The sequence below is a fragment of the Gymnoscopelus microlampas genome (assembly GCF_963454915.1).
Source record: "Gymnoscopelus microlampas genome assembly, chromosome: 7".
Lineage (NCBI taxonomy): Eukaryota > Metazoa > Chordata > Actinopteri > Myctophiformes > Myctophidae > Gymnoscopelus > Gymnoscopelus microlampas.
In genome coordinates, this window is record NC_139944.1 from 19,087,916 (window position 1) to 19,213,225 (window position 125,310).

At 41.4% G+C, this 125,310-nt stretch overlaps 5 protein-coding genes across 7 annotated transcripts; all 5 read right to left on the reverse strand.

The window, feature by feature from the left end:
- Positions 1 to 4,837: 4,837 nt before the first annotated feature.
- Positions 4,838 to 22,796, reverse strand: LOC311048983 (inter-alpha-trypsin inhibitor heavy chain H3-like). Of its 2 annotated transcripts, XM_084062392.1 has the most exons (22): positions 22,665 to 22,796; positions 21,223 to 21,255; positions 20,836 to 20,859; positions 20,281 to 20,435; positions 19,817 to 19,921; positions 19,258 to 19,420; positions 19,048 to 19,158; positions 18,407 to 18,535; positions 17,891 to 18,007; positions 17,028 to 17,196; positions 16,306 to 16,431; positions 15,613 to 15,794; positions 14,930 to 15,124; positions 9,155 to 9,294; positions 8,848 to 9,008; positions 8,317 to 8,343; positions 8,161 to 8,220; positions 7,419 to 7,532; positions 7,024 to 7,225; positions 6,285 to 6,457; positions 5,369 to 5,483; positions 4,838 to 5,216 (listed from the first exon to the last, which is right to left on the reverse strand). In XM_084062392.1, the coding sequence occupies exons 1-22, from the start codon at positions 22,770 to 22,772 to the stop codon at positions 5,078 to 5,080; spliced, it is 2,748 nt and encodes a 915-aa protein (XP_083918518.1). In that variant the 5' UTR covers positions 22,773 to 22,796; the 3' UTR covers positions 4,838 to 5,077. The 2 variants fall into 2 exon arrangements, with proteins under 2 accessions (XP_083918518.1, XP_083918519.1); XM_084062393.1 differs by lacking the exon at positions 21,223 to 21,255.
- Positions 22,797 to 24,556: 1,760 nt separating this feature from the next.
- mustn1b (musculoskeletal, embryonic nuclear protein 1b) lies at positions 24,557 to 28,381 on the reverse strand. The gene is made up of 3 exons (XM_084063249.1): positions 28,243 to 28,381; positions 27,419 to 27,542; positions 24,557 to 25,138 (listed from the first exon to the last, which is right to left on the reverse strand). The coding sequence occupies exons 1-3, from the start codon at positions 28,249 to 28,251 to the stop codon at positions 25,023 to 25,025; spliced, it is 249 nt and encodes an 82-aa protein (XP_083919375.1). The 5' UTR covers positions 28,252 to 28,381; the 3' UTR covers positions 24,557 to 25,022.
- Positions 28,382 to 31,002: 2,621 nt separating this feature from the next.
- Positions 31,003 to 47,474, reverse strand: stimate (STIM activating enhance). The gene is made up of 8 exons (XM_084063248.1): positions 46,157 to 47,474; positions 42,559 to 42,607; positions 41,932 to 42,027; positions 41,112 to 41,233; positions 40,192 to 40,304; positions 38,846 to 38,917; positions 38,008 to 38,151; positions 31,003 to 34,444 (listed from the first exon to the last, which is right to left on the reverse strand). Exons 1-8 carry the CDS (start codon positions 46,344 to 46,346, stop codon positions 34,331 to 34,333), a joined length of 900 nt encoding a protein of 299 aa, XP_083919374.1. The 5' UTR covers positions 46,347 to 47,474; the 3' UTR covers positions 31,003 to 34,330.
- A 2,468-nt stretch (positions 47,475 to 49,942) lies between these two features.
- sfmbt1 (Scm like with four mbt domains 1) lies at positions 49,943 to 80,592 on the reverse strand. Of its 2 annotated transcripts, none has more exons than XM_084061189.1 (21): positions 80,503 to 80,592; positions 72,884 to 72,943; positions 71,482 to 71,576; positions 70,701 to 70,947; positions 69,545 to 69,633; positions 68,059 to 68,311; positions 66,094 to 66,191; positions 65,166 to 65,267; positions 63,677 to 63,842; positions 61,748 to 61,830; positions 59,475 to 59,601; positions 58,483 to 58,596; positions 58,036 to 58,075; positions 57,234 to 57,298; positions 56,518 to 56,657; positions 54,103 to 54,212; positions 53,479 to 53,654; positions 52,555 to 52,733; positions 51,608 to 51,832; positions 51,263 to 51,391; positions 49,943 to 50,756 (listed from the first exon to the last, which is right to left on the reverse strand). In XM_084061189.1, the coding sequence occupies exons 1-21, from the start codon at positions 80,579 to 80,581 to the stop codon at positions 50,616 to 50,618; spliced, it is 2,718 nt and encodes a 905-aa protein (XP_083917315.1). In that variant the 5' UTR covers positions 80,582 to 80,592; the 3' UTR covers positions 49,943 to 50,615. The 2 variants fall into 2 exon arrangements, with proteins under 2 accessions (XP_083917315.1, XP_083917314.1); XM_084061188.1 differs by having other exon boundaries at positions 57,234 to 57,301.
- Positions 80,593 to 83,806: 3,214 nt separating this feature from the next.
- Positions 83,807 to 121,292, reverse strand: prkcdb (protein kinase C, delta b). The gene is made up of 17 exons (XM_084061190.1): positions 121,089 to 121,292; positions 106,625 to 106,754; positions 105,266 to 105,538; positions 100,564 to 100,732; positions 98,500 to 98,531; positions 98,251 to 98,336; positions 97,038 to 97,167; positions 96,189 to 96,289; positions 95,427 to 95,517; positions 94,623 to 94,735; positions 92,901 to 93,074; positions 90,632 to 90,723; positions 89,813 to 89,875; positions 88,986 to 89,124; positions 87,500 to 87,688; positions 86,756 to 86,884; positions 83,807 to 86,433 (listed from the first exon to the last, which is right to left on the reverse strand). Exons 2-17 carry the CDS (start codon positions 106,731 to 106,733, stop codon positions 86,275 to 86,277), a joined length of 2,049 nt encoding a protein of 682 aa, XP_083917316.1. The 5' UTR covers positions 106,734 to 106,754; positions 121,089 to 121,292; the 3' UTR covers positions 83,807 to 86,274.
- Between the last annotated feature and the right edge of the window lie 4,018 nt (positions 121,293 to 125,310).

The following is a 125,310-nucleotide window of genomic DNA, read 5'->3' on the forward strand; positions in this document are numbered from 1 at the left end:
ACCTAATACTTAAGTAGGAAGTATTTCTACAAGAACTAGAATTTTCTTAGGACTTCTTGATTCACCTTTAGGCACAGTGGGAACCAGGGCTGCATCTTTTAAAACCAACATTACATATCAGATCAAATAGATGCTATAGAGCTCCACAGGGAAGGCAATAGATTGTATAGTTATCTTCAGAACAGGGCAAAATCACTACCCCACAACTATACAAACTACTACCTCACACCGCATGAGCACATTTATAGTATGCTTATCACCAGAAAGCGATAGGTACTGTATGACACTCTTCGATCTCACCACGACGCTCCACCACAAAATGCTGGACACCGATAGCGGCATCTTTACCATAGAAATAAATGCATGGCAGAAAGGCTCTGCCAGCTTTCTGTGGACACAGGCCCTTTACAGATCAGCAGGCTCACAAAGATTGTCAATGTTTTGTCATTAAACACAACAGTAAAATTATACCTCCATTTGAGAAACCAGAGCATTGGACCAATCTGTCGAATGGACACATGAAGCAGGGAGGACCCAGAAGTTGTCATTGACACTTTGAGAAAGATAGAAGGTTGAATAGTTATCTCCCAGTGTGGGTGTGACCCTAAAACTATACAACCTACTACCTCATCCCACAGCGTCGCAAACCCGGCCGATCGCCTCTGTCCTCGTCATGTGGAGAGCTCCAAAACTTCTGACAACCACTGACGGCTGAGGCCCTAACTCTATGGAGAGAAAAAAAAAGTGTTAGTTTGATTATTATGCAAGCAAAATCTTAGGCCTGTCATGATTATCCGCCATCATGTTTTTTAACATTAACCAACCACGCAAATCTACAAGCTTACAAGTTACAACACGTCACAGCATGAGCTTGTAGATTGGCTATTTTTAAGAGATTTGGTGTAGAGGGGGGGGGGGGGGGGGGCAGACTAAGTAAAGAGCCACGAACACAAGTCTAACATATTAACAGTAAAGATAATGTGTAAAGAACCAGACAAAAAAAGAAACACGCATTTACACAACACTGATGATAGTGCTCATCTGCAACATAAGTTTATATAATATGTATTGGGGGTCCCTGCTAAGGGGTACTTGGCCTGAAAAACGTTGAAGACCCCTGCCCTAGATTTTATTACTAAATTAACTCACGTGAGGGAACGACGCAGAACCCTATTGGGACTTGGTGAATTGCAGGTGTCTGACACGCTCAAGTACACACTGTAGGTGTGGGGTTGCCAACCGGCCCTTGAAATACGGAATCGTCCCTTATATGGAAACTTAAAGACGTGTCCCTTATCAGTTCAATAAGGGTTTATTCCTTATTTCCTTATTTTTGGTAATCAATCAACAATGACACATCTAACAAACAACATATAAATATATACTATAATACAGGTTGTTAACCACGTAAACAAAATCTGAGTTGTCTCTCTCTGTACTTGGACCGATTTTATCTGTCTACACTCGACACCAAATGTCTTTGCCAAAAATAGCTGATATTTTTGGTTGATGTTCACCCAGAATATGGATGCTGGGGTTCAAGTGCTTGATATATAATATACAATAACTGTACATATATACGGTGAGATTTGATCTCTTCCTAGGCGTCCCTAATTTGTCTTGGAAATAAGGGACGTGCATGTAACGTGTAGCTAGTGACATCTTTTGTTTTTGTTGAAGTGCTCGGTCAAGACACAACTGGACGGAAAGCTCACAGGAAAATCACTGACCCCCAATGAAGTCACAGTAATTAATTATTAGTAATAATTAACACACAGCAGAGCTACAAATTAGAATGAATGGGAGTGTTGTTGACTGTTATGGCAGTTCTCAAAGTGGGGTCCAGGGGACCCTCAAAGGTCCTTGGCTTGGAGGGTTTCCAAATGGACCCTTACAGGTCCGTAACTCTGAGTGTACAAATGGAACCAAATGGACCCTTACAGGTCTGTAACTCTGAGAGTGTAAAAATGGAACCAAATGGGCCCTTAGGTTTGTAACTCTGAGTGTACAAATGGAACCAAATGGACCCTTACAGGTCTGTAACTCTGAGAGTGTACAAATGGAACCAAATGGGCCCTTACAGGTCTGTAACTCTGAGAGTGTACAAATGGAACCAAATGGACCCTTACAGATCTGTAACTCTGAGAGTGTATAAATCGAACCAAAGGGACCGTTACAGATATGTAACTCTAAGAGTGTAAAAAATGGAACCAAATGAACCCGGAGTCTGGGGGTCTTCAAAATTTAAGCAGTTTGAGAACCACTGCAATGATATGGAATATGAGCCATTCTGGGGCTACAGCCTGTGTTAGCTATAGCTTTGTGTTCGTCAGGTCAACAGCGAGCTACAATTGACACACACATACAATATGAACTCTAAATGGCACAGACACGCGTTAAATCGGACTTTAATCTGGTCGTGGCCGTTTATAAGCAGCATTTAATGTGTCTTAGCTTACGTTGGCTAGCCTAGCCGGGGAGGCTAACGACATTAGCATGAATGCAGCATGTTGGCATTGTTGCCAGGTTTTGAGAGAGGAATAAGAAACCAGTCTAGGAAAATACGCCCAAAAGAAGCAACTTACTGTAGGCCACATGAGCACTTTAAACCTACATGCATTTTTCAATATAGCCGATCTACAATATTGAAGATCTGCCATTGTCAAAAACTCTTGCAATAAAATGTGGAATATTTGGAATGTTCTTATAAAGATTCTAACACAAATGCTCCTCCCTGGCTGGCACACAACATGTATGAAAACATTTGAGAACCACTGGTTTAAATAATAATTTAACATTTTGGAAGCATGCCTAAATAAGCAAGTATACTTTAGAAACAAGCCCCCAAAAACCTGCAACCTACAACTAACAATATTCACAAGCAAATTCACAGAAAAAGAAGCCCAAAGTCGCGTATAATAAGCCGACATGGCAACACTGGTTCCAGGTGCTGCTTTCTTTGTGGGGGGGGGGGGCGCAGATCGCAGAATGACGCAGTGATGCTGCTGCTGCAACACACACACACTAATACGTGTTGTGCTCACTATTGTTTCCCCGTGTTTACATGTGAACCGTTAAAAATGATGTTTAAAAGAATGAACCCACCTTACGGTGTGTCGTGTCGGAATGTCCTTCTTCTTCTTCTTCTTCTTCTTCTTCTTCTTCTTCTTCTACAGTCCGCAGCGTTCTTCTTCTGTGGTAATAATTCGAGACACATCATCATGGAGTTGGAGGAGGCGTATCGTATTACTGCCATCTACTGACCAGGGAGCAGTGGTGGAAGAAGTACTAACATTTTTTACAAATAGAAAAAAAATACCTTGACTTTTTTTTTCTTTTCTTTCTTTTTTTAATATTAATATTCATTAAATGTGTGTGTTGCCAATGATTTGGAAAAAAAATCATATCACAAGACACTAGAAAGCCATTTGTGCCAGATGCATTTTCTGCCATTTGGCGTTTTCTTCACATGCTCTCTGGGGTCATGTGTATGGATGGGTCAGATTTTACAGATCCCATTTCAATAGGCTCTATGCACAGCAGCCATATTGGAAAGAAATTGGGCCATTTCTTACTTCCTTCACAGGTGTTACCAATGATTCTAATGAAGGCTCTGTTCTATTCTGGTCAGGGTGCTGATATTGTGCATGTTGGCTCACTAGGAAAACTCCATTTTGGTTCCCAAATGGCCCCTTAAGGTGGGTGTGTAACTCTGAGAGTGTACAAATGGAACCAAATGGACGGGTCCATTTGGTTCCATTTGTACACTCTCAGAGTTATGGGGGTCCTTGAAAATAAGACAACAACTGTGCCACACTAAATGGAACGGAGCCTTATTTAGTATTATTGGTATCACCTGTGAAGGAAGTAAGGAAGGGGCCCAATTAATTCCCAATATGGCTGCTGTGCATAGAGCTATGAGTCACTGCCCTCTAAGATTTGTTGGAACCTGGCTTGGCAGAGACATGTGCTCAGAGTCACGCACTTTTCTAGCTCTCTTTTATAATAATAATAATAATGAATTGCAATTTTATGGCACTATTGTAAGTACTCAAAGCGCTTTACAATGGTTCATTCATTCATACAGGGGGTGGGACATTTTCTCTCCATTCCATTCTACTTTCAGGTTTAAGCTGAACAGTTGCTACCTGGCTAGTACCCTCAAACTGTTGAATAAGGCATGAACATTGCCTGCCTGAGGTGGTTAAATTATCAGGTTATACCACTTGAACCCCAGTATCTGTATTCTGTGATAATCTTTCGCTGAAAATAGCTGCGACGTGTTGTGAGCTCATACTGTATATCGGCTATTTTCAACAAAGATATTTAGTGCACCACGATCTGATGCGTTGTGAGCTTGTAGATCGTCCATTTTTATGGGTCGCGAGTACATACACCTTTATTCTTTGGCTTTTTGTTTTTAATTAGACAATTTTCAAAAAAATCCCCAAAAATTCACAATTTTAAAAACAAATTCAAATGGTTTTCAAAAGAATTCCATAAAATAATAATAATAATAAAAAAAGAAATGCTTTTAAGAAGTAGTGAAAATAGCAGATCTACAAGCTATGAGCTTGTAGATCGGCTATTTTCACTTCACTAGTGTGGGTCCCGTGGGACCCAAACTAGGTGGTCCACATTTCTCCACAAACCCAGGGTCCACATTTCTCTTTTGGGTCTCGAGCTAAAAGGTTTGGGAACCACTGAGTTATATTGTATTAACATACTCTATCATACAGATTTGGGGGAAAAAAATGTTATTCATTAAATAAAAGTACATACTAAAGATTGAATGTGCAGACTGCAGACAATAAAACAATAATTACACAGCTTTTTTGTGACTGGCATTTTTATTTGGTATCACCAGACTCCAACCATTCCCTTAAAAAAAATGATAATATACAGTTTATACTAATAACACACTTTACACTGCAAGGCTTTGGAGAAACATTGTGATGATGGTGTACAATTACAGTTTAGGAGTGTTTAAATTTATATTCATGAACATTAAATGTGGAACCCGGTGAGTCCTGTCATTGCCACTATGACTTATTATCAGTATAGTATATTATTATTATCAGTAAGTGTTAAACAGGCCAGACACTATGTACTCTGAGGCATCTCCATCTATGAGGCCTGTTCCATTACTATGAACAAACCAGCAGGGAATATTTACTCCATTCTTCACATCATTCCTATAGTCCTTCTGCCAGCCTCTGTGGACCAATGGAGAAAGAGACATTATATTGACTCAAATATATGAAAAACGGTACATTGCAGCAAAGACAAACGCACAGTTGTACCTATACCACAGCACTATTATTCATATTCATTCAGCCTATAGGAAGTGACTGGCATGTATATGTACCTGGTCACAGTGAGCTCCTGTCCCTTCACAAACATGGTGGCATCAGGTTTCTCAGGACCGTCCTCTCCGGGACGCAGCTCTCCCACCTCAAACTCAACCCCATGGTAAAACTGACCTGGACAACATTGATTGATTGATTGAATTCATCAAGACATATAAAGACACAATACTATTCAAGAAATCATCAATACTAGGAGCAATAAAAGTATATTTACAGAAAAAAACTGCTGGGGGTAATTTATTTTGGCAACCTAGAAGACTTGTCTAGGTCCAGTTGGAAATTCCAGGCAGGTTCTCTTTTATTGCGGTTTTGAAGGAGGGCAGGGAGTCGCACTTTTTGATGGCTGGTGGTAGGGTATTCCACATTTTGGGGGCATAATAGTAGAATGAATTCATCCCCATGGTTGTGCCAAATCTGGGGGGAAAGAGATCAGTGGAGCTCCTTCTGTGCCCGTGGGCGTTTCTCACTCCTTTGAAGTAGTTTGACAGGTACATGGGCACTGGTCCCTTGAGTATCTTGTAGACCAGGCCCATTGCAAGTTGCTGTCCTCTGTCCTCTACCCTGAGCCATCCCATAATGAGCAGGGGTTAGGTGAGTCCTATAGGTGTGAGGTCTAGTCTGACTAGTTTGTTTTGAGAGGTCTGTAGTTTTGATTTTAGTGCCTTTGAGGTGCTAGAGTACTATGAGGTGCATGCATGGACAGCCCACCATTGTAAATAAACTTTTGCTTTTCCAATATAATAAAATAATCATTCTGGCCTTCTGGTTTAGTTCCTATTGGCATGCACTTAAAATACATTAACACGCTAACCCTAGACTATTGCACAATGTAAACAATTTAAGCATCCAAAGAGCCTACTTAATAATTTATCATAACCACGTATAATACACTCAAACAGTGGTGTGGTTCTGTACCTAGCAGGCCGTGAACAGATGGGGACAGAAGATGGCTGTCCAGGGTGTAGAAGCCCAGGTAGCTTTGGTGGTATGGGTGGCTCTTCAAGACCCGGTGTAGCAGGACCACAAACGTCACTGAATCTTTTAGACTGACCATCAGGCTGTAGTCTTTGGTCAACAGAAGATCCATACTGGTGGTGGAAAGGAGGTGCCAGGGCAGAGACAACAGACGTTGTGAGAAGAGTGTGGGAGGAGGAAGGGGCAAGGGAGGATGGAAGAGACAAAGGAGAGGGGAGGGAGGCAGGGGAGAAGGGAGTGGAGATACTGCAGGTGTACTCTGGAAGGGTGGGCGGTTGGGATTCAGCCTTGACTATAACCCATTCAACCCGGGAACGCATCTGTGTCACTTTAGATTTATTTTTGAAAACAAAATCGTGATGTGTGCAAATCTTTGAATCTATATATACATGTTTTACTCAAATCTTTGCTTCTGGGGGGTTCCTGGAACAAAATATTTTGGGTGGTGGTTGACATGAAAAAAGTTTGAGAATCACTGATATTACAGCAACATTTTTCAAAAAGGTGTTAGGATTTAGAAGACATTTGTAGAACAAACGATTTTTCAATAGCCAAAACCATTAAAAAAATGGTTATAGCTAAAAAATAATCAACGGCCTGGAATGAATATCATATTGATATTTGTACTTGCATTGTCCCGTCACTGAGTGAGAAGATACTCTCAAAACCAATAACTTACTTGGGTCCTTTGAGGGCAGCTGTATCAGACCACAGGAACTTGGTTCGTTTGCCCTCTTGTAACAGTGAGATTTCTTCAGTGGTCACCTGCAGTCTCACCCCGAGGGTCTTGTGAAGGATGCCGAAACGTCCAAAGTAGGTGTTGATTTTACCATCGGGGGCAACTCTCTTATCTCCAATAGTCTGACCGTTGACTAAAACACCTGCGGAAGCAAAATTGCATTCAGACACACTGAAAACTGTATACAATTAAAGAGTCCCCAAACATAAACTTTTACAACGTACAACTCTATTCAAATCTTGCGATATATTCAGATCTAGGTCAATATTGTGTTCAAATTGTGAAGCGTAATACTGAAATATGTTGTTCAGTGTCCATTGCAGTGTTTTAATCACCTGTGGTTGTGTCTCTAACCAGGTTGAAGATGGTGCCTGGTGCGTCGTTGATATTGAAACACAGTGAATCATCTCTCTTTGGAAGCTCTATTATGAAATGAGGATCTCCATCCACTGAAATGATATTTAAAGGTGATGATATATAAAGGTGAGGCACAGTTAACATTGGACACTCAAAGTCAGCTGCCAATATCTAAAGCTCAGTTATATGCTAACACCAGTGGTGTAAAGTAACTAAGTAGATAATACTCAAGTGCTGTACTCAAGTGCAATTTTGAGGTATTTTTTACTTTACTGGAGTATTTACAATTTTCAATAGTTTTACTTCTACTACATCTCAGAGGGAAATATTGTACTTTTTACTCCACAAATTATTTAGAACTTTAGTGTTTAGTGTTAATGTACTACATACATTAACCACTTCAGCCCTATATATAGTTTGGCTATTTAAAAATATCCAATCTACAAGCTCACAACGCGTCACTTTGCGACGCATTGTGATCTGCTATTTTCAAATGATTTGTATACATATTTGTGAAATGGGACATTCTGCATAATGAGTACTTTTACTTTTGGTACTTTAAGTATAATTTGATGCCCATACTTTTACTCAAATACAATTTGAATAGCAGACTTTTACTTGTAATAGAGTACCTCTTACTTACATTGCTGTATTGATACGTTTACTTAAGTAACAAATGTGAGTACTTCTTCCATCACTGGCTAACATTTGGGTATTTACCTAAGTATGAAGAAGGTGGATCTGCTGAAAGGCTTCGTTGATATGATGTCGTTGATATACCTGGTTAGACACAAAATGACAATCAGATTTAGACAAATGTATATGTCGAAAGCAGAAACCGTTCTTATTCTGTTGGGTGTAAATTGAATGTTTTACTTAGTCTCTCTGCCCTTTGTCGTTGCTCTGTAAAAAATAATAGTGAAAAGCTATTAGGCAAGAAGATGACAACATAGGGATTCAGCAGCTTTAATAGTGTGTTACTGTGTATTACACTTTAGTTTTCTTCCCATTCCTTCCTACTAGTGATGAGCGGGTCGGGTTTTTTCATGACCCGCCCCGCCCCGCCCCGCAACGGAACCCAACCCGCCTCAACCCGCCCCGCGCACCCATATATAAATCTATGGCTCAACCCGCCCCGCGATTTCTGTAAAATCATGAAGGTTAAATAATCTTAAAGTATACACCCCAAGTGTATTCAAACTGTTTTATTGTTATTATTCTTATTCTTATTAGGAATAAAGACAAAACAAGAGCATGTGATTTTTATTTTTTTTTGCGTGTGAGAGCGGCTGACCCGCTCACCCGCAGCCCGCATAATTGCCTCTGAAATCCTGACTCGACCCACCCGCGCCGCGGGTTGACCCGTGGCGCGGGTTACGGGTCGGCCCGCTCATCACTACTTCCTACCCTCAGTCAGTTTGTCAGCGATGAGGGAACCGGTCTCGCCATCCTCAGACCTAGGCTTGGTGACTACCATGGAGGTCAGCGGAGTGACAAAATTGTACAGCAAGGACATCTCCAGAGCCTTGGCTGTGGCATTGCTTTTTTCCTTTGCAGTACCAGTCTTACTGGAACAAAAATAAATTGAAACAAATTTGACGGTTACTGTTTATTCAAACAGTATTGACCATAGACTTCCTACATTCCAAGAAACTGAAGAGCCTCAAGTTCCTGACAGAAGCAACTACAGTAGCTTGAGGGGATTCAAACAGACCTCTGCTCCAGTAGCTGTTGGATGGTGATGTAGGCCCACGTACGTTCTGTGAAGTCCCCAAAGATGTACTCCTTCTCTGGGTAGATGACGCTCCAATCTACAGCGGTCGCCATGCCCTGTATCTGGAAGTCTTCCTCAGACTGGAGAAAGAGAAGAGAGGAAACAGCCGTTTCAACTTGAAGACATAATGGTATATTGTACCAAAGTGACTATTTACCTCGTTGTTTATTGACTAGAGTTCATGCGTAAGATGAGGATAAGAGCATCTGCTAAATGGCAAAATAGTAAATTTAGGTCTTGTAGGAGTACAGTAAATGGGTGAATGAAGCGTAATGGGAAGGGAGGTGATATAACTACAAATTGACATCATTCCGAGCTTCGGGAGGGCAGTCCCAGAACTTTTCCTTGGAACCCGTGCACCTCCAGATGTCCTGACTTGCCGAACTATAGTTTGGGAAGCCCCAAACTCCCCTACCACTAGTAGGGGGAGTAGGAGGGTGGTGGCATAGAGTTATTATCTAGAGAAGGGACGGCCCCGCTAATCATTTCAATGAAGTTGCTCACCACCGCATGAAGCACCCGTAAATACCCTCTTCTTCCGCACAAAATGTGGAAGACTTGAGCACCGAGCAGGCGCACTAGGGTATCAAATGGTAGAAGCACGCACAGTTGCCTTTTGAATGCGGAACATTTGAACACCAGGCGACGGCAGCTTCACTAATACGCTGCGGTTCTGGGGACTTGGTGGGGATCCCCATATCAAGGTGTTTCCCGTTTACCAGTGTTGCCATGTCTGCTTATTATAAGAGACTTTGAGCTTGTTTTTTTGTAAAGTCGCTTGAAAATATTGGTAGTTGCAGGTTTTTTTTGGCTTGTTTCTAAAGTGTAGTTGTAGGCTTCCTTCCTAATGTTGTTTTTTCATGTCAAGGACCCCCAGATTAATATGTATTTCTCCACGGAACCTCATCTGAAAATATTTTGGGTTCAAATGTTTCAAAAATATTTGAAATAAGTAAATATTCAAATATATTTGCCACAGAATCACATTTTTAAGGATTATGATTCACCAGGATTCTGGATGGCTTGGTTCCAGGCTTAAAATCATTTATATTATTAATAGTCGGGGATCCAGTCACCGAAAATTTGAGAGGACCTGTGATGTCATGCTATACTTTTTTTGTGTGTTTTTTCTATTAATTTGGTCATTAAGGTCCACAGAATGAGAGGCCTGCTCTGCCGGAAACATCGCGAAAAAAAGTTATGGCCATTTTTGTATAATGAAGCCTTCATTTTTTTGCCCATTTTCGCCTATTGTAAAAAACTAGCTTTCTTTTCTTAAAGTGCTCAGTAGGTTGTGTAGGCTGTCAATAAATGATTCCCAGATACACAGAACACATATGTGAACAACACCAAGTCCAAAAATACACTCACAAAGCCTTTCCAAATGATTTATAGACATTTTTGGTACCAAAAATGCACCCGTTTTTTGCATTTTCCCCAATACTTTCATCTTTACTTCAATAGTAATCAACTTTTCCATGGGTTATGACATCAGCCAATGTCTCGTTCTTTTCATCAATCTTTATAGTCATTCCACAAAAAAAAGATATTAAAATCAACCCTAAATTAAAGGAACTGTGGTGACTTTATTACCCTTATGCTCAAAATTCCCAGAGCCTTTTTTCTTCTGGAAAACACCTGTACCCCCACAAAATAAACGTGTGCCATGGATCATGACATCAGTCAATGACTTATTCTTTTCAAATATATATCAGCAAATATTTTGATAACTTTAGTTTAATTTTTTTTTACATTATTATTAATTTCATCATGCGTCTCGCTAGCCAATCACAGCGCGTCTGCGAAGTTTGAAGTGAATTTCATCATGTGTCTCACTAGCCTACTTTTCTCGCTCTGCATAGACTGGCTCATGAAAGAAACCACACAAGAAAACAAAAGAGGAACTAGAAAATGTGCTCCTCGGAGCACAAGTCTCCGCCAGCAAATATTGGAATTTATTCCAAGATTGGAACTTTGATGATAGGCGTTGCGCCTTTGCTTCTTCATCAGTTTGCAGACAATGATTAGCTTCTTCAGTTTGCATAATAAGAGTTAGTTGCACTGTGTCATCAACTGTGACTGGAAAGTACTGTTCTTGATTAATCCTGTCTAAGCTATTTATATTATGTATTGTGATGACACCAGTGTGTCTACATAATGTATTGCTCCGCCATTTCTCAGCCATTTCGTGATTATTCCTGTCTTACCTCACTTTGAAAGAGACCAAGACTCTTTCAAAGTGACACATATATTTATAGGCCGCTATACGTCATGCGTCTCACTAGCCAATCAGAGCACACTCTTTCAACGTATTGTCACGTGTCACGTGAGGCTTGACCAATGTTAGCTTGGCCGAGGGGGCGGGGGGCGGAGACAATAACATGGACATTCACAGAAACTCTTGAGGATATTGATTATGCAGACGACATTGCCTTGTTGGCCCATCGCCACCAGGACATTCAAAGTAAAACAGACGACTTAGTAACATTTGGCAAACAGATCGGTCTCAACATCAACACAGACAAAACAAAACTGATGAAGTTAAACCCCAAAACTGTCCAACCCCTCATCATTAACAACAATGGAGGAGGAGGTCCAGGAATTCACCTATCTGGGCAGTAAGATAACAACAGACGGAGACTCCGGGGCAGATATACAGAGCAGGATCTCCAAGGCAAAGGGAGCCGTTGCCATATTGAAGACCATATGGAGATCATCAAAGATCAGCACAAAAACCAAGCTGAGGATTTTCAAGAGTAATGTCCTTGGGGTCCTACTGTATGGGGCAGAGTCATGGAAAGTGACACAGGCCATTTGTCACAAGCTGGACGTGTTTCAGACAAGATGCCTCAGACGAATACTAAGAATATTCTGGCCCATGACTGTCTCCAATGAACACCTTTACCGGAGCACAGGCTTGACCCCACTGTCAAGTGTCATCAAGCTCAAAAGATGGATGTGGATAGGTCACATGTGCAGAATGGACCCAAGTGCCATCCCAAGGGTAGCCATGAGATGGACACCACCATGGAAGAGAAAAAGAGGCCGATCCAAAGAGACCTGGAGAAGATCTGTGGAGAAAGAGATGAAAGAACTTGGATGGACCTGGGCCAAGTGCAGCACTGGGCAGTAGACAGACAGCATTGGCATTCATTGGTGAAGACCTTATGTGCTATCCAGCACGAAGAGGATTAAGTAAAGTAAGTAAGTAAGTCTCGCTAGCCAATCACAGCACGTCCTGTAAAGCATAGCCTATGGGCGTGTTTTCCACAGCATGGCGTCACAGCAAAAGACACATTTTCACGACGGAAAGAAAAACTTTCACCACGGATGGGTGCTAAACCCTCTTATAGGAGCACAGCCCAGCAAAGCCTACTAGAGCTTAAAACAGCCTATTAGAGACCAGTAGAGTCTAGTAGTCAGAGTCAGCCTTGTAGATACTCAGACCATTGGGATTAACCACTGTGTACACGGGCAAAAGCTTGTGTGTGCACGAGCAATAGTTTTGCATGAACTCTTGTAGACCATAGTACAGATCTGCCTTTTACAGCCTAATAGAGCCTAGTACAGACTAGCACAGCCTACTAGAGCTTAAAACAGCCTATTAGAGACCAGTAGAGTCTAGTACAGTACAGCCTAGTACACCCATGATTAGTCCAGCCTTTTGGGAGAACAGACTAGGGGAGGGTGGTATAGGCTATACTAGCATGGAACAGGCTGGACTAGGCTAGACTAGGGTGTACTAGGCTGTACCAGACTCTAATAGGCTCTATTAGGCTGCACTAGTCCCTTGTCAGCCCTGTAGATACTCAGACCATTGGGATTAACCACTGTGTACACGGGCAATAGTTTGTGTGTGCACGAGCAATAGTTTTGCATGAACATTTGTAGGCCAAAGTAAAGTATTGCCTTCTATAGCCTAATAGAGCCCAGTACAGCCTAGCAAAGCCTGCTAGAGCTGAAAACAGACTATTAGAGCCCAGCAGAGTCTAGTACAGTAAAGCCTAGTACACCCAGGTCTAGCCTAGTCCAGCCTGGTGGGAGAACAGAATAGGGGAGGGGTACCAGGCTATGCTAGGACTGATAAAGCTGGACTAGGATAGATTAGGCTGTACTAGACTCTAATAGGCTCTATTAGGCTGTACTAGGCTCTTATCAGCCCTGTAGATCCTCAACCCATAGGGACTAACCACTGTGTACATGGGCAAAAGCTTGTGTGTGTGTACGAGCAATAGTTTTGCATGAACCTTTGTAGACCATGATACAGATCTGCCTTGTACAGCCTAATATAGCCTAGTATGGACCAGCACAGCCTACTGGAATTTAAAACAGTCTATTAGAGACCAGTAGAGTCTAGTACAGTACAGCCTAGTACACCCATGATTAGTCCAGCCTTTTGGGAGAACAGACTAGGGGAGGGTGGTATAGACTATACTAGCATGGAACAGGCTGGACTAGGCTAGACTAGGGTGTACTAGGCTCTACTAGGTTGTACTAGGCTGGACTAGGCTGTAATAGGCTGGACTAAGCTGTAATAGGCTGGACTAGGCTGTAATAGGCGGGACTAAGCTGGACTAGGCTGTAATAGGCTGTACTACGCTGTACTAGGCTGTAATAGGCTGGACTAGGCTATAATAGGCTGGACTAGGCTCTACTAGGCTGTAATAGGCTGGACTAGGCTGGACTAGGCTGTAATAGGCTGGACTGGGCTGGACTGGGCTGGACTAGGCTATAATAGGCTGGACTATGCTGGACTAGGCTGTAATAGGCGGGACTAGGCTGGACTAGGCTGTAATAGGTTGGATTAGGCTGCACTAGGCTTTAATAGGCTGGACTAGGCTGTAATAGGCTGGACTAGGCTGTAATAGGCTGGACTAGGCTGGATTAGGCTGGACTAGGCTGTAATAGGCTGGCTCCAAATTCTGGGAATTTTGAGCATAAGGGTAATAAAGTACCACAGTTCCTTTAATTTAGGGTTGATTTCAATATTTTTCTTTGTGGAATGACTATAAAGATTGATGAAAAGAATGAGACATTGGCTGATGTCATAACCCATGGCAAAGTTGATTACTATTGAAGTAAAGATGAAAGTATTGGGGAAAATGCAAAAAAACGGGTGCATTTTTGGTACCAAAAATGTCTATAAATCATTTGGAAAGGCTTTGTGAGTGTATTTTTGGACTTGGTGTTGTTCACATATGTGTTCTGTGTATCTGGGAATCATTTATTGACAGCCTACACAACCTACTGAGCACTTTAAGAAAAGAAAGCTAGTTTTTTACAATAGGCGAAAATGGGCACAAAAATTAAGGCTTCATTGTACAAAAATGGCCATAACTTTTTTTCGCGATGTTTCCGGCAGAGCAGGCCTCTCATTCTGTGGACCTTAATGACCAAATTAATAGAAAAAACACACAAAAAAAAGTATAGCATGACATCACAGGTTCAACCCATTTTCAAGAGCTTTTGGGCCTGTGGATCCCCGACTATAAGTATTTTCCTGGAGGAGGAGGCATTTGGTTTCAATACCATCCCTCGGGACCAACCAGTAGGGGTCAGCATTTACAAGATTACACAAGTGTGTGTTGAAATCAGGCAATAATAGCCATAATGACCTAGGAGAAAAGGACAAAAACTGACAGGAAAAACAAAAACAAAAAATACATGGATTCAGCTAAAGTATAAGAGACTACAGTACTCCTCTGTCTCTCTCACCCCCTTGGCGAACACTTCCACCATAAAGTTCTCCACCAGGAAGTTCTCATTGTCACTCAGTCGTCCAGCCACCACAATCTCTGAGCCGTTGAACAGCTGATTGAAGTGGTGGTTGGTCAGATGGTCCACACTGTTGTCAGGGTAACGCATGTCCACCTCTAAGAGTAGAGTACTGGCCACCTCCTCATAGAAACCCTGGGGGAAATAAAATCATAATAATAATAATCATCATAATAATAATAAAAGAAGAAGCATTATTTACATAGCACATTTCCTAATGGAAATTAAAAGTACATAAAAACCAAAATGGCAAAAATTTTGTGATGTAGTGAGGTGCAGTATTTATCCAGAATGCTGCACCTCACTACATGTATGTTGTGTTGTTGCCTTCTACAAATGACTGACATGATTGGCTGTGTAATATCACATAGGCCTATACGATGTCCTAACATAAATCCTATATCACAGTGGTTCTCAACCTTTCCAGGCTGTGACCCCCCAAAATAATCATATTTGAACTGGGGACCCCCCACCCTGACCAGCACTTGGAATTATAGGAGTTGAGGCATTTAGTTCCACAGATAAATGTTGTGAAAATAGCTGAACTACAAGCTCACAACGCCTCGCAACGCGAAAAAAGTGAGAACCACTGCTATATCGCCCCCCACACTCCCTTACTGCACCTGGAGTTGGGCGGTTGCATCTGAGGCCTCATAGATTCTGCGGGCTAGTCCCTTGTTTTCTTTGGCCATCACATCCAGGAAGGAGTAATCCACATCATTTCCAAATCCCAGACAGAAGAGAGACATTTTCCCGTCTATAGCTTCACGGACATTTTCTTGGATTGTTGGGAGGTCGGTAATTCCTGCATGTCCATAATGCACACATACATACAATATAACAAACACAAACATGGACATGTGATGCCTTCCATCCTTCCACTGACAGCACAACAAACATCTTCCACAATGCATTACAGGAGGGTAGCTCGCACACATTTGCAGATTATATCAACACGTAAGCAATAGTAGCCTACATCAGTGCTTCTCAAACTTTTTCATGCCATGTATTTGGCCGTGGACCCCCACCTGAAAATGTTTTGTGCCAGGAACCCCCAGAAGAGAAGATTTGTGTAAAAAAAATAGTTTCAAGATATATATATCTTTTTTTAAATAGCAGATGTACAAGCTCGCAGCGCGGCACGAAGTGACTCCCATCTTGAAAGTGATCGGGGTCCACGGCCAAATACATATCATTTTGGGGGTCCTTGGCACGAAAACATTTGAGAACTACTGGTTTAGGAGGCATCTTGTAGAATCGGCCTCAGGTCTTAATGGGTTAATTGCATTAAGCTACATTTCAAGAGTTGAGCTCACCGCCGCTTGGCATTCCATCAGTCATGAAGAGGATCATGTCAAAACTCCTTTCTGGGAGCCTGTTGTCTTGCCTGTCTGTCACCAGCATGTTTACAGCAGCCAATGCTGCATCGTTGATATTGGTCCCTGGAAGGGGAACACACACACACACACACACACACACACACACACACACACACACACACACACACACACACACACACACACACACACACACACACACACACACACACACACACACACACACACACACACACACACACACACACACTTACTGATGATATTCAAATTAATTCAGTAAATTGTGCGTATACTTTTTGCTTACATACTGGGTTGTGCTTTGGGGCGGGATGCTGTGATGACAAAGAAACCTTGTGGGAGTTTTTTTCTGCAAATGTGCAGGCTAGTTGTATATGTTTATACTATTCTATACTGTTGTCCATTATTGATGGTGCTTCTGAAATGTTATTTCTTACCTTTGTACTGCTGTATCCGACAGTACTTTCCTTACTCTGTATCTGTAACTCTAACTGCTGTGCTGCCTCTTGGCGACTGACGTTCCCCCACGGGATCAATAACGGTCTATCTAGTTTAATCGTTATGCCAATTCCCTTTGTACTGTATATTCTAGTGCCTTTGTCACTGTTACCCCTCCTACAGTTGGTCCTAGGGAGATCACAGAGGAGTTTCACCTAGACGACACAACTTATTCTGATTCTTACATCCACGTTCATGTATTCCTCTGGTGAATGTCAGGGCTTCGGCCACATTTTCCTCGCTGGCCTTAGTGAGAGATTCTTTCCAGAAATCAACCTTATTATCAAACAGGATGATTGCAAAGTAGTCTTCCTCATGCAGGTCCTGGAGGATGGCCAGCAATGCCTCACGTGTCTGCACAGGGTAACAAAAGATCAGAGGTCATGTATAGACATGTACTGTACATAGAATAGCTTTCCATCAAGGGTGCGAGCACGACTCCAACTCGCTTCAAAATTGCTGAGCTTACCGGGTGCACTGTCTTGAAAAGTTACTTTACAATAAGTCTCTAGTGTATACATTGGTACCGTACCCCCCCAACCCCCCTTTTTTTTTCTTTTGAGGACTTAGCCAGATGTGCATTAGGGTATTTTGCTTTACTACATGTACCCCTAAATTGGAACGGACTCAGATTGTATGTGCTTATGTTATATGTATTCAAGGACTCTGATGTGTATAATGTATTTCGCTTTGTATGAATTTGTATTGCACTTTTTGTACAAGTTGGTTGGAAGTTGTTGATATCTGCACGGACAGGGGAAGTTGTCTTACCTACGGACACTATAAATGGGACACTTCCGTTGCCCGCAGCATACAAATACAACGCTGATGAAGGCTTGATGCCGAAACACGTATGTTGTTCTGTCTGCTCTGCAGTATACCATGCCAACTTATATATATAAATAAGTAATAAGTGCCTTAAAGGACAGTTCCGTGAGTGCTGGAATTCTCTTGTAGAGATTTATTGTACAATACATAGAATAGCCCACATAATAGACATTTCCACACGTTTTTTCTCTCACACACTCACTCCCACAGACCTTCTCACCTGTTTCATTTTCTTCCCTCGCATGGATACGCTGATGTCAATTACAAACACCACATTCTTTGGAACTCTGGGCAAGTCAGGAGGTGCAAAGAAGTGGACGAAGTATCCATTCACAATCTGAGGGGGGGAGGCAAACAATATATTGTCTCTGTCGGGTGGAAACCTCCAAAACAGTTACATTTCAGGATTCAAATTAAAAAATAGCAAAAGTAGCAGATCGACAAGCTCCAAACTGCTACAGTACGTTTGATGCTTTTGTGTGACACTGTAGTATGATCAAGTATTCAGTAAACATAAGAAGTTAGAATATGGAGATAAGACGTTTCTGCCTGACAGCAACGATACATATTAAATTATTTACATTTTGGACAACAGCTTTGCTGTGTTAGAGTTTCAGGACATGCTTATTTCAGACCAAGAACGCTGCAACCTACTGTACAGACAGTATGCAAGTCTCTATTCAATTGTTTGCAGACAGATTTTAAGGTTAAGGTGTTGTATTTGTTTACAGCTGACCTGAATGTCCCCTAGGTCCGTGGCCCGGTTCACGTCGTACTTTATGACGAAATCTCCATCGATCAGAGTTCCATCACAGCCTGGACACTTCCTCTGCTGCTCCAGTGTTGGTGAGAATGAGATGTGTGCCTGAATGAGGGATACAATACATTCACTTTAGTGTCTAGTAGATTAGAAGACAATACAGAGGTGCTGCTTAGGTGTGTTGTCACATACAGATGCTATTTGGCTGAGTCAGGTGTACTGCAGTTAATTTACAGACTGGTCCGTAAAAACGGACTGGTAAGGACTGGTCGCTGGAATAAAGTATTTATTCCCAAGCGAGACTGTAAAAAGCAGGTTTCCTTCAATAAAGCCAAGGCACACTCTAGTTTTTTGGAAAATAAGTGCCATTGCATGGCAGAGAGCAACCTACGTGTTGCGACCTGCTCTGGTCTTCATCAGGGTAGTAATGATTTGCACTCATTACTAATTACACATTTTTTACTACAAAGAGTCCTTTGGATTTATTGAAGGAGTCGGAGACTTGATGTTAATGTAATCATAATTCAATAGGGTAGGGTAGAAGAGACACAAAGATGAAGTTAAAAGATGAATGAAACGAGCTGTCAAAAATAACCTCTTGACAGTTAGCCCCCTACCTTTTTGTCTGTGACAGTTTTCTCCACCAGAGGGAGCAGCTCATTGGATAAGAAGGTTCCATAGGCATCAACATATGCAATACCCTGTGGCTCATAGATATCTACCACAATCTGTGCAAAGTTAGACACAAACATACACACAGTGAGATGAGTCTTGCTTTAAGCAGTGTGGGATGTGAACATATACTGTATGTGATCAAGGAGATCCACCTGAAAGTTGCGGACAAGCTGCTTGGGTTTGACCCGGGTCAGAATCTCATACTGGCCTAGTTTCCTGTTAAGAAGCTCCTCATAGGTCAGAATGAATTTCACGTTGCTATTGGCAGCAATGTTCACCGACACAGAGAACTTCTCCATTTTTCTTCCAGAGGCCCTAGAACACAGACAAACCAAAACGGATAAAAAATGAAAAATCAGGAATCATGTGACAATGCGCACACTCACAGAAGAACAGAGTGTGAGAGAAAGTGATGCAAGTTGATGTTACTGCATCAGACAGTATTATTATTGGCGCGTGCCTCCTGAGCTCCCTTACTCAAATGATGCCGCTATCACAGGCCGACAGTTTTACAGTCTATTATTACAACACCTAATCTAAAAACTGATTATCAACAAATATATATCTACGTACAACCGTGACAGCTGAGCTTAAGGAGATGAACCTTACATGGGGCGAGGCACAGCATGCAGCACAAGAGGAAGATCGTCAAAGCCTAATGTCTCACTTGGGACGAAGAGGATTAAGTAAGTAACTTTCCCAGTGACTTACTTGACCAGTCCAGCAGTCTGTCCTGATGAGACAGCTTCCTCGTACTGCTTCTTGGCTTTCTCCTTCTCCCTGACCGCCCCAACATACATATCATTCTCAATTTCCCTGAAAAGCAAATGAGAAAAGTTAGAAAGCACACCCGGGTTTCATATGGGGTAGTACATCAGTTTTGTATTTATTTTTTATTTGTATATAGCTGTCATTCAATTACTCCAAAAGCAGGCAAAATTGTGAGAAAATGGTCAGGGAGACACAGAGGCAGCCATGCATGGGGGCACACACACACACACACACACACACACACACACACACACACACACACACACACACACACACACACACGCGCGCGCACACGCACACGCACACGCACACGCGCACACACACACACACACACACACACACACACACACACACACACACACGCACACACACAGAGTAATAAGAGACAGAGAGATGACACTGACATGCTGAAGTTGGTGATGAAGGCGGTCTTGGGCAGCTCCACCTCAAAGAAGATCTCCTGTGGGGAGTTGGCATTGTTCACAGCACTGGAGGTCATGACAGTGTGAGCGAAACGAGATGCTACAGTACAGTCCAGTGTAACACTGTACACCTCCACCTGAGAGAGAGAGAGAGAGAGAGAGAGAGAGAGACCATTGTTTCCATTGTGGTCCTATTCAATTCATCAAGACATATAAAGACATAATATATCATACAAGAAATCATCAATAATAGGAGCAAAGGGGGTGTACAGCAATAGGGCCGCAAGGCTTACTTATTTATCAGTTCAGTATCTGCCCGTTATTACATTATGACTCGCTACAGGGAGTTAACTACTTCTATTGGTTTCAAAGAAACAGTATTAGCCTTTTGCTCACATGAAAAACATTAAGTCAGTTATTCCACATGTATAGCAGCAATGAGCTCATTTGGGAGAGTCGGGCTGAAGGACACATTGGTGTTCTGATGACTGTTTTCCTTTCATCACCAGACTGAGGAAAGGGATATTTATTTCTTACCTCTGCGTTGTTTGTACTTCTTTTCTGCAATGAAAAGATAAAGAGAGACTCATCATAATGTGATGGATAAATACAGTATAAGTTTAAAAAAAAAATACAGTTAAGCACAGCATCCAATTTTTAGACATCTTCAGTCATTTATTCAAGTAAGTTCTGTGAATCATTCCGTATTTGGTACATTTAAGTTGTTTTGTTGTACCAAACTTCTCATTTCAGAGTAAACAGTGATATGATGCAATAGTTTATGATGTTAAAAGTTTTCAACTCTGAATTAAATTGGTTGCAAATTAGTTGTCAGGCTTTCACAAAGTGATGCAAACTTCAAAGTAATGTTAGCAGCAGGGAATTTATGGAATTTATGTGTGGAAATAATTTCATTGCAACTACCTTAAGTAACCTGGGGGAGGCACCCTGTGTCTCCTGGAATTCACATAGAGAGATGAATTAACACCAATTGTTACAATTAAATTGAATTAAACAACTCACTCACACTATTCACGCATACACAGAGAAAAAGAGAACAATTAAAACAATAATAATAATATAATTAGAAAATCTATTACATCAATGTAGGCCCAGCTAGGAATATAAGTTGGTAATATAACATTGCTCTGAGACACCGAAAGAGTATACAGCAAGATAAGAGAAATTATGAAACGAAAGGTAGGACATGAATATGTCATAATCTATCTATAAATTCCAGCAACCTGTGTGTGTGTGTGTGTGTGCGTGTGCGTGTGCGTGTGCGTGTGCGTGCGTGCGTGTGTGTGTGTGCGTGCGTGCATGCGAGCGTGTGTGCGTGCGAAGAAAAGGCATGCCTCTACTGCTTAAAAGGATCCATGGCTAATAAGCCAAATATGCCTTAATACATTATAATTGTCCTCTATAACTAAAATGTAAAATTAAAAACACCTTAAAAAAAGTATTTATTTTAGAAATAGTTAATTTTTACTCAAGCGGGCAATGCCCGGCGCAGGTTGATGATGTAATTTGTCCATGTGTGGTCTAGCCCTATGGAATTTATGGAATGCATGTGAAAATAAAAAACAACCTAATACTTCCTAAGGTTAATATGAGCATCAAATCAATATTTTAAATATGTATTTTTTGCACATGTATTCCATAAATTCCATAGGGCTAGACCACACATGGACAAATTACATCATCAACTTGCGAAGGGCATTGCCCCTCTTGCGTAGAAGATGAACTGTTTCTAAAATAAATAAAATATTTAAGGTGTTTTACATTTATTATTTTAGTTATAGAGGGCAATTATAATGTATATTAAGGCATATTTGGCTTATTAACCAGGGATCCTTTTAAGATAAAAGCATATTGAAATACATTATAATGCTCCTTATCTTTTGCTTTTCAGCAGCGTAGACACATGACATCCTTGTTTTTCAATGATACAACTGTTAGAAGAATATGCCGACATTGATTTAAAAAAAATAATCCATGAGCTCAGAAGTTAAGTGTTGATTCTCAGAGTTAACGATTCTGATTCCCTAACAATTCTGGTTCTTGATTCCCATCATGTGGGCAATTAAAGATCCTATGACAGCCAAAAATCTATGTTTACGTTTTTTATACCTTATTTCTTGTAATTCACTGCAGATATATGCAATATCTGCCCTCAATATGACAAAAAAGTAGTTTTTTGTTGTTTCATTGAGGGCAGATATTGCATATATCTATTCTACAGTAAAGAAGACTAAAGGCAAAGCAGCCCTGAGATCTAACAGCTTAAAAAAGAGCCACGCAATGACTGAAAACTGAACTGCAATTTTAGGACCACATGGAAACAGATACAGAAGCAGTGATGTTACCTGGATGGCAGCGCCATGGCGGGATATAACCAAAGCTCCTTGGGCCTCGCTGAGAAGCCAGAGGCAGACACAGCCCCACAGCAGCACAACACTCCTCAACCTAGACATGACTAAACTCCACCAAACACTCACTCACTTCATTGCTGAGAAAAGAGCCCAATGTCCCTGCCCAGGAGGAGGGCTCAATTTAAAGTATTGACCAAAAGACCTGACCTCAGCATCATGAGGCCTGGGGGATGTATGTCACCTCAAAGAGCATTTTGTGCATGCTAACGTTTTACAAGTGTTTGCACATCTGTTTGCATAACTATTAATCTTAACTAATTTAACTTGATGGGTTTCTGATGTTTTGTTACATATTCATGCCACAAGCTTGGACTCATCAATAAAGTGAATAATAAAAACAAACAGCCCCAGTACTAATCCAGAAATTATTATTTAGCAGAGTAGATTATCCTTCATTCAACTACAGTACTCATTAGGTTACAACGGTAACACACGTAAACTTGGTAATCGGTGTTGTTTATCTACTAGTTGACCTACTGGTCATAATTTCGATGCCATTGCATGTGCGTATGGTCTGTCCTGTCTAGTCACTTTAACTTTGTGTGTGTGTTTCAGAGACCAAAAACATCACGCACGCACGCATTTCCTAACTAGAAAAAGTGCTCCTCGGAGCACAGGTCTTCGCCAGGTCAGGTAGGTTATTGTGGCCTCCTGGTGGCGCTATAATAGGCCAATGTGAAAAGGGTGGCATTTCTTTTTCTTAACGGTAATCGGATGCTGCTTTCATGATTTGAGGCATTTTGAGGCACACAACAACAAATTTGTTTTGCAAAAATCGGCCGGTGGTGGTGCTATAATGTTTTTGCAATGTGAAAACAGTGGCATTTCTTCCTCGGCCAAGTGAGAATGTGCGTGCAAATTTCACGATGCTGCGTTCATGATTTGAGGCATTTTGTTCAAAATGAGCCACTCGTGCAAACTTTAGATGGCAATCTTAGCCAGTAAGGATGGAATATGAAAAAATGTACAAATCCGTCTTGATCACATGACTATAGAGATACTGTGTACCGATTTGCGTGATGTTTGGACAAAATCTAATTATAAAAAAAATATGTTTTGCAAAAATAAAATAGTGAAATTGCCGAGGTTCTGCTCTGGTATCCAAGGAGTGTGTTTGCACAGTTTCGATGCGATCGGGCCAACGGTGCCGGAGATTAGCTGCTCGCAGACAGACGGACAGACACACAGACGGATGGACAGAGTGCAAAACATAGTATCTGCCACGCCTTCGGCCTGGCGGAGACAATAATGGTGACTCAACCAGCCACTCCGGTACACTTTCCCGTCCTGAGATTCTAACTCCCTTTTCTGTAGAAGTTCTTGACGCCAGACTTCCCAGTAACTGACAACATAGACACGTCATCATACGTCACCAGGTGATTTAGTGCACTGTTTCTCAACTAGTGGTCGATAAAATTAAATAAAATGAAAATCTTCACTTTCCTACGTTACTAAATGCATGGTCAGGGACCACATGGAATGCCTTCATGGACCACCAGTGGTCCACGGACCACCAGTTTAAAACCCCTGCAGTAGACTGTAGAGCAATGAGGTCTTTGTGTGTTCAGAACAGCATGTCTGGTTGGCTGGATGCAAACGACAGTCATAACATGAGTGCATGTTTGCTTTTAACATTAGAAACACTTCTACATTCACTAAAATGTGCCGTGAAATATTTAATTTGATCACAACCCGTGCCTACGCAGTACTTAAAGTATCACTTGTGGCTGCAATTAACACTAGGCTATAGCAATGATCCTATATTAAATAATTTCACTAATGGTATATACAAATAAAACAAAAAACTGGGGGGAAAAAAGAAAATGTTGCCATGCCAAACAATCTTTTTATTTAGTCACAGTGTTCATAGAGAAGTCAATTTTCAAGTACAAATATCAAAAGGTAAGACTAAGGTATCCAATATTGTCAACATAAAAAAAACAATTAAAAATAATGCAATTTAACATCAGTGTATCTACAATACAGCAGCCACAGTCATACTAATGAGTATGTTCATTAGAGATATACTGTGCAAACTGCAAAGTGCAATATTGATGAGTGCATCAATATTGCACAAATGCGCACTGGATTGGTTTTTAACTCCAGTTCCTCTTGAAGAAAGCTGTTATGGCACAATGGTAAAATGTGTGTATTGAATACACACATTTTACCATTCACGTTCTACAGTGTATGTGCGTTACGCACACACTCATTGACAAAGTCTAGAAATCAAACTTCTTCAGTTCTTCGCCGTGTGTGTGTGCTGCTGGCCATCCGGGTTCTTGCGTGTGTTTACTTGCCAAAAACACTGGCTCCAGGGGCCTGGGCAGAAGGCTTGCTTTCTAGCACTGTCTCGCCTCCTGATCTTGCATTGCTGAATACAGATGGTGCCACCTTCCCCATGCGCTCTGAACAGAAGGAACAAAGACAGATGCTTCAACCAAAGGGCATGAACTCCACAACCAGATCTCATATCGCCAGTTGCAGTTGCAGTACAATTACATTTCCTGGTAGAAAACTATAGTGCTTAGGATTCGGAACAGTGGTGTAAGTCTTGGGACTACAGAGGGTAGTGAGGCAGGGGTTGGGGCCTGGTCAGGCCCATCATTCTCAACAGTGGTTTTAAAACGTTTTCATGTCAAGAACCCCCAAATTGATATACATATTTGGCCGCGGACTGCCCATCTAAAAAGTTTTTGTGCCAGGGACCCCCAGAAGAGAAGATTTATGTTTTAAAAAATCGAAATTTATTCAACATTTTCATGTTTTCAAAAATAAATGTGCAAGCTTGTAGTGCGGCACAAAGTGACGTGCTGTGAGCTTGTAGATCTGCTATTTTTGAATAGCCAACGTATAAATGGATAAAGCAGTTAAGATGATTGTGATGCTATGTGAACTACTTTTGCTGGGACAAATTTACATTTTATTCAATAAAAAAAGTTACATAGTAGTGCTTTATGTATAATTGAGTCTATATGAGTATGTCTTATTAAAGTAGCCTATTGAGTTTAATTCTTTATTAGGCACACATGAGGTAGTCCACTAAAACGCATGCTATGGCAGAAAATATAGGATAATTCTATACAGTAGCCTATAAATCAATGAGTCTTAAAAAAAAGGAACAAAATCTCACAATTGGCATCCACAGGCCCAGAAAAAACGAGTGTACACCAGCAAGTATGAAATATTGCTCGCTCGCTTTACACATCATCAAATCATCTCAATCATCAGCGTGAACGCTCAAACAAGCTGGGGGAACGTACTGTATATGCTGAACAAAATAAAACTTAAATCTGCCCGTTGAGATCTTTCAACTAATACCCCCAATGAAACTGACAAATGGTGCTTTGATTTCTTATTTTCACGAAAACATGCCGGACGACAGTTCGTTACAGTACGTTACTATCAAATACAGAGGGCCATTGGGCCCAACGAGGAAACAGAGCTAAAATGGAACGTCATTATGGGAAATAGTAGAGCACTTAGTTGAAATTAACCAAAACAAAGTTTGTCATATCACTATGAGGCACACATACGGGTATTTGGGGGTGTGGCTGTGACTGAAAGATTGAAATAGGATCTTCTCATTGGTCACTTCTCACCGCCGCTGCCCGGGTTAGATTTCCGGTCAGGGAACACGTTTTTTTGTTATGGTTAAAAAACAAACAAAAAAGAAATTCACCGAATTGTAAGAGGGGTAGGATTATTATTAAACGGCAGCTGTTATCTGCCCTCTTCCCTATAAAAGGAATGGAAACTCACCCGACAACTCCTGTGCAATCTGGCTCTAAACAAGAGGACATACTACAGATAACCTTCTAATCCTCCACATGCCCAGCAGTGTTGCCATGTCCGCTTATTATAAGCGACTTTGGGCTTGTTTTTCTGTAAAGTCGCTTGTAAATATTTATATTTGCGGGTTGCGTTTTTTTAGGCTTGTTTCCTGATGTTGTTTGAACCAGTGGTTCTCACACATTTTCATGTGAAGGACCCTGAAATTAATATGCATTTGTCCACATACCCCCGGCCCATCTAAAAGTATTTTGTAACCCCTGTTCCAGATTTGTGTTACAAATTGTGAGCTTGTAGATCGTGTGTTCAAATATCTGATGCTCATGTGGCCTAGTCGCTTCTTTTGGGCTAGTTGCTTATTTCTCTCACAAAATCTGGCAGCACTGATGCCCGGATGCTTGTGCCATCTCCTTGATAAGTGGTCACAGCAGGTCAGTGTTAAAAACAAACACACACACATGAACCTCTTTCTGATGCAGTGTCAAACGCACTGCTGCTGGGGGCATTAAAAAAAACACACACTGTTAAGTGTGTGATATCATTTATAGCACTGTTTTCCAAACAGTGGGTCGGGACCCATGTTTGGGTCGCGGACCAATTTTTATGGATCGTGATTAAATATCCCCCTATTTGTGTATTCCATTAAAAAATATATATATATATTATATTATTATATAATTTCAAAATATTTTAAAAAGTAAAATAAAAACAAAAATGTAATCAATTTCCCTAAATACATAAAAACAAACGTTTAAATGTCTAATTTCTCTTTTGGGTCTTGAGCTAAAATGTTTGGGAACCACTGAATTATAGAAAGGAAATGCCCTCACAGATAGAGACACTACTAGGCTACAACATGGCATGACATTATGTCTGTGTCTTTGGGTTTTACTCACCACACTCCACCATGACCTCATAGGTCTTACTCTTGGGCTCGCCCTTCAGTCCAAGCTTACTGCGGGCTCCCTTCAGCTCCTCTGGATTCACCACTGGACGCTTCTTCTTCTTCACCTCTCCAGGCTAATGGAGGGAGGTTACAGTTAGAGATGTACCAATACCATTTTTTCCTTCCCAACACCGATAACTTGTGTATCGGTTGCGGCCGATACCGAGTCGATATACGATCCGACACTAGTGTGTAATGTAAAAAGAATCTAGGACAGTGGCTCTCAAAGTGGGGGTCCAGGGACTCTCTGGGTTCCTTGAGGGGGTTCTAAATGGACCCTTACAGGTCTGTAACTCTGAGAGTGTACAATTTGTACTCTCAGAGTAACGTCCTTGAAATTAAAAGGTTTGAGAACCACTGATCTAAGAATAAATCAAAATTCCATTAATAATTGTTAAAGTGCAGCTACAAGTTAGTAAACATAATTATGTATATAGTACAGTAAGAGTATAAAACAGTCGTACAACATCAACTGAAGCATCCACATTTACTGTAAATGAAAAATGGCATACTGACTGGCATACTCGCCGATAGCAGCATTTTAGGCAGTATCGGATACTGGCATCGGTATCGTAGAAGAATGTCACTTTTCATGTTTAGTCTCACATCTTGCGACATTGAGAACAGAGTTCTGTTGTTCGACACGACAATGGGTATGGGTGAATACTATAAACCACTTAAACCGCAGCATCCGTGTTGTGGGGAAAGCTTTGAACAGAAAATAGCTTGTCGATCTGCTATTAACTAAAAACCTTCTGTAATGAATTCACTTACCTGTGACATGGTGGGGTTTGGTGTGTGGTTATTCCCAGAAACACTCTTATCTGTGTGATAGCGTGGCTTGTTATTCTGGTCCTCTACTCAGGGTCCAAAGCAGCCTGACCATTATATAGCCTTGGTCCAGACCCCCATATTCATAGTTTGTATCAGTGAGTCAGTCGGACCCCCACCCCCCCTACCCTCTGTTCCACTGTGTATTATTAGGTGTGTGACGTGACGTGAGGCATGGGAATAACGTCTTCCCTTATTTCTGATGGGCTTACAAGCCAACAGCTGATAATGCAGGACTTCACACAACAAGGAAACATGATAGCACACAGTAGACTATGAATGACTGCTACTGACACACATCTATTTGGTGGTCTAGTGATAGGGATTAAGGAGACCCCCATCCTATGGCTTGGATTCTTTTTTGGGATCTTGTAAAAAGTTATACATTTGTCAGTGTTTTGGCAGACCACTTGGCTAAATCTGACTCCCCCCACCAAATGACCAGTGGTGGAAGAAGTACTCCACAATATATAAGTCAAAGTCCTGTATCCAAATTTTACTTGAGTAAAAGTACAAAAGTATTGGCAGCAAAATGTACTTAAGGTAGCAAAAAATAAAATAAAATTAAAGATATTTAAACACGTGATTTTTTTCCCCACGAATTTCAATGCGTCGCATCGCAGTGCATTGTGAGCTTGAAGATCTACTATTTTCGAACAGCTGAAGTATAGAATAGGGGTTTTGCATTACCAATAAAAATCTTAAAACCAACTAGTAATCCCTCAAAACTGATTCAGCTAACAGCTGAATCTGTCAGCACCACTGCCTTAAACATGTAGTGTTTAAACCATGCATAAACACAGAAGCACCCGGGAGGAAGTGGACTTAGACAGAGGAGGGCCAAACCGAGTTCCTGTTTCTACACAAAAAAGGAGGTGGTGCCCCCAGAGGCAAAAACAATGGGAATGGGTTCCCAGATTGACTAACGAAAGTAGTAAGTCAGTAAAGTTTTCTAATAATTGTAGTGGAGTAAAAGTACAATATCTGCCTCTGAAATGTAGTGGAGTAGAAATAAAATAATTGAAAATACTCTAGTAAAGATAAGATACCTCAACATTTTAAGTACTTGAGTAAATGTACTTAGTTACTTTCTACCACTGCAAATGACCCTGCCAAAACATGGTATGAGATATTGACATGATATGATGTGATATGACATATTGGTCATGTCACATCATATAATCTTAATCCACTAAAATGCTCACACCAGAAGTTTTTTTTATTTTTATTATTCTTCTTTGGGGCTTTTATGCCTTTATAGATGGGACAGTAGACTGACAGGAAATGGAGAGAGAGATGGGGATTGACACGCGGCAAAGGTCATCGGGAACGGGATTCGAACCCACGACGCGCTGTCAGGCTGGTATTGCAGCCTAGGGTGCCTGGACCACCACGCTGGGGCCCAGGCCAAAGAATGGCATTCTAATCCACAATTAAGTGCAGAGGTTCTGTTATAAATGTTACAAATTCACCCAGGTACATTAAAATAGCACATTCAGCAGTACACACCAAATGCTCTGTTACTGACTGCACTTTTCAAAATGCCAGGGTGCCAAAGGCACGTCAGTATCATTTTAAAGTACCGGTACATTTTTGAACCATGCTCCTAAAATATAACCAGGATGAACCCTGCCTGTATCAGAGTACTTAGTATAGATGATGACTCAGGATGATGCTTACATCAATGTATGTACTGTAATAGGACTCTATGACAGGGTTTCTCAAAGTTCAGGGGTGCCACAGAATACTTGTTTGGAAATCACTTCAGTTTAACCACGGTACTAGATATGGTACTTCGTAAAACAGACCTGATTTGCACTGTAATCTACTTACCTACATTCTTTTTCATTCTACACCAAATCTACAAGCTCACAACTCTTCACAAAGTAACAATGTAATCCAGGGGTGCCGTGGATGAAAACGTTTTTTACAGGGGTGCCCTGAGCCCAAAAAGTTTGAGAACCACTGTTCTATGACACCACAGTGTGCTTGTGTGTGCGCGCAGGCGTGCATGCGTGTATCCTACAAGAGTAAGCCCTTCAGGCACAAAGCAGAATGCATCTGCTGTGTGTATGATGAGAACGTGTTGACGTAGGTAACAGGGAAATTACACTCACTTAACTACCTGCATGAGGAGCCTTAAAGGAACCGTGGTGTTATTCAGTCTTGTCTATACTTAAAACACCACAAGTAGCTTTTGTAATCATTAAGCATTATGTTTATGTGAACCATAAACATATGTACCAGGGGAAAAAAATACAAAAGGATAAACCACAGTCTGAGAAATGATATGGTTGTGTTGGTCGGTTTACAACATTGAGGTCATGTACTAATAAGTGATTACATGTACTGTACATAATGAGTCAGGTTTAAATATTTTTTTACAAGACAGACTTATGAGTACATAAAACATGTCTACGGCTGTGACTATATGTGTTTTTGTGTATGTTTTATGTACTGTGCAGTCAAGCTATTTCAGGACCCCTCATCATTATTCTAGGTGGGAAAACTCTGAGTGCAAACGCCTATACTGTAGTGCTTCTGTACTCCTGTACCCAAGTCTTAACTCTTTTCTCCCCTTCGTGCTTACTTCTACATATTATACCAGAAGTACATACCAACCCTTAAACGTACGTAAACTCACACACAAAAAAAAAACACAAAAACAATTATTTTTGAAAGAATCAGCCTGCTACTTAAAACTCACATTTGATATACTTTATTGCAAAAGCATATATGATAATAATGTATATGTCTCATTGTTTGTCAGTTATTTTAATCATCAACCTCAACCATATGTATTTGTTTTGCTTTAGTGAAATACTTAAAAGCCCTCTTTGTCCTGGTTGAGCTGTGGGTTAACCATAAAACCATTCATGATGCTCTACCCTCATTCCTTGAAGCTGCATACCACTTTGTCCTTAAGAAATCACCAAGAACGCAACATTCAAATCATTACAGGCACCATGATCATCACAGTCATAGTTTGCATCCCCCTCCCTGCACTTTTAAAAGGACAAGTTGAAAAAACAGGCACACACGCATTCACACGCGTAGACACACGCACACACCATTCTCTCCTACATCTGGTCCACAGTCACTAACAGTCTAGAGGTCTGTGCTTCTCCCAAATGCTCAACATCTAGTCTCGCGAGCCAGACTGTTGCCTCCGACAATATTCAAATCAGTCATACAGTCTGAAGCTCTGAAAATGGCCAAGCGATAAAGCGGGTGTGATCCCTCCTCCCCACTTCTGTTTAGTCTTTACAGTCGTGCAAATTTGTCCTCATATAAATCAGAATAATCCAAGCAAATATAGCTTGCTGCTTATCCGTGAACAGAAATGACAAACAGGTGACAGCTTCTGTTCTCTGATTTCGGGAGGTGTAGTTCCAGACTCTATATAGCATTCAGGAGGTGAACTTCCAGACTCTATATAGCATTCGGAGATTGTGGAATAGTTGTCTGGCTACGCGAGACTACTCAACATCAGAACCTGCTGAATGCTGCGTAATGTCTGAAGATTGGAGCTTCTGGTTAAACAGCCAGATAGACAGGAGTAAAATATCCACTCAGGCACATCATCGGAACAAAAAAGCAAACGGAACAAAAAGGGCAAAATCACCCCCTCAGTCCCCCTCCCAAAAATAAAAATACATTGCACAAACACAAAAATGACAACATTGACAGAGCTTGAATGGATGAAAATGTGCAAGATGTGTGTGTGGGAGGTTGTTGTGACAAGAACAACAGCCTCTGCTTTGTCTGGCCTGTGAGAATGACAAATGATGAAGAACACTTCCAGAGGAGGCAATGTCACCCTTTTTGCCCCCCCCCCAAAAAAAAAATGCTTAAAAGTGAAAATAAAATAAAGAAAATATAAATAATCGAGAATTAGAATCACACGCACTGAATACATAAAGTAAACATAGGATCCGATAAAATGTCAGTATAACAGTTACAGACAGAGACCTCTTGCCTTCCCAAGGACAACAGTGGCTACAGTAGGTGAACGAATGGTCAAAGGTCAGTACCAGTAGAATGTAGGGATGGGACGATATGAAAATTACATGTCATGATTATTGTGGCTAAAATAATTGCAATCAACGATATTATCGCGATAATCAAAATATGCTTAAAACTTAAAATGCCAGTTTTTGTTGACCACCAGCTGGGCAGGAATGTTCACCAAAAATAGCAGATCTACAAGCTCGCAACGTGTTGCGAGCTTGTAGATCAGCTATTTTTGGCAAATTGATTTGTGGAGAGTGTGTAGAGAAGAGCATACCAAATGTTCTCTTTACAGGTCTGTTTTTATCAAGTATGGAGGGTTAAAGCGAATTCATCCCAATTTCACAATAAATTAAGATCTCTGCGATACGATTATTGCGAGTGTTTTTTTTTATCACGATAAACGATAATTATTATCGTCCCATCCCTAGTAGAATGATGAAGATTCCCATCGTCATCAACAAGTGCTGCTGCTTTGACTCCCAGTACACTCACAACAAGACACTTTCACATGACCAGCATTACATACATACAAGATATACTGCACTATATTGTGTAACAGGTAGTGTTGGAAAAAGTTAGGATAACATCAATGAAACATACAGTAAGGCTGATTTAGACCTAGTTGTGTGCCGCTGTTACGTACCTAAAAATAGCCGATCAACAAGCTCACAGCGCGTAGATCGTCTATTTCCGGTACGCGACGCGGCACGCAACCAAGTATAAATCATGGCAATACTCTCCCGCACGCTATGGTGGTTAAGTCTACACATGAAAAAGAAAGGTTTAAGACATAGTAGGTTATAAGGAATCTACATGAGGCATATTACACAATCACTTTTTGGGTGGCCACTTCATTATCAAATATATCAAAACAGGATGACAAAGAGGTTTTCTCATGGATTGCCTCTGTCAGGCCGTTCACAGTTGTTCCAGCGTCGCACTCCTGGACCGCTGTGCTTGACCCCGTGAAATCTTACCAATACATAATAGGCTCTGTGCGCAACTGTAGTCCCAGTTGACAGAAGGTGTCACACCTAGGCCTGTCACAATTATGACATGATCGCCTAATCGCAATTATTTGAGATACAAGCAATTATTTCCATGTTGAAAAATGTTCATATATTTTCAAACATTTTCAAAAATAGTGGAAATAGCAGATATACAAGGCAAGCTCAAAACAGGCTATCTACACATGGGCTATCTACACGCTTACAACGCATTGTAAGCTTGTAGATAGCCTATTTTCGGTGCATGACATGCTTCCATAGAAGACATGCTGACTTTTATGGAATCCAAATGACTGAATTCAGTCGCGGTACTGAGAACTTCATTCATGCGGAAGCTATGTGGAAATGAAAAATGTTCCATTGCGGTAAAATCAATGGTCCACAATGGAAACCCCTGGGGCTTTTTGTGTTATCTTTTTAGCATAACCTTTGACTGTGCCACCTGTACTGTTTATAATCCTGTTAATAAAGTATCAAATCAAATCAGTCAAAACTGGAAGAGCCACCTTCTGAAAACTGGGACTAAGTTATGCACAGAGCCGATTAAACCAGTGTTAACAGATTTTTCCCTATAATACTTACATAAATGACTTAACAATATAATGGTCATACATGATAGGATCCTTATGCGTCGCTAAAGAGCGAGGGTGAGCCAATTATAAGCTCCATAAGCGATCCATGGTAGAGTACATGTGCTTTAACTGCAGAAGAACCCGTTTCCCTCTTTCTCAAATTGCAGTTTAGAGACAAACGTGCAGAAGTCCTGTCTTCAGTAAAGGGCGTCCGATGGGCTGAATCCTATATTCCAAGTCCACATCTTCTCACCCCACCCCACACACAAACAGCTCTCAACATCGAGAGGCAAATGTGGACTTTAAAAACGCCATGTCGATTCCTACGGCTGAGAGATATAGGGTGTGTGTGTGTGTGTGTGTGTGTGTGTGTGTGGGTGGGTGTGTGTGTGGGTGGGGTGGGGGCTACCAGTGCAGGTTTTAGACCAGGATAGTTGGTCAAACAGGAATCCCCATACGGTGTTTCTTCTTCTTCACAGTCTTCAAGCCAGCGAGCCGACGGACATCATCCTCGTCCGACTCGTCCATCTCATCGTCTGCAGAGAAAAGGATCTGAGACGGACAGAGAAAAGCCATGATTAGATGAATGATTAGAACGCGACAGATGACGGACAATGCTGAACCTGATTTTGGAAGAGTCCTAGACCGTTTATCAATGTTTCCACCGTTATTTTTTGTACAACAAACAAACAAAATAGCAAAAATCTTGATGAATTTGAAAAACTTTTGAGAGCTTTTAAGCAAACAAATACATTTTTGATGGATGCCTCATATGTCCAAAACTGCAACTTTTCAGGATTCAAATTCAAAAATAGCACAAGTAGCAGATCTGCTACTTCAGCTGCTGTAGTATGATCAAGTAGGGCGTTCATTTACGAAAAAATACAAAAAGTTAAAATATGGAGATAAGAGGTTTCTGCCCGACAGCGGCGATATGGAGGCTTAAATGAGTACTGACGTCCTGTGTGTGACCAACTCTTTTGTCAACAACAGATGAGCTCAGGGCCAATTGCAAGGCGTTGTCTGAATCTTGTTGCGTGGAATCTTGGAGGCAATAACATCCAATATGGATGAGCGTAGCTGGTAAAAATAGAGCAACCATTCGTTAATTTAAGAGTGTCATGTTTGAACTCACATTATTACAATAATGAGAGTAATTTTGAAGCAGGATGGTGATGATTACAGATGTAAGTGAAGGTTTAAAGGGCAAGACCACTTTGGTAGAGGTTTTGGTTGTGTAGTTACCTTGTCATGATTTAACTCTAAAGATGGACAAGAAATTAAAAATAATTGCTTTTTATAAATAAATAAACGGTACTGGTTTGGTGATGTTCTATATTGCCTGAATCAACTTTGTTTACATTCGTTTATGTGCTAAAAGAGTGATTTTGAGAGTTGTTTCAGCGTACAATGTAAGTTAATGAGGAGCATATTTTGAATGATCAATTTCTAATCAATGGAGCAATTATTTTTGATTTCTTGTCCACCTTTGGAGTTACATCATAGCAAGGTAACTACACAACCCAAACCTCTACCAAAGTGGTCTTGCCCTTCAACCTTCACAGGACAAGTGTCCAAGTATTGGCAGCATGACATTAACCCATGAAGACCTGAGGCCGATTCTACAAATCTCTTCTAAATCATAACAGTTGTCTGAAACACTCATGTTGCTGCAGTGGTTTTCAAACTTTTTCATGTCAAGGACCCCCAAAATGATATGTATTTGGCCGGTTCCCGGTTTGAATGGGTTAATAAATGACCCTACTACACAATTACTACTTTCTATCAATTACACACCCCATGAAGCCTTGAATTCATGTAGATTTTTTGCTTTTGCCTTTAAGCTTTGCTTTTAAGACAATAATTTGATGATCGGGTCATCGGTCAGTAGGAGATTCAGAAGGAGACGGTCGGAGACTCCGCCGGTCATCAAATGAGTGAACTTCTCCTGTAATGTAGAATTTCCTGTTCCATATACAAAATGTATTAACCTAGGATTTATCTACATAATGCACTATATTCATTTAAGATGAAAAGTGTGACTTCATGTGTTGGACGGTATTAGTAGAACGGACCTCTTCTGCTTTTATAGGCCTGTTAAAGTGACTGGCTGTGGTCATTAGCTAGAGTGATGAACAGCCTGTGTTTGTATTTTATTTCTTTCTGCCAGATGGTTAGTCAATACTCAATGCAGACAGGAGAGAACAGGAATAGTGAACACAGTCCAGTGACTGTCACAGATAACAACCAGAGTGTAAACAGAGAGCAGCGGGGGCCACGCTGCTGATTTGCCTTTTTCTCAGATCTTTCTTTTGAAAGACTGTAATGTTCCAACCTTTAACTCATTCAGTGGCATTGACGTCGCCGTGTGTTGGTAACCTCTGGCCTGTTTTACCCCTCTAAACCATACCTGGCAACATTAAACTGTGAAAAAACCCTGACCACCAGATCGCTGTAACTTGGCAACGCCCCCTTGGCCTCAAAGCCGCTGCTGCACGTTGCCAATAAAGTGTTATGTGTTAAGTGTTATCAGCCGGAATGTAGACGGCATCCCGGGAGCAGTATGGGTTAGCGCCCCATGCTGTGTCTTCCGTGAGGAAGAAGCCCAACATACCCGCGGTGAGGCCTTTAGGAGGGCCATTCCAGCGTACCGCAAGCGGAGCTAATACCATTAGACGGCCCAATCTAGTGGTATCGGCCCAAGGAACCATCACGCCAGAAGGAAATGTTTGGATCGGGGCGGTGCACCTGATCTGGCACAGCGCTCAGGTCCTGGACCTGGTGAGACGAAGGAGGAGCCCGGCCAGGAGACAACCCACAGAGCCTAGTCCCTCCACGTGCCAGAGCCTCCCCGAGTCCCGGCAGAGTACTTCCGGAGAAGCGGACTGCCCTGTCTTGCCCTATTGGACTGACCGTGGGTGCTACTGGGACGTAAGTCGGGGCTTGATCAACCCTGGCTGGGTCACCTGGGCGAGGGTGTATGTTGTATGTTGCGAGACCCGAAACACCCTATGACCCCAGGCTACAACACTGATGATACGTCCCAGTTGCATCCATGTGATGTTTTTCTTTATCAGTTATTCTATTTATAGTGGCTCATAGGAATTTATAGACTACGTGACAACCAGGAATAGTTTGGTGACCACAGGAGAGACTGTTGACAGCCGGAATGTAGACGGCATCCCGGGAGCAGTATGGGTTAGCGCCCCATGCTGTGTCTTCCGTGAGGAAGAAGCCCAACATACCCGCGGTGAGGCCTTTAGGAGGGCCATTCCAGCGTACCGCAAGCGGAGCTAATACCATTAGACGGCCCAATCTAGTGGTATCGGCCCAAGGAACCATCACGCCAGAAGGAAATGTTTGGATCGGGGCGGTGCACCTGATCTGGCACAGCGCTCAGGTCCTGGACCTGGTGAGACGAAGGAGGAGCCCGGCCAGGAGACAACCCACAGAGCCTAGTCCCTCCACGTGCCAGAGCCTCCCCGAGTCCCGGCAGAGTACTTCCGGAGAAGCGGACTGCCCTGTCTTGCCCTATTGGACTGACCGTGGGTGCTACTGGGACGTAAGTCGGGGCTTGATCAACCCTGGCTGGGTCACCTGGGCGAGGGTGTATGTTGTATGTTGCGAGACCCGAAACACCCTATGACCCCAGGCTACAACACTGATGATACGTCCCAGTTGCATCCATGTGATGTTTTTCTTTATTTATATTATTGAAAAAAAAAGTTTCTTCATTGATAGAAAGAAACATTACATAAATGTTATTACAAAAAAAACTAAACTAAACTGTAAAAAGCTCAGCCAAACAAAACTGTTGAAAAGCAAAGGTAAAAGGTGGATTAACATTAGTAAAGACAAGCTTCTGATACACAGAAATGAACATTGTAAGGTGAAATGAATGTGGGTGGGACAAGTTTGGCGGTGGGTCTGGGGGTCCTCCCCCATAAACTTTTTGACACAGTCGATGTCATTTCCTGTATTCTGGGTGGGTAACCATGCACATGCTCACTTTTGTTGAGTTGCCCAAAAATCTGGAGAATTTCAGGGTGCATTTCAATTCAGGAGCCAAGAAGGAGACAAGGTAAAAACTCTGGAGTCTCCTGCTAAACACTCACCTCAGATTCAGAGTCGTCGTGGGAGAGGGCGCGCCTGTAGCGCACTTTGCTGTTCCCCCGGGCGTCTTCTTCCCGCTCCTCTAGCTTGTCTTTTTTCCTGTGTTTCTTCATTAGAAAGTTGTCCACCACCCAGAACATCAGGGCCTGGCAAAGACACATTAAGTTGGAATCAGTGTTAATTTTGTTGATTAATGACGAAAAATGTTCTTTTTTTACACACACGAAAATTAAACAAAAACTAAATAAAAACTAAGCTATGATGACTAAAACTATAACTAAATATACAGTATTGAGAATTTTGTCAACAAATAAAAACTAGACTAAAATGGACTGGTAGAGAAGAGATCCAGTAGAACCAAGACATTTTATGCTTGGTTGTGTGCGGGTGTTGCTCTCCAAAATATCAGATTATTTTAGTCGACTAAATCAACTGTAGATTTAGTCAAATAAAATGTTATGATATTTAGCCAACTAAAACTAAAACATTTCAGATGAAATAAAACTAGGGGGAAGAGAGATCAATAAAAAAACAATATATCTACATTAGGTACCCACAGCATACTGTATGTATCCAGTGAGGTAAGTACCTGAGGTAATACAGTGCAAATACAGGAGGTTTGAACACTATTTCACCAGAGACCAGGCAAAGTGCCCCACCCACATTAGTCTCCAAAGAATACAGAGACGGGGGCTGTACTGCCTGCTCCTTGTGAGTCGTGAGGACCAAAGTTTGAATTCTTGCTGACCTCAGTTTCCTGTCAGTGTCAGAAATGTAATTTCTAATGAAGCTAACATTGCCAAAAGATAGAAACACACAAAAGGAAAAGAAGACTCTTACGTTAACGAAGAATGGAACGATGAGCATAACGATGGCCAGTTCCAGATGAGGATTCTCTATAGGGAGAGCCAGCTGTGACACACACACACACACACACACACACACACACACACACACACACACACACACACACACACACGAATAAGCACATATACATATCGTTGCTGTCGGGCAGAAACCTCCTATCTCCATATTCTAACTTTTTGTGTTTTTTCGCAAATGAATGCCCTACTTGATCATACTACAGCGTCAACACAAAAGCATCAAAAGTAGCAGTCAGATCTACAAGCTTGCAATGCGGTGCAAAGCGTCACGTTGTGCTTGTATACATATTTACTTTGGGTTAGTTTAACACCCCCACAATTCAACAGACACAAAGCCTACAGCTGGCACAAAAAAGCGTGACCATATAACTAGCGTTTTAGCTGCGCTCCATTGGCTCCCTGTCAATTTTAGAATTCATTTGAAGGTCCTTTTATTTGTTTTTAAATCGCTACACAGGCTGGCCCCCCTTATGTCTCACAGAACGTGTGCACCCTTATACCCCAGACACTGAGGTCTGCTGACAAGTTGCTTTTGGTGGTTCCCCAAAACTAGATCAATAAGTAGGGGTGACCGTGCCTTTGCTGCTCCTGCCTTCAGGCTCTGGAACAGCCTACCCCTCCCAATCAGAAGTGCTCAGTCTATATTTTGTATGTTTGTTAAAATCAATAAACATATTTCGTCCCAAAAAAAAGAAGTGCTAGTCTATCAAGGTTTTTAAATCTCTACTCAAGACTCACTTCTTTTCATTAGCTTTTAATCATGACTGAGTCAATGACTTCTATTTTATTTTATATGCTTTCCCGTACAATCAAGCACATGAACAATCTGACAATAAAACTAAATCAAGACAAAAATAAATGAACCCCCCCCTCAATAAACTGTACTTTGTCCTATGTATGATGAATAGCGAAAATAGCCAATCTACAAGGTCACGTGTGGTGAGCTTTAAGGCCTTAATTTGTTTAATTTTACGTCTGTTTATATTTGTCTATATGTATTAAAACATCAGCTAACATTAAACATAAACATAGTTGTGCGGTTAATAAATCAGACATTTGTTCATAATTGAATCGTTTCTCCAGGGACTAATTTCCAACTAGATTGTTCCAAACATTCATACTGTGCTTTAACATGCATTAAAATAACGCAGCAATAACATATCTTTGACAAGAGTTATAAAAGTAGCGTTTCATGTTTGTTCATATTTTGATGTATTTATAGTCTCCCTGCTTTGACAGTGATGAATTACGTCTAAAAAACAAACACAGCAGACATTGTCCTTTACTAGTGGTGCTGCTGACCTGCTTCCACTGGGGAATGAGGAGGACCAGAATGATGAGGATCTTCTCAAACATCATGATGAGGATGTAGAGAGCACACTGACCTGCCCACGCCGTGCACTGCACTGGCTCCCCTGTATAAAGGCAACAAGGCAATTGTTTTAAAAGTATACAAGTTACAAGTACACAAACGGTGCAGGACATGGTATTGCAGCACTGCTGCAGTCAGTGGTGTGGTGGCAGCTACTGCCCTCCACTGGACGTTATGGGTAACAGCAAGTGGAGGACATTACTGGAGCGCCAATCCTGCAACCATGTATAATAAGACTGCATGGTCTCGGACAAAATGTACATCCTTTTTTTAAAGCTTGTAACCATGTTTTGTATTTTGTAATTACTTATGGTGTTGATTGTAAATGATGTACAACTGTAGGCTCTGTTTTTGTATGTTATTAGGTTTTTTTATGTTGGAGACAAAGGATGGAAATTAGCATCTCTTCCTAAATCCTATGTATTTACAGTGTACCAGGGGGGTACCAGGGGGTCCCCAGCAAAATGTGTTAATATACCGTCACAATCATTTAACCACTTTATCCATTCATGTTGGCTATTCAAAAATAGCAGGTGTACAAGCTCACAGCACTTCACTTCATGCCGTGCTGCGAGCTTGTACATCTGCTTTTTTTTAATTATATATTTAAATTAAAATGTTTGATAATTCTTTTGTCATAAATCTTCTTTTCTGGGGGTTCTGGCACAAAAGTTTTCAGATGGGGATCCGCGGCCAAATACATATCAATTTGAGGGTCCTTGGCACGAAAAAGTTTGACAACTACTGATTTAGAAGGCCTTTGTAGAATAGCCTCAGGTCTTAAGTTAATGGGTTAATACAGTCTCATTCAAACAAACAAATACATTAAAACAATGGTCTTCTCTCTCACCATATTCTCCAAAGCGTAGAGACTCCCACTGTTTCCACTCTACAATGGCGCTGACCGCTCTCACCCCGGCATAGATCAGCAGCATGCCCAGAGACGCGTCCAACAGGAAGTTGATGAGGTATCTAGAAGGGAGAGAGAGAGAGATCAACGGGTATTGTAGTTTTACACGGCACTATTCCCTGCTAAGTCTACTGGTTAGGATTCAGCACTGACTGAATCCAGGTATTAAAGTTAATGATGTGTGACACCCCCATGCTGTCAGGACATTACCAAATCCATAAACCTCCTCTTTGGCCTTCCTCTTCTCCTCTTGCCCTGTAGCTCCATCTTCAGCATCCTTCTCCCATTGTACCCCTCATCTCTCCTCTGCACATGTCCAAAACCATCTCAACCTCGCCTCTCTTGTCTTATCCCCAAACCTTCTAACCTGGGCAGATCCTCTAATCTAGTCATTTCTGATCCTGTCGATCCTTGTCACTCCTAATGAGAATCCTGATTCTGCCACCTCCAGCTCTGCCTCCTGTGTTTCCACCAGTGCCGCCGTTTTCCAAGCCGTACAGCATGGCTGGTCTCACTACTGTCTTATACATCTTCCCTCTCAGTCTTTCTGTTCAGTGCCATTCAGTGATTTAAAAACAAATCATTTAATCTGACTTAAAATCAATTCTGAAGCGAACAGGGAGTCATCCCCCTTCCCTCCTATATAAGCCAACTCCACATTAACCAAGTTAATCATTGAAAACACGTCCCTTACTCCCTTCTAATGCGTGAGGGGACGGTCAGTTTTACTTTATTTCATTCATTTTCTAACGTAACTCACAGTGAGCAGGGGTCTTCCTCTGTGAGATCAGACAGGAAGACGTTGGCAAAGTGGATGAACAGCATCCCTATGGCCTGTTTGGATGTGTCCAGGAACCTGTGGATGGAACAGTGGATGAGAAAATGATGCAGGGAATTCATCTGATGCAGGGACAGGGTCCCCAAGCTTTTTCAGCTCGAGACCCAAAGATTTTCCCGGCCATTCTTCCTGGCCGGGACCCAAAATTAATCCAAAAATAAATGATGAATTAATCACCTAAGTCCTATAAAAATAGAGTGAAAATAGCACTATTTTGAAAAGAAAGTTAAAAAAAAAAGTTTTTTTAGTAAAGTTAAAAAAACAAAAACAAGATATCATCTCTGTCAGGTGGAAACTTCATATGTCTAAAACTGTTACTTTTCAGGATTCAAATTCAAAAATATCGAAAGTAGGGCGTTAATGTACGTAAGTACATTCACGCGTAAGTTAAAATATGGAGATCAGAGCGTTTCTGCCTGACAGCGACAATATTTAATTGCAGCCCCCCCCCCCCACACACACACACACACACACACACACACACGAAAAAAAGAACATTGTAATGCTATTATAAGAGAATGAGATGTGTGCAGTTGCTGGATTACTCACCAGATCTTCCAGGGCCTCCGCTCATGCTTGGGCTCCCTGAAGCGTTTCACTGCAGAGCAGACAGACAGACAGACAGACAGACAGACAGTGTTACTGTAAGGCTTAATGCATTCTTAATCTTATGTGTTACTGTACAGGCTTAATGTTTTCTTTGACCGCATTAGGATTCAAATGGGGAAAGTATTGACATGAGGTGCATCTATATTAGCCTTAATTCAGCCTCAAGAGTGAAGATTGATTGACTGCGTATCATGCAGTCAGTGCAAGCGTGCCACACACACATCTGCAGTTGCGCACACACAAACACACACACACACACACACACAATTATCAAACAGAATCCCCCCCCCCCCCCCCCCCCGCGATTCATTAGTTTATATCACAGGGCTCAAGGGAGCTGTCAACAGGCCTGTTCTGCATCCGAACAGTGTTTTTAACCAGCAGCTTACTTCCCTCTGATACACTGTGGTGGTGAACTCCATTCCCTGCCCTGTTTAAGAACAAGGCCGGTATTATGATATCACAGGGATTGTAAATGAGGTCTGACTTCTTGTTTGACTTCCCCATTTGAGTCGTTAAACTGTCATGCAAATACATTCACAAGTCAGACATGACGAGTCACGACCAATGTCCTTAGGTCATCTTGTTAAAATTTTGTTCGAGGTATTTGAGTTATAATTATGACGCATAATGCAAGTAAAAATGTATGACTGAGGGTGAGACTGGAGCAAGGGTAATGTGTTATTTGGTCTAAGAGAAAGCGCAAAGCTAGCAGATGAAGAACTCTGACACTGCTGATAAAAATAAAGAACAATCTTGATAGCTGTCGGCGGTGTAAAGACCTAGTATGTCCAAAACAGTAACTTTTCAGGAAAGTGAAAATCTACGAGCTCACAATGCATTTCAATGCGAGCTTGTACAGTTTAACTGCTATTTTCACAACTTTTGCTTGACAGTCTTTAACAACAAAGTAGGGCATTAAGACGAAAAACGAGAAAAGTCGAAATATGGAGATAGGAGGTTTCTGCCCGACAGCAACGAACTATGAATTTGATAGTGATACCCCTGCTGGTAACATAATACATCATTTTAAGCAGCACAGCAGAAATGCAGAGAATCTGACAAGCTAAGCAATTGGAAAATGTGGAATGGAAAAGAGAGTCCATATTCTTTGTGTATGGTATTCTATGGGGCTAGCCTAGAAACGTATGAATACAGAATCCATATAGAATATGAACATAATCTACCATTTTGCCCTGACTGCCATATCAGTGCTCTCAATCTTGCACATTGAGTGCCTGTAAATGGTGCATCGTGTGGCTTCTACTTAACCGCTGTCAAACTGGTTTCCCTATTTTGGTGCATGTCATTGAGGACGGATCTTAAAAAGAAAACATTCACATTATTTCTGTGTTGTGAGCTTTGCAAGTTGTGAGCTTGTGTATTGGCTATTTTCACAATGTTTTAATTAGTGCTTAAGTGGCTTGGTAGAGTATTCAAAACCCACAACTCCTGTCAATGTGAGGGCTTCTCTGGGGTTTGTGAGTTATGAACTTTTTGTTCCTTCTTTTTAATGAATCTCTGTGTGTGAGAGAATGTGGCGAGAGTTGTAAGAAGCCTCCTCTCAGAAGGCAGCATAGCCAGCTATTTGTGCTTGACAATAGTGGCTTGTTTTCCATCATGTCAAAATTCTATGACACAGAGATGCCAGTAGGATGAGAGAAGCGCTTCTTTTTCTTATGACTAATGACTTCGCTTCCTTGTTCCTTACTTCTCCAACACCGGCCAGACACTGATGACTTAACAGTATATTCTGTGTAAAAGCTGTGATGCCTATGTTTTTACAATGATCCAATTTCCCCTGCATAAACTCTGTATGTGACAAAACGACGGCATCATTAGTGGCCACGTGTCAAAAATGGCACTAGGTTGCCTCTGGCTGAATGCCAGACTGGTGTGGCGTGTCTATAGACTCTAAATAAACATTAACCAAAGGGCTTTCTGAGTTCTTGTATGCGGCGAACTGTGACCTCTGTTTTCCTGTCGAATGGCTGAATTGTGAAGACAAACAGACACACCCCGGCCTGCATGCGGTTATGTTGGGATATGAGATGCAGGCACAGTCAGACAGAGGCCCCACTCCTCTTCTGCTGAGAGAGAGAGCGCGCTGCCTGGCCTCGGGCGGCAGCCCCAGCATTGAAGAGCTGAACATTCCGTGCTGCTGGGAGGCTACGCTCTAACTCTTAACTGTGACACTGAAGGCTGGACCACCAGACAACACTGAGCTTATGTGCAGTGCCAAAAACACTGGCTTGACAATGGAAAGTTGCTCTATTAGTTCGAGTGTTATGATTCACTAACGCTACAGAGCATGATTTACACAAATTGTGTAATTGCAAAGGCAAATCAGTTTAGGGGTGCCACATAAACACTCAATTGTCTATGGGTTGGGATACATAACTGCATTTTAACCTGAAAAGGGACACAATGAATATTCAAAAAGGACGACAAGGCCTTCCCCAAATGAGATCAATATTGCATGCACTGGCATTATTGATAAACCAAGAGCTGTGATTGGATCATTGTCCACTTTGTCTGAGTCAGCACTTAAGTGTCTGATAATAGGACAGTAGGCTGGCTCCCCCCTGACATGAGTGTACTGAAACTTAAGTATGTCGTCTCTGTTGTGTGGAAACCTTGTATGTCCAAAACTGTTACTTCTCACTTCAGGATTGAAATTCCAAAGTAGCATAAGTAGCAGATCGACACTGCTTAGTGCCGCGTTTCGAGCTTGTGGATCTGCTACTTATGATGCTGAAGTGTGATGCTGAAGTGTGATCAAGTAGGGCATTAATTTACAAAAAAAACACTTAAAAAGGTTACAATATGGAGATAAGAGGTTTCTGCCCGACAGCAACGAAGTCAGTGTATAAAACGCATGTAATCACACATCAGTGTACTGAAAGCATGTACTCACATGTCAGTGTATGGGCATTTAATAACATCAGTGTACTGAAGCCGGCATGTATTCACACGCACTTAAGTGTGTTCTGTGAGTGTACTGTTGGCATGTACACTGAATACAGTACTCACACATCAGTGTACAGAAGGCATGTACACTACAGTACTCACACATCAGTGTACAGAAGGCATGTACACTACAGTACTCACACATCAGTGTACAGAAGGCATGTACACTACAGTACTCACACATCAGTGTACAGAAGGCATGTACAGTACTCAATCATACAGCCCAACCGATGCCAGATCTTTGAGTAGAATCTTTGAGTACCGATGCTTTGGCCAATATATTTTATCAATATGTGCAATTATGTGAGAAAGTTAAATTCTAATCCATTTGAAAAACATTGATTTGATTAAAGCTTTTAAAAAATAGACAATTAAAAAAATAACAGATCTACGAGCTCACAGCAGGTCTCAACGCAACACATGATGAGCTTGAGGATCTGTTCTTTTTTTACACTTACAAATTGGGAAACAATGTCAGCTGCATAATTGCCGAAACTAATGTCAGATATACCGGTATATCGGCCAGACCGATATACCGGTTCTGAGCTGGCGCCACTGCTATACTCACACATCAGTGTACTGAAGGCCACGACGGCGAGCAGTCCCTGCAGGAAGATCCCAAACGAGTTCATCAGGGCGCCGTTCTTGCAGCCGCGGTTGGGGTCGGCGGTGGTCGACATGTTGGTGGAGAACACAGCGGGCAGACCCGCTCCTACTGACCCAGGCCCACCGTTCCCAGTCAACCCGCTCACAGACATGATGGGGGTGGGTGGAGGCGGAGGGGTCACTGTTGCCTTGTTGTGGAATTATAGGTTAAATAGGTGAAGTTGGTGATGTGCGTTGTTTGTGTTGCTGGACACAGATGTTTGTCAGTCCTCCTGCCGCTGTGTTGGATCAGCTGGTGATCGATCCATTAAGCAGGACAGTCTTCAGAGTAACCGATAACAACAAGAACATCCTCCTGCTTGCAAACGCAAGACTCATTCTCTGAACAATTCCCACAACAACCAAACATCCATGACTGAGACTCGGATCTCTCTTTAAAACGCATTAATAAGAGGGAGCAGCAGGCAGCCACTCCAAAGAAGGATGTTGGGGATCAAAAACAAACAGCTACATGACCGTGACGCCTCGGGTGTTCGGGTCAACAGGGCGACACAGTCCTGACACGGAGCTGTGACAATGACAACATGTAGAGTAGCTTGAGCACTTTGATGCAGACGAAGCAGCAGCTGTTATAAAATGAATCGTGGTTCTCCTACTGCTGCTGCGCTGCAGGGACATCCTGATCTCTGCAGTGAGCTGCTGCCAGCCGCCGGAGAAACGAGCACACCATCATCAGCATAGGTAGCATGGAGCCATGCATGCTTCTTTCACTGACCCATGTTGACGTGATAAATAACAACACACACCTGCTTTGTCAAGTTCATTTGTCCGGGGGAAACAGGTCCGTTTATACACAAACCAACAAAAATAAAATCATTTCATTGTTTGTATTATTGTTTTACTTATTTTCTAAATCTTTTTTTTCATAGAATATAGCACTTTGTTAAATATAAAGTGCGTTACAAATAACATGTATTGTTAAATGTCTACTACCGTGAGGAGAACATCTGTGTTGTATTTAACGTCAGGCTATCTCTGCGACTACCTATAATCGATGCTAACAGGCTAAGCTAGCTAGCGTTGGCTAATAAATGTTCGACCTAGCCTTTAGCAGCTTCCATTGTTTATCACAGCTACTTGGGAACTTCTCCCGCGTGCAAAGAGATTCGGCTCCGACGCGACGGTTCTCTCAACGTGTCAAAGGAAGGTGTGAAAGGTGGAATATGGTGGATAATTTGCAGTTGTTGGAGCATCGCGTACATCCAGCTGGTTGTTCTCGATCAGTGTTGCCAGATTTTGACAGAGATAAGCAACCGGGTCTATGAAAACTAGCCCAAAAATAAGTGACTAGGCCACATGAATGAACACTTGAAACCTATACTGTACATCGGCTATTTGAAAATAGTCTATCTACAAGCTCACAACGCGTCGTGAGCTTGTAGATCTGCTATTTTCAAAACCTCTTGAAATAAAATGTGGAATAACACATCTGGCACAAAACATTTTCAGATGGGGGTTAGGTTAGGCGACAAATACTACATTTGGGGGTCCATCATGACATGGAAATATTTGAGAATCACTGGTTTAAATACTAATTAAGGCCAAATAAGCAACAGCACTTTAGAAACAAGCCCAAAAAACGCACCCCGCAACTACTAATATTACTACCAAAAGCGACTTTACAGAAAAAGCCCAAAGTCGCTTATAATAAGCGGACATGGCAACGCTGTTCTCGGCAGCGGTGCCCACTCCTGTTGACATACTGTCACGTGATTGACGTCAACCCAAAGGCACTCTGGGTAATGTAGGAAAGACACGTACCAAAAAAAAGGAAAGCCACGTACAGACCTATGGTACAGACTGACGGAATGAATGGACAACTCTGTAATTTGTCGTTTATTGCAGTGTTCTTCTTTTAAATAATTCACAAAGATTAAATCAAAAGTCATTTCCGCTGTTTTGTATCCAGCCGGAATTATGGAACAAGCAATTAAAGTAAACAAATTAATCTGTTTTCTTTCCTCACACATCATCACAAACAAACTATGTTAAATCCACAAAAAAGAAAGGGAATTCTGACATTGATTTGCTGGATCAGTATTAAGTAGGTCTGTTTGCTTTTTAACATAATTTATTTTTATTTTTTAAACCAAATAGTCTATGCATAGGCCTACAAGAAAAAACAGGAAAAAATATTAATAATTCATACTGCCTGCTTTAAAATATCTTCAGTGATAGGCCAGTGGATAGGCAACCTTTCCTGGATCAGGGCCCACTTGAAAGTCATGGAAGTGCTGGCGGCCCACCCATCAGCTGGGTGGGCCGTGGGCATTTTCAGACCGTGTTTATTTGAATGATGAATCAATCAATTTTGTTCCGGCTTGGATCCATGGAACTAACCTAGTACAATTTATTTATTGGGATCACCATGAAAACAACATTTTCAAGGTTTAAAAAAAACATTATTAATGTTATACTATCATTTAAATCTTAAGTGTTTTGCCAATTATTTGGGGGCCCACTTGCATTACCCTCACGGCCCACCAGTGGGCTCCGGCCCAGAGGTTGAGAATGACCGATATAGGCTACTGAAACCATCAATGAGTGAAACAGCACTCACCTTTGGAATTATGCTTAATATGATACAGCAGATTTTCCTTCATTTGTTTCCTTCTCCATTTGGAAGATACCCTGGCTATCTACACCCAAATCAAATTGTTTTGGCCTATGCTGTGCAAATATGCCCATGGATTTTACACACTAGGCTGGACAACAAGAACTACCGCCGAAAGTGTCTAAACGGAAGTACAGGACGGAACCGGCCCAACATTGAGGAGCCGGAACCGGTTCCATCACATTTGGGACCGTTTCCGGAAGTGCTTTTATCACTCTGTCAGAGCTGGTCACGTACGGTATGCAATTACAATACCAATGGTTCTCAAACATTTTAATTTCAAGGACCCCCCATAACTCCGAAAGTGCACAAATGGAACCAAATGGACCCATTTGTACACTCTCAGAGTTACAGACCTGTAAGGGTCCATAACTATCCCTGGGGGTCCCTGGACCTCACTTTGAGAACCACTACAATAATATGTAGGCAATACTGTACATATGATTTTGTTTGTGTTTATCAACAATTATAATGAAGGCCAAAATAATACATATTTTAAAAAAATATATATACAAATCATTAAAGGGAACCTTTAAGGAATCTTAAGGAAGCGGAATGATTACAATCCTAAAGGATCCCAACCGTATTCAGGGGGTTCCGGTAGGCTGGACAACATGTAGACATGATGGACTTCCAGTTAGACACTTTTGGGCAGGAGTTCTTTTCCAGGATTTAAACTGGGAACGAGGATCATTCTACACAACACTGGAGGAGATGGCTAATTGCATCGATAGAAAATGGATCTAATCACCCTGTTGCACTAGAAGAGATTTTATATGTACACTATATACAAACACATGCACTGTTATATATACATTTTGCATACCACTGTTCAGTACATGGTTTTACTTGTGCTTTACAGTATAGGATCCTTGCATTGTCAACCGCTCTCAAGTAGTAGTACACGTCTAAATACTAAACCTTCCGATCCCTTATAAAGACTGCACGTTTACTAAACTCTCAAATATGTATTTTCTACTTAAAGGGGGAATACCACTCAACTCTGGTAGATACGGTATGTATTATTCACTTGATTACAAAATTGTCCCATTTGTAAATGGTTAACACAAACACTTGCTTGAAATGAGAGAAACTCAACTCTGTGGTTATTCAGACGAGTTGCTAAACTGGTAATAAATTATATTATTATCAATTATGTGGACGCAGGGAGGATGGACCTTAAGAGATGGCCTGCACAACAACAATGCAATGTATTCACAAAAAAACATTCTTGAGTACGTATGCTGCATAGCATATGTTACACTTAACAACGTTTTCAAGTCGATTCTCTACATAGCATGAAATCCCCATTCTAAGGACCACTTAACCTTTTTCCAAACGTTCCAGACTATGGGAGATGGTAGGTAGTGCATTTCTCCCACCACACACACACACCCAGCTGTTCTGGGTCTGTCCTGGGTCATACAACAAGCATGTTTAAAATCGAGCGTTATTCTCCTTTAAGACGGCAAGGCGGGTAGAAAACAACAATAGATGTGACACAAGAACAGCCCACTGTGGTTGTTGTCACTCATGGAACGAGGAACAGAATCTGCTGGCTCCCCTAGTAGATCCATCACATGTCCACGCATGGTGCACTGCCGTGCCACCCACTCACTTCCTGTGCTGTATGCAGGATTCCAAAGGAAGTCCGGTGGTAAGAACGCGCAAAAGGGTCTGTCTGTTTCCCGGGTCCGAGACATAGAGCAGGATATAATGATGTCTGTCTTTGTTCCTCTTACGTCGGCTATGTGGCAAACTGCTGATAGAACGCCAACTTGACCCTCTCGATGTGGTGGCACAACTTGATGGCCGGTCCCAGCTTCAGGTCCATGCACTCCTGCACTGTTGGGAGGTTGAGGAGGAGCAGGGCTTGTCCATCAATCTCCTAAAAAAAAATCATTCATTTATCATTCATGCACTTTCCACAATTGTGAGGAAAGCATTTGTTCTAGGCAGCCAGACGTTAAGCTTAAAGGGGTAGTTCACCCCCAAAAAAGAGAACATTTTCTATCAATTATACACCGCATGAAGAACCATGAAGACTTGAATTTGTGGAGATTTTCTTTTATTTCTGTCGCATTCCTAAGCCAATAATTTGATGACCGGCGGAAAGATGGTCATCAAATTATTGGCTTAGGAATGCGACAAAAACAAAGAAATCTACACAAATTCAAGTCTCCAGGGGGTGTGTAATCGATAGGAAAAAAAACATTTTGGCGGTGAACTATCCCTTTAAGTTATACGTAGTTGTGTGCAGGCGTGGTGCATCAAAAATAGCAGATCTACAAGCTCACAGGGCGTTGTGAGCTTGTAGACCAGCTATTTCTTTGTGCACCTGTGCACAACTAACTTTAAATCAGGCTTTAGCATGCATGGATGTGCTCTTGTTACCTGATCTAAGAAAATCCGTGCCAGGGGGGCACAGTCAGTGGTCCTGATGAAGCGCACTACATCAGTAATGGTCCACTCCAAGGGGCTGGTGTCCAAACACAGCTTCTGAGGAGCCTCCATTTTAGAGCTCTATAAACACACATAGGAGGACAGTCACACACAGTGTAGTCCATGGTTTTAGAGCTCTATTATAAACACACATAGGGGGACAGTCACACTTAGTATAGTGCTCCATCTACCAGCCTACATGACATAGTTGATATATCTTATTTCATCCCTGACAATTGATATTACACTATAAGTCATCCAGAATTGAGTTATTGATTATCAAAAGGCACATGGTACCTTTGGTGAGGGAGGGCGGTTCTCGTCGTCAGAGAAGGAGGGAGAGCGAGGTTTTCTTCGCCTGCGCGTGGGTCTGGGCGTGGCCGGTGGCGAGGGCGATGGCGTCGGAGGTTGAGATTTACCAATGGAATATTCAGAGTCGTCCTGGAGATCGTCTTGCAGTTCAGAACCAGAATCTTCACTTAGAGAGTCATCCTCATCCAGATCTTCCTCCTCTCCACTGCCCTGTGAAACACACATGGATGGAAGACATTAAAAAAATGCCTGGAGAATGTTTGTTTGAATATACATACTAGTACAAATATAGTTGTTTAGACAAGCCCCTCTGTGCTACAGTGACCTTGGTACTATCAACATCATTTATCCTCACCCCACCACACACACACTTCTTATTTTATATACGTAGATCATTTCTAGACATGTACAATACAGTTCTAGATTTATATTCCACATTTGCAGCTGTGTTGCTCATCCCACAAATGCATGTTCATTACAAATGGGACATCCTTGTAAAGGGAAACAATCAGGACTTCCAGTGATACAAGATACATGTGCTGCTAGTACAGTAACAATATAGATATGATTGAACAAACATTTTTTCAAACCTTTTGTAGCAGCCTGTATTTGTTTTAGAATGCACCGATCTCACAAGGTCAAATATTTTTTTGCATGTAAATATACTGAATTAAAGGATTCAAATTCTGAAGTATGTATGTTTGTATGTATTTGTATGACTGACACATTTATTGTACTCTGTGATCATCCATCTTCATTAATGTCATTCACACACTGTGTGTGTGTGTGTGTGTGTGTGTGTGTGTGTGTGTGTGTGTGTGTGTGTGTGTGTGTGTGTGTGTGTGTGTGTGTGTGTGTGTGTGTGTGTGTGTGTGTGTGTGTGTGTGTGTGTGTGTGTGTGTGTGTGTGTGTGTGTGTGGGGTATGCATTACCAGTGGAGAGCCAGCGGGTGTGTTGTCCAGCGAAGCAGAGGAGCGTCTCTTCTTGTGGACAAACAGCTGCTTCCTCCTCTTCCTCCTCCTCCCTCTCCTCTTCACTCCTCCCTCAAGGTTGGAGTGCCCCCCGGGTGGGCGGCCCACCCGCCTGCTCTTCTTCTTGCCGTAGTAATACGCTGAAAAAAAGAGACTTCATTATTGAAGGACTAAGTGAAGGACCTCTGACAGGTTCATTTTAAACACTGCATGATTAAGGAATATGCACCTTCAACAGGCAACATTTACATGAATGCATAATGCAACAGAATACTATTACCTCCCACCGCATGTTCATGTGGTTCATAAATATAGTTCATCTACATACATTGCGGTGTGTGCTAGTGGGAACCAAGGGGAAAACCCCCTTCGCTGGAGTTGAAGCTTACTTCCAGGTTCTCGTTCGGCCTGCTGTTCCTATTAATGGCCCAGCAGATATGTCACTATTTCACCTTCTACCGTTTGCAATACATTATATAATCTCAATAGAAGTCAATGAGGTTTTGGGCGAACTTTACACTTAGCTTATAACCTTAGTAAACCTTTTCATAAGCACTTTATGTTTTCAATGGCTAGTTTAAAGTCTTTTTTAAATCATCATGATATGCGTTTAGTAAATTATGGTCCCATTAATTTGAGAATTAACGATAAAGTAGGGTATGTTTCTAGGGTTTCTACTGGTTCCACCGAGTGAAGACCCGCCCTTGTTGCGGTTGCAGCCAATCGCATTCATTTCCAGTTGCATTTCGAACCGGATATAGAAAGATGTCGCTGAAATCGCTGAAAAATAGGCTTCTATTAAATAAATATTTTTTACGGTCTATGGTGGGAACTTCATCTAATCATTACGAAGTATTTTTCTCAGCAACCAAGCAGCAACCTTACTGTATTTGGTCTTGGTGAGGACGGAGCAGTTTTCAGAGCAGTGCTCCAGAACCATCTTGGGTCCAAACAGGTTGGGGCAGCACTCCAGCTTGATGCAGGTCTTCCTGCAGAACTCTGCCACACGGTCCGCAGTACGGACAATCTCCACCGTGGCCCGGTAACTCTTCCCTTTATACCTGACCATGGGAGAGAGAGGAAGCAATGAGGAGCCGTTTTTTGAATATTTGGGGAATTGTTCATGTAAATGTTTATTATATTCATCCTAAAATAACAGGAGACAGTGGAGGACAGCAGTGCTCACATGCTCAAAACTTTGGCAAATCTTTGCTGCCAATGCCGAGCAGAAACAGATGTTCTGTACAAATGGGGCATCATTTAGACCTGGAACACCTATACGTTATTATACCTTTCGAGCTGGGAAGACCTCTGTGTGTAGTTGTTGCTATGTATGTTGTCTCTGTCGCGTGGAAACCTCATATTTCCAAAACTGTTACTTTTCATTCAAATTATGGTTATAGCTAAAAATCTAAAATGACACAGATGCGTTCCCAGATTGAATGGGTTAATGGGCTAATGGGAACTAAACAGGCTTTCCAGTGGTGTATAAAAGGTATTTCCCCTCACTTGGCTTTGAGCATCTCCCCATTTCCTTGGTAACGACCCTCCTGGTCCAGCTGGAGCTCTCTCAGCACACGGCTGGGCTTGTAAGCAGAGTTTATCAGCAGAGTCAACACCTACGATTCAACACATGCATGAAGACGTATTGGTTAGCCTGGAGGTGGTCTTCAAGGTTTTTTGATTGATTGAATACTTTATTAACAGTTTGCAAAAAATACAGCGGTACGATAGATTACACAATGGTGCTAAAAGGAAAACACAATTGTGGACAAATGTATTCAATTCATTAAGACATTTGAAGACATACAATGACATACAAGAAATCATCAACAATAGTAGCAAATAAAAGTATATGTACAGAAAACATTGGGGGGGAGGGGGCATTCCTGGTGTCAAGCGTAGAAGACATGTCTAGGTCCAGTTGCAAAAAGGTGCTCTTTTATGGCGGTTTTGAAGGAGGGTAGGGAGTCGCACTATTTGATGGCTGGTGGTAGGGCATTCCACATTTTGGTGGCATAACAGTAGAACGAATCTGGGTTGAATGAGATCAGTGGAGCGCCCCTTGGCGTTGTGTGTCTCTCTGTCATTGAAGTAGTTTGACAGGTACATGGGCACTGGGCCCTTGAGTATCTTGAAGACCAGGCCCATTGCAAGTTGAAGTTGCTGTACTCTTGTCTCCTGACGTTTTTTTTGTCAACCCATTCAATCCGGGACCACATCTCTGTCATTCTAAATTTCTTTTGGCTATTAAAAAATAGCATACAAGATCTGTAGATCTGCTATTTTTGAAACATCGTGAAAATGTGTGCAAAACTTTGAATATATATATTTTTAAAGCGAAAATTTGTAAAATATTTTGTTCCAGGGACCCCCAGAAGCAAAGATTTGAGGTACAAATGTTGTAAAAAAATATACATATTCAAAGATTTGCACAAATCTTCACGATTTTTCCCAAATAGCAGATCTACAAGCTCATAGTAATATCTGCTATTTTTTAATAGCCAAATAAATCTAAAATACAGAAAACAGATGCGTTCCCGGATTGAATGGGTTAATGCAGTGCAAGGGCCTGTTCAAACTGCGGAGCATTTCTTCAGCTTGAACCCTGCGACGCGTCTCACCATGTCGTATTTTTAGAAGAAAGTGGTGGAAACGAAGCAGAGCAGGCTGCTGCACTCGCATAAATCTTAGTATCATATTGTTACTGTCGGGCAGAAACCTCTTAACTCCATATACTAACCTTTTGTGTTTTTTCGTAAATTAACAGTGTATGATTATACTACCGCATCATAGAAAAGCATCAAAAGTAGCAGATCCGCAAGCACAAATTTGAGCTTGTAGATCTGCTACTTTTGCCATTTTTGAATTTGAATCCTGAAAAGTAACAGTTTTGGACATATGAGGTTTCTACCCGACAGAGAGAATATATCTCTGTATATATTATGTGGTAAATGGTGCATTTATATAGCGCCTTTATCCAAAGCGCTTTACGTTCACGTTCCATGCAAGGCACCAACCTGCTCATCGGGAGCAGTTGGGGGTTCAGTCAGTGTATTGCTCAAGGACACTTCGACACTAACTCAGGAGGGAGCCTGGGATCCAAGTGTTCAAGTCTCTTAACCTAAGAGACCATATTTTTACTAGGCGCATCTGTGTAACCACTTTAACCATAATTTTATACTTTGACTATTAAAAAATAGCAGATATACAAGCTCATAGCACGGCACAGAGTGCCACGCTACGAGCTTGTAGATCTGCTATTTTTTTTTAAGTAATGACATTTTTTGCAAATCTTTGAATATAAATATTTTTCAAAGCGAACGTTTGTAACTCACATCTTTGCTTCTGGGGGGTCCCTGGAACAACATAATTTGAGATGGGGGTCCACATTACAAAGTTTGAGAACCACTTGACATTATAGCAACATAAGTGTTTCAGAGAACTGTTAGGATTTAGAAGACATTTGCAGAATCGGCCTCAGGTCTTAATGGGTTAAAAGTTACAACTGGTATGCAATGCTTGCCGCTCAAGTTAACCCATTTCTCTTTTGTGATAATCTGCTGGGGAAGCGTGAACAGCTCCTAAATGCCCATTAAAGCCGGGAAAGTGTTGGTTGTAAGTGGTTGAGACCCCACAGTGGTCCTTGGGGGGGTACCAGGGGGTCCCCAGCAAAAGTAGTTAATATAGCGTCACAATCATCTTAACCACTTTAACCATATTTTATACTTTGGCTATTCAAAAGCTTGTAGATCTGCTATTTTTGAAAAATATTGAACATTTGTGTAAATCTTTGAATACTATTATTTTTAAAAGCGTCCGTGGCCAAATAAATGCATAAGAATTTGGGGGGTCCTTGTCATGAAAGAGATTGAGAACCAACTGATCTATGCATTAAGTATCTGATCTAGCCTTCCGCCTCACCTCTTTGAGCACGAGGGCACAGTTTCCCGGGCCAATGAACTGGGGCAGCTCGGCGATGCGTCCCTTGTTCAGGTACGGCCCAGAGAAACAGCGATGGTTGAAGTAGATCTTGGGCGAGCAGTACTTCCCGTTCCCCTGTCCTGCAACCCCGACACAAAACACGACACCAACATGTGTGATGTGAGACAGACAGCCCACAACAGAGACAGCCGCCAGCAGACACGATATCAATTTTCTTTTTTTACTAGTAGTAAAAGTATCAATACTGCAACATAAGAAATACTCTGTTATAAGTAAAAGGTAATTAAAATGTAATAGCACCAAAAATAAAAGTACTCAGGCGGAAAGGTCCTGTTTCACAAGTTATCAGATCAACAAGCTCACAACGTGTCGCAGCACGACGCGATATGAGGTTGTAGATCGACTATTTTCAAAAAGCCAAAGTTTAAATGGGGCTGAAGTCATTAATGTATGTTTTGTAATAATAATCGGAATCTATTAATTGTAGTGGAGTAGGATAAAAAGTACAATATTTGCCTCTGAGATGTAGTGGAGTAGAAGTAAAAGTATTTTAACTACTCCAGTAAATTAAACATACCTCAAAACTGTACTTTTAAGTACAGTACTTGAGTAACCGTACTTGTAGTTTACTTTCCATCACTGCCCATTTATGAACCTCAAAGACGAGACCGGTGGGATCATGTGACGTCACTCACCTGTCTCTGAGTGGCTGGCCACCTGGTGCTTGACAGAATCAGGTGACGAGGACTTGGGCGAGCGTCTGCTGTTAAGGTCATGGGGAGACAAAACAGCAGAGGGTTAGAGAGGGCGGGCATGGGACTTAGGTATCTCTTCAAACTTATCTTTGTCCACTTTACTCCCTGTATCAATGGATTTAACCCATTCAATCCGGGAACGCTTCTGTGTCGTTTTAGATTTCTTTGGCTATTTTTTAAAAAAATTGAAATTTTAAATAAAAAGAAAAATAGCAAATCTTTGAATATAATACAAGTTTAACTCAAATCCTTGCTTCTGGGGGTCCCTGGAACATGGGGGGTGGTCCACGGACAAATGCATATCATTTTGGTGGTCCTTGACATGAAAAAAAGAACCACTGATATTATAGCAACATAAGTTTTTTTTCTTTTTTTTTCTTTTTTTTAATGTTAGGATTTAGAAGACATTTGTAGAATCCCCAGAAGCGAAGTTTTGAGTAAAAAATGTTCGCTGTTACTTTTCAGGACTACTTTTTATGCTTTTGTGTGACGCTGTAGTATGATCAAGTAGGCTGTTAGTTTACGGAAAAAAACTATGGAGAATATGGAGATAGGAGATTTCCGCCCGACAGCAATGATATGTTGTATCGTTGTTATATTGTAATTGTTTCTTGTTTTTGGGGGGGACTACGGATGGAAAGTAGCTTTTGCTAAATCCGGCTCATGAGTATGTATTACACCCGTCTCGTGTCCATCAATGTGCACTGTCCCAACCAAATAAATGAATAAATGAAGTACTCACGTCTCCGGCTGCACGACGGCGACCTTCCTCTGCTTCGCCACTGGAAGAGAGGGAAGGGTTAGATCACACATCATGGTGTAAGAGTGATGTGTGATTCATTTGAAGTCAAGTGCAATAACTGAGACAGGTTTTGTTGTTGCAGTTATAATGCTTGAACAGAAAACATAATACCCACTGTGTTTGTGTGTGGAGTAAGCAGTAGTAAGCCTTGTGGTGCCATATGGCCCATAGGGGGAGGAGCCTATTTCCTCTTTCTGTAGCGTGAGCCTTGATGTACAAGTACACCCCCTGGATATGAGCTAGTATGCCACATGCATTGGGTCCCATTCCTATAGTCTTTGGGGTATGACCAATCGAACCCCAACCTCCCAGTCTCTAACCACAAGGCCACTGAGCTGGTCTGTGCATGGAGTGCATTTAATTTGTGTAGGTTATGGTACGGCATACCTAAGGGTTTGATGGGGTAGACCAGAGGGTAGCCGTTTGTCTCACACCAGCTGACGGGGAAGATGTCCAGGGAGTCCACGTGAACGATCACCTCCGGCATGGGCTGTTTCAGCCCTGGAAACACAGAGACAGCCATTCAGCTCTGACATCCTTTTCACCCATTAAATCCGGGAAAGCAACCGTGTCAATTTAGAGATTGACCTTGTTACTAAGTAATAGGCTGCATTGAAACACAGTGTGTTAGGTGAGTACAGGCAGAATCGGAGGTGGCAGAAACATGACTTCTTAATTCGTTAAGACCGGGAACGCATCTGTGTCATTTTAAGATTTCTTTGGCAAAAAATAGCAAATGTACAAGATCTACAAGCTCATAGCGTGGCACTCTCGGTGCCGCGCTATGAGCTTGTAGATCTGCTATTTTTTGAAAAATCACTGGCACAAAATATTTTCGAGATGGGGGGTCCGCAGCCAAATACATATCATTTTGGGGGTCCTTGACAAAAAGGTTGAGACATGATATCCAAAGCAGCCCTCAGCTCATAAAAGGATGTCTGTGGACACGGCCTGATATACTGGAAGCTGACCAGTACAACCACTGTCTTACTGTTGGCCACTGAGCAGCTCTACTTGAGCAGTTGGGAGTTCAGTGCCTTGCTCAAGGGCACTCCAGCGGTGTTGGGGGTGGGGTTGGCCATTCACTTCCCCGCCCTGATTTGTTCTGCCGGTCCGGGGAATCGAAACGGAAAACTTTCGGTTACAAACTCATTCCTCTAACCTTTAGGCCACCGCTGGTTAATAGCCTTGCCAAGACTTCCAAGTGTCTTTGAAGTCTTGTAGAGCGTTGGTTCTTAAAGCTTTTCTATGTCAAGGACCCCCAAATATATTATTGTTGCTGTCAGGCAGAAACCTCTCAACTTAATTTTTTTTTGTGCAACATGAACTCATTTAGCCATGGTTGCAGTGGACAGATAAAAGCTGGTTTATATTCTCACCTTCTAGGCTGAGCCAAATGTATTGACCTTTGACCCTGGTTACGGTTGCCACGTGAATGTTCTCGGGTGACAGAGGGTTGACCGCCTCCAGTTTCATGGCCTCTCGGAAGCCGTGCTCACACTCCTCCTGTCAAGTGAACACACACACTTATCAGGAGGAAAAAGAACATCACTTCAAAAGATAAGACTGCACAGTGATTCATCTTTAAAAACCCATTATTACACGGCTTGGTTGAATGCTTGATTCTGATTGGTCAATCGCTGAATTCAGCCGTGTGTTATTTCTGAATAATGATCGATGAGCTCAATAACAGACCGCTGTCTAATCAAAGGCTCAGAGCACCTGCTGCGCTGCTTGCAACATGACAGCCATGTAAACAAGCACGCAATGTCATTCACACGTAAACGTTGGTCTCAAGAATGTTTTTGAAAACCTTTGAAGCGAGAAACAGACAATGCTGTAACCGAAAATGTATTCTATTTGATCAACACTTCCTTGTTTTCTGACGCGACCGTGTCCGGCCAGTGCAACACTTATGGACTTTCATTGCCGTAAGCAAGGAAATACTTTGTTTTGTTGTTACTTTTGGGTCAATTTAATTAATTTAATAAGTAGCCGTGTAATAAGCCATGCTGTTAATATCATCGACTTATAAAGCATCCAATCAAATTTGCTTTTTGTTTCGCAAAGTGACTGCAAGCTTGTACATCAGCTATGTTTGAGATTTTCTGAAAAATATCTAATTTGTTTGAACATATATATATAGCGAATTACATATCAATGTGGGTGTCCTTGACTTGAAAAAGTTTGAGAACCACAGGTCCAACCCATCCCTAGGAATGGGTGCTCAGAGAGACCAAAAGAGTAAAACACAAACAAGCTAATGCCATATCCATATCTAATTAACTGCATGTGTTAATGTTGACAGCACTAATGAAAACATTCCGCTTTTTCAGATGGCTGAATGTGTGAGTTTTGTCATAGATCATTAAAATAACACGTCTTATTCTACAGTGTTAAGAGGCAATGAAAGTTAATTAGCTGCCCACATATTTCTAACCACATTGTGGAGGCAGCCAGCCAGCCAGTCAGTCATCACCAGTGGAAACATGCGAGGGGTAGTATTATATTAATAGCCACGTTGGTAAAAAATCTAATTTCCTGCATGTAGTTGTTAATGACAGGCAATAAAAAACATAATTTATGTTATTGTGAATGCATTCGCATGGAAAAAACAGATCGGTGTTTCAAAGAACTTGCCGGTTAGGTTACAGAGTTGCAGAAAGGAAAATTGGGTTAGATTTTACATTAAGGCTGGGTCTATAACACTTTATAACCACATTTATAATGCATTATAAAGCACTTATAAAGGCATTATAACACTTGTTATAAATATTTATAATCATGCATAACAACTTCTAACAAGGTTTATGAAGTATTATAACTTATAATAAGTGCTGTCATAATGCATTATAAACTCAGTGGAACAGCACATTGTACTTATAATGCTTTACTCATTACAAATGTTTATAATTATGCACAACAACTTATAACAAAGACTCTTTATAACTAAGTTAATGTAGTTATAATGTGCTGTTCCACTGAGCTTATGATGCATTATGACTAGCACTTATAATGCGTTATAAATTGTCATAAATGATTATAAACATTTATAACTAGTCTTACTGCCTTATAAGCACATTATTATGCATTATAAACGCGATTATAATGCATTGTAGACCCGACCTTTAAGTAAAGTGTTACAGAGGAGTGGTGAGAACCTCCCCAGCAGTCAAGTGTCTCCTTCAAATGACTCCTTCCCTCTCACTGTGCACCGTACACTGCACTGCAGGTTATATTCGCTGTCAGGTGGAAACCTTGTATGTCCAAAACTGTTACTTTTCAGGAAATGTATAAATTAACCTGTGTTCCAACCGATCCAATGTAGTTATTATTTTAGTCACAAGCTCTTGTTAATACTTTTCATTGGTTCAATATTTATAAAAAACCCACAGACACACTAAACCCCTTTCATCTTTACAAACAACATTTTTTTTTTCCAGATGTACAAGCTCACGACGCGCCGCATCGCAACGAATTGAGAGCTTGTAGATCGGCTATTTTTGCAATTTTTTATGACATTATAAGTATGACCAAGTAGGGCCTTGATTTACAAAGAAGGGAAAAAAAACATAAACAATGTAAATATGGAGATACAAGGTTTCTGTTGTCATTATTATGATGGTGATGTGATTATCTGAGGCTGACTCACAGTGGGGAAGCAGTGCTGTGGAGCTGCCTCTGCCTCACACTTTTTCAGGTAGTCGGCCCAGTCAAAGTCCTGGCCCTGGTACCCTGGGAGGAAGAAGGAAGAACACATGATACTTTATAGCAGGGGTCTTCAACGTAATTCAGGCCAAGGACCCTTTAGCTGAGAGAGAGATGAAGCAGGGACCCCCCACTACATAATGGATACATTTGTGTTGCAGATTAAACTTTTTCATAGATGTCATGATAGCTTCATAGACTTGTTTGACAGCACTCTCATGTATTTTGGATTCATGTGTGAAATGTGAAAGCACATTTTTTTTGCCTCCGTCTTAGGTAATATTTGACAATTTGGCCAATGTGTGATTATTTTCTTGACAATTTGGCCAATGTTTGATTATTTTCTTGACCATTTGGCCAATGTTTGACCATTTTTGATCGTATAGTTTCTTGGTTACTTTAGTAATGGTAGTAATGTCTTATTATTAGCTCATTTTATTTTTTCATTTTATAGGTATGCTATAGGTCTTAAAAGTCCTTAAATTGTCACTTATGAAATGTGCAATGTTGGTTTGTTTACTGTTCAGTGAGAAAACAACGTTACACATTAAGCAAATCATCAGGGGACCCCCCCCAAATTACTTGGCCACAGTTTGGGAGCCACTGTTGTAGAGCATTGTGCCACTCAGGCCAGGTCTACATTCAGAATATTAAAAAAGGGAAGTGTGGGAGTGTCTAATGTCCTGGTTCAGCCAAATGACGTCTCTGGGGAACAAACTAATTCTCAGTCTGTGTGCGGGTGTGAATAGTTCTGTTAACGCCTTGCAAAGGGCAGAGAGGCAAACAGGGGGGTGGGAGAGGGAGCAGGACCCAAGAGGCAGGCAAGGAAAGAAAAAAATTACGTAAGAAAGAGGCACACATTGTGAAAATAGACGATCTACAAGCTCACAGCGCCTAGTTGTGTGCTTGTAGTTCGGCTATTTTCACAATATTTGCCTACAATTCCAAGTGCTTGTCAGGGTGGGGGGTCCCCAGTTCAAATATGATTATTTTGGGGGAGTCCTGAAAGGTTTGGGAACCATTGGTCTATTCCACTGTTCTCAAGGTGGGGTCCGCGCACCCCCAGGTGGGGTCCTTGAAGGAGCCCCAGCTAAATGATTAATAGTTATAGCAACCAAATGGATCCTAACGGGTCTGTAACTCTGTGACCACACTAATGGAACTCTCAGATTTAGATGAACAGAGGATTTTTACAGTGTAAATTGGTGTCGCAGAGATAAGAAATTGTATCAAATGGGGGGTCTCAGTCGTTGAAATTAAAAAGGTTGTCTGTCCAAATTCCATATCAACAAGAGGATTTAGTATCTTGTCTTGGACCATTGGTTATCAAAGTGGGGTCTGGGGACCCCAAGGGGTCCTTGGGGGGGGGGGGTACAAGGTGGTCTCCAGCTAAATGTGTTAATATAGCTTCACAATATTTGCTGTTGTCTCCGCCAGGAGACTATGTTTTCACTTTCCGTCCCCCGTCCCCCTCGGCCAAGCTAACATTGGTCAAGCCTCACGTGACACGTGACAATACGTTGAAAGAGTGTGGTCTGATTGGCTAGTGAGACGCATGACGTATCAGCGGCCTATAAATAGATGTGTCACTTTGAAAGAGTTTTAGCCTCTTTCAAAGTGAGGTAAGACAGGAGTAATCACGAAATGGCTGAGAAATGTCGGAGTAACACTTAAAACAGGATTAATCAAGTAACACTTAAGACAGGATTAATCAGGAACAGTACTGGCGGAGACCTGTGCTCCGAGGAGCACATCTTCTAGTTTATACTTTGGTTAATACATATATACGCTGCCAAATACACATAATTTTGGGGGTCCTTGACATGAAAAGGTTTGAGAAACACTGTCTTAGACCACACATACACACACAAACCTGGAGGGGGGCTGAGGGGGACCCCGTTCTTGAGGCACCACTGGGTGGGGAAGATCCCTGGGCTGTCCCTGTGGCACAGGAAGCCCCGCCCACCACCGCCCTCAGACTCCTCACAGAGGTCACAGAGGTCGTCCATCCTCACCAGGAAGACGTGCTCGTTGAACACCTGAAAACAAAGATGTTGGATTTAGAAAGATACGCCATCCCAAGTGTAGCCACTAGAGGCAAAATGGTACACAAATTGCATACAAAATGGTCTCCTAAGTGGGCACCGCCGTCTGACGGCAGATCTCGCGAACGTCCTATGCTTACCGGTGCTAGATCTCGTGAGAGTGTGTTGCTTGGGACAGAGAAAGGTCGATAAAAAAGTAGATTTTCTCCCGATTTGTCTCTCTGAAAAAAGCCATTTTAGTGTCAGAATGTTTGGAATATTGTGTGGCTTGTGGCGATCGTCAGGGTCAACAGGTGAGACCTAGTTTGCCCCCTCTGGTTGTTCATCATCTAGTTCAACCATGTCACAGTATAGAAGCAGCAACAAGCCTTCCAGCCAGGTTTCAGATGTTTAGAAGAGTCTGAGCAATCTGCTGGCCGTTGGTTAAATGGGGCTCGAGGAGGTATTGTTATTGCAAGCTAGTTCAGCGGGTTCCCAAACGTTTTAGTTCAAGACCCAAAAGAGCAATTAAGACGTTTGAGTCCCAAACTAGTGAAAACAGAAGCTTTACATGTTCACAACGCGCCGTTTCGTGCCGTGTTGCAAGCTTGTAGAACTTCTTAAAACTTTATTTTTATTTTATGGAAATGATTTGGTTTATTTTTATTTATTTATCAAATACTTTTTAAATATACTTTTTTTTTTAATGAACTTTTAAAAATCTTAAAATATATATATATTTTTTAATGGAAGACACAAAGGTGGATATTTACTCATGAAAAATTGGTCCGCGACCCAAACATGGGTCCCGACCCACATTTAGGGAAACAGTGAGCTAGATTAATGTGGTTTTGGGTAGGATTGTGCTGTCAGAGATGTTACTTAAGGTACAAACTGGGAACTCCCGCTCATGCCCTGATTCACTGGATTTGTAATGTGATGAAATAGCACCGTTTGAACAAAGCCATTCAAAGGTTTTACCAATTTGTCCCCGTCCCCGTCTCCCCAAAAAAGGGAGCACGGGCTGTGTTCGAAATAACTCCCTACTTACTATAACGTCTCAGACTGTCGGGTGGAAACCTCATATGTCCAAAACTGTCAAAAATAGCAAAAGCAGCAGATCGACAAGCTCGAAACGCATCGCTTTGCACCGCATTTCAAGCTTGTGGATCTGCAATTTGTGGGAGGGTACACCCCCTCCCCCTCTTCCAGTCAAACGTTTGGTCACATTTGTGTTGAAAAAAAACACAAAAAGTTAAAATATGGAGATAGGAGATTTTGTGCCCGACAGCAACGAAATGCAACACAGAGGGGGAGACGGCAGGTTTGATGGGTTACCTTGGTGACCGTGGCAGGACGGATGGAGATGGCTGCAGCAGGGTCAACGGCCTCCAGTTTCATTCCTTCTTTAAAACAGTGAGAGGCCATGGCAGGTTGATCCTGACACACACACACACACACACACACACACACACACACACACACACACACACACACACACACACACACACACACACACACACACACACACACACACACACACACACACACACACACACACACACACACACACACACACACACACGGTGTGTTATATAGGTGTACATATAATAGATGTGGAATCGTTAAAATCCTAAAGGATCCCAAACCTGATTGTGATTCTGGGGTTTGGCCCATTCAATCCGGGAACGCATCTGTGTCATTTAAAGATTTCTTTGGATAGTAAAAAAAATGCAGATCTACAAGCTCATAGCGTTGTGCAGATCTTTGAATATATATATTTTTTTCTAAAGCAAACATTTGTAACTCAAATCTTTGCTTCTGGGAATACTACAAATGTCTTCTAAATCCTAACAGTTTTTTGTTTTTTTTACTTATGTTGCTATAATATCAGTGGTTCTTAAACTTTTGTCATGTCCAGGACCACCCAAAATGATATGTATTTGTCCGCAGACCCCTCCATCTAAAATATTTTGTTCCAGGTACCCCCAGAAGCAAAGATTTGAGTTTAATTTTTTTTACATATATTCAAAGATTTGCACACATTTTCACGATTCTTTAAAAAAAAAATAGCAGATCTACAAGCTCATAGCGCGGCACTCTGTGCCACGCTATGAGCATGTATATCTGCTATTTTTTAAGAACCAAAGAAATCAAAAAAATGACACAGATGCATTCCCGGATTGAATGGGTTTAGTTACTGTACATTGGTACGCTCCCTCTCAGAGTGAACTGAACAAAGGATGCGAGTGTTGTTCTCTGTTACCTTGCTGAGCTCCTCAGTGAGGGCGGCATCTTGAGGCAGTTCCCCGATCCTTCGTCTGACCTCCTCCCACTCTTCCTCTGTCCTCAAAGGCACCAGGTCTGAAAAAGCAGCCAAAACGCAAAAGAAAATCAGCTGAACTGAATCATATTCATGATTCGCTGTGTTTTTGGCGTCATTTCAATATCGGCAGGCAGAAGAAACCTTGTGCCTCCATATTTCAACTTTTTATGTTTTGTATTTTTCTCGTAAATGAATACCATACTTTGTCATACTATAAGTGTCATAAAAAAGTAGCAGAAATAGCCGATGAAAAAGCTCATGCGACATGTTGAGAGGTTGATCTGCCGTTTCTGCTATTTTTTTCTTTTTAAGTGAAAGTGTTTAAGTGTGTCTGTGGGTTTTATCAATACACAGGTTCTCTTTTCCAATCTTTATAACGTAGCGGTTTTGGACATACAAGGTTTCCACCCGACAGCGACAAAAAAGGATATTGTTGCTGTCTGGCAGAAACCTCCTATCTCCATAACTCATATCCATATTCTAACGTTTTTTTGTAAATGAATGCCCAACTTGATCATACTACAGTGTCACACAAAAGTAGCAATAGCAATGCTATTTTAGAATTTGAATCCTGAAAAGTAACAGTTTTGGACATATGAGGTTTCCACCCGACAGAGACGATATATATATTTATATAACCAAATGTAAGTCCGCACCAAACCGGAGGGCCGGCAAATATTAGTACTAATTCATTTTCTAATGCAATTGCCAAACCACAGAGGTTACATGTTGAATCTCAAAGAGAGATGTTCTAGGTGACCCCCAGAAACAAGCAAGCTATTCTGGTGCAGAATCAATCAAGGACCGGTACACTCAGAGAAAATACACTCCCTCATTGCATTCCATCTCTGCCACCACCCACCCTTTCTTCAAGCACTCAAAAAGAAACTATGCACAAAACTGCTTTGTATGCGTGTGTCACAATGTGATTTTTAGAAAATAATCAATATTTGAGGAGACTCAGTGTCAAACCAAGGACTATCTCTTAAAAAAATAAAATAAAATAAAGCACCATTGTTGTTGGTAAAGGAGGAATACACATTCCTGTAAGCTAGCTACCGAGCATGTGAGCAAACCTTATCCAATTATAGCCTAGCGCAGTGGTTCTCAACCAGCGGTCCTTGATGAGTTTCCAGGTGGTCCCCAGCTAAATGATAGAGTTGGAAACCAGTTGTTTATATCTTTCTCTCACTGTTTGGAGATACTCTGTTTATTTTCTTATTTGCTTCAGTAATTGTCTGTACTACCTATGAGTATGTAAAATAACAAAAACGAATAAACAAAATGTTTAAAAAAAAAAAAAGAGTTGGAAACCAAATGGACCCTTACAGATCTTTAACTCTTGAGAGTGTAAAATGAAACCAAATGGACACTTACGAGTCCATTTGGTTTCATTTTACACTCTCTAGAGTTAAATTATTATTAAACATCTGCATTACTTAATTAAAGAATTGATATTTTGATCAATGTTTGCCTGTTATCTCTCTTATGGTACCAGCATCAATACAGCATGGAATTGTGGACAAAATCGTATCCGACGACAACAAAATATTCTAAGTCTTGGGTCTGAGAGGCAAAATCTCATCAAATGGTGGTCCGTGGTGAAGAAATATTGGACCTTGATATGAAAAGGGTTGAAAACCACTGGCCTAGCGGATCCTGGCCACAAAACAATGATGCATTTCAATACTGCACAATTTAAAGTGATACAGTGATATTTTAGTGTCTCGTTCGTTTCTCCTAACAAGGGAACTGGCACCACGTAGTGACAATATTTGACATCGCACTGAAACACTAACTTAAGACCCGACCTTCAATTCAGCCTCATGTGCCCTTCAGGGAAAGCAAGAATCCACTTTCCTTGAAAAAACACCCCTCCATTTCTAAATATCGAGGGTTGCTGACCTGTGGGTGGCCTGAGGGTGTAGTCGTGCTCCTTCGCCCAGCCGGGTGGGTGGAGGCGTGGGTGGAGGTAGTAGAGCCAGAGGGTGGACGGTGCGTCTGGGAGCCCCTTGGTGCCCAGCAGGCGGAGCTTCAGCCTGCCCCCGGCGTTCTCCTCCACCTCGGCGGCCCAGGCCAGCCCCGGGTCGGTGGCGTCCTGCAGCTCCATGTAGCAGCCGGCGCACAGCAGCTCCACCGGGTCCTTACCGCGCTGAGGCTGACATGATGATAGGGGAGGGGTTAGAGGGGTGGAAGAAAATATTGTTGGTTGTACCTTCAGCCATTTCACAATTGGCAACAATGCCAAACTCAGGAAGAAGAAGCTAGCATTAGGTAGGCTAGGCTAGCAAACTTAGCCAACTAGTCACGCTGAGAACAGCTAAGGTGTTCAGAGCCGAAGTCTGGGCTGATTTTGACTTCTACCAAAGTCGGCAGTCAAATAACAAAGCGGTGTTGCTTTAATTTAATTCATGCTCCATCATGCAATGGTGGCATACTGACCAAAAATAGCCGATCTACAAGCTCACAACGTGACATGGAAGCGACGCTTTGTGAGCTTGTAGATCGGATATTTTCGAGCTTTAGGATGTAGATTATATTCTTTTTGGCAAGTGAATACATTATAGATAAATTAGCCATTAGTGACTCAAGCCTAATTTATGCACATTATAAATTCATATCATTATTTAGCAACAGTATAAAGGGGCAGTACTGTAGAAAATGAAGGCTTCTCTGAATAGCCTGCTACAGAGCAGATTTTTATGCATTATGGCTATGACAGTTTTCTTAAAATTAGATTAAAAAATTATATATATATATTGCCTTTACGCCTTACATACAGTACAATATCGCAATATATAGTACCGTGAGCCCTTTATCGTGATAAGTATCGTATCGCCAGATCCATGCCAATACATAGCCCTAGTAAGAATGAGGGGTTAGCACAAGCACGAGAAATTGTGTTTCGTATAGAATAATTTTGTAGACAGCACCCAGACTGAATTTACTTGCATCCCTGCGTCTGCTGTAAAAAAAAACTTCCCTGAATAGCCTGCTACAGAAGTAGCAAGTAGCAGATCTTCAAGCTATAAACGCGTGGCTTTGCGCCGCATTTCGAGCTTGCGGATCTGCTTCTTTTTGATGCGTTTGTGTGATGATCAAGTAGGGCATTAATTTACGAAAAAACACAAAATGTCAAAATATGGAGATAAGAGGTTTCTGCCGGACAACAACGATGTAAAATTGTGGTTAAAATGTAAGGCAATTTAACAATTATAATTTAGGCATTTAACAGACGCTCTCATCCAGGGCGACAACCAAAAGCAAGTCAAACAAAGCCAGACAGCCAGGCAGGCAGGCGTTGGCTCAGACTGGAGCCAGTGACTGTTTTCTACCTCTCTCACATTGTAGGGCCCCACCCTGCCATGTGAGCTTCCCTTCCCTTCCTTACCAACTCCAGCAGGCTGGCAGGGGCACTGCACTCCTCAGCCAAGACCTTCTCCAGCAGGGCCTCCCAGTTCTGCTGTCTCTCACGCACACCTGAAGGCAGATGTTGCACGCACAAACACATACACACACACACACACACACACACACACACACACACACACACACACACACACACACACACACACACACACTATGAATGTCCAACTTTTATTGAAATGCAGATAATTTTCCTACGTTTTTCCTTTGTTCTTTCTTTTTTCTTTCTCATTGAGATCGAAATGAATTTTTATCTAAATTTCATATTTTACTGAACTTTATACAAAGGAAAATATACAGTTCCAGGGGGTCCCCAGCAAAAGTAGTTAATATAGCATCACAATCATTTTAACTAGGGATGTTCGATATTGACTTTTTTACAGATATACCGATATTGCCCAACTCCTAATTTCCGATACCGATATCAACCGATACCGATATATGCGGGCTTTTTCACCAAAAGTCAACTAATTGTCAGGAAACAACATCACATATCTAATGAAATAAAATAGCTATAATATCAGTATATCCAATAAATCTAATATAATACAGTGATGTTGTTAGGTTTTCAATTAAGTGAGTCCTGACATTTCATATCACACACACCATACAGTAATAACTCCTGTAACTTATTTAAAAAAAAATAAAAAACGTTTTCTTTTTTTTTCAAAAAACAATACAGATATTTTCCGATATTGATTTTTATGCTAATATCGGGAGGCTGATAATATCGGACATCCCTAATTTTAACCACTGTATCCATTTATACATTGGCTATTCAAAAATAGCAGATCTACAAGCTCACAGCGCGTCACTTCGTGCCATGCTGCGAGCTTGTGCATCTGCTATTTTTTAATTTCTTTGAAAAATCTCAAAAATGTTTGAAAAATGTGAGTATTTTAGTTTTTTTTAAATACTAAAATTCTCTATTGGGGGTCTCCTGGCACAAAATATTTTCATATGGGGGGGAACCGCGGGCCAAATACATTTGGGGTGGAGTGGGGGGGGTGGGGGGGGAGTCCTTGACACAAAAAAGGTTTGAGAACCACCGCCTCAGAGCATCCGACTAAATAAAACCCTCCCAGGGGAGAGGCTCTCTCTCTCTCTGTGTGTTGCCTCACCCTCGGGGGCTCTCATGACCTTGCCCTGCTGGCGGCTCCAGCCCAGAGGGTGGAGGTCGGCCGTCATGATGTCGCACCAGAAGTCAGCGCGCCGGTCGTCCTGGTAACCCTCGTAGCGCAGCAGCAACAGCTGGCCACAGGTGGTGATGATGGTGGCCACCCAGTGAGGGCTGCCGGCCTCGGCGCGCTCCACACACACCTCCAGCTTCATGCCCGGGGTCAGGCCCGTCTGCAGGCCTTGGTCCACCTAGTCCAGAGAGAATGTCGAGTGTCACTATTTATGCATCGGTGCAGCGCCAACTTGCATGCGTGCATTTTCCATTTGTGTGTAGGGCAGGCCTGTCAGGATTATTATTACATAATGGCCGAATCGCAATTATTTGAGATAATCACACTTTTTTTTTGGCATAATCGTCATTATTATATCTATGTTCATATATATCTTTTTAAATAGTGGAAATAGCCGATCTACAAGCTGAAAATGCGCTGCGATACGAGTCGACTCATTTTGATCTTGTAGATCGGCTATAAGTAATTCAATAATATGTCTGTTAATTGTCATATCTGCCCTGTGCAACTTTTGTTTACAAAGCCTAAAAGCCAAACAGAAATGTAATTTTAATTCATGATGTTCCATAATGTTCAATGACAGAAACACAATTAAATCATTAATCGCAATTATTGGAGTGATAATTAATCGTCGAGCAATATTTCATAATTGTTGACAGTCCTACTTGTGTTCAGAAAACGTATTCATGGTGTGAATTACAAGTACTCTCACGTGTTTGAAGGCGTGATGGGGAACAGACACTGCCCCGTTCTCCTCCAGATAGTCGTCCCAGTTGAAATCAGACGCATCCTGACCAGAGTCCCCGTCTAAGAGCATAACATATACACACACAACATCATCAATGCAAACTGTCGTGGAATTCTGGATCAATCAGTAATTGATGAGGCAAGAGAATCGGAGACACTATTCTAGGTGGTAATGGTTATACTTTTAATGTACATGATATCCAGTGTTCATTTTGTCGACTGAAACTATGACGAAGAATGTTGGTCGACTACCTTTTTTCACTGATGAAATTAGCCGATCAACGAGCTTGTAGATCTGCTATTTTCGGCAAGCAGCTAAGAATAAATCAGGCATTTTGACGTCATCACGGCCTGACAAAATGCATTTTAGCAGACTAAGTCAACTGTAGATTTAGTCGACTAAAAACATATAATATATAGTCTAAATTGCATTTTATTCAAAAGACTATAACTAAAACTCAAGAAATATTTGCTGTCAAAATTAACACTGATGATATCATGGAGTTAGACACAGTCTGACACAGATCGGTGGTACGGCCGACTAGCACAGGGATCAAACCATAGTTACACATTATAACTATACTAGCATACTTGCTGCTACAAGGACAAGCTGAACCATAACAAGACAGGCTGTACCAAAACAATAGCCATCAGGAAGACATCATGTCATATCATATCAAGGTATAATGAGTACTAGGTATAATAAGTGAAGGCTAGATATAAAGGTTAGACATAAACAGCCATAATAACGATATCATATCATTCTGCAACAGTTCTTCTGTGTAGGTGTGGATAGTTGAGCGGTGAAATGCCAAATTCTGATGCAATTTCACATCCTTATCTTCATTACTCATGCTCATACTAGGAAACTCAATTCATGGAGGTAAAATGTCTTAGACGAGCTTTCCGGTGCAATCAGTCTCATCCTCTCTGCGATGGATAGTTCAGAGGTTATGTATGACAATGTGTTAATCAATAACTGACCCGCTTGACCTTGACCTAACGACCATCAAATTACACCATATGTCAGATATTGAGTTGAGAGATAAATTAATCCTCAGACAGACAGCCTCATCAACAACAAGCTTATCGTCTCTGTCGGGAGGAAAGCTTGCCTTGCATGTCCAAAACCGTAATACTTTTCAGGATTCAAATTCAAAAACGTAAAAAAGTAGCAGATCGACAAGTTAGATCTGCTACTTTTGATACTTTTGTGTGACGCTGTAGTGTGATCAAGTAGGGCGTTAATTAATTTACGAAAAAACACAAAAAGTTAGAATATGGAGATAAGAGGTTCCTGCCCGACAGCAACGTTATACATTCTGACCGCATACATCTCATGCAGTGTGTCTTTAAGTATATCTTACCAGACTCCAGTGACTCCTGTTTCATATTGGCACCCCCCCTAACGGCCACGTCTGAAAGCTCTGGGGAGGAGAACAGGGAAGGTAGATTATTTCCTAGGGAAGATAAGTGAACAATTGATGCAACACTCTTGCAACAGCCAAAACTTGACAGGAGAGCTACACACAGAAGAGAGACAGATGCACATGGTTTCAGTAGGGACGTTTATGCAGAAGACAAGTGAAAATCAGTTGAAATTGTTAAGGGACGCTTCCCAATTTGGACAAGAGAACGTTGGCAAGAAAAAAAACTCAAATTTAATTTGATACATTCCAAGTAGTCGTTATATTAAATGGAAGCTGTTTAATAGATCCCGTCTCATATGAAACATTAAACGAATGAGTGTTTAATTATTATGAAGCCATGCTAAGTTCCCAAAGCAAAGTTTTGTTTGCTCTTTTCAAACTTAATCCAATAGAGATAAAAGCTTCCATCCATGGCATTGATATTCTAACCAATCCCTCCATTCCCGGGCTGAATCAATAGAGAAGATGTGAAGCAGTGAATAAAATGAGAAATGGCATGGCGCATAATATCTAGCATTCATTAGAGGCAACATTTACCACCAGAGTGGGAAAGCAGATGGTATCTATCTGACTGGGAACCCTATTAGACCGCATGCTAATATCTCTTCCAAACCTAATTTAGGTTAGGAAAAGGGAGCCCAACCATCATTTTTAACACATTAAGACCTGAGGCCGATTCTACAAAATGTCTTTTAAATCCTAACAGTTTTCTGAAAAAAACCTATGTTGCTATATATCGTTGCCGTTGGGCAGAAACCTCTTATCTCCATATTTAAACTTTGTGTTTTCTCATAAATGAACGCCCTGCTTGATCATACTACAGCGTCACACAAAAGCATCAAAAGTAGCAGATCCACAAGCTCAAAACTCAGCGCGAAACTTGTAGATCTGCTACTTGAATTTGACAATTTTGGACATATGAGGTTTCCACCCGGCATAGACAATATATAGCTAAAATCTAAAATTACACAGATGCTTTCCCGGTTTTTATGGGTTAATATCTCTTCCCAACCTAATTAGGTTAGAAAAATATATTTTTTAACTTCAACACATAATACTGCTACACCGAAGTAAAGATTTCAAACCGTTCCTTACAAAAAGCTCAAAAGGCCTTTTTAAATGTGGGTCCTGTCAGAATTTTCACTAATACACTGATAGGATTTAATTCCAAAAGTTTTCCGTTTCAATTTCCTTTTTGAACTTTTTTTCCCCCATCATTTGAGATATAATACAGTATCAGCCTATTCATGGTTGTTATTGAAGTCTGATGCTCTCAAAACATATCTTAAAACACCTACACTCACTCAACACTTACCACACTTGGTCAAAAGTCAGATGTTGATGTTCTCTAGATTGTGTAATTTAGGTCCATTGTGCCATAATAAGTAAGTTCCATGTTCATGTGACTGGGGGGATTACGCTTATGGCACACACAGTGGACCTAAATTACAACTAAGTGAGAACAGCAACATCAGAATAACATTTTCATCAAGTGTGGTACGTTTTGTGGGATTTCAAAGTGTTTACGATATGTTTTAAGAGTCATAAGACTTCAATAACACTTGATCGGTATATCTCAGTAACGGACAACGTTATGACATGCTATCGTAAGAGTGTGACAAAGAAGCCACCTGTCAAAAAGGCTGGCATGGCCTTTTAACGTGAATTTACAGCGGATACATGTCGAACTCGAAGGCTGACACACATCGAAGATTCATCAATTTACAGCATTTTGCTGAAGATCTCTTTATGCAGGGCGACTTGAACCCTATATAACAAGACACGGTAAATGGAGCGCACATTTTTTTAAATAATAATAAAGATAGATAAGATGTTATTGTCACTGTATTCAAAAGTTTAGTTTAGTGCAAAAATGCTTCAAAGTAACTAGGATACCAGGTAAACAACACCAAACCTAGCATCTGTCTAAACAGATCAGCACACCAAGAGATGAAAAAAGCTAACGCAACAATAGAGAGAGAGAGATGGCATTTATAAAACTGAAGAGGGGAGCGATGGGAGATGACAATAGTGATGAGCGTGGTGTATGAGATGCAGAGGGGAGCTGCTCTGTCACGGCAACTCCATTCAGCTGGCCTGTCAAGGCCTTTTGTCACATCTGACGTCTCTATTAAAGACGGGCCGCTGTCACACAGCCGCCACCCCCCCCTCCTCTTATGACCGCCGCCGGGCCACCGCGACCCCAGCGCTCCGCTAGGGATCAGCACCGCCTTTCACCCACGACCCTGACGCCCCGTCCCCTGACTCCTGCTCTTCCTTTTCTCTACTTCTTAACAAAACACACACAGTTTTTTATTACTATAGGCTTGTGAGGACATCAATGTTTTAGGATGCAAATTTTATGAAGGCCATTTTCTAACTTTTTGTCAATTTTTTACCGTAAGCTAAAGCCGCAAAATAGCAGATCTACAAGCTTGTGAGCTTGAAGAGCTGCTATTATTCGGTGCATGGCACTGGCACGCAACTAAGTATATAAATCATTTTTAACTCTAATTCTAACCCCTAAACGTCTTATCCTAATCTCAACCTGAATATTTTTTTAATTGTAAACCTATCTCTAAAAACATTTTCTAACCATAAAACTATTTTTTTGTGAGAACCAGGAGAATGGTCCTCACAGCGTCTAATTTCTCATATTCTACAATATTTGTGGGGACATCTGGTCCCATGTATAGTAATAGTAATAGTAATAGTAACACACACACACACACACACACACACACACACACACACACACACACACACACACACACACACACACACACACACACACACACACACACACACACACACACACACACACACACACACACACACACACACACACACACACACACGATGAAAAGAGCAACTTTGGAGACATTTCCAGAGGCCCTACAACCGAGAGTTGGGAAGGCTGTTGTAACAATGTATGTATTATTAACAACATTGGTCCTTTCTCCAGGCCAGTATTATACATTTTAACCACCCACACAACTTTGGAGTTGCGTCTACTAACTACACTTTTGTTACCATCTGCTTGTTACTATCTGCTTAGATACAAACAGAATAACTGTTGAGATTTAAAAAGGTAGGGTACTGTAAGTGATATGTTTTGGTTAAAACAAAACATTTCTTTGTTAAAAGGTTAAAGCACTATATTCTGATATATATTCTGACTATATGATCTGGTAGTCATTGCTATAAAGTGTTTGTTCAGTAACAGGAGTCTCCCTATCTCTCCAGCTCTTTAATAAACACAAAATACATTTTCAGTTCCCCATTTATCAGCTTAATTTTATAGTGTTACAATTTTGTCTGCTCATTTATTTGTGTCATCACTTCCAATTTCACTTGTTTAATCTTTATCCTGCATGAGTTCTCTATCCTGATTGGATAGAATTGGTATCCCGAACTGAAAATGCATTTTCTGTTCAATAAAGAGCTGGAGCGACATGGAGACTCCTGTTACTGAACAAACACTCTATAGCAATGATTACTACACAGGTTATTCCTTCGAGGTATGTATTGTGACCTTTCTTTTGAAATTTCTGGCAATGAGCTTTGGAGATTTCCTGGAATAGTTCTTGCTGCATAAGCTGTCCGCTATTGCTCCACTAATTGAACTGAACAGAACAGAACTGAACAGAACAGAACAGAACAGCGGAGACTCAGCTAGCAGCCTCACACACACAGGAAGGCAGACAACTTCCCCTGTTTCATAGAACGGGTTCACATAACACAAACCACAGCTTCCACCAGCTATCCTGTCTCTCTGCATCACCAGCTATACTAGTAGCTACAATGATGGAATATGGAGATATGAGCCTGACAGCAACTATATGTGTGCGACACACAAATATCCGTTCCCCACTTATCCCCTACTACAATTATTACATAATAATCGCCTGATCCAAGTTATCCCATTTAGACCTGAGGCAGATTCTAAAAACGCCTTCTAAATACTGAACTTTTTCTGAAAAACATCAAATATTTATTCAAAAATTACAAAAACATTATGTCGCTATATACTGTACATAACAACTACCCCAAAAGGGTTTCCCGGATTGAAAGGTATAGTTACGTATAGGGGTTCCCGGTCTAAATGGGTTATTTGAGAAAACTGCAATTATTTTGCATAATTGTCAATCGTTTCCATGTTGAAAAATGTTTATACATTTTCAAAAAATAGCAGAAATAACTGTTCTACAAGTAAAGGTCACAAGGTGTCACATCGCGACACGTTGTGAGCTTGTTAGATCGGCTATTTCCACTTTTTTTTTTTGTATAAATATAAATTATTAAACATGACCAATTTTTGGTACATCGTTTATTTTGATTATTGGTACCATTGTCATTGTCAGTAATTTCTGTGAATATTTATAAGTTATTTATTATGTTGTTGCTGTCGGGCAGAAACCTCTTATCTCCATATTCTAACTTTTTGTGTTTTTCCGTAAATTAATGCCCTACTTGATCATTACAGGGGCGGCAGTGGGGGTCACGGGTAGAGTGGTCGGATGGCAACCGCAAGGTTCCCAGTTCGATCCCGGGCTCTCCCAGAGTTAGTGTCGAAGTGTACTTGAGCAAGACGCTGAACCCCTAATTGCTCCTGATGAGCAGGTTGGTGCCTTGCATGGTTTCCTCCGCCATCGGTGTATGAATGTGTGTGTCAATGGGTAATGCACAATCTCTGTAAAGCGCTTTGGATAAAAGCGCTATATAATGCACCATTTACCATAAATGCACCATTTATCATACTACAGCATCACACAAAAGCATAAAAAGTAGCAGATAAACAAGCTCGAGCTTGCTATTTTGGAATGTTAATCCTGAAAAGTAACAGGTTTGATCATCTGAGGTTTCCACACGACAGAGACGATATCTGCCCTGTGAGATTTTTGTTTTACGAAGCCAGAAAACGAAACGAAAGCAAAAAAACACAATTAGATTGTTAATCGCAATTATTTGTAATGTACTAACTGTATGACAAATTAATCGTCAAGTAAAATGGCATCATCGTGACAGCCCTATTCCCCACTGCAACACTGTGTATTGGATCACATTTGATCGTATTTGACAATGCTACTGAGCATTCACATAGTTTGTTCAGAGACAAATTTTGCACCCACAGGGCATGCTATATGATCAAATACAAGTTTTGATAGTGGTTAAGAAATGTAAACACAAAGCAAATAATATTACATAAAATTTAAAAATGAACTTAAAATCTCAAGTTTTAAAGTTAGCATCAGAGATGAAGTGACTGGAGTTCATAAATGAGCAAACACTATATGAGTGGTTCCTATTGTTAGGAGCAGCAGCCAACACCTTGGGTCTACATTTCAGTAAATAAAGTATTAATATTAGAGGCAATAGGCTTCCCAACAAAGGCTGGCATTGGAACTCAATGTCAAAGTGGAATATCCATCTATTGCAGTGATTTCACCACTTAAACCCTATATGGCTGACCGGAGTCCCTCAGGGCTCTATGCTAGTGTATTTTTTGTTTTCTATTATTGTGGGGAAACGACAAGCTCACAATGCGTTGCGTTGTGTCGATCATCTATTTTCAGCAAAAGCTTTCCCCATAATACGGATGCTGGGGTTTAAGTAGTTAAAGTGGGATCTGGCAGGGGACCCCCGGGGGTCCTTGAGGGGGTTCCAGCTAAATATTTGAAAATAAGCCAATCTACAAGCTCACATCGAGATGCGGTGAGTTGTGAGCTTGTAGATCTGCTATTTCTAAAACAAATATTGAAAATGTGTGATTATTTTTTTAAACATTTTAACAGCACAAATCTTGTATATGGGGGTCCCTGGCACAAAACATTTTCAGATCGGGGGGGGGGGTCCGCAGCTAAACACATTAATTTGGGGGGGGTCCTTTGACAAGTTTGAGAAGCACTGCTCTATTGGCTTTCTGTTGCGGACTGGGGTCTCTTTGGCGCGTCAGTGAGGGGATGTCAACCGAGTGTACTCCGTCCGTACAACGGTGTCGCTCGCTGCCAGCCAGGATCACTCAAGTTGCACAATAAGGGAAGTTGGACCCGAAGAGAGCTGTTTGTTGCTGTTACAAGCCAATGCGGGGAGATTACAATATTCTCTTAGCATTAATCTATAGATCTGTAATGGAAACAATAGTTTTTCAACAGTTTATTTTAGCACGGTTGGTGTCGTTTTCGAAAGCTGATTCTACAACCTTCATTATGTAAGATCATCGACATCTAAATGAAAAAACATGTAAAAGGAATTAATATGCAGCAAATTGAATGGTGTTTCTCCCACGGGTTTCCCTGAATGAACGCATAGATTTCTAAACGACGATAAACCGTTGTATGACGGCGTCGCTCGCCGAGCTCTTTTTCTAAAAGCTGACAACGCGCGTCGCCAGCTTTGCAGAATCTGTTCTTTTCCGCAAGCGACGTCGTGCGCAGATATTATAAATAAAAGCTTATAATAATAACACCCGCAGCATTCAGGGCAACGGGCTTTACAGAGACTACATGGTCTTAACTTTCAACACAGTGGTGCGTAAATAAATGCACAAGTGCGATCATGAATTATTATTAAATATTATTATGATCATCATGCGATTATGATCACGTCTCATACAGATACATGTTTCCCGGCTAGACCCCCCCAAAAAGGCACAAGTATGTATGTATGCTGGAAAGACGCCTCTTGAGTGATCAAGTCAAGTTAGACGTTTTTCAACGTCATGGCTTTGAATAGAAAGCTAGCGAGCATTATAAGAGACAGTGTTGCCAGGTATTGCGAGAGAAATAGGCAACTAGGTATATGAAAACAAGCCCAAAAGATGTACTACTAGAAGCGACTACATGAGCGTCGGATATTTTCAAATAGCCGATCTGCAAGCTCACGGCGCGTTGTGAGCTTGTAGATCGGCTATTTTCAAAAGAATCAAAAATAATCTTAGAAAAAAACATTTTGAATATTTGTTTGAAACATTTTGAACCCTAATCTGGCACACGCGGGGGTCACAAAATATTTGATGGGGGGGGGGGGGGGTCAAATACATACATTTGGGGGGCCTTGACAAGAGAATGTTTGAAAACCCACTGTTTTAAACGACATTTATGAAGCAAAAGCCTAAAATAAGAAACAAGCCAAAAAAACGGAAGAAAAAGAAAAAGAAAAACATTGAATATATTATTTTCAATGTTTTTCTTTTTAGGACCTCAATGGAAACAAGTCCACTATGACTTTTTTGTGTAAATCCTTTTAGACCAAGTGTATGACTGTACTGCTGTTTGCCTTTTCTGTCTAACAAAATATCTAATCAATCAATCATCAATCCAACAAACCACAACCCGGGCAACTACCAATATTTTACAAGCAACTTTACAGAAAAACAAGCCCAACGTTCCTTATAATTAGCGGACATGGCAACACAGCCCGAGAGAGCCCGAGTCATCTTTTCTTTAGAGACGGGAAAAAAGCCCAAAATCGCACCAAAATGTTAAATAAACCCACGGGTGGGTGGTCGACAACATGCTGCGTGTGAATATTGAGTCACTAACATTGAGTCTTACCGGTAAAATAGTTTTTCAAGTGGGTTTTTGGGGGGCGTCCGTTTCTTTTTCCTGTCTGCTGCTCGTTGCACGACCTCATTCCAATATGGCACAAACCGACTGCCACTGCGCATGTTCTGTTCTGCCGCCTGGCTCTCTCGCTCTCTCTCTCTCTCTCTGTGTGTGTGTGTGTGTGTGTGTGTGTGTGTGTGTGTGTGTGTGTGTGTGTGTGTGTGTGTGTGTGTGTGTGTGTGTGTGTGTGTGTGTGTGTGTGTGTGTGTGTACGCGCGCGTGCGTGTTGCACGTTGCGCGCGTACACACACACAAATTACATGACTTCCATCTTTCAACCCGCACAGCAATAAAATATTATGACATGATGCCCCAAAATCTAACATTGATCGTGTCCACTTTCTATTGTGTTATTTATTCTAAAAAAGGGAATGATTTGTGTCCCGAATGGGTCGAGACTCGAGAGGAGGTTTATTTTAAATTCCCCGTGGATTCAACAACACTTAGTTCATGTTGAACTACAATAGATTCATTGCACATAGAGATGCACTTTCAATAAGTAGCCTACGTAGGCTACGATGTTTCTCTAGACCACAGCTGGTTCCCAAACATTTTAGCTCGAGACGAGACCCAAAAGAGAAATGTGATGTCTCCCCAGGATTAGCTAGTGAAAATAGCAGATCTACAAGCTCACAATGCATTGCATCGTGACGCGTTGTGAGCTTGCAGATTGGCTATTTTCACTACGGTACTTCTTAAACATTTGTTTTCTAATGTATGTTTTTTTTTTTAAATAATAATAATACAAAGCTAAATGTAGGAAAACAAAAAAATTATGGATATTTACTCGTGACCCATGTGTCTGCGACCAACAAATGGGTCCCGACCCATTGTTTGAGAAACAGTGCTCTAGACAGAGTATAATGATTATTGAGTATTTTGAGTGAGTATTATTATTTTGTTGTTGTCTTTTACTCTAAAGAAGGAGTGGATGGGTGACTGGAGTTGCTTGAATTTCATTCACCGGCATATTTTAGCCTACACACGTAGAACTAAAATGCGAAACGACAAAAGGCAAAAAATAATGAATGGACCACTACTTCTATTAAATCGGTTTAAAACAATATCCTAATAATAATTTGGACATGCAATGACATTTCGGTGCTCATAGGTTCATTATGTCGCAAAATAAAAACCTCTGAATCACAAGTCACTGGGGTTTTGGGGGAAAGACAAAAAAATATGCGCTGATATTATAGCCTATGGCAGTGAAATAAGCAGAGTATCTAAACCTATTGCAAACGCAATTTGTTCAGTAATTAAAATGCCTTTTTTGTCTTGCATTGGAAAACGTTTTTATAAACCTAGAAGCCTTTTAATCCGTTCCCTGGAACAGGTTTTGTCGCTTTACTTCGACGATGTAGGCTATACTGCCAGTGTTGCCATGTCTGCTTATTATAAGGGACATTGGGTGATTGGGCTTGCTTTTCTGTAAAGTTGCTTGTAAATATTGGTAGTTAGCAGGTTGCGGTTTTTAGGCTTGTTTCTAAAGTGGAGTTGCTTATTTGGGCTCCTAATGTTGTTTAACCCAGTGGTTCTCACACATGTTCAAGTGAAGGACCCCCAAATTAATATATATTTGTCTGCGGAGTGCGGACCCTCATCTGAAAATATTTTATGCCAGGGACCACCCCCATACAAGATTTGTGTTGTTAAAATGTTTTTTTTTTTTTTAAAGATTCCTAATTTCACATTTTCTTCCAAGATTTTTTCCCCTGTATAAGCTATGTTTATCTGTAATCTACAAACTCACAACACGTCGCGGTGCAACGCGTGGTGAGCTTGTAGATTGGCTATTTTCAAATAGCCAACGTTTAAAGGGCGAAGGACTCGCTTCTTTTGGGCTTTTCATAGAGCCGGTTGCTTGTTTCTCTCTCAAAACCTGGAAACACTGCGATGTAGGCTATACTGCTGCTTAGGCTAATCCCCGACTACACACCAGTCCTTTGCACATTATAACAAAAGAAATAACATCGACATGTTCTGCTTTCGTTTAGAATAATTCAGTAAAACGTAGGCTAAAAAGAAGGGCTCTTGCATTATAGTCAGTTGACAGAAGCACACAAATCAACAGTCCCCTTTATTCAAAGACCAAAGTCCTTTATTATTGAGGTCGAGTCGAGGTGGGGCTTTTCCCTAAAATATGTTTTAGATTATAAAACTGGTCGACGACGGGGCAGGTTTGGTCGAAACACTACGAATATAGACCAATAGTTTAATAATGAAGCTTTTCATGAGGTCTACAACTTTAAAACTGCATTGTGCGGGGGGAAAAAAAGAAAGGGCTATTTTGCATGTAGGCAAAAAGAAACAGCCCTTATGTCTGCTTTCGTTACAACTTAAAAGGGTTTTGTATCAGTCAAGTCAAGGCCGGTGACTCCTTGTCTCAATGTTATGTCTGTCACTTTATGAATGGCAGTGAACACTGACTGATGGGGTGTTTTATTTGGAGTGGACGGAGGACATGATCCGTGCGCACTGCAGGAATGTCGACTCCCTGCTCTCTCTCTCTCTCTCTCGCTCTCGCTCGCTCTACCACACAATAAACGGCGAGGTGCAATTTCAGCACCTGACCCCTAGATGGTAGTAAAGTCCGCCACCTGCCTCACCCACCCTGAAACTCAGCCCTCTACTCTGAGAATGCATTTACTGTCTGTACTTAATACATCATACTTCTTCTTTTTTTTGCAAGCAAATGACTTTCAATCCGCTACATTTCAAATAGAAATTGTAGCCTACTTTGCACTTTTGACCCCGCTACATTTTTAAGAAGGGACTATTGGAGTTGGGACTCAAACAAAAATGTATGATGAATTAACCACTTAATATAGTCAAATATCAAATGTCAAATCTAGTGTAAAATTTGATTTCTGAAAATGTCTAATTATTATTTTTTTAACTTTTTAGGGGAAATGTAAAACATTTCTATACAATAAATGCATTGATATCAAAAAGAAAAAAAAAACTCATGTCCAAAACTGTTACTTTTCAGGATTCAAATTCAAAAATAGCAAAAGTAGCAGATCGACAAGCACAAAACGTGTTTTTTCTAGCTTGTTGTACTGTAGATCTGCTACTTCTGATGCTTTTGTGTGATGCTGTAGTATGATCATGTAGGGCTTTAATTCACGAAAAAAAAATATGGAGAGATCTGCCCGACAGCGACAATATTATGCTTTGTCCACCATTGAATGCAGCACCATGGCTAAATGCACAGCGACTAACATTCTAGTTGTTCTCACATGGACAACAATTTACAGATCAAATGTATTTATTTATGATCACATGTAAAACATGAGTGGAAAAAAAAAGTACATCCATTACTCGCAGTTCAGGGCAATATACATTAATTTCCATATACAGCAATATTATGTTCATGTTAAAATACCTACATTCAAGTAACAAATACTTCAAGATCCCTACAGTATATGCATCTATCTATACATTTAAGTACCACTCCCTACACTGTCAAATCCTGAAGGGTTCATTTTACTCTGAAATTGTACAAATGGACCCTTATTAGCTGCAAGCAACAAAGATGCTACAGTATAATGCTATCTGGCATCTGAGTTGCAATACCAACCCTTGACAGCCCATTCATCCAAACAGAAAAGTTATTGAAAACGAGTGCTTCCAAACTCAAACACTCAAAAATAATCACATGCACAGAATGTATCGACAGAAAGCAGCTCATAACATGTCTAAGGTGGATTGTTATGAAACAAAAACTTGACAAATACAAAGAGGAAAACCCAAGCTTTCCGTACATCTGCAATCTTGGTGAGTTTAATGTCGTTTGATACAATCAGATAGGACTTTTCTGTTTGGATGAATGGCTGTCAAGCGTTGGTATTGCAACTCTAGATGCCAGATAGCATTATACCATCTAAGTTGCTTGCAGCTAGACCCTTATGGGTCTGTGTAACTCAGAGTTGTACGAATGGGACCACATTGTTTTAGTGCCATTATTTTTGACACTCTCAGAGTTAAATGAACACAGAGGATTTGACTGTGTACCACGTAAAATTAAATAATATACATACAGTATATAGGTGTAGTACCACATGCCATCACCACAGCTCCGATAGGGCTGATGTAGTTCCAAATCACTGTAGTGAAAAGAATCAGTGCAATGGTTGTATGTTTGATAACTGGCACCAGTGACCCCCCTGCACCCCCTCCCAAAAGAAGACTACTTGCTCAACTCATTTATCGTTGCTGTCGGGTAGAAACCTCTTATCTCCAGTTTTTTACTTTTTTTTTGTAAATTAATGCCCTACTTGAACATACTAGAATCCCACAAAAGTATCAAAAGTAGCAGATCCACAAGCTCGAAACGCGGCGCAAAGTGACATGAGCTTGTAGATCTGCTACCTCTGGTACTTTTGAATTTGATCCTGTAACAGTAAAAGTAACAGTTTTGGACATAATGAGGTTTCCACCCGACAGAGATGATCTATAGAAATCTATACTAAATATGATCCTTCTTTTGAAAGAATATTTGACTCTGCGGGCTCAATTTACAGCAGTGGTTCTCAAAGTGGGGTATGGGGACCCCCAGGGGGTCCTTGAGGGGGTTCCAGGGGATCCCCAGCCAAATAAGTTAATATACAGTCAAAATCAGTTTTATATAAATTACATTGGCGATTTGAAAATAGCAGATCTACAAGCATGCAACATGTGTGAGATTGTAGTTTGGCTATTAAAAACAAAAACAAACTTAAAATAATTTGAAAAATATGGAATATTTTTTAAACATTTTAACAAACCGAATCTTGTATGGGGGTCCCTGGCATGAAATATTGTCAGATTGGGGTCCACAGCCAAAATCATATTAATTGAAAAGATGAAAAAATTAGAGAACCACAGATTTACAGCATCTTATCTTCATCAGTGCAGTCAGAACATCTATTCTCTGCACCACATTCAAAAAACCTCCATTCAGGTGGGATTCTAAATCAACCCACATTTCTCGCAGAAACAATATCTGGCTCATATGGTAAAACATATGATATAAAATAAAAGACAAAAAAGGGGGGGTAAAGGATTTTTTCTCCCTACACCAAAACTCTTTGTGGCAAACAGTCGACCTAACAAGCTCAAAACGCATCGCTACATGAAGCATTGTGAGCTTGTAGATCTGCTATTTTTTGCAGAATGTTCACCTCTGAATAGGGACGCTAGGGTTCAAGTGGTCGAGTATAGATCACAAGCAGTGATACAACGCAGTTAAATTAAACGCAGATGCTTTCACTCAAGTGTCTCCGTTGATTTCCCAGGGCGTTTACGCACTTCCCAGTTGGACCAACTGAGATGAGTATTGTTGTTTTAGATGCCAAGTCTTCTGTGTCATCCTTTCTTTTAACCACTTAAACCCCATATGGTTGAGCGGAGTCCCTCAGGGCTCTATACGATTGTGTTTTCTGTTATATTGGGGAAAGCTTTCGCTGAAAATAGCTAATCGACAAGCTCACAACGTGTTGTGACCTTGTCGATCTGCTATTTTCTACGAAAGCTTTCCCCACAATACGGATGCAGGGGCTTAACTGGTTAAAAAGGTGACGGGAGTCACTATCAGGAAGTGAGCCGTTTCCATTTTCTTTCCACCGTACAGTCGAACCTAAACCAGAGGGCACGGGGAGGAGGAGGCCATTTTTTGGAATGCTGCGGTAGTACGACCATGATCCCATGCAGGGCGGGGTCGGTGTCCATTTTGGCTCTTCATTTTTCCAGCGTGCTTGCCAGTTTGGGGTTGATGAAGGAGAAGCCGGCGAACGCCGCCTGGTCCATGGAGTCAATGAGGTTCTTGTCGGCGTGAGAGAGACGCGGCTTTTCGCTCAGGAACTCCCGGTCAAAGTTGCTGCAGTCGTTCGGCGCTTTCTGCAATTCAGAGATTCAATTCAGTGATTCAAGTGACACAGTGGAGTTAATCATTGACTTAGAAAATGAGAAGAGTAATGAATTTGACATCAAGATCCTCTTTGACAGTGGCTCTCAAACGTTTTTGTGCCAAGGACCCCCAAATTGATATATATTTGGCCGCGGTATGTTTTGTGCCAGGGACCCCCATAAGAGGAGATTTATGTTAAAAAAATATCAAAATGATTCTACATTTAAAAAAAATCTTCAATATTTACAAAACATCTTCCCCAAGAACCCCACTTTTAGAACCACTGCTCTAAGCAAGAACACAGGCCCATACCACTTTGGGCTTGAAGGGGGGGTCCACCTCCCTCTTCTCCAGGGCGGGCCAGTTGATTGTCTTGAAGAAGGAGTGTGCACGGATGTTCCCCACCACGCCTAACCTGCGACTGGGGTCTCGCTCAAACAGCTAATGCCAGGACAGAGGGTAGAAAGAAAGAAAGAAAGAAAGAAAACATAGTATATTAAGTAAGTTCAATGAGATTTCCATGACAAGAGAGTTGTCTCGCGAGTCAGACAGTTTTCACCCACAATTTTCAAATGCTTCCGTCATACAGTCTGGACCAACCGAAGCTCTGAAAACAATCGGAGGATAAAGCAGATGTGACGCCTCCTCCCCGCTTCCGTTTCGTCTTTACCGTCACGCAAATTTGTCCCAATATGAATCAAAATAGTCGAAGCATAGATAGCATGCTGCTTATGAGAGATGGGGGAAAAAAAATGTGAAGATATTTTAAAATATATTTTCATGAACAGAAATGACGAACAGATGACGGGAGGTGTAGTAGTTACAGACTATATATTGCATTCGGAGATTGTGGAATAGTAGTCTGGCTACGTGAGACTAATAATAGAGTAACGCAAGAGAGGAATATGGGGGTGTCTCAAACATTATATTATCGTCACAATACAGAGGTATTTGGTCATAATTATGGTGATATTTGAATGGGCAGGGTGATATGGACTTTGTCCATATATATTTGCCGTACTTGCTTGTTAAGTGTGAGAGAGAGTTGCCCAGTACCTTCTCCATCAGGTCCTTGGACTCCTTGGCGATCCAGCGGGGGTAGTGAGGGACGTCCATCCTGATGGACTCAAACAGCTCGTCCTCGTCGTCGCCTTGGAACGGCGACTGGCCAATCAGCATCTCGTATACCAGCACGCCGAAAGACCACCAGTCCACGGAGAAGGTGTACTTCTGTCCCAGCAGGATCTGAGGAGTGTTTATTTTGATTTAGTCATAGTCTTTTGAATACATTTCCATTTAGTGAAGTGTCTGAAATGCTTTAGTTTTAAATCTACAGTTGATTTGGTTGACTAAAAGCTACTTTTGGCGGGCCTTGATGGTATTTAAGAATGCCATACCTAGTTTAAAACCAACTAAAAACCCACATACCTACCAAAGTCTACTACAGTCTGTACTTAAACAATAGAATATCTAAAGCCTAGTTTAAACAGTATCAATGTTCACATGTTTGAAACATTTTTAACCACTGTTTTAGATGTGTTTTAAAAAGTACACAAGGTGGGGCTTTCCCTTAGAGTGACTGGGAGGCTATTCGATCGTAGGCTTCCATTGATGAAGAGAACATTCTGTCCAAAGGTTCAACTGGATCTCTTCTTCACTAGTCCCTCCCCACCATTTTAGTCAACTTTTTATTTGTTGGAGAAATTGTTCGTTTATTTAGTCATAGTTTTATTGATACAAAATATATTGATTCTATTTGATCAACACTCCGTGCCGGTCGGCCCTATACGTGAACAACGCGGCTGCTTAGGGCCCTGGGAGTTGCCAGGGGCCCCCCCGAGGCTGCCGTCCAAACTAATACATGTGTTTTCTGTTTGTTTCTGCTGAGTTGAACTGATCGGGCGGCAAGCGAGCGTCATCATCGTCACATTTGTTTTGGGAGCCAGGCAGGAATGTTGTCACTTGCTGTAGGTGTCGGGGAACATTAATTAGCATCATAAAATCAGCGTCCATCGTCCTGTTCATGATGACGATCTCAGTGGAGGTAGGCTACTGTGGTGTCTGAACCAACTCACCAGTGACAGTGGTCGTGTGGTGTAAATGAAGGACTTGCCTTCCTCGACGGAAATATGTGGACAAAATTGACGAGGCTTAGGACCAGATTGACAGGTACGGCCCTGTCAATACTTCCCGTTGTTTTCTGAAGCAATGCGTTGAATTGGATGCATATTATCCACATACTGTTCACATACTGTACACCAGTGGTTATTTGTCAATAAAAAAAAGAATGAAATGAATGAAAAAAGTAATAAAAAAAACACAACCCCGGCCCTCACGTATTAGAAGGACAATATCAGTCACCAGAACCAAGGACAGGTGTTTTCAGTGAATCTAACATGATTAAAATGGAGTTACAATGGGTTTGTCTGATAAAACGAATATCAAGCAACTTAAAAACTGCCTGGGGTGCTCACAAAAGCCTGAGTAGACGTTAAAACGACCCCAAACACGTTTGAAAGTGAAATATCCCTTTAATTCTAACCTCTGGTGCGATGTAATCTGGAGTGCCACAGAAGGTGGTGGCTTTGTTCTCTCCAAACACGTTCTCTTTGCACATGCCAAAGTCTGCTATCTTGATGTGTCCGTCCTTGTCCAGCATCACGTTGTCCAGCTTCAGATCCCTGAGCGAAGACAACAGAACACACAAAAGGTCAACCACTGTTTGATTCCATCAGTGTTCATTTTGTCGACTAAAACTATGATGAAAAATGTTGGTCGACTGCCTTTTTTCCACTGATGAAAACTAAAAAAAACTATCCTATGATGACTAAAGCTATGACTAAATATACTGACAATTTTATCAACAAACAAAAACTAGACAAAAATGTTAGGGAGGGACTAGTGGAGAATAGCCGTTCTATAAGCTCACAACTGTGTTGTGAGCTTGATTATGCCTATGAGGGCGGAGTCTTCTGCCAATGCTTTTCAATGGGAACAGAGCGTTTCTTTTGCAGGAATACTCACTAATCACTATGTGTATTTTTCCTGGATCAAAAGAAAAAAACGAATCAACATGAATTAAAATAATAATAATAATAATCTTTTAGAATTGACTGAGAGATCACTTTAAGCCGTATTTTATACATTGTCCTACAATGGCATTGCATAAAAGTAGCGCAAAAAGTCATAATTAAAAATGTATTAATCAAAAAATCAAAATCAAAAAAGTATAATTATCGCTTATTAAATAAAAACATTTTTTTTTAATAATCCATTAAATCAATTAGTGCGATTACAGTTAACGGTTGCGTCCACAGTGGACTATAGAAAAGTACCTGGCCCAGCAGAGCGAGGTTGTGTGTATCTTACCTGTAGATGATGCCTTTAGAGTGGAGGAACTGCAGTCCCACTATGATCTCAGAACAATAGAACCTGAGAGAGGAGATATTATGCACAGCAACACTTAGTCATTGGGATATTGCAATCATGCTCGCATTTGCAACGCATTCAAATATAGATCACGGACACTCTGCTGTGAGAGCTGGTGATTACATGTATTGTTGGTGGCAAAATGTGTTAAAGGTGTAGTTCACCAATTACACACCCCATGAAGCCATGAATTCATGGAATTTGTTTTGTTTTTGTCACATTCCTAAACAAATAAGTGTCATCTTGTCAACTTAATTGACTTAATTGACTCCGCCGGTCATCAAATTATTGGCTTAGGAATGCGAAAAAAACAAAACAATCTCCACGAATGCAAGGCTTCATGGGGTGTTTAATTGATAGAAAATAAGTAATTGTTTGGTGAACTACACCTTTAATACAGCATCACAATAATTTTAACCCCTCCTTTACCCATACTTTATATGTTAACCGAGTCAAACTAAATGTAATGCCTCAACTCCTACAATTCCAAGTGCTTGTCAGGGTGGGGGGTCCCCAGTTCAAATATGATTTTTTTTTTTGGGGGGGGGGGGGGGTCCAAAGTTCAAATGTGATTGTTTTGGGGGATCCCCAGTTTAAATGTGATTGTTTTGGGGGTCATGGCCAGAAAAGTTTGAGAACCACTGCTATATACTGTAGCACCTCAACCACTCCAAAGAAACAGAAGAACCACTATGTTTTTGTGTGTGTGTGTGTGTGTGTGTGTGTGTGCGTGCGTGCGTGTTAGCCCAGCGTACTCACGTGGCTCTGTTGAGGTCGAAACGGCCTTTGTCCTGGATGTGAAACATCAGGTCGCCTCCATTCAAGTACTCCATCACAAAGAACAGGTGCTCCTGAACACAGAGCGGGAACATGATTTAACTGTGAGACTCTGAGAGAGAAGTGAGTGTAGGAGAGGGAAGGGGGGAAGGGGGTTTAAAGCCTGACATTTGGCCAAGAGGTGATCATCTTACTGGCAGCTGACACCTCTCCCTGGTGGTCTAGTGGTTAGGATTCGGCGCTCTCACCGCCGCGGCCCGGGTTCGATTCCCGGTCAGGGAACGATCCTTTTTAATCTCGAGCGCTTTTTGGATTTCATTTTCAAGTCCCACCCCCCCAGAAAATAGCCAAACTACAAGCTCGACGCTACACGTTGTGAGCTTGTAAATTGCCTATTTTCCCAAAACAGTTAGAAAGGTTCCGAAAAATGTTGCCTGTATTGAGATGCCCAAAAGAGAGAGGCACCAAAGTTACAATGGTTTAAATGTTATTTTTAATGAAAGAAATATGGGTATGACAAAGAGACTCAGGCACACTCTCTATACTTATAATAAAAACATTTATTTGAGAAAATACACTTTGTTTCTCAGGCAAAAAATGCCTGTTGAAGGCAATTACTAGAAGTGTATCTTTGTTAACTGCACCATGCAACTTCAATACCTCTTAAGAACTTGTGGTACTGCTGTCATTGCCTCCAACACACTGACTGAGATGGCACCCTGTACTTGTATATTTTCCTTTAGAGTCATTATTTGCTTTAGTTCTACAGGTTGAAATGTCTTGATTTCTACTAAATTGACCAAAACTGCACCACATTCATCTGAGGTACACTATATATTTGTGTGTGTGCGTGCGTGCGTGCGTGTTTGAAGGTTCTTCACATACCTATAAAGAGAATTACATAAATGTATTTGATGAATTTCGTTGCTCTGAGAGGAATTAAATGAATGTTTTTATTGCAAGTACAAACAGTGGAGCGAGAGTCTCATGGTATTTGACTTGTGCATTTCAGTCCCTCTCCCATGATGCGCCAGTCTCTCTCTTTATAGGTGTGCCAAGAATCTAGTTTCTATGAGGTATTTTTACCCATTAAAACCGGGAAAGCATCTGTGTGCTTTTAGATTTTAGCTATATATACAGGGGTGCACATAACTGGTGCGCAGGTGCGCATGCGCACCCAAAATAAAAAATGCGCACCACATCAGGCGACGCGAGGCGCTTTTGCGCACCAACAGCTGGGACAGGAAAAATAAAAGCCTGGAGATCGAGGCTAGGAATTTACTTCCTGAAGCCACACTCACACAATCACTCTAAAGCACCCGTCGGCCCCATGTACAGCCATTAGGCACAGGGGTAGAGATATGACTCGCGTCGCCTCGCATCGCCTCGCATTGCCTCGCCAGCAGCGGCCGTTAGAGGCACTCGTCACCGATGATGAACGCACCGTAATGGTGCAAAATATGCCGTGAACGTCCCAATCTGGCGGATAAAATCAGCGCAGCAGCACAGGGCACCAACCTTGGGGGCTTTATCTAACAGCGTGAGAAAAAAAAAAACGGCGAAAATCGGCGGAATTTAGAAGCAGAGCGTCCTTTTTTTCTCGCCCCCCCCCCCGTTGACAAAACTGTCCGGTGGGCACCGTGCTGAACCCCCCCCCCCCCCCCCCCCCCCCCGTTGACAAAACTGTCCGGGCTGAACCCCCCCCCCCCCCGTTGACAAAACGGGACGGGCGCCATGCGCACCAAGTCACATGTCCAGGTGCTCTTCTGCGTACCAGACCTAAAAAGTTATGTGCACCCCTGTATATATACATAGCAACAGTTTTTCAAAAAACTTAGGATTTAGAACAGTGGTTTAGAACAGTGGTTCTCAAAAATTGCACAAATCTTCTCTTCAGGGGGTCCCTGGCACAAAAAAAGGTTTGAGAACTACTGATTTCGAATCGCCCTCAGGTCTTGGGTTGTAGGTGCGCCAAGAACCTAGTTTCTATGAGGTATTTTTTAAGAAGGTGCCACAAAAAAGTGTAAAGTCTTAGGGTTCCCAAGGAGGCAAAAATCCAAGGCAAACCACTGGGAGACCACTGTAGAATGCAAAAAAAAAAGTAATGCCTTCAAGCAGCTATTTTTCAACTTTTAGTTTAGGCTTAAAACATACAGACTGCTGCCTCGTCTGTACGTTTCAAGCCAAGCTTGCCTAAAATAAAAAAGTAGAAAAATAGCTGTTTTGAAGGCATTTTAAGAAAGACATTTACTTTGGTCTGGAAGGTGGAGTAGAGGTGTGTGAGGAAAGGGTTGTCCCAGGCCAGTGCCAGGACTCTCTTCTCCACCATGGTGCATTCTACGTCATCATCCATCAAAACAACATCCTTTTTCAGAGCCTTCACCGCGTAGTACTCCCCCCGGCCTTTCAGCTCCGCCAGCAGCACCTACAGTATAGTGACCAAAGAGATGGATGGGCGTAAACAGTCTAGTAAATTAATGCCCTACGTGATCATACTACAGCATCACACAAAAGCATAAAAAGTACGGCCACCCCAGCAAATCCAGGCCTGAGTAAACCTGTCACCAATCGAAATCTACAAATGAAAAATGTTGCTTTCAAAATTACTTTTGGTACATTTTCGTTGGACCTGAATGACAACCATCTCCCTACGTTCTGGCTGAATTTATCAACATGTACAGTATGCCAGCTGGCAAGCATTGGGTATGCACAGTTTGATATGTCCATGATATTATTAGTAGTAGGAGGTGAGGTCATATGGAGTATTTGTGTGGTATTAGTCGGGATGTGAGATAATATTGAATGGATGGAAAGGATTAGGCCTGATAGCGTTGCTGTCGGACAGAAACCTCTTATCTCCATTGTTTTACTTTTTGTGTTTTTTTCGTAAATTAATGCCATACTTGATCATACTAGTGTCACACAAAAGCATCCAAAATAGCAGATCTACAAGCTCGAAACGCGAAGCGGCGCATTTTGAGCTTGTAGATCTGATTTTTTTTCGCTATTATTGAATTTGAATCCTGAAAAGTAAAAGTTTTGGACAAATGAGGTTGTTGAGGTTGTTAGACATCACTTATAGGCTAAAGGCAGAAATGCATACTTACTGTATATACAATTCAAATAAACTGATTCTAATCATACCATCATTACTGTTGACATATAAGTCAGACTAAACACTATTCCATTAACGGACATCCATAATTAAATCTTTTTTTCCCCTACCATTGCATTACTTGTGTTGCGGGTGGTTTTCTTCTCTTTTTTTAACTACGCGTTTCCTCTAACAGCAAATGTTTTAAAGAGAAGTGTTGAAACAACAGCCACCAGAAGGATGCAGTGGCAACACCGTAAATCGCTCTGGATTAAGAGCATCTGCTAAATGCCTAAATTGTTAATTGTACCTTCATAAATCACAACAATATTAATCTCACTATGTCACATTTTAGCGTAGTAGCCTGAGATCCTCGGGCAAAGCACTGCTGGTCATTCCAAAGAACAGGTTAGAAACAAAAAGGAGACTGAGCTTTGTGATTACACTTTGGAAACACCGTCAGGCTCACTGAGCCTTGTTATAAATCCTTTCTTAAAACACATTTTAGTGAATTTACAATGCTGGTTGCTTTTAATGCTGTAACCTTTCGATTTTATTTACCCCGTTTTAATCTGTCTTCTATAAATCTATGCTGTTTGCATAAAATTAACCCGTTTTTGAAAAGATATACACACATAAAGTGTATTATGATTATTATTGATGGCAAAATATGTATTTTTTTCCCCAGCATTTGTATAGTCATCACAGGTAACATTGTGTAACATTTAGGTAATCGTCTCAGTCGGGTGGAAACCTCATATATCCAAAACTGTGACTTTTCAGGATTGAAATTCAATTTTTTTACGAAAAAACACAACAAGTTAAAATATGGAGATAAAAGGTTTCTGTTTCCTGGATGAGGACCATGGTGGTGCTTGCCTTGCCAAAGCTGCCTTTGCCCAGAACCTTATGGAACACCAGGTGGTTGATGGTGAGGCGTGTCTTCTGAGACAGGGCTGAGCCTGTACTGTCAACCGCCTTGTCATTCCCACCTACAAGAACACACACACACACACACACACACACACACATTTGTATTATACTTGTGAGGACATCAACATTTTAAGCATTTAACAATTTTTGAATGCCATTTTTGACCATAAGCCTATAGCCGAAAAATAGCTGATCTACAAGCCCACACCTTGTCGTGCTGCGACGCGTTGTGGGCTTGTAGATTAGCTATTTTTCAGTACACGACACCAGGGCACAACTAAGTGTAAATCAGGCATAATTCCAATCTCTAACCCCCTAAACCTAACCTCTAAATGTCTAATCCTAAACCTAACCTCAACCGCAATCTTTTTCTAAACGTAGCCCTAAAAATCTTTTGTCAGCATAAAACAACAATTTCCTTGTGAGGACCATTTTTCTGGTCCTCACAACGTCTGTATCTCATATTCTACTATACCTGTGGGGACATTTGGTCCCCACAAGTATAGTAACAACACACACACACACACACACACACACACACACACACACACACACACACACACACACACACACACACACACACACACACACACACACACACACACACACACACACACACACACACACACACACACACACACACACACACACACACACACATGCAAAAACGCATGCAAATTCATACAATGATTTGTGAATGTCAAATGTAACACAAGTGTATTGCAGAGTTCTGCAATGACAGCGTCTCACCACTAGAGTCCGCTGCACTCTTAAAATCCTCGTAGATCCCTACGTCTGTGTCTGTGGTTGCATTGGAGCTGTCAGGTTTCTTCATGGATTTCTGGGGAGGTTTAAGAGTTGTATTACATTTCGGTATCATTTATTCATATACCCCACTCAATGTTTTGAACACTGAGTAGGGTAGAGAATATATCACATATAAAATTTCCTCTAACAACTGTAGAGCAAGGGTTCACAATCTCTTCAGGCAGTGACCCCCCAAAATAATCATATTTGAACTGGGGACCCCCCTACCAGACAAGAACTTGGAATTGTAGGAGTTGAGGCATTACATTGAGTTTGGCCCGGCTCCACAGATAAAATGTGAAAATGCCTGATCTATTTTCCAAAACGTTTGCCTCTTTCTTTGGAAATATTTGACCAATGACATTTGGCCAATATTTGACCATTTATTATAGTATAGTTTGTTAGTTGCTTTTGATGTAGTAATGGTCTTATTATTAGTTCATATCTTTTCATTTCAGAGGTATTGAAAAGGTCTTAAAAGTCCTTGAATTGTCCCTTTAGAAATGTGCGGATATATACACTGTTATACTGTATGTTGGCTTGTTTACTGTTGAGTGAGATTTATGTTGCACATAAAGCTAATCATCTGGGGACCCACAAAAAAATCTTTTGGGGACCCCCCTGGTGGGGGTTCCACTCCTGACCCCCAGTTTGGGAACCATTGCTGTAAAGAATGATAAACCCCGCTGTGTTCCCGGAACGTACCAGGCTGACTTGAGAGAGAGCCTCGGCCAGTAGTTTTTGGTTGATGCCGCACAGGTTGGCCACTTTCTTTTGACAGTCCTTATGGACATTCATGCCACAGTCTGGGGACAGGAAGTGAAAGACAGGTCAGACAAGAGGAACAACAGTAATTGGTGGTACCATGATCTGGTACACCGCACATTTAGAACAAACATGGGAAGGTTCTCATTCTACTGCTCTGCCACCAACATGTGGAATGTCCTGACACCATTAAAGGATGTGTAACACTGGTTTCTTTCATAATTGGCCTGAAAAAACATCTATCAGGAGACCAAAAGGTGAGGTAAATGTAAATTTCCCATCTTTTTTGTATATAAAGTGTTATTGTTATTGTTTTAAATGTTTTATCTGCTATGTTGAACACATAGGACCACAATGGAAACAACACTTTTTGTGTTATCCTTTTAGCCTTAATGTCTTACTATACCTCATGCCTCATTTACATTTCTGATTAATAAAGTATTCAATCAATCAATCAATCGAATAATAGGGGTAAGGAGGAATAGACAGCCCTTCCTTTCCCACTGTCTAAAATAAATGTATTTTTGTATTGCTATGTCAGAAACCTCTTATCTCCATATTTTAAATTAAAAAAATCATAAATGAACACCCTACATGCTCATTCTACATAGTCACACGGAAACATCAAAAGTAGCAGCTCTACAAGCGACGCGTTTCGACGCAAGCTTGTGGATCTGCTACTTTTACTGTTTTTGAACTTGAATCCTTGAAGTAACAGTTTTGGACATATGAGGTTTCCACCTGACAGAGACGATGAAAACCAGAGAACTATGGATGGTGCGGACTCACCTTCACATTTCAGGCCCTGCTTGTACAGGCCCCACAGCAGACTCCCACAGTGGTCACAGAAGGTGGGACTCTTGTAGTTGTAGTATTTGAAGCGGTGTGGCATGTCAATCTTAAAGCGCTCCTTCTGGAACTGTAAATACACACAACTCAAGTCAGCTTTACAGTATGCCAAATCAGAGCATTACTCAGAGATACAAGCGGCACACACACACACACACGCGTTTGTATTACTATACTTGTGAGGACATGAAAACATTTAGGACGCCATTGAAAATTACCGGAAAATGTGTACGACACTGGCGCGAAGCGCAGTATAAAACAGGAATAACTCTAACCGTAACTGCTAATTTAACTGCTAAATCTTGAATCCTAACCAGAAACTTTTCCTAATTGTAAACCTAACTGTAAAAATCATTTTGAACCATGAATGAAACATTTCTCTTGTGAGGACCAGAGAAATGGTCCTCACAACGTCTATTTCTCAAATTCTACTATAATTGTGGGGACAATTGGTCCTCACAAGTATAGTAATACACCCCCCTACACACACACACACACACACACACACACACACACACAAATCTAAAATCAGCCATTCTTATACTTCAATAATAGCTCTGTCAATATTTGTTGCTTCTGTTCCGAGTGTTAAAGTAACAGCATGATTGTATACGACTGGTGATTTCTTAACTACACAGGTTTTTATTGATCTCCCTCAGTCTGACAGAGGCTATTATTAACACTGCCTGTAAACTAGAGCCTGGATCTGTTTCGGTGAATAAAAACTCAACTGGAATGTTGCCATTCGATTTCCATGGCAATAAGCGGTGAATCAATAGAAGATCACTGATCGTTTCACTGTTTTATTTGACAGTTCTTTTGAGAACTGAAACCAATGTATATGGTCTTGCTACTAACTCCCTCAAACAAGCCAACGAGACAGGAAGCAAGGATCCTCGCAAATGCTTTGAAAGTGAACTCTATGAACTGTCCTTGTTCAGGGGTAGAAGGAGAAGTTTTGTGTTATCTTCTACTTTCTATTGTGCCATGTTTTAAAAAGTAACGTCTTCGCTCCTAACAGTATGTTTTCTTTTTCTTTTTTTATTACACAGATGCTTACACAGAAGCATACATGTGAATAAGCTCAGTGCTCTGTGCCTAAGTTAGAAAAAAGGTTGATCAATTATGTGTGCAAACGTGTGCAAACGCTCACCATGGTGTCTCGACTGTTGGCCGCCGTCCCGGTGCACCTGCCAATAATTTTGTCGATACATTTCTTATGAATAGCCGCATTGCATTCTGGGTGAAAGAGAATGGTTGCGTTTAGTTCATTGAGATGGAAGGAGATGGATGGGTTTAGATTGAATCAAAACATCACATGCATGCAGTACTATATACCAATACATATGTTGATGTCATGTACAGAAAGGCTGAAAAGTTCCCCCAAGAAAGAAAGACTCACGTCTGCACTTGTAGCCTTGCTTGTTGAGCCCCCTGTGTGACAGAGAGGGACAGAATAAATTGGCTGCAATACATGAAAAATGTCAAAACATTTAAAATACTGCAAACTTAGAGCTGAAAAAAAGCAGATCTACAAGCTCACAACGTGTGAGCTTGTAGATCGGCAATTTGTCGGTGCATGACACTGACACGCAACTGTATAAATCATGTTTTACTCTAATTCCAACCCCTTAAACCTGACCTCTAAATGTCTAATCCTTGTGAGGACCAGGGAAATGGCCCTCACAACATCTATTTCTCATATTCTATCATACTTGTGGAGACATTTGGTCCTCACAAGTATACTAATACAAACACACACAATAGTAAAGTGACATGACTGTGTGAGCGATTCCAGGCTGTGTTCGAGGGGTGGCAGAGGAGAGGAGAGGAGTGGTCTGAGCGTAGAGGTAGTGGTGTTGTTGACGCTGTTGGAACATGACAAGGCTGCCCTGTGGGGGCTTCACTCCTGCAGTACCAGTCCTGCTGCTCTTATTGTTACTGACCCCATTGGACAGCTCCATTTAAGGAAACTGGAGCTGCTACTAATCGCTCAATTCTGTGTGGGACCCTCTGGGAGCGAGACTCTCTTATTGGACAACTGATGTGTGTGTTGTCTTGTTCAGTACTCAGTCGTTTGTGACAATGCAAATCGTTGTTGTCGGGCAGAAACCTCTTATCTCCATATTCAAACTTTTTGTGGGTTTTTTTCATAAATGAACGCCCTACTTGCTTGTCAATCAGCTACTCTTGCCGTTTTTGAATCTGAATCCAGAAAAGTAACAGTTTTAGAGATATGAGGTTTCCACCCGACAGAGACGAAATGGGGTGGGGGGGGGAATCAAAGCTGTCAGCGAATGGCATGCTAATGGGAATGGACCATACAGAATAATTACTATAATTCACACAATATTGTGATAAATATCACACTTTACAAACCGCTGTGCAAACGGCATGCACAGGACTAAAACATGCTAATCAAGACAGAAACCAGGATGAAAGCAGCGATCTGACACAAACAGTAACAGACGAGTGCTGTCTTCATAGAGCCCATTATGGGCTCTGTGCATGACTGTATAGTTCCCTTTTTCCCCCAGAAGGGGGCGTTCCTGTTTCCTCATCTTGGGTCAGTTTGTTCTCAACATAGCTTCATTTGACTGACTCAGCAGCGGATTTGAAATGGAAAACACAAAAAGACACCTGCAACCTTCCTATGTGTTTTCTGGTTCAAATGGACATGGAATAAATGTTGTGCTTGGTCGTCCAGGATTAAAGAAAAAATAAAATCTCATGAAGGATTTTTTTTTGTTAATCTAATATGTGATTTGTGAAACAGTGTGTGAAAGGAGCCTACCACACACACTAGCGCTGTGTTTCATAAACAATTAGCACAATGTGTATAGAATTATGATGTTTTGGTAGCCATACAGTACACCATTGCAGATTATTATTGTTTTTTTCAAAAAAAAATATCCCACGATTTTGTAACCCATTTTTTCACCCAGTGCAAATTGTCTAAGTAATCCTGGGCGCTACACTCCCTCTGCCAGCCTAGGGATAGCCTAGAGCCAAGCTCATGCTTCCTTTAATGCATGAGAGCTAGCCGCTTCTTATCACCTGACAGGGGGAGGTTCCCTGGTTAGACGTAGCGTGTGGAAGGAACACGTTATTCCAACCAGTTCCTTTTCCCTCCATCAGGCGCCCCAGCTGACCAGGGGGGGCAGTAAGAAATTGCAGATTTAACCTTTTCTCTTATATCTGAGATAATTAGGATCTTCTGGAAGATTGAACATGAATTCTTTTGCTGGTTTGACCACTTCAAAAACACAAAATATCATTTTTATCTGAAAATAACAAATAACCAAAAATAGGCAATCTACAAGCTTGCGACGTGTTGTAAGCTTGTATATAGCCTATTTTTGGTGCATGACATGCTTCCATAGAAGCCATGCCCCACACTTCTATAGAATCCAAATGACTGAGATCAGTCATTGCGACTAAGAACTTTAATCCACGGGTCTCTCACCAGAGGAACTCTCTGCAGACGGAGCAGAAGGTGGGCTGGCCGAAGAAGGTGGCAGAGAACTCGTGGTTCTTGATGAAGTGGACCTTAGGCTGCTTGAACGCTCCTCTCCTCCTGTTGAGGGTCATGACCCCGTCCTCCTGTGGCATCTTCACTGACGCCTTGCACGTCGCTGAGAAGAACCCAACAGAAACACAAAGAAGTTATCAGTCAGGGATCCAGTCACCCAGAGTTTTAGAGAACCTGACATGGCATGCAATACTTTTTTATTTTATTATTGTGTTTTTTTCTATTAATTTGGTCATGAAGGTCCACTGAATGAGAGGCCTGCTCTGCCGGAAACATCGCAAAAACAAACTTATGGCCATTTTTGTATAATGAAGCCTTCCACACACAGAATACAGATACACAGAACACATGTGTGAACAACACCAAGTTAAGAAATACACACACAAAACCTTTCCAAATGATTTATAGTAATTTTTGTATAAAAAATACACCCGTTTTGTTTTGCATTTTTCCCATTATTTTACTTTACTTCAACAGTAATCAACTTTGACATGGGTTATGACAGCCAATCAGCCAATGTGTCATTCCAATGAGCTATCTTTAAAGTCATTCCACACAAAGAATTATTAAAATTATTAAAGGAATTCAAATCAAAGGATCTGTGCTGACCCGGGTTGCATTGCTCATGGGACGGCCTTGCACGCCGTGCAGGAACCTATTTGACCAGGAGCACACGCATAGATTTAAAACAACTTAAAATTCACACCACAACAAACTTTACAAAGGCTCCCGACTGACACCAGGTGGATTAACATAGGAATGAGCTGCATATCAATTGTCCATTGTGTGACCTGTAGTGTAGGTGTAAGCGACGTGCGCGTCACATCATTAAAATAGAGTGCAACCACGTTCCAATTCAGCATTGCAACACTGGTGCAGACTATATTACCCTTATGCTCAAAATGATGTTGTTTATTGTTTATTAAATGGATCCTCATTAACTGATGCCTACGCGACCGCTAATCTTCCTGGGGTCCATAAAAAGACATGCAATGGGAAAAAAAAACACACAAATAAAATATTTCACATCATATAATACAAAGTACAAAACATTGTCTTAGCAACAAACACGCTCAGCAGTGTTCCAGGCTCTGAATCTGAGTTTCCCCCAAAGCAACTTTGCAAAAACAAGAAAACTAGCACGACGTACAGTACGTACAGACGTGAATACTGAACATAGCTTCATTTGACTGGCTCAGCAGCAGATTTGAAATGGAAAACACAAAAAGACACCTGCAACCTTCCTATGTGTTTTCTGGTTCAAACGGCCATGGAATAAATGTGCTCGGTCTCCAGGGATTAAAGCAAAAATAGAATCTCATGAACTAAAACTACATTTGTTAATCTAATATGTTGTGAAACAGCGTGTGAAAGGAGCCTACCACACACTAGCGCTGTGTTTCATAAACAATTAGCACAATGTGAATAGAATTATGATGTTTTGGTAGCCATGCAGTACACCAGTTGGAAGAAACTGCTGCCGGGAACGCATTGAGAGCTTGTAGATAGGCTTTCATGGAAGACAAGCTGGCTTCTATGGAATCCAAATGAGCTTGTAGATACTGTAGGCTTGTAGATAGGCTTGTAGATAGGCTTGTAGATGAGCTTCCATAGAAGACATGCTGGCTTTAATGGAATTCAAAAGACTGAAATCAGTCGTGGCGACCGAGAACTTTAATCCATGCAGGGAGCGGCAACATCAGTCATTTGGGGGGGGGGGGGGGGGGTTCAATAAAAATAATAAAATCTGTGTCTGGGGACCATTTATTAAGAGACTCTGGCGGAGGTCAGAGTTTGTGCTGTTCTAAAATGAAGCGTAAACACTGAAAAAAAGGCCTTCTGGGATATGTGGCTCTGGCTGACGCAAGTCAAGAGGAGGGGGTCGGAGGGGCGGCCAGAGATGATGGGGGGGGGGGGGGGGGGGTAGAGGCGTGAGAGAGGTAAACAGAGAACGGACACGAAACAACTGAGATGAGATGCCGGCAGGAAAGTATAAGTGCGCAAGATGGGGGGGTTTATGTCAAGAAGAAATGAAGGCCGTTGGAAAAAGATGGGCAGCCTTTAAAAAGATGCAAGTGACAGGCGAGGGTGTGTGTGGGGGGGGTAGGGTCAGGGAGGAGTGATGGGATGAGGAGATAAGTCGTTTATTTCCTCCCTCTGGTATCCTTCTGACAGCTGCCTCATGTTTCCACATTGTTCCAGTGATACATGCCAGGACAGTAAGAGAGATGGAGAGAGACAGAGGGAGAGAGAGAGAGAACGAGAGAACATTTGAAAGAAAGGAAAGAAAGTAAGAAAGACAGACAGACAGAAGGCTAGGCTAAATATCGTTGCTGTCGGGCAGAAACCTCTCATCTCCATTTTAAGTTTTTGTGTTTTTGCGTTAACTTGAACCCCAGCTACTTGCCCTACTTGAACATACTACAGCGTCACACAAAAGCATCAAAAGTAGCAGATCGACAAGCTCAAAACGCAGCGCTTGTTGATCTGCTACTTTTGATATTCTTGAATTTGAATCCTGAAAAGTCACAGTTTTGGACATATGAGGTTTCCACCCGACAGAGACGTTATATTGGGGCCTGTGCTGCTTTTCAGGAAAACCTGTGGAGGAGGGATCTTAAATGGACACTGAAGCCCACAGTTCCTCCTCCAGCATAGTAGCCTGGCCTCTTTTGACCCAACATTGAGGCTGGGGTTCACCCACACACACACACACACACACACACTCCCCCCTTAAAGACAGCAGACCGTGACGCTCAAGCTCTACCACTCCTATTCCCTCTCTTTAGCTCTTTGGCAGTGGCTGTTCTAAGAGTGGGCCGGCTTCCACCATGTCTGGAGTAGTGAGGTCTGGGCAGCACAACACAACAACACAGTTGCTATGCCAGGCTGTCGGCCAAAAGCTGCCGTTACTTCCGTCTCTGAAATATAAACATATTTTAGTCGTGTCCATAGAGAGATGAGAGATAGCTTTCCTGCAAAGTGCTAGAATGTGTTCACATTCATCAGCATGGGGCCTGGACCGTGTTCATTTGGGCGCCAAGCTCCCTTTGAGCCAGGCAGACAGGTTAAACAACAACACGGGTTCGGCGTTAACCCTTTCACTAGAGAGGAAACGGTTGATGCAGGTCTGCAGTGTGGGAGTGTTGCAACTGTAAAACCGTGAGCTCACCTACCTTAAAGCCTCACTATGTAACTTCTTTTTTTTTATGAATAAAATGTATTTTTTTTCCTGCACAGGAAACCGGGTTAAAATCCGGGGTAGAAGAGGAAAGTGACTGCTTTAAGACATTGGTTCACAAAGTGGGTTCAAGGGGTCTTTTGGGGGGGGGGGGTTCCAGGGGGTCCCCAGCAAATAAGTTAATGTAGCATCACAATCATTTGACCATTTATATGTTGGCTATTAAAAAATAGCAGATGTACAAGCTCTCACGAGCTTGTACATCTGCACATTTTTTTAAATATTGAAAAATATCAAAAATGATTGGAAAATGTAGAATAATTATGCATTTCTTTTACATAAATATTCTCTTCTGAGGGTCCCTGGGACAAAACCTTTTCAGATGGGGTCCACGGCCAAATACATTTTAGTTTACAATGCATTACAGTTTGGGGGTCCTTGACATGAAATAGTTTGAGAACTCCTGCCTTAAGAGGAAGACTCACCACCACTAGAGTGTACTGCTCACCAACAGCGTGAAAGAGAGCAAGAGTGAAGTGAGTACATTTACAGGAACAGATCTGAGAGTAGGGGAAGGGATTCTTCCCCCTTGAACTTTGGCCAAGAGACAACGTGTCCAATATCCTTATGCACCTCACTGGTGGTCTAGTGGTTAGGATTCGGCGCTCTCACCGCCGCGGCCCGGGTTCGATTCCCGGTCAGGGAACATCTTTTGATGTTTTCTGTTGACTGCACATATAAATTGTGCAAGTAAAACAAAATGTGTTCAAACTAATTTAACACCACATGTTGTACAAGCACTACAAATGCCTTTGTAGAAGGCGTGTTGGCAGTAGCCGTTTTGAACTTGAACTAGATTTTCAGTCTGCTACGCGGCCTTCAAATCCAGTCCTATATTGCAGGGGTTTTCAACAGGTGGTCCGTGAAGGTATTGCATGTGGTCCCTGACCATGCACATAGTAATGTAGGAAAGTGAAAAGTGAATATGTTCTTCGTCGGAACAGTGCACTAATGATCTGGTGACCTATGATGATGTGTCATTGTCAATGTGAAGTCGGACGTCAAGAAATTCCACAGAAAATCTCAAGAAGGGGAAGTGTACGGGATTGCCTGATTGAGTCATCATTATTAGGAAAAGTGCTCATATAATCACATGTGTCTGCTCACTCATACATAAGATACAAAACATGAGTTTAGTGGAGGTTGGATAAAGTAAGAGAATGGAATAAGGGTAGCTGTGGGGTAGGAATAGATCGGTGGTTCTCAACTTTTTTTTTTTTGCTCTGGACCACTCACATATTTCAGTTAAATAATGCTATATTGCACTGCTATATTGCACTGATCAGAGCAATGGTCACCGAGTTATGGCCATTTCAAGTGTTAAACACCGCTGTAACACTGCTGTAACGCCCTACATGTGTGCAATTTAGGTTTCTCTAGATTCTTAAGTCTTACCTGCTTCGGAATCTTCTATGAAGAACTGCACGGCCATCTGGACCTTGCCGGACGGCTGCAGGTCCACCCAGAACTCGGCGCGTCCGTTGCTCTTGGCCTTCTTGCAGCGCTCGGCCAGAACCGACACGCCCACCGTGGCCTCGGCCAGGGGCTCCTCGGCCGTCTGCATGAGGACCACCTGCAGCACCCGGCCCTCGTGGATGTGGGCGTCGAAGGTGGACTTCCACGCTGGGTACATGGTGGGCTTCCTCTGCACCAGGGTCTTACCTCGCTCTGGCGGCGGTCGGTAAAGAGAGGAAGAGTGTGACCAGGCAGCAAGCGTCAGGTTTTTAAAATGAGGCCAATAAGGAAGTTTACCCTGCAGTTCTCATTAATGGCCTGGCAGGTGTCGCTATTTCCCCTTCTGCTGGATGCTGAAAAACTAACACTGCATTCAAGTGAATGAGGTTTTGGCTACACTTTACACTTCATTTTATTATTTTGTATTAGTAAACATTTTTAAATATACTTTATGTTTTCAATTGCTAGTTTAAAGTATTTTTTTTAAATTATCATGATATGCGTTTAATAAATTATGGTCCCATTAATTTTTAAATGAATGATAAAGTAGCACTGGGGGCTTCTACTGGAACATTTGGTATAATCTCACCGTTAAGGCCAGTCCACACCAATGCAACTCCTTGCAACCATTATCCCCAATGGCAGTTGCAAGGAGTTGCATTGGTGGAAAGGCCTTAAAACTGTTTTGTTGCAAGGAGTTGCGACTAGTTGCACTGGTGCTGTCTGGCCTTTACAAATGGTTGCCGTCAGGCAGAAACCTTGTATTTTTTTCCATATTTCAGTTTTTATGTTTTTTTCATAAATGAATGTCATAATTCATCATACTACAAGTGTCCCACAAAAGTAGCAAAAATCCCATCTACAAGTTTACAACACAACGTGTTGCGGCCTGTTGTGAGCTTGTAGATCTGCTATTTTTGAAAGTGAAAGTTGTTTGTATGTGGGATGTAAAAAATATATAACCAATTAATGAAAAGTATTAACAAGAGCTTGAGACTAAATAATAACTACATTTCATTCACCGTTCTTTATTCCATTTCCTGAAAAGTAAGTGTTTTGGACTTACAGTACAAGGTTTTCCACCGGAAAAGCAAGAAAATGTGTAAATTAACTCTTGAAGTTGTTTTTAAATACAACAAAGCAAAAAATGGCAGACAGAAAAAGTGATCATTTATGTGTGTGTGTGTGTGTGTGTGTGTGTGTGTGTGTGTGTGTGTGTGTGTGTGTGTGTGTGTGTGTGTGTGTGTGTGTGTGTGTGTGTGTGTGTGTGTGTGTGTGTAGTCCAGTCCCATCATGTACCTGTGGTGACGGATTCCTTCATCTTGATGGCACAGATGGGAGGGGTAGGAGAAGGGGGCAGTGCCCCCATATCGTAGGCATTGAAGGCTATACGCAGAAAGGGTGCCATGGTGACCCTTCACCCAGCCTCCTGAAAAACACACACAGATAGATGGACTGTCAGAAGATCAGTAACGGCTTGGCTTGGGATCCTTTAGGATTTTCCGGTTCCTTAACGATTTCTATATATATATACTTCACTGGTTCTCAAAGTGGGGTGCAGGGACCCTCTGCGTTACTTGAGACTAAGTTGAGAGGAAATGGACCCTTACAGGTCTGTAACTCTGAGTGTACAAATGGAACCAAAATGGACCCGTAATAAACCTAAATCTTTGCCCTAAAGATTACATGATCCAGACCAATGTTCCAGAAAGAATATTCCTGTGTGAACGTTTAGGTCGGGTTAGCGTGTTCATGTTAAACGTGTTAATGTTTAGGTTATGTTAATATGTTCAGTTACGTTAACCACTTTCAACCTGGCATCCCAACTATGGGCATGTCATTAAAAAGGCGACATTTTCAAAAACGAATTCAAACAGGATGTACCACGTTGTGCGCATGCAGATCTGCTATTTTGAAAAAGATTTTCAAGTATAACTGGTTTCAATTTTAAGTGGTTAGTGTGATATATGAGATGAGATAAGAGCTTTATTGATTCAGGTGCCAAAGACAGTAGAGCAGTTGTAGGTAGGTAAATAGATACTGTAAGATAGATAGATAGATACAGTATTTAAATCAATGTAAACCAAACATTCTACCTATAAGGAGCACAGCAGTACAATCACTTGATATTGGCACCCATTTCTGGATGCTGTCAATGAACTGAATGGGACATTATCACGTTTAATCAGACTATTGATTGGTCTAAGTAGGTGAGATACTGACCGACGGGGCTCAGTAGGTGTTTTGTATAAAGTATAGTTTTGGACCGCGACGGAGGCGCGCCGTCTTTATTAAGACCATTAAGACCTGAGGCCGATTCTACAAATGTCTCCTAAATCCCAAAAGTTTTCTGAAAAAATGTATGTTTCTATATCAGAGGTGCTTAAACTTTTTCATGTCAAGGACCCCCAAAATGATATGTATTTGGCCGCCGACCCCCATCTCAAAATACGTTGTTCCAGGGACCCCCCAGAAGCAAAGATTTGAGTTATAAATGTTCGTTAAAAAATATATATATTCAAAGATTTGCACAAATTTTAACGATTTCTCAAAGATAGCAGATCTACAAGCTCATAGCATGGCACTCGGTGCCGCGCTATGAGCGAGTGTATTTCTGCTATTTTTGAATAGCAAAAGTGTAAAATAATGCTTTTTAGCTAAAATCTAAAAATGACACAGATGCTTCTTCAGGTCTTAATGGGTTAAGCCGAACGTTATGAAGTTTGTGTGAGCCGTCTCACTCAATCAATAGTCTGATTAAACGTGATAATGTCCCATTCAGTGCATTGACAGCATCCAAAGCCGATGCTATGGGGGACACTGGACACTAAATTCCCCTATGGTACATAACTTATGGCAGGGGTCTTCAACGTTTTTCAGGCCAAGGACCCCCTAGCTGAGAGAGAGATGAAGCAGGGACCCCCTCTATATTGTATAAAATTGTGTTTTGTCAGATTAAACTTTTTTTTGTTACTTGGTCGGCTCTTTTTTCCCCTCTACACCAAACCTCTTTGCCAAAAATAGCCGATCTACAAGCTCACAACGCCTCTCAGCGCGAGGCGTTGTGAGCTTGTAGATCAGCTATTTTTGGCTAAAGTTCTCCTCAGAAAGATGCTAGGGTTCAAGTGGTTAATGTAAAAAACAAAATCATATCACACAAAGATTTGGGAGCCCGCCTGTAGTAACTTTGAGGACCCCCTGTTGAAGACCCCTGATTTATGGTACAGTAAATAACTTGTATCAAAGCTGTGATTCAGTGGCGTTGCCCATTTACGGGGCTATAGTGCCCTTTAGGCTATTATTGTGTTGCAAGCAGCATCTTAACTTATAATTGAATGTCTCCAGAGGAAGCCTACTGTATCAAGCTTCAGGGAACCGTACAAACAAACATTAATCCACAAGCATTTTATTATACCATTAACTGTTGCGTCACACAGGCTAGCGTGCCCAAGAGGGCGAATGATTAGCCTACATCCTAATTCCCCAAGCAGCAGCGAAATCCCACAGAATTCCTTCAAGAATTTCCACACAGTACTTTTTGTGACTTAACTAGCTAGCTCTCTTGTAGCTTTGCTTTATAACATAATCTTCTTGACTTGTTTCAGCAACAAGATCAATGCCAACAAATAACGGCTCAGTTTGACAACAGAACTAACTGTAGTTTGATAAAAAAAAACTGTTTGATGAAAAAAAAAGGCAATTCAACAGTGTACAGTATATCTACTTTTACACATACAGAGTTCAATTAACGTTCAGGAGTTTACTGTGTGAGCAGGGAACACATGTCACTTTTTGGCTTACAAATACAAAACAAAGGAGAAAAAGGAAAAAATGTTGCAGTGAAATAGCTTGTGCGCGCGTGTGCGCGTGTGTGCGTGTGTGTGTGTGTGTGTGTGTGTGTGTGTGTGTGTGTGTGTGTGTGTGTGTGTGTGTGTGTGTGTGTGTGTGTGTGTGTGTGTGTGTGTGTGTGTGTGTGTGTGTGTGTGTGTGTGTGTGTGTAGGCCTTCTATTCAGATTGTACAAGGTACAGTGGGTTGGGCCCTACACTATCTTCAGGGCCATTCCTGCTTGGATCGGCCCACTGTACAAAGTTAATTGCATGTTATGTTCTTAAACAGGAGGCTTCTCGGAAACAGGAGCATAAAGAAGAATGTAAAAATCTCTGTTGGCTGTTTTAGAATGGCTCCGGTGGAGCTACACTGTGGCCATGAGTAGAAGACTGGTGGCACTGTGGACAACTACAAGCAGTGGTGCCAGATTTTGCAAGAAAAAGAAATTAAAATGGACTGTGGGCACTGGGCAACTACCAGGTGTGAATTGGTCACAATTGTTACACATAATGACAATTATTTGAGATAATAGCAATTATTTTTATGTTGAAAAATGTTTATACATACATTTTCCAACAGTAGTGGAAATACCAGATCGCTCCCAATGCGTCGTGTTGTACACTATTCATGTTTTTTGAAAGTATGAAGTAATTAAATATGTCAGTCATTGCTTTGTATATTTAGGTCATTTGTCAATCTCTTCATAATGTTCCAGTATTCAACGACAAAAACACAATTAAAATCGTTAAGCGCAATTAATTGTGTGACAATTAATCGTCATGTAACATGTCATAATCGTGACAGTGAATCTTGATCGTGAGTGTGAAGCAGCGCGTCACTGAAAAAGCCTGCTCTACAGAACTGAAAGTACCTCCTCTGCTCTGACTATCCGCAAATTGGTGCCGACTCTGCTCTGTCCGAAATTGGCTATTTTTCGGCGCACCACACCAGCACGCAACAAAGTTTAATCAAGCAAAACTCTATCTAATCCCTAAAACTCACTTCTAAATGTAACACCTCAACCTGAATCTTTTTCTAATTGTAAAACTATCTCTAAAACTCTTATCCATAAAACAATTTTTTTCTCCGACCAGGTAAATGGTCCTCAAGGTCACAATGTCCATTTCTCATATTCTACTATACTAAGTCCTCACAAGTATAGTGTATAGTCACACACACACACACACACACACACACACACACACACACACACACACACACACACTAAAAGTCAAGTAGTATGACACTTACTGCATTAACATAACTGTTGTTGAGCAGTTCATATCTGAGCTCAGTCAAGATTGCATACACACATGCACAGGCTCAGAAACAAACTCTCATGCCTGATTTATAGGCTACTTCATCATACAGTACAACGCCGAAAACAGACGATCTACAAGCTGACAACAAAGCGTTGCGGATGCAACTCGTCGTGAGATTGTAGATCTGCTAGTTTTGGCGTGGGACGAAGTATACATCAGGCTTCATACACACACAGGCCTACATGTGCTGAGAAAAAAGAGAGTGCCTTGTTCCCCAGAGAGAGTGGAAAGAATTAGCACATGCATCGGGGAAGGAGTGGGCAGACTGAGGAAAAGAGCCAAGAGAGTAAAACTGGAGGAAAGAGAGGAGACGGTCAACAGGCTGGCAAGCAGGCCGGTGCATGTGAGTAGAAAGACTCAATGACAGAACCAGAGACAGAAACAACTAGAAAAGGGTTGCCTACTACCCCAGTGGTTCTCAAACTATTTCATGTCAAGGACCCCTAAAATGATATGTATTTGGCTGAGAACCCCCATCTGAAAATATGTTTGTGCCAAGGACCAGAAGCAAAGATTTGAGTTTAACATTTTCACACACACACACACACACACACACATGGTACCCCCCCCCCCCCCCCCAAGGACCCCGTCACCTGGGGGTCCCCGAACTCCATTTTGAGAACCACTGGCCTAACCCAACCCAGGGCTATGTCAGTCGTGAGGTGCAGCCACCAGGCCACGAGGAGGCCGCCCTGTTCTGTTCGGTTTTGAATGGTGTCGTTCTTGTTCGGTCAGAAATGAAAGCAGTTTTGGAGGGAAGCTGTGAAAGGCCGCAAAACCAATATTGAAGAGGTGTTGCTGACAACAGTAAATAAGAACACTTTAAAAAGAACAAGTTTGCACAGCTCATAGCAACGATGCGAACAATACTTTTTTATTTTAAATAAAGTCTGAGGTTTCGACAGGCCTATACTGTGAAATGAATGAGTTATTAAGTTACCCTCTAGTGACTCTTTAGCATTGATGCTGGAAGGACAGGGTCTAAATGTAAAACCCTGGAATGCCTGGATGTGGTGTCTGGGTTACTTAGTACAGTGCACACAAGTATTCATCGTTGCTGTCGGGCAACACTTTTTGTGTTTTTTTTGTAAATTAATGCTTACTTGATCACACTACAGCGTCACACAAAAGCATCAAAAGTAGCAGATCCGCAAGCTCGAAACGTGGTGTGAAACGTGGTGTGAAACGTGGTGCGAAGCGACGCGTTTTGAGCTTGTAGATCCGCTACTTTTGCCATTTTTGAATTTGAATTTGGTCATACGAGGTTTCCAGCCGACAGAGACGTCATGCATTATACTGGAAGTATGCAGCATGCGACACAACAACCCAATGACACAAGGCGGTACACATGAAGAATGTGATGACAGGGAACTGACATGTGTCTTAAAGGAAGAGCATTGGACAGCAAGAGGAGACTTTGAGGAAGTTTGCGGTCGTCTGGTGATTTCTGGTCTCATTTTGTCTCATAATGCCAATGAAAACATTATCTGTATTTCAACGATCAACTCTGCCTGTGTGGAAAATATAACAGCAGTGTGAAAAGAATGAAATAATTCATCTCAAAATGAAAGATATCAATGTTTGTATTCCGGGAAAGCATCTGTCATTTTAGATTTTAGCTATATATAGCAACATATGTTTTTTCAGAAAATATTTCTTTTTTTTAACACAAATCTTCTCTTCTGGGGGTCTCCTGGCACAAAAAAAATCAGATGGAGGGTCCGTGCATCTGAAAATGCATATCATTTTGAAAACTAAGCTACTGATTTAGAAGGCATTTTCTGCCTCAGGTCTTAATGGGTTGAATGGAATAATAACTATGTGCTGTATCACATCGATTCCACAGAACAACAAAGATCCCGACAGGTGCATTACTGTCTGCAGGTGATAAGCCGTCATTAACGTGGAACAGCCTGAATGGAGTGAGTCACAGGTATGGTATGCGGTAAAGTGATCTAAACAGAGCTGCCAAGCAAGCGAGGCAGGTTGGACAGCTTTTCTCTCAAACACATACATACGCCTTTCGTCAGGGCAGCGACGCCGGCACAGATAAGTGACCGTGACACAATGTTTCCATCATGTCATAAACAGGAGCTACGACTACTAATGCAGTGTCTTTTTGCACCTTAAGCCGACGGGAATTCGGGCGGAAAGGTGAATTCCCTGCATGGAAACTAACCTTTCACCTACTGTAAATTTGAAAACTATCATCGTCACCTTCTTAAAATAATGGCCTGTGTCATTTTTTTTACGTTTTTCAGAAAATAGAGAAAACTGAACAAAAAGAGCCCTCACCCAAAACGTTTATAACAATAGTATGGCTGTTGACATACAAATAACACTGTCTGTCAGTTATGTAACAGAAGAGGATTAAATGACAATTGTAAACCTGAATTAGGCCAAATTATTTGTGGAGTAACTGACTTACTCCAGACTTCACAAGACAATGTGACTCAGGCCAAAAGAAATTGGCCCAAGTCACATTGTCTTTGACTTACAGTAGGCAACATAAAATGGCCAGCGGCATGAAGAGACGATTAAGGCAAAAATAGAAATGTCTTCAAAAAGTTACGTAGGCCATTATTTCAAGAAGGTGACAATGTGCCTTTCGTCTAGAAATGACGGCATAGTCTTGTCGGCAGCAATGACAGAAGAAACCGCAGGGTAAACTGGTTTGACAACAATGCTAAATAATAAACACATACAATGTGGCGACAGGAGGAGTTCTGCTCATCAATTCAAATGTATTTATAGAAGAGTTAGATGACCAGATAGTGCTTCCTGTCAATCTACTAAGCTATCCTATCCATCTATTTATAAATGCACGTTTCAAGCTTGTACAGTATCTGCTATTTTTGAATTTGAATCCTGAAAAGTAACAGTTGGACATATGAGGTTTCCACCCGACAGAGACGATAAGATGGCTCTACCTCATGAGCTTTGTTTGTTTACCAACTTTGTAAAACAGATGTTTCTCCATCTGTCAACTCAAACATCTCAAGTTGTTAATCAAACACAAAGGATGCGTCTCTACTGCCGGTGACCCCTTAATGTGCCGAAAACAGCGTTTTAATATTGATGTGAGTTCAGAGTGGTATGATCAAATAACCCATTAGACAATAAATGTGCATTATTTTGCGTGGTTGCAAGGGTTTGGGACTGAATGCTTTTAAAACCAAACTGTCGACAGACACTTGATACTCAGAGCAAAGCCAATGCAGAGCTCAGCATTTTTTAGGGGGCCAATTCAAGATGTCGTCTCTGCCGGGTAGAAACCTCATATGTCCAAAACTATTACTTTACAGGATTCAAATTGCAAAAGTTAGCAGATCTACAAGCCCGAAACGTTCAGGGCTTACAGATCTGCTACTTTTGATGCTTTTGTGTGACGCTATAGTGTGATCACGAAGGGCATTAATTACGAAAAAACACAAAAAGTTAAAATATGGAGATAAGAGGTTTCTGCCTGACAGCGACGATGTGCTCAATAAGAGCTGTTTTTCACCCCCGTCAGACAGGTCAGACGGGGATCACTAGTGCCTTTTAAAGTTCTCCCACACACACACACACACACACACACACACACACACACACACACACATAAAGCCCACGTTTCCCCTGACGTTTTGAGGGACCGTAATATGAGACGACAGAAGAAGAGACAGTGAGGGAAAGAGAGCAACAGTAATAGGGTCCCGAACAGGTCTCCGATAGGCCTGTCACAATTATTACATAATCGCCATAATTTGATCTCAATAATTTGAGATAAGCGCAATAAACTTTTGCATAATCGTCATAATTGTTTGTGTGTTGGAAAATGTTCATATATTTTCAAACATTTTTGATTTAAAAATTGTCCACTTATCATGTATTCTTTTTATTATAAATGTATTAAATATGTAATTTCTTTGTAGTTATTTGTTATATCTGCCCTTGCCCTGTGCAACTTCAAAAGCCTAAAAGCCAAACAGTAATGTAATTTGTATTCATCATGTTTCAGTGTTCAACAACAAAAAAAAAACATAATAGAAATCGTTAATCGTGTTTATTTGTGTGACAATTAAAATCGTCAAGTAAAATGTCATAATGGTGACAGCCCTATGTAAGGCTCAGAAGGAACAGGCTGTGACTGTGGCTGGATGGAGTCCGTTCAGCCAGCCGGGGGGCCTATAGCAATTAGACCTGAACAAACACACTCCACACACCACTATAGAAAGAACCTGAGCAGGCGCTGTCTGTGTCAGCTAGGGAGAGAGATTATTACGCCTAAAGCTAATAACCCGGCCGGTGAGTCAGTGTGTGTACGACTGTGCGAGTGTGTGCGTGTGTGTGTAAAAACACATGTTGCATAATGAAAATGGGCTTTATGACAGTCCTCCTGCTGTAGTTTCTTATTGTCTTGTTGACTCAGAGAGTCAGGCCATGGAAAATCACACTGTTCTCTTTTTTTCCAAGAAAGTGTCTTTAGCATTCTAGTGTGTCTGTGACGTGTTGCTGAGTCATCTGTTCAATAGCATGATACATAACACAAATACATATTAAAACAAAAATCTTTGCTTCTGGGGGTCCCTGGCACAACACATTTTCATGTGGGGGTCCACAGCCAAATACATATCAATTTGGACCCTTGACATGAAAAGGTTTGAGAACCACTGCTCCAACTCAAAGTGGGAGCCATGGCACAAGCCTAGCGGTGCCACAGAATGCTTTGATGATATTTATCAGTATCAGTGATGGAAGAAGTACTAACATGTTTTGCTTAAGTAAAAGTATCAAAACTGCAGTGTAGATATACTCTGTTACAAGTAGAAGTCCCATAATCAAAATGTACTTGAGTAAAAGTACAAAAGTATTGGCATCAAAACATACTTAAAGGTACAAAAAGTAATAGTACTCATTGTGCAGAATGTCCCATTTAATTTCACAAGTTCAATATGCATAAAACATATTATTCCTCGTGACATACTGCATCTTAGGGGGAACGATTGACATATTTACCTACCGTAATATGACTTTATAGAATGTAAGGTTATCAACATAATTGAGGGGTGCCGTGGATGAAAAACGTATTTACAGCCCTGAGACCAAAATGTTTGAGAAACACTGTTCGAACTCAGTGCAGTGGTTCTCAAACTTTTCAGGCCGGGACCCCCCAAAATAATCATATTTGAACAAGGGACCCCCCCACCCAACAAGCACTTGGAATTGTAGGAGTTGAGGCCTTACATCTAGTTTGACTCGATTCCACAGATAAATGTTCTACAAGCTCACAACGCCGGCTATTTTCACAATTTCTGCGTCTTTCTTATATTATTTCACAATTTGTCCAATGTTTGACCAGTTTTTATAGTTAGTTAGTTGGTTACGTTTGATGCACTAATGGTCTTTTTCTTTACGAGGTGTTAAAAAGGTCTTAAAAGTCCTTACATTGCCACTTTACTGTCATCTGGGGACCCCCCAAAAATCAGGTTGAGAGCCACTGCTCTAACTGATGGTACAGTACATATACAACCTCTTCAAACCTCACTTCCCACAACTATAAAAATGACTCATGCGTGACAGGACAGCTTTCTATTTGAGTGCTTCACTTTGCCACTGACCGTTTCAGTTTCAATCTCCAACTTCACCGCCAGACACATTAACCACTTAAACCCCGCCCATATGGGTAACCGGAGTCCCTCAGGGCTCAATGCTAGTTTATATTCTGTTTTCTGTTATTGTAGGGAAAGCTTTCGCTGAAACGTGTCGCGTTGTGAGCTTGTTGATCAGCTATTTTCAGCTAAAGCTTTCCCCACAATACCGATGCTGGGGTCTAAGTGGTTAATACAAAGAACTAAAGAAACATTTGCCTTGGTAATAATGAAGCAAAGCACATTTCGGTAGATGGAAAAGTCGAATCCTTCCGTGTATAATCAGTAGGGCTTCTGTTGAGGCATGGTGGCATGTAACATGACCACATTAAGAGTGACATTTATGCGAGCGCACACACACACACACACACACACACACACACACACACACACACACACACAGTCACACACACACACACACACACACACACACACACACACACACACACACACACACACACACACCAATAGCCTTGAACAAAGCTGCCTTTAATGGATTTTAGAGAGAGTCTACATGACTTTGAAGCATTCCTTACTTTCACTGACAGAGTTAATGTCTAACACCACAAACCCACACAAGCCCCCCCCCCCCCCCAATGCATGCAAGCACACAGAGGTTTGTATTACTATACTTGTGAGGACGTCAACATTTTAGGATGGTGATTTTATGAATGCATTTTCTTTTTTTTGGGGGGGTGGGCATTTTAACTGTAAGCCTAAAGCAGAAAAATAGCCGATCTGCAAGCACACAAACGGCTTGTATATCATCTATTTTTCGGTGGACGACAACGGCATGCAACTAAGTGTAAATCAGGCATAACTCTATCTCTAATCCCTAAACCTAACTCCTAAATGTCTAATCCCAAGCCTAACCCCAACCTGAATCTTTTTCTAATTGTAAACGTATCTCTAAAAATCTTTTTTTTAACCATAAAACAATTTCTCTTTTGGAGGACCAGGAAACGGACCAGGAAACACAAACACACACACACACACACACACACACACACACACACACACACACACACACACACACACACACAGAGGTCAAGGTAGTAAACGAGGAGCAGAGAGATGTGGTGCAGAGGAAAGTGAGGGAGTGTGTAACTGTATGAGATCAGAGACAGCAGCGCATCAGAGAGGGGGTGACCCTGGTTCAAGGTCAGGACCAGACAGACAGACAGACAGACGACTGTAGCTGATGATGATGTGACTGAGACTCAGCTCATTCAGCTGACACATCCATCCTTTCATTTTGCCGAGTGTCTAGAAACTGGCCTATTCCTATACTATCAAATCGGTGCAGTTGATAAATGCCTGCCGGAAGGTGCACACTAAGTACCGGTACTCGCTTTTATTTCTGTCTTGCAAAAACCACAGCCTCTGAAGACACAAATGTCACCATTATTAGCAGCAACACACCTCGGTGTTAGAATAGTTCTTGAGTGATGCTCTTTGTTTGAATTTGGCAGTGGAATGGGCTCAGACAAGTTCAACTAAATCCTATCTAGGTCTTGTCAATCTTGTCACACGACAGTAGAATTCCTCAGCGTTAATTAATTTAACTCTGACAAGCGTACAAATGGAACCAAACGGACTCATAGATGTTACAGTGCAGCGTTGCTTCAAAACTGCTGTACTTGCACGCAGCAAGCATAGCCATGGAATGAATCCCACCACTGTGTCCTTGTGTGTGTGTGACTGCGTGCGTGTGTACCTGTGTATGTGTGTGTGTGTGTGTGTGTGCACTTCCCTTTTGCATTAAGAGTGGTGTGCATTTCTGCCTCGCTCACAGTTCACAAAGCCTCAGTTAACACAAGCCTCACACAAAATAGAATCCGAAGAGGCACAGCAGTGTATGGTGATTTAGGGTAGCCTGGCTGGCATTGCCAGACTATCGTCTTGCTTCCCAGCTAGATTTAGGGGGCTGACAAAGAAAGAGAGATAAGAGTCTATTTGCGTGTGTGTACGTGTACGTGTGCGTGTGTGTGTGCGCACAATACAATTCACAATTTAGGCATTTCACAGTGGTTCTCAAAGTGGGGCCCGGGGACAACTAGGAGTCCTTGGGGTGGTTCCAGGGGGTCCCCAGCAGTTAATGTATTATCACAATCATTTTAACCACTTTATGCATTTACATGTTGGCTATTCAAAAATAGCAGATCTAAAAGCTCACAGCGTGTCACTTTATGCCGCGCTGCAAGCTTGTACATCTGCAATTTCTGAAGAAAAAAAACAAACAAGTGAATAATTTTAACATAAATCTTGTTGTTTGAGAACCACTGCAATAAAGCACTAAGATGGTATTAATAGGACACCTTGGAGTGGCACAGTGGTGTGACACGGTATTGCATCTTGAATTCCTCCTCATTATGTTCACAGGTGGAATGTTCCCCAGGCAGACCGGGGAAGGCTCAAAATCCTCCCACATCATAGCAAAATCTGTGTGTGTGTGTGTGTGTGTGTGTGTGTGTGTGTGTGTGTGTGTGTGTGTGTGTGTGTGTGTGTGTGTGTGTGTGTGTGTGTGTGTGTGTGTGTGTGTGTGTGTGTGTGTGTGTGTGTGTGTGTGTGTGTGTGTGTGTGTGTGTGTATTACTATATTTGTGATATAGTATAGTAGAATATGAGAAATATAAGTTGTGAGGACCATTTTCAGTCAAACTATGCCTATAAACCTAACCATAACCTCAGTAAAACTATGCCTAAACCTAACCTTATTCCTAAACGTAACCTCAGTAAAACTACCTGTGTGTGTGTGTGTGTGTGTGTGTGTGTGTGTGTGTGTGTGTGTGTGTGTGTGTGTGTGTGTGTGTGTGTGTGTGTGTGTGTGTGTGTGTGTGTGTGTGTGTGTGTGAACCAGGGATAAGTCTTACTTGAGTAGTCTTCAGTGAGCAGGTGTCACAACAAGGCCAGACCACACCAATGTTGACACACCACTGCACACACACACACACACACATTTGCAGGTGGATATAATAGAATAAGCCCTTTATGTACAATGTTGATGTGATGTATTATTTGGTCCAGACTCAGAGGATAACAAATGGAATACCCACCATCCTACATGTATACATACATACATACATACATACATACATACATACATACATACATACTACATACATACATACATACATACATACATACATACATACATACATACATACATACATACATACATACATACATACATACTACATACATACATACATACATACATACATACATACATACATACATACATACATACATACATACATACATACTACATACATACATACATACATACATACATACATACATACATACATACATACATACATACTACATACATACATACATACATACATACATACATACATACATACATACATACATACATACATGTACATATTTGTAACTACTAGATTTAAAAATAAATAACAGGGTAACTAAAGAAGACAGGGGGGCTTTTCTGCCTCAAGAATGCAGGCTATAACCTCCACATACAGATATCCAGTGGTTCTCAAAGTGGGGTCCTTGGGGGGATTCCAGGGGGTCCCCGCAAAATGTGTTAATACAGCATCACAATTATTTTAACCACTGTATCCATTTATTTATACGTTGGCTATTCAAAATTAGCAGATATACAAGCTCCCTGCTATTTTTTGAAAAAAAAAAGAAAAATCTTGAAAGTTGTTAACACAAATCTTCTCTTCTGGGGGTCCCTGGCACAAAGGTCAAAGCGGGGTCCAGCCCATGGACTCTCAGGGTTCCTTGAGGGGGTTCTAAATGCATCCTTATCATTTGTTTTAACATTGCCTGTAGCCTAACTATGGGTTGCAAACGATAAATCAATCAAAATATAAGATGAGGAAGAACACACTGACTCAACATGTCTGTTTGACAAGCACAACAGACAGACTCCAACTTGTCACAGTCAAGTGTCATGAGTCATGACCATGGACATGGCTGTATGTATGCAGTGGTGTATAAGTACTGTACTATGTACTCAAGTAAAATGTTAAAGGTATATTTACTTTACTTGAATATTTACAATGTCCAATACCTTTAATTCTACTCCACTACACCTCAAGGGGCAAATATTGTACTTTTTACTCTTACAAGTTCATTTTAACTTGTGAAATGGGACATTTTGCATAAAGAGTATACTTTGACTTTTGGTACTTTAGGTATATTTTGATGCCAACACTTTTGTACCCTTACTCAGATACATTTTGAACACCAGACTTTTACTTGTGGTATTGATACTTTTACTTAAGTAAAAAATGTCAGTACTTCTTCCAATACTGGCTGTATGTGACAGGTTGTACAGGGAAGGAGCTCAGAACTATGTGGACTTTGGACACACCGCTGAACACACACACACACACACACACACACACACACACACACACACACACACACACACACACACACACACACACACACACGCACGTTTCAACCCTAGACAACAACTTGATTGTGTGGTGCTGCTGCTCTAGTGCCGGAAAGAACAGAATAATAGATCTCCAAGCCAACAAGATGAATGAAGGTTTTACGTGGCTTACATAACGACAACACACACACACACACACACACACACACACACACACAGTGGAAACATTCCACGACAGACGGACGTCTGACACACAAGGCAATCCTACGTCGTTTCACCTCCGTCTGTTTCTAAAGACTGAGGCTGATTCATAGTAATACCGCGTAAACACACACATGGAAGATGTACGGAGTATGTAGGTTACTTTAACCATTTACCAATTGTTTATCGGTTTGGTAATGTATTTGTTTTTGTTTTGTTTTTAAATAGTTAAAAATCTGTTAACAGTCCGTACAACTTCAGACACATTGATAGTCACGCTGCTCTGCAAAGCAGGAGCTGTCTGTATGTCTGTCTGTATGACTGTCTGTCGCCCAGTTCCAGTGACGTGAAAGTTCAATAAATCTCTCACAGTTCATCAAATACATGAAGGATCAAAACCTACCTTTTTAACGTCACTTTGAAAAGGCGTCCGTCAGCTCAGTCACAACACAAGAAGTCCAGTTAGTGTTGGTCACGGGTCTCTCTCTCCTGGCACGGTGTTTACACACTGTAGTGTACAATCTTTATTGTGTTTGAGGAAGTGTGTGTTCAGTCTCTCTCTCTCGCTCGCTCCAGCTCTCTCTCTCTCTCTCCTCCTCTCTTTCTCTCTCTCTCTCACACGTCTTGTCGTAGGTAGCTGCGGGGCAGTAGTACACACACACACACACACACACACACACACACACACACACACACACACACACACACGGACACGCACACGCGCGCGCGCGCTGTGACTGTATGACGTCGACAGGTGAATTCCCAAGTTCAGTTGGAGAAGTGTGGAAAAAGGAGGGGTGTGTGGGTTTGAAGGGGTGAAAAGGTCGATAATGGATATGATCATCATATCTCTGACATTTCTCTTGGCTTAACAATTACCACTTGTCTGATATCTTATCAGAATCAGTTTAGTCACATCATCACAGGTTTCAGAACTGGACAGATGGTGACAGAAACATTTTTTATTAAAAAAAAAAAAGAAGTTATTTTAATGTATTTTTATTTTAACTTTCTTTTTGTCTTTAAAATTCTCCCAGCAGTTCTTCTCGCCCACAACATAATTATGCATAAGAAAGAAGAGGTTCAGTGAACCAGTTTGCAAACAGGTTTGGCCAGAGTATACAGTTTAGTTTCTGGGAATGTTCCATCACACATATAATAGGTTTACATTGACTGTCCTGCATGGTCAGTGTTGCCAGGTCTGCTTATTATAAGCGACTTTGGGCTTGTTTTTCTGTAAAGTTGCTTGTAAATATTGGTATTTGCAGATTTTTTTGGGGCTTGTTTCTAAAGTGTAGTTGCAATTATTTAGGCTTGTTTCCAGTTTTTTAAATTATCATTTAAACCATAGGTTCTCAAATATTTTCATGTCAAGAACCCCCACATTGATGTGTACAGTATTTGTCCACAGACCCCCATCTGAAATTATAATTTGTGCCAAAATATTCCACATTTAGCACTTTTTTTTTACATTGGCTTTGAAAATAGCCAATGTAGACTATAGGTTTGAAGTGCTCATGGGACCTATAGTCACTTCTTTTGGGCTTGTGTTTTCATAGACCTGGTTGCTCATTTCTCACGCAAAATCTGGCAACAACTATGTATGGTCCATTCCTCTTTTCCTCCCCCCCTCCTCCTCCTCCTCCTCATCCACACATAGGGAAACTACCACGTGGTGCTGACTCATCAAGCCCATAGCCCCAACCCCTCCACACAGAGGCTATAAGACAGACCGGCCCAGTAAATTTAGACAATCTGCCTCACCCTCTCTATAGGGCTATTTTAAGCATGCCAATGACACACTCCTTTTTATTTGCCGTAAACGCTGCTGACATGGATTTTCAGTGAGATGTGTTACGCAAGTCGTCATCTCCGCCACAAGCATTTGGACCATGAGCTTATTGTTGCCAAGCTTGTTCAGACAAAAGAGCCGGCCACTAATAAAGGGCTGCCCCCCCTGGGGTGTGTTTAGTAGTGATTAGAGTACACTCCACCACTGTTGTTGTCGATGACCGCAACCGCACAGCCAGTGTCACAAGAAACACACCTACGTAATGTTTCTGCAAACTTCAAACTTAGGTACAGGTCTTAAAAATAGAAGTTGTATTTGTTGTCCTCTGCGTTGTGGTGAATGAGTAAGTTCAGGTTGAATGCTCAGTTAAGTTGTTGGATACATTTGAGGTTGTGCTAGATTCTATTCGCCGTTAAAGACAGGTCAGGTGAATTGAGAGTCTGTTGATGTATGGCATGTGTCATAGGACAGAAATTTAATCTGGTATATGGCATTATATCGTCTCTGCCGGGTGGAAACCTCATATGTCTAAAACTGTCACTTTTCAGGATTCAAATTCTAAAATATCAAAAGTAGCAGATCTACAAGCTCAAAACAAGCACTGCATTTCGAGCTTGTGGATCTGCTACTGTCTGGCCTCAACAAGGTAATCTGTAAATGATATAAGAAGAACTAAAGTAGTACAATGTTGGAAGTCTGACTACTGGGTTCACAATGAGAAGCGTGAAGGAGGTTTCTATTTTGCAGAGTCTAGTGTGGCAGACATCAGGGAAGGGAAGGGTATCCAGACACTTCCTGTTGTGATGTCTGTTTGTGCCATCCCACTGGTGCCAGCCTTTCCAGGGCAAACATCAGAGTGAATAATTAGAGGAGTGGGTGGAATGAAACAGCTTGGGCGTTAGTAGGGGGTGGGGTGGTGGGGGTGAAAAAAACAAATAAAGAGGACCAAAATTGTCCTTTCATCAAGGCAAATATTCCATACACTAAAGCTCTCTTTCTGTATGTGTCCCTATTTCTTCCTTTGACAGAGCTCTCGTATTACTCTGATGTTAACCGAGGAAGGTATTGATATATTTTGATATGGACATGAGATAAACCAGGCCAGTTGAGTTTTCTGTCCAGAAATAGGGCTGGTTTTAGCCTTACATGGTGACATGAAACTGGTAAAGCACAGGCTAGAGACTAGAGAGGTTGTGGGTCACCAGTTATCACTCAAAAACGACATAACTTTACTTTTAGAGACAAACCAAAGTGGCTTTCCATTTGTAGGGAAAAAAACAAGAGCATACTTCAAAGTGTTTTGCTCCTTTGTTTTAAAATGTCTTGCTAGAGGAGATGGCCTGAATCATCAGCACATTTTGTTCTGAAACCATAAAATCGGTATTCTCTCAGATGTTTACTTCCCCGCTGGTGATTGTATTTGATCTTCCCAGAGTACTGCACTTTTCACTTCTACTGTGTGTTCCTCACAGGGAATGTTTCACAAGGATAAAAATCAGATGACATATACTTCCTGTTCAAGTGACCCCCGTAGCCCCAAAGTTTGGTCAGGTGTTTCCTGTCCGTCTACGGTATCTGGATGTTAGATTACAGCGTGGAAAGTTACTAACCTATTTGCCAACACAGGCCCCGTGTTAGACTCCTTGTCAATGTAGGCTGCTACAGAACAGTACGTTCCCACTGATGTTCAGGCAAAGAGCACCACGGGAGGTACCGTCATGACTTGTATTTAAAATATTAATCATTTTTTCCAATTAAATCTGACCTCTCTTTCTGTTCTCAACCCTAACGTCCCCCGAGTTCCGGCATATCCCTTATCATCACTGTCCTTCTGAATTCTGAACCATTATTGTCTGCGGTTTGGCAATGTGATATACGCACATTTTATTCAGTTTAATTCTCACCAATTATCTGACTCCTTCACAGTAAAAGTGTTGGACGTATTTTGGGCAAATGTTCAAAATACAGACACATTTCCAACTTACCATTTTTTGAAAATAGAGCAGATCTACAAACTAAAGTATTCTGAGCTTGTAGGATTGGCTACAGATGATCCGCTGTGGTGACCCTGATGGGAATTAGCTGAAATAAAAAGAACAGAAACATCAAAGTAGCCTATAATAGAGTGAGTGTAAATCTTTTACACTCCCTAACACTGAATATATTGCTGATTTGCATTGTAATGTTAGATGTGGATCTGAAACCTTCAGAGAGCACACAATCAGGGAGATTCCTTCCCCAATTCTCACCTTTTGAGGCTAAACATGCTGACAGTGACCTATTGACTTTATGCAGCATATCCTGTTCTTTATTCCTTTCACTACTGTGTGCGTGTGCGTGCGTGCGTGCGTGAGAGAGAGGGGGGAGGGGGGCTAATGCACATGCCATGAATCAGTGGCAAGACTTTTTTGACTGAGGTGGCCCAAATGCGGCGCACTGCGGTGGCATGAAGCATGAGCACACATTTGAATATGTCTCCACTATACCCTTATCTACTATAATTACAAACATTACAGTGTATTTCATTAGTGTGTTTAAAAACTATCTTGAAGATAAATAACCTACATTAAATATAAAATGAAATGAAATGCCCACTGACTGGGCAGACTGCCATTCATAGTTTAGGATAGTGGGTGGCACCTGGGGTGACACATGCAGATTTCAGGGATGGCACGTGCCACCTTGGGCCACCCCCTGGACAGGCCACCGGAATTGAAAGAAGGAGACCGCTCTCAAAACCCACCTCTTCAATATTGCCTTCCCAAGCTAACTGCACACCCCCCTGTTTTACTGTTCCACTATTTTTATTGATTTTACTCTATAGACATAGCCT

What these genes read in the sequence shown, in the direction of transcription:
- stimate (XM_084063248.1), bottom strand. Translation starts at nt 46,346, where the DNA reads ATGTCTGTGAGCGGGTTGACTGGGAACGGTGGGCCTGGGTCAGTAGGA. An exon ending in TCTACGCTTTGGAGAATATG is followed by an intron (nt 40,305 to 41,111) that starts GTGAGAGAGAAG and finishes GCCTTTATACAG; the next exon opens with GGGAGCCAGTGCAGTGCACG. An exon ending in TCGTTCCATTCTTCGTTAAC is followed by an intron (nt 38,152 to 38,845) that starts GTAAGAGTCTTC and finishes TGTCTTTGCCAG; the next exon opens with GCCCTGATGTTCTGGGTGGT.
- prkcdb (XM_084061190.1), bottom strand. Translation starts at nt 106,733, where the DNA reads ATGGCACCCTTTCTGCGTATAGCCTTCAATGCCTACGATATGGGGGCA. An exon ending in GCAGGGCCTGAAATGTGAAG is followed by an intron (nt 96,290 to 97,037) that starts GTGAGTCCGCAC and finishes TCCTGTCCCCAG; the next exon opens with ACTGTGGCATGAATGTCCAT. An exon ending in TCTAAAGGCATCATCTACAG is followed by an intron (nt 89,125 to 89,812) that starts GTAAGATACACA and finishes GTCTTCGCTCAG; the next exon opens with GGATCTGAAGCTGGACAACG.
- sfmbt1 (XM_084061188.1), bottom strand. Translation starts at nt 80,581, where the DNA reads ATGAGGTCGTGCAACGAGCAGCAGACAGGAAAAAGAAACGGACGCCCC. An exon ending in CTTGAAAAACTATTTTACCG is followed by an intron (nt 72,944 to 80,502) that starts GTAAGACTCAAT and finishes TCTCCTCCCCAG; the next exon opens with AGCTTTCAGACGTGGCCGTT. An exon ending in CACCCTCAGGCCACCCACAG is followed by an intron (nt 66,192 to 68,058) that starts GTCAGCAACCCT and finishes CTGCTTTTTCAG; the next exon opens with ACCTGGTGCCTTTGAGGACA.
- LOC311048983 (XM_084062392.1), bottom strand. Translation starts at nt 22,772, where the DNA reads ATGTCTAGGTTGAGGAGTGTTGTGCTGCTGTGGGGCTGTGTCTGCCTC. An exon ending in AGCTTGTCCGCAACTTTCAG is followed by an intron (nt 19,159 to 19,257) that starts GTGGATCTCCTT and finishes AACTTTGCACAG; the next exon opens with ATTGTGGTAGATATCTATGA. An exon ending in GCTGCCCTCAAAGGACCCAA is followed by an intron (nt 6,458 to 7,023) that starts GTAAGTTATTGG and finishes TTCCACCACCAG; the next exon opens with TATGGATCTTCTGTTGACCA.
- mustn1b (XM_084063249.1), bottom strand. An exon ending in TGAGGTCATGGTGGAGTGTG is followed by an intron (nt 25,139 to 27,418) that starts GTGAGTAAAACC and finishes CCTTCTGTTCAG; the next exon opens with AGCGCATGGGGAAGGTGGCA.